Source organism: Eulemur rufifrons, chromosome 14 (genome assembly GCF_041146395.1).
Source record: "Eulemur rufifrons isolate Redbay chromosome 14, OSU_ERuf_1, whole genome shotgun sequence".
NCBI lineage: Eukaryota > Metazoa > Chordata > Mammalia > Primates > Lemuridae > Eulemur > Eulemur rufifrons.
In genome coordinates, this window is record NC_090996.1 from 10,815,495 (window position 1) to 10,939,203 (window position 123,709).

Genomic DNA, 123,709 nt, shown 5'->3' on the forward strand with positions numbered 1-123,709 from the left:
GGGCAATGGAAATAATTGTTAATAGCCATAGAGCTGCCACATAGCATTTTGCTTTCTTTGCTTTGTCACCCATCTCTCTACCCCTCTATCCATCACCAGTCCATACTATGTATTTCAGTACAAGTGACAGGATGAGGACTCCTGACTGTGAAACACTGCATGTCCTGGGTGCACACACGTTCTGACCTGCACAAACCCTGGTGTGTAAACAAAGGTAAACTGTGGAATCCATCCTTATTTAAAATTTTGACATTTAGTTCAGCATAGATTTTTTGCATTAATATGGATATTTTTACAATATTGCATTTGAATATAATTGATCTTGATTACTGAGATTTTTGGTGACTTTGTGCTCAAGTGGAATAACTCACTCTGCTCAGCTGAAATCTCAATGCGTTTTATAAATACACTGTGCGTGTGCAGAAGGAATGAGCTTTCACTGCTCTTTTCTATGACTCCTTGGGGATTTGTCTTTTTCCTGCTTACAGAGTGCTCAATTCGGGGAAATGTGTACAGACAATTTCTTCCCCAGATGAGGGGCAGGAGAGTGGAGGGACTTTTAACAGCTGGGGACTTTCAGACCCTGAAGGGGTGGGAAAAGGTGGGGTGGGTGGTCTCACTCAAAACATTCACCCACTCAGCTGGGCAGACACAGCCAGCCCCAATTAGACCCAGAAAATTAAGTTCCAAAACATTTATGACATCTGTGGCTCTTCACATAGCAGTCGGTGTGAGAGCTCTTTAAATATGTATGATGAGAAGGAAGGAGTTGAACAGTCCACCCTCAGCAAAGTCCCAACCTGTTAATCATTTTTTCAGTAAAACATGAACTCACATCTCCGCTTGTTGATAAAACAAAACATACAATGTACTTTGGGGTTACTCTATAACTCTTGTCCTCTCTCAGCCATGAGTTGGACTTTATTCATATTGAGACAGCATGTATGATAGGACAGCCAAGAGTCAGGTACCAGGCTTGCCCATGTGCCCTGTTCCCTCTAGCCAGGGCCGAAACCAGCCAGACTCACAGATCTGGATCTGAAGCCCCCTGTAGGCCAGAGTCTTGTCCGGTCTGGGCTCTTGTCTAAGGGAAACATATAATCATTAACATTCATTTTACATATTAGGCAACTGAGGCTGAGGGACCTTAAATAGCTCACACAGGGCCTGCATATCAGTTATATTCTCAGGATCCCTACCTGCCAGCTCTCCACAGAGCAGAGAGAAGAGCTGTCCCTGGAGTCCAGAGAAAGTCCACGAGCCACCTGGTTCAGGTCCACATCACACCCTTTTTTTGCCACCGTCTGTCTCTGACCTGTTCTCACAGATGTTTACCAAGTCAAAAATCACAGAAAATTTTCCCACTTTACATCCATCAGGATTCTATATTGAAAAAAAAAAAAAGGAAAATAACAAGTGTTGAAAAACATGTGCAGAAATTGAAATCATCACATACTGCTAGTGAGGATATAATATGGTGCAGCCACCATGAAAAACAGTTTGGGGGTTGTGAAAATGGTAAATATTAAATTATCATTTTACCCAGCAATTCCACTCCTAACTATAGAGCTAAAATAACTGAAAACCGTTACTTAAACAAATACATGTGCTCAGATGTTCATCACAGCACAATTCACAGTACACAAAAGGCGTAAGCAGCAACCAAAATGCCCATCAACAGATGGGTGGGTAAACACACTGTGGTCTATCGATACAATGAAATATTATTTGGCCATAAAAGGGATGAAGTACTGACACATGATACAAAATGGATGAACCCTGAAAACATTATGCTAAGTGAAAGAAGCCAAACTCAAAAGTCCATTGTATGTATTATATAAAATATGCAGAATGGGTAAAGCCACTGAGACAGAACACACAATGGTGGTTGCCAGGGGCTGGGGATAGGGGAGAGTGGGAAGAAACTTCTCAATGGGTACAATATTTAATTTTGGAGCAACGAAATGTTTTGGATCTGGAGAGAGGCAATTAGTACAGAGCACTGTGAATGTAGTAAATCCCACAGATTTGTCCTCTTTAACGTGCTTAATTTATGTTATATAAATCTTACCTCTATGCATTTTTTAGAATCTCAGAAATATTTGCTCAAAGCAAGAGACATGTCACTATGGGTCCTGCTAAGCCCAGTCACTTTATCAAGGGCTCTGCCCAGCCTCAAGCCTCCTGCTAACCCTAGAAGTGCAAGGTCCATAGCAAGGCCTGTAACTGGATTACTTCCTAATAAAGAGTAATTAAAACTGGCTCAGTTCAGACACTGTACGTTGCAACCAAGAAACGACATATTGAACAATGATAGTGATGGTTAAGCTGGGCCATTCTCACAGCCTGAAATGCTTCCCACCTTCCCTTCTGTCCAAGCACTCCTCTGTCCATGGCTCTGTAAGCCAAGTGTCACTCATTTGGAAAGCCCCACCCCATCCCAGGAGACTCCACATCCCCTTATCTCTGCCTTCCCTAACTCCGCGGGTCTTTCCAGTCACCTCTTTGCAGTTGAGGATCCCACCTAGGGTCTCAGGTTATGACTCCTTCTGTGAGTCTTGTTCACACTTTGCTGTATCGTTCTTTCCCCGTGCGATGCATCATAGCACTGGGCACAGGGAAAAATGAATGCAGACTTCAGGGAGGGCCCCATGGTTCCGGGGATAACCATGATCAGATTAGAGCATCTGGTCCTGAAGGACAGATGTGGGCTGAACTTGGCTGGGCTGGAACCCTTGAGAAAGTCATGGGGCTTGGCAGGCACCATAATGACAAGTCTTCTTGGGGTCCTCTTGAAATTGCATTCAGAAATGCTGAATGCTTGTTTATTTCCTGATGAAAGGGTTTATTACTTTCATCTGATCCTCAAAAGACTCCATGACCCAATAGGTCAAAAACTACAGCTTTTGGACTGAGGTTATCACAGCTGAACGAACCCTCTGGTGTTTTCCTTTATCCCTGAAATCAAACCAGTTCAAGCAGCCTCACAAGGAGGACATCTCTAATTTTTTCAGTGATTATTAAACCTTGTCCTCTGTTCACCTGGGGTGAATCACAACCTAGATTCGTGACAAAAGCAATTAATGACGTTTTTGTAATTGATAGCAAAAAGTAAGTTAATTGATGGAATTTTATTCATTTAAAAAAGTTACTATTTTTGAAAAGGTTATATTGACACATGGTGGACATTAAAAAGGTATAGAATGCTGGGCACAGTCGCTCATGTGTGTAATCCCAGCACTTTGGGAGGCCAAGGCAGAAAGTTTGCTTGAGGCCAGAAGTTTGAGACCAGCCTGAGCAACATAGCAAGACCCTATCTTTACAAAAAATGCAAAAACTACCCAGCTATGATGGTGCCCACCTCTAATCCTAGCTATTAGGGGGGCTGAGACAGGACGATGGCTTGAGCCCAAGAGTTTGAGGTTGCAGTGAGCTATAATGATGGCACTGCACTCCAGCCCAGGCAACAGAGTGAGATCCTGTCTCAAAAAAAAAGTTATAGAGGACAATGATTTAAAACTATTAAGTATAAATTTTTAAGTCTTTTGACACATTTACCCGATTAAGAAAACGTCCTGTTATTAGTAATTTAAGATTTTTTATATCAATAATGGGAGAAGAATTCAAATGTTTTCTCTAATAGTATTGAGAGGCTCAGATTACCTTTCTCCTTTAATCTGCTGATGAGATCATTGTTATTTACACTTTTTCTCTGTTAACTACCCTACAGTCCCAGGGTAATATTCTACTTGGTCATGGCATATCATCTTTTGATCATGGCTGTATTTGGTTTGCTACTCTTTTGTTTAGGATCTAAAGAACAGCCTGGGCAGATACAAGGAGACACAGACATGTCACATTTGGGGATCTTAGGGAGAGTCAATCATACAATTTGCTTAAAACATTATGCACATGTGAAGAACTAGACTGAGTCAAGACTGAAGTAGCTAGGTGAGATCAGATGAAGAGAGTCTTGTTCTGCTACCCAGAGGTGTTTACATTTAATTCCACGGGTGATAGGAGCAGTTGGAGGAATTTCCGCAAAGCAGGAATCTTATAATATCCATGTTGTCTGAGGCTTTGGTGGCTGAGGACTGCATTCCCTGGAAAAGTTCTGCCCATGTTTAAGCAAAACAAGTTAGGATGTTACTGAAATAATGAGAATGAGATGGTGCAGGCTTTGTTGTCCTTTTGTAACACACTCATCTCAACACACTCTTCCTCATCTTTTCCTGCATTAATTTCCTGTTTCATGAATTTCCTTCTATATGGTCTTCTAAAGTTTGACTGACACTTTTTGACTTCTCTTTCACTGAGTGGTTTCATGATCTTTTACTTTATCCTTTCTGAGAAACCAGAATGATTTTGATTGCAACATATCAGAACTATTTTCAACATCCCACTTTCTGCCGAAACCATGAGTTCAGAAAATACACAATTATGTAATGTGTAGAAGAATGTGCATGTCATTTTTGTAGTCACAACCAGTTCTGTAGCATTTCTAAATACATTGGCAATGTGCTGGGAGGGGTGGAGGAAATATTTACATTAGGTGAGGCTGACACAACCTGCCAAGTTGTTCCAGGAGGCTCCTTGAAACCCTAGCAAGCCTGCCATTGGCACAATCTGGAAACATAAGATCTGCCTCCCTGCCCTGGCTTGGTGGTTTAACCATGTGAGCTTGTCTGATCCCCATGTATCTGTTGTTGCCGCATCTATAAATTGGGAATTAAAATCATCCCAGCTTGACTTGTCTCAGAGAAATGTCATTAGGATCTATGAAGAGACATGGGAAGAACTTTAATCTGTTGTTGCCGCATCTATAAATTGGGAATTAAAATCATCCCAGCGTGACTTGTCTCAGAGAAATGTCATTAGGATCTATGAAGAGACATGGGAAGAACTTTAGGAACTGTGAAGTGCCATGGAGATGTCATTGGTTCTTTTATTCATTAAATATATGCTCTGGAATGAAGTAGAAAGTGAGCAGTTGTGATGAAGTCCTCCTCTTTTCTTTGCCATAAAGTTCAGTGAAGTGCTTGTACTCCAGGGCCCATAGACCGGAAAAATCTTCTGCTGCCTCACCCAAGCACTCATCAATGGGTTTTCTAGGGGGCCTGACCATGTCCCTGTGCAGGGGGCAGATGTCTGGACATTCCCCATTGAGAAGGCCTGGCTGTAATGCTGCTCCCCCAGGAATTCTGTGTGGCCTTGGTCAAGCTGAGCCTGTGCTGAAGAGTCAGACCTTGGGATGTAAAGTTAGAGGATCTAAACTTGCATCCTGGCTCTGCTAGTAATTAGAGATGTATCCTTGGATATGTCAGTTATCCTTTGTGTGGTTTAGTTTGCTTATCTGTAAAATAGAGTTTGTAACAATATCAATGTCTTAGGGTTGTTGGACAGACTGAGTAAGTTATCCCAGGAAAGCACACTGACTGAGCTAAGGGCTATGTGTGAGTAAGTGTGAGAGTGTTAGTGGGAGTTTGTGTGAGAGAGTTTTTTGGCAATCCCAGTTGAAAAACCACTCCAGAATTTAGAACTACTGGCTTAAATGGGCAGTTGTCTTCTCCCAGGTCCATCTTATTCCATCTTTGTTCTGCTTCTTGACCAGAGGAGCTCTTGGTTTTAAACTGGGCTGGAAGACCTGGGAGACCCTAAATGATATAAATAAGTGAAGGAGAATAAAGAGGATGGATGTCTCAGAAAATCATATAGGGACACAGAGTCAAGAGAGGCGTGCAGTCCTGCAGTGGTCTTCTCATTGGGATTAGGAAGTCCTTGGTTCTCTTGGGTAAAGTCTGGTCAATTTTTCTCCTGGACAGATGAGAAAACAGGCCCAGGCAAGCCCAAGGTCTCACACTTCCCATCCTTCAAGTCATGTTGATTCTCTTGCCTTTATATCTCTCAAAGGAGGACAGAGTTTAAGGAAAGTAAGAAAGATCAACTGCTTTATGCTGCTGGAAGCTTAAGTTATAGATGCTCTTACTTCATAGATTTTATCCAAATTTTTAATCCAATATTTATTTGTGTTTATTTGTTCAGTTTGTCTTTCTCCTGTTACAATATAAGGTTAATAAAAGCAAAGATTCTCACTGCTTCATATTTAGTGCTTCACACGTTCCTGAACACAGCAGGCACAGAACCCAACCAACACACAATGACATTCAGGTGAGATTCTCACCTCCTGCAATGCCAAGAGAGAATGTCCATGGACCTGCCACTGTCCTCACCACCTCCCTCCCCCAACCATGAGGGCAATACATGTTGGCTACTTCTGTCCGTCAGCCACAAAAATTTAGATGCTACACATTGGCTGAACCAGGTTTTGCCCTGTTGAGAAATATGGGGAGTTGGGTGGTAGTTACAGGAAAATAATCTTACTTTCATTTATTTATTTATTTATTTTTATTTTATTTTATTTTTTTTTTTTGAGACAGAGTCTCACTCTGTTGCCCGGGCTAGAGTGAGTGCCGTGGCGTCAGTCTAGCTCACAGCAACCTCAAACTCCTGGACTTAAGCGATCCTACTGCCTCAGCCTCCCGAGTAGCTGGGACTACAGGCATGCGCCACCATGCCCAGCTAATTTTTTGTATATATATATTTTAGTTGTCCATATAATTTCTTTCTATTTTTAGCAGAGACGGGGTCTCACTCTTGCTCAGGCTGGTCTCGAACTCCTGACCTCGAGCGATCCACCCGCCTCGGCCTCCCAGAGTGCTAGGATTACAGGCGTGAGCCACCGCGCCCAGCCTCATTTATTTACATACTGAAGATTGTGACCTTTCAATTTGAATCTATTACCAAATTTTTCCTGAACAATATCGACTCCCTATACCACAAGCATTTCCTTGGTCAGGGAGAAGTCTGGACAGGCTTCCCAGAAGAATAAGCACCTGGGCTAACAATATAAAAGAATAGAAATATCAGAGTGATGATGCTCCTGACATCACTAAGTCCCTGTGCACTGATACTGATAATCTGAGCCTAATGCTTCTCTGTATGTTGTTTGAGACTGAACTTTGATTCAATGATAACGACACCAAGACAGAAGATAAGCCATTCAATGTTGATGAGGACACTGTGTTTCGCTTACTTCTATAATTACTTTCCCTTGGCTGAGAAGTAATATTTGTTCATTTGTCTTTATTTTCAAACACAATAATGTCTGGGTCTCAGCCACCTTCGCACCCTAATCACTTCAAGCAGAGATTTAAAAGTACATGACGAATGCTTTGATACAGGAGTGAGTACATGACAGACACAGGGTGGTTCGGTGCTCTTTTGACACTCAATGTCTTTCTTCACTCATTCAACATGACTCTTACTATGCAAACCTCTTCATGTCAGAAGGTGTTATCTTCTCTAGAATTAAGTAGCACAAAGAACATGCCTCTTATTACTTGCCCTTGCTGGACATGTCCACTGACATTGGTTGGGACACAGTGCCAGCTACATGTTAGCTCCAGCCAATGACTAGTCTATAGTGTTGGTATAGATTCCAACCAATCAATTCAGTTCCTGAGGTTCACAGGACAAGTGAACGGTCATGTTATCCCTACTTACAAAATACTCATAGGCGCGTATGTGTTTTGGAGGAAGATGAACAAATTGGTTTTTCTAGCAGTTTTCTTTCAAAAAGAATAAGAAAGGATTTAAGTTTTGGTGAGCTAATTAAGTTGTTGATAGTTATCGTATGACACTATATCCTTTCCTAGTGTGCATGTATTGCGTGGACCTCTCTGTTTGGAAGCATGAAGAGGGAGATACTCTCAACAATATCATTACTATGGTTGGATTTTGCAGCTTTCGTGCTCCCTGCTGGAATGAGATAGAGTCCTTTGCTCTGGTAGACCCACGGGGGAGCTGCATTGAGAATAACCATGGAGATAGGAACAAGAATCTCAAACAATTTGCTGTTTCATTCCTGAGTCTCAGGATGGCCCACAGTGAGCCTTATCAGGGAGTGGTAGGTGTTGCACACTGATGTACAAGACCAGCAGAGGACTTTTCTCCTCCCTTCATGTTAGCTTTATACATAATATTTTCTTGTGATCAATACCTGCCAGGAAGTCACTTGCAATCACTGAGCCTCAGTTTCTACATCTGTAAACCAGGTATAGCAGCATAATCCTATTTAACAGAGCCCACAGGAGCCACTGAAAAGAGACAGAAATTTATCAGAATTCTTTGGACTTTTATCTTACTTGTCCTGGGGGTTTTCTCCCAGCCTCCCATGTATGTCACTTGTTGATATTCAAGGTTTGCACCACTTCTCCTTTTTTTGTTTTTGTTTGGTAAATTTTTAATAAAGTTCCAATAAGCAGCACCCAGATCACTGACAAAGATTTCTCTCAAAATCATAAGTAAAACAAACCCAGTTGTAGAATATCATTTATATAAATTTTTAAGAGCTGAGGAAACCATGGTCTCAGGGCAAGTGTGGCTCCTTGATGGAGTCCAAACTTCACAGAACAATTCCCTTTATTAAGGGGGTTTGTTCTGTGAAGTTTGGATTCAGTCAAGGGGCGGCATTCAAGGATCCGGAAGGCCATGTGTGGCCCCAGGGTGACCTTATTTGGAAATAGGATTGTTGCAGATGTAATTAGTTAAGATGAGGTCAGTAGGGTGGGCCCTGATCCAATAGGAAGAGAAGGCAGAGACGCACGGAGAGAATGCGAACAGAGGCAGAGACTGGGGTTATGCTGCCATAAGCCAAGGAACACGGGGGGCTACCTGGACCTGGAAGAATCCTCCCCTAGAGACTTCAGAGGGAGTGTGGTCCTGCTGATGCCTTGATCTCTGACTTCTGGCCTCCAGGACTGTGGGAGAATAAATTTCTGTTGTTTTAAGCCAAAAAAAAAGAAATACAAGAAATGGAACATCACCTTTGAAGTGCCCCTATACTCACTTGCACAGACTAGACCCTAAGGATAACTACTATCCTTATTTTTAACATCTTAGAATGGGTTTTTTTTTTTTATGTGTTTAGGTCTTTATATAAATTGAATCGTGTAGTATTAACATTTGTACCTTTTTTTTTTTCCTCAATACCATGTTTGTGAGATTCTTCCATGTTCTTGCATGTAATTGTAGCTCATGGCTTTTTCTTTTTTTTTTTTTTTTTGAGACAGAGTCTCACTCTGTTGCCCAGGCTAGAGTGAGTGCCGTGGCGTCAGCCTACCTCACAGCAACCTCAAACTCCTGAGCTCAAGCGATCCTCCTCTCTCAGCCTCCCGAGTAGCTGGGACTACAGGCATGCGCCACCATGCCCGGCTAATTTTTTCTATATATATTTTTAGCTGTCCATATAATTTCTTTCTATTTTTAGTAGAGGTGGGGTCTCGCTCTTGCTCAGGCTGGTCTCGAACTCCTGAGCTCAAACGATCCGCCCACCTCGGCCTCCCAGAGTGCTAGGATTACAGGCATGAGCCACCGCGCCCAGCCGCTCATGGCTTTTTCATTGTCACTTGGTATTTCATTGGATGAATGTAATACAACATAATTATCCATTTTACTGTGAATGGACAGTCAAGTAATTTTCAGTCTGTGGCTACTACAAAAGGGCAACTGTAAACATTCTTGTACATGTCTTTTGGGATTTTGAAGTGATGGCGTATGTTTTTGCTCAGCTTTAAGGGATAATACCAACTGTTTTCAAAGGTTAGCTAATCAACAATCTATTTTAAGGTGAGGAAACTGAGGCTCAATGAGGGCAGGTGACTTGTCCCAGGTCACATAGCCAAGAAGGGGCAAAGTTGGATAGGTATTCAGGTGTCGTGGGGCCAGATTTGTGTTCTTTCTCCCACCCCATTGCTCTAGGCCCTCAAAGATGAATCCCCAGCATTGTCTTGTTGAAGAAACCAGCGTGCTTTCTGGATTTGTCTTATGACTTCTTTGTGGTGTCTTCAACATATTTCTCTTCCCTTTATATTGCCTGTCCCCTGGAAGTTAGATCTTAAGGGCTGGATTGGAACTATTTACTCTTCTGAATAAAGACTTCACCACCCATGTTCTTCAGGATTTGGGTAATGGTTTTTATTTGTTAGGTTTATTTTCATTCAACCCTTCTTTAATTGGCATTGTCTGGAATTTTTATTGGCACTGTCTGTAATCATTGGGCCTGTTTAGAAAAGCTGACAAGCTTCAGGAATACAATTTTTTCTGCTGAAGTGCAGGCCACTGACTGGACCATCTCTTTGCGTCCTGGCTACACTTTGATCAGGCCAAACCCCAAAAGAGATTAGAATGATGAAATAAACTGGGAAAACATTTAATATTCCTCTTTATCTGGCTCTTCAAAAACTGTTCTGTTAAATATGTAGTGAATACTTTCACCATTTGTGTAAAGTGCTAGATGTTGTAAGTGGTACAAAAACTTAAAAATTCTAGATACTGAATCCTATGTATTCCCAGTCCAGTAGGACATTCTACAAGCTTTATGAGGTTTATTGTTACTATACTTAATATATACATTTATTATATTGTTTATTTTCTCCACATAAATCTTTTGTTTTAATAAATAATCCATATTCATGGCTTAGGTTTCAAATCACATTTACAGATGAGGAAAACTTCTAGGCCCAAATAGGTAAAAAAACAGTAAAGTTACTATTGCTGGAAGGAATGCATGTGCCTGATCATACCAAGTGAAACATTCTCCCCCTGTTAACTATTAGACCAAGGGCATTAGCCACAGAAGGGTAGCCACTGATAAATACAGAGAAATATTAGGACAGCAAAGAGGAAGCTACACAGACACTCTCATTTCTTCAAATATCAGAAGCTTCCATATTGTAGCAGTAGAGCACTGGATGGACTCCATCTCCCAAAGGCCTAGTCCAAAAACTTCCTTCTGCCATTTGCACCAAACAAAAAAGCCCCCCCACGACCAAGGGGGCTTCATCCCAGAGATGCAGGGATGGTTTAACATACGCAAATCTATAAATGTAATTCACCACATAAATAGAAGCAAAAATAAAGACCATATCATCCTCTCAATAGATGCAGAAAAAGCATATGATAAAATTCAACACCCTTTTATGATAAGAATGCTTAACAAAATAGGCATAGATGGGGCTTATCTAAAAATGATACAAACCATATATGACAAACCCACAGCCAACATCATATTGAATAGGGAAAAATTGAAAGCATTCCCACTTAGAACTGGAACCAGACAAGGCTGCCCACTGTGCCCATTACTTTTCAACATAGTATTGGAGGTCCTTGCGAGAGCTATCAGGCAAGAGAGCAGAATCAAGGGAGTCCAAATTGGGGAAGAAGAAATCAAACTCTCACTCTTTGCTGATGATATGATGTTATATCTAGAACACCCCAAAGATTCAACCAAGAGACCCCTGGAATTGATCAATGAATTCAGTAAAGTCTCAGGATACAAAATCAATACACACAAATCAGAGGCATTCATATATGCCAATAACAGTCAAACGGAGAACCAAATTAAGGACTCAATACCCTTCAAAATAGCAACAAAGAAAATAAAATACCTAGGAATATATTTAACTAAGGAGGTCAAGGACCTCTATAGGGAGAACTACAAAACACTGAGGAAGGAAGTCGCAGAGCATGCAAATAGGTGGAAAAACATACCATGCTCATGGATCGGAAGAATCAACATTGTTAAAATGTCTATACTATCCAAAGTGATCTACAGATTCAATGCAATCCCTATTAAATTACCAACATCATTTTTCACAGATATAGAAAAAATAATTTTATGCTTTGTATGGACCCAGAGAAGACCCCATTTAGCAAAAGCAATTTTAAGCAATAAAAACAAAATGGGAGGTATTAATTTGCCAGACTTCAAACTATACTACAAGGCTGTGGTTATTAAAACTGCTTGGTATTGGCACAAGTGCTGGGAAAACATTTTTGCATACTACACATCCAATAAAGGACTGATAACTAGAATCTATTTAGAACTCAGGAAAATCAGCAAGAAAAAATCAAATAACCCTATGAAAAAGTGGGCAAAGGACATGACCAGAAATTTTTCAAAAGAAGACAACAGAATGGCCAAGAAACATATGAAAAAATGCTCAACATCTCTAATCATCAGGGAAATGAAAATCAAAACCACAATGAGATATCACTTAACTCCAGTGAGAATGGCCTTTGTCAAAAACTCCCAAAACAACAAATGTTGGCGTGGATGCGGAGAGACAGGACACTCATACACTGCTGGTGGGACTGCAAACTAGTGCAACCTCTGTGGGAAGCAATATGGAGATATCTTAAACAGATACAAGTAAACCTACCATTTGATCCAGCAATCCCATTATCGGGCATCTACCCAAAAGAACAAAAGACATTCTGTAACAAAGATATCTGCACCCGAATGTTTATAGCAGCACAATTCACAATTGCAAAGATTGTGGAAACAACCCAAGTGCCCATCAATACATGAGTGGAATAATAAAATGTGGTATGTGTACACCATGGAGTACTACTCAGCTATAACAAACAATGATATAGCACCTCTTGTATTTTCCTGGAAAGAGTTGGAACCCATTCCACTAAGTGAAGTATCCCAAGAATGGAAAAATAAGCATCACATGTACTCACCATCAAATTGGTTTCACTGATCATTACCTAAGAGCACATTTAGGAATAATATTGATCGGGTGTCGGGCAGATATGGGTGGGGGGAGGGGATGGGTGTATACATACATAATGAGTGCAATGCGCACCGTCTAGGGGATAGACATGCTTGAAGCTTTCATTCAGGGGGACAGGGGGGGCAAGGGCAATATACATAACCTAAACTTCTGTACCCCCATAATATGCTGAAATAAGAATAATATATATATATATATATATATATATATATATGAAAGAGAAGAGAAAACATAAAAAAAAAAGAATATGTCTACCTTGCTGTCTACTGCTGGATCCCCTAGAGGTGCATGAGCAGCAGCAGGAATAATACTGTTGGGTGTACCCATCAGCTCCATCTTGTCCACACCTTGTCCTTCTCTTAGGAGCCCTCTTGCCTACAGAAGCAGAGTTGATTAGCCTAAACATGCAGAGATGGTGGCTGAGGCACAGCCAAGCACTTTTACTGGATTAATGATTGAAGAAGATGGTGGGTTTATAACAGTCACAGAGAAAGGACACACAGGGGCCCAGCCATTTCACAAGCTCAACTCCAATAGCATTTCTTGATGCCCACAGTGAATGAAGCACTCTATTAGGGTCTGGGGTCATAGCCGTGAAAAATACCAGACTGTGCCCTAACTGTGCCCTGGAGAAGCTCACCATCTGCTAAGGGTCACAGATGTGGAAACCCACAATGGTGGTAGAGAGCAGAGTGGACTATAGTAGAACTACATGAGGGGGATAGGAGTTGCCCAGGGGAGGAATTGGTTATAGCTGTGTGGGGAGGTTGGGGAGGGAAGACTCTAAGAGAAGAGTGTGTCTTCCTGGGTTTGGAGGTTAAGTAGGAGTCTTCTAGGGACCTCAGTGGCAGTGTAGGTGGAGGAAATTGCATGGGTAAAGATCTGTAGGTGTAGATTCTTTGGGTGGATTCCTCATGTTTCAAAATGAGGGCAGCTTTGAAAACAAGGGCAGATTAGAGGAGATTGAATGCCAGTCCCTTTACTTGAGTTTATAATATGAACTCATACCCTTTGGACTTAGTGATAACACTGATTGAGTTTCTATGATTACCTACAGAATATGAACTCTAGGAAGGTCAGTGTGTGTGTGTGTATGTGATGAGTTGCAAACTACCAAGGTGGAGAGGGCTCCTCTGACTCAGGTGGAGCACCGGTGGCCCTGCTATTGGCAGCAGCTCTGGCCCTGCCTCCTTTCCCAGCACATAAACATTCAGCCGAGCTCACTGAATGACATCTGATCCGGGAAGGGAAGCTCCACATCCATAGCCCACCAAAGAGCTGCACACAGCTGAGAGAACGACTTCAGAGAAGAGAACTGAAGAAGGAAAGTGGAGATGGACCTCATCCCCGACTTTGCCCTGGAAACCTGGGTTCTCCTGGCTACCAGCCTGCTGCTCCTCTATCTGTGAGTATCTGTCCAGGCTCCACTGTTCTGTAACTTTAGACGTGGGGTACAATCTGGTCCCCCTTTCTCTTATCTGTTTTGAAGATGAAAGGAGATAATTGAAGGGAACTTGCTTAAATGTTGGAAGCTACAAAAACATACAGTTGTTGATCTTATGTAGATCTATGGATGGAATAAATAAAACTCCCCCTACACCATACATCTCCTAAGTTCTCTAAACTAGGAGTGTTCAGTGACAGCATTTGATCCTGGGGCTGATTTCTGATTGAAGATGAGTTTGGACCTAGACTAATCAAGCAGAATTCAGCAGAGACAGATTAAAAACAGTTGGGCACTGTGTGCTTGGATCCTCACCCTCTTCCCAAGCTCTTGGGGATTGTAGGCACAGGCAGACGTGGTGTCGTGTTTATCTCTTTAACTTCCCCTCTGGGTTCTGTGTCTATTGCAAGATATGTATACAGGGATTGTTCCCTTAAACCTGGGTGGCTCCTGCTCCCCTGCCTTGTACCCCAATGCTGATTTATACAGGCACCATGGGGTACCCCAGAATTCATGGGAGGCTCTCTCTTTCCTTGTACGTATTTTCTGTGCCAAACCCAGAACTCTTCTTTCTCCTGTAATTCAACTCCTCCATCCAGTAATATGCACAATTATTTACCTCTAAATGCTAGATGTTTAGAGCAAAGGAGATCTGGAGGAAATCTTGAAGTTTTATTCTTTCCTTCACCTTTTTCTTCTAGTGTCTGGGAGGTTAGCATTAGTATAGAGTTTTATTTCTCTCCTGATATTAATCTGTGAGAGGCCTGAAAAGCAGGAGCCACAAAATCCAATTTAGATTATCTTAATCTGTCAGTCTAAGGTAGTATGTGAGACTATAAGCCAGAGAGGATATAAAAGGCACCCACGGAGCAGGCAGGAAGAATTGAGAGAATATTCCTCATCCCTCAGGGCCCAACCTCCAGAGATACTTGTGGGTCCTGGCCCCCATTAGAGATACTTCATGGCAGATGGGTTGGCATCTCACCTGCTTAAAGCCTAAGTACAGGGACACCATCTGTGTCACTGTGTCGGTGGTGTCTATGGTAGTGAACCTATAGTAGACATTCAGGCAGCCTGGCAAACGATACCTTAGCTCTAGAAGACACTGGTGCAACCCAGGAGTCAGTAGCTGTAGCATAGACAATGCCCTATTTATGGAAACATAATTAAACACAAGAGATATGATTGGCTTTTTCTGTTAGCCTCCATTGTACCAAAAGGAACATTACCAAAAAGAGGAGAGCTGGAAAGAAACTAAGAAATTCACCCCGCCTGTCCTCTGCTTTACATGGTTCCATGTGAGTTTAGAAACTAGACTAGATCTTTCCTTGGGGTCCAATGCTGTTTACAAATTAACTTCATTGCATGGCCTCACTTGAGAGTTCATTTATCATGTCAAAGTTCAGAAACAGAGATTAGTTTAATAGGTTTTCCATGGTTACAAAAAAAGGAAAGAACTGGAGTGGGAATGAGCAAGGCCACCCCGGTTTTTGCCGTTGGTGTATACACTTCCACTAATTCTTCTGGGGGAAGGAGCCAAGTGGGCCTAGCTGAGCTGCCTCTGCTGGTCATTGAAATACATGTAATTTCACACCAGTTTTCAGTTTTATTTTATCACATATTATAAGATTTACTGGATTTGTACAGAATATTTGGAAACTATACTTGCCTAAAAGCTAACCTGTAAAGAAGAGGAAATAAGGGCTTAATTCAATTATCTGGAACAGTTTAGAGTTATTTATGTAATGTAACATAATGCCTCGTATGCTATCAATAAGAAGGAAGCTGAACTTTGGAAGGCCCTCCTCTTTCAGCTAAAAGCACTTGTGGGAAATGTGGCACCATTTATACACACCATACTTGTCAGCCACATTTTCCTCTTTTGCCTCTACAGGGCCAACCTTGTGGGCCTAGAAGCTTCAAGGTTAGCTCAGTGCCTGGGAGCCCCTTTTCCTCAGCCTCTCTACTTCCTCCCGTCTGGAATCAATCAGTAGCACTAGAGTGGGAAGGTCTGCAGGGATCCAGAACCCCCAGTTGGAAGAGGCCATACATGACACACCAGTGATGTCTGCAGCAGCATTAAGGGATTTTCCAACAGAGGGAATTGATGTGCAGAGGCAGTAAAATGACTGCTTTGTAATTGGCCGCCTTGGGAAAAATGAGTGTGCCTGGCACTGTGCTTCTCAGGGATCACCCGTTGGAGGACCACATTCCACAAGGGGAGGGCAAGCCTGGACATGGATTCTGTAGTCATTGGTTCCTCTGCGGAGTGTCATTCTAGGAACATACACCTTAACCATCCTTCCCTATAGCTCAATTTAACCACATCATCTGGCTAGAGACACTTGGGTATAGATAAAAAGTGCTCACTTTTCTACAAGCCCAATGGAATCCTTGAATACTGTTGTCATTCTATAAAAATAAGAACACTGTGACTCCTCTAAGACCTCCTTGTGAATGTAGTTTTATGAAGGGCCACATCTTAAAACAGGATCATATTTTAGAGGGAAGGGAAAGCATAGGCCTCAGAGCAAGCCATAGGAACAGTGTCACCATAGGCTGTTGGTGACCCTCTGTGATTGAGCACATGCACTTACACAAAATCACATAATCAGAGCAGAAGAAAAGAATTTACACCTTTTCTACTTGAGAACAAGACTTTCCAAATCATGGAAGAGTTAATTTACTTAATGGACATAAGAGAATGAAATGCCCTGGAAGAATTCCAGTTTGAACCATTCAAGGAGCATTCAATTTGGGGGACATTTATGCACTATTCATTCCAGGATTTCAACCCTGAAGATTTCAGCTCCTTTTAGCTGATCATTCTGACTTTGGGTGGGTCTCACATAGGAGGCAGGAAAGAAGATGGTGGGTGAATGTACCTGTTGCCATTGGTGTTGCAGTTATTCGGTATTGCCTAGGCATGACTTCTCTCTCTTGGCTACTGCAGTTCCTTAGTCAGTGACAAGACAGCTCCCATAGCTAGTAAACCACAATCCCTATTACATGGCTTTCTCTTTCCCTTTATAGATATGAGACTCATTCACATGGACTTTTTAAGAAGCTGGGAATTCCTGGGCCCACACCTCTGCCTATTGTGGGAAATATTCTGTCTTACCGCAAGGTGGGTTTTTTGAACTCTCTCTCTTTTGCTTCTTATGGTTGCAAACACCAGCTTATTCCATTGGTAAAAAGACCCCTCCTCAGGAGGAAGTTCTGAGGTTTTATACTTCAGAAATGATGTGTAGGTCCCAGCCAGAGCATAGCCACGTTCACTCCAGGGCTCTTTTGTCTATTCTCGGGAGCCTCAGGTTTGGCTCAGCCGAACAGCCCAGATCTCTGGCAGATCAGGACTTAATGTTCAGAGCTTGTTGTTCAGACTTTATGAGCAAAGTCTTTTTGCTTAGTGTATAGGAATGTACAGTCATACTTGCTATTAGGGGAAATGCAGGAAAGGGGATCCCCAGTGCCTCATTAAGTTGTGTGCGCCAAATTCAAACTTTCTTGTTTAGCAGGTGCAATTGAGTAGGCTTGTTTTCCTTCCTCCTGCACAGCTTGGAAACTTCAGTTTATTAGGCAGCCCTGTATTCATGGGGTAATTTGCACCTACTTGAATTCTCTCAAGAACTGCTAAATTCCCTCTGGGTACTTCATAATTGTACACAACTTTTGCTCTCCATGGTATATTTTGGTACTTTATAAGGAAGAACAAGAGAGTTCTGCTTTGTTTCTTTTCCTTGAAAGGCGGCACCCTCTGGGTAAGGGTGAGCAGGGAGTGGATATAACTGAGACAAGGTGGTGGTTGTCCATTGACTTCAGATACTTAGCCATGAAATGAATTTTGTTTTGTTTAACAAAAGCATATTTGCTTTTGCAAAGTGTCTAGAAAGCAGATGATTTGACAAAATCACCAAGGATTGGCCACGTTTGGTGGCTCACAGTCATAATCACAGCACTCCAGGAGGCCGAGGCGGTACGATCGCTTGAGTTCAGGAGTTTGAGACCAGCCTGAGCAAAAGTGAGACCCCTGTCTCTCTATTAAAAATAGAAAAAAATTAGCCAGGCTTGGTGGTGTGAGCCTGTATTCCCAGCTACTCAGGAAGCTGAAGCAATGGGATTTCTTGAGTCCAGGGGTTTGAGGTTGCTGTGAGCTAGGCTGATGGCACTGCACTTTACCCAGGGCAACCAAGCAAGATTCTGTCTCAAAAAAACAAACAAACAGAAAAACCAAGTAGATCTACCATTTGATACAGCAATCCCATTATTGGGCATCTACCCAAAGAAGAAAAGATATTCTATAATAAAGACATCTGCAGTCGAATGTTTATAGCAGCACAATTCACAATTGCAAAGATGTGGAAACAACCCAGTGCCCATCAATACATGAGTGGATTAATAAAATGTGGTATATGTATACCATGGAGTACTACTCAGCTATAATAAACAATGGTGATATAGCACCTCTTGTATTTTCCTGGAAAGAGTTGGAACCCATTCCACTAAGTGAAGTATCCCAAGAATGGAAAAATAAGCATCACATGTACTCACCATCAAATTGGTTTCACTGATCATCACCTAAGAGCACATTTAGGAATAACATTAATCAGGTGTTGGGCAGATATGGGGGGGGAGGGGATGGGTGTATACATACATAATGAGTGCAATGCGCACCGTCTAGGGGATAGACATGCTTGAAGCTTTCATTCAGGGGGACAGGGGGGGCAAGGGCAATATACATAACCTAAACTTTTGTACCCCCATTATATGCTGAAATAAAAACAAAACAAAAGCAAAACAAAAACAAACAAAAATTATGAAGAATTTAAATTAATTGTACTGTAAGTGTCATGTGTCATGAGGACTGTGAATTTTGGCCAAGCCATTGTGGCTAACTCTTCACTCAGGGCTTGACCCCTGAACATAAAGTCTTCAACTCACATCCATGAGGCGACCAGCAAAGCCTCTGTGCAGGCTGGTCTCTGGCTCTGATTTCCTTTCCCACACACCTCAGGCTTCTTTCTCAGATTCTAATTTCCCAACTCAGGCATTCCTTGCCAAATTACTGCCTGAGATTCCATACTTTTCCCGCTGCAAAAGCAATAATATCCTTTTCACCTTGCTAAGATCAGCACTTTACTAAGCGTATCCCAAGATACGTATTTGTGGGACCTTCTTTTGCATAGTTAAAATATCACAACTGAAACATAGCACCAGGAAGATTTGTTTTTCAGCTTCACAAGTGAAGACTTGGAGCAAGTACGGTAATTTGTTCTATGTGAAGAAGCTGCGTTTCCTGATCTTTTCCATTTTGAATTGGACAACAGGAGGCAAGCCCGTTTTTTCATTTCCTCAGTCACTCGTTGCTCATTTTCTCACTCAACAACATGCCTTAGGCTGATGTAACTCTGTAGACCAAAAGAGGTCCCTGATGTCTTTAACTTCCCAATTCCACTAGAATTCTAGAGAAAGATCCTGAGATAAATGAAAAGGATGTTGAATGAGATGAAAGAATGTGCATCCCCCTAGACACTTGCTCAGTCTCCCTCAGCCTCAGTTTCCTCACATGCCCATGGAGGTGAAAATTCAGAGGGTTATGAAATGTTAGAATGAATACATGCATGTGCAAAAACACTTCAGAAATGCGGGGAGTTATTTAGTATTCATAAACAAGGGTAAGTCATTCTGTGTCTACATATTTGGAGAAAATTTAAGAATGACAGTAAATCATCCCTTGCAATTATGTCTTCTATTTCCCCCCATTCCCGTGAACTTCTCTGAAGAAACGGTTTCCTCGAACTTCCAGTGAAACACAGTGAGCCTGATTTCTTCAGATTAGACTCTTTCTTGCCCTAATTAGAGGCAGGGTTGAGTATATTTAAAAATAACAATTGAATTTTATTTTGTTTCTTCTCCCAGGGATTGTTCAAATTTGATGAAGAATGTTATAAAAAGTATGGAGAAATGTGGGGGTGAGTATTCTGGAAACTTCCATTGGATAGACTTGCTGCTACGAGGATGTACCTCACATATGAAGGACAATCTTAGCCTCTTGGGATGTAGCCGTTGTCAACCAAGATAACAGAGAGAGGCTCTGTGAAAGAAAAAGATATTTGTTTGAGAGCAAAGCGTTCCAATGGAAATGTGCGTGCTGTAGGAAATTATGTGTCCACTCAGGGAAGCAAAGGAAGAAAACAGTTGTTAAAGGGAAAAATGAGCAGGATAACATAACTATTTTGAAATCATTATCCGTATCTACAAAGATCAATAACAAGGGGAAACCAGTCTGAGGTTGGACAGGCAGTTACTGGGCAGATGTCCTCTCTGAAGTATTTTTACTCTGACAATACTGTGCTCTTTGTGCAAGGTGTGGTTTTGTAAAGTGTTTTGTGAAAGTTTAATTTTAGGCATGCAAGCATGAGCATGCTCTCTCCGTAGCCTTCTCAGGATCTGTCAGGTTTTATTTATATTTTTATCATCATTGTGACTCCATTTTAGTTCTGACAACTTTCACACTCTCTATTGAAAAGTTTTTGGAGGCCTATCCTTCTAAGAATTCCATAGATGGCCAGGTGTTGAGGTGTGCAGTCTCAATGAGGCTGAGAACGTTACAGCTGACCACTTTTCTCCAGGTTTGTTGGACCAGGGACTCCCAGCATCACTTTCTGTCTAGTGTCTCACTTTTCACCTCTTCTCCTTTTTTCTGTACCTTAGGTTACCTTCAATTGCATAAAATGCATCATTTCAAACCGTTCTAATATGTGCTCATAAATGCATGGCATTAACTCCTCCCCAAAGTCGTTCATTTTTAAATACAGCCAAATTCTTGAATTAAATTTTTGGGTTTAATATGTGGTTTTGAAAGAAGAGCTGAAAGATAGAGATGAACAGATTGGGAAATAATTTATAATCTGTTTTTTTCTTCCTTTCTCTGAAAGTGTGGAGCTTTATTTTGTGCTGTTTTTTAAATTTAAGTGAAGACTTTTCAAGAAAAGTATATACAAGTTTTTCTTTGTCTACTCAATTCTACTGACTTTGAAGAAGGGATACAGAATGTATTAAACGACTGTGTTCCCAGTGGCTAATGGACTTTATGATTTTGATGGTGGCCTCATCCAATTGCAGCAACTGTTCTCTTTTCAAAGTTGCTGGGGCTTGGTGAGAGCCACAGAAGAGGTGCAATCCTGTATACACTACAAGCAAGTGGGAGAAGGTTTCTCCTCTTTCTCAGTGCCTCATAACAAAAGATTTCATGTTATTTCTAACCATGATCTTTTAAAAGAGCTATTTTGCATTTCAATGTGTCTTCCCCAATTGAGCCACATTTCCCTTCATTCTGTGAAGACTCCAATGCCTTCTGTGGTCAGAATCTTGCTGTGTGTCCTACCCTAACTTGAACTAGGACCTTGTTGCTGTGTATTGTACAACTGGGGTATGGATTATGTAATGTTAGGGTCAAAGTCTGGATTCCTGGGTGTGGCTCCAGCTGCAGAATTAGGCTTGTAGAGTTTAATCAGTTCTGTTTTCCTGACACAGGGTGTATGATGGTCGATTGCCTCTGTTGGCTATCACGGATCCCGACATGATCAAAACAGTGCTAGTGAAAGAATGCTATTCTGCCTTCACAAACCGGCGGGTAGGCATCCATGTCTTAACTTTGTACCTTTATTTTTTTATTTATTAAATTTTGATTTTGAAGTACGATAGATTCACAGGAAATTGTCAAAAAAGTTACACAGAATTTCCATGTACACTTCATCCTGTTTCCCCCAATGGTAACATTTTGCATCAATATACTAGAGTTATCTAGTATATTCCTATCACCATTGCTACAGGAAATTGACATTGATATTACCCACAGAGTTTTTCAGATTTCCTTAGTGTTATGTTTCCTCATTTTTGTGGATGTGTGTATAGCTCCATACAAATTTATCACATTCATAGATTTATGTAACTACCAGCATGATGAAGACACAGAACTGTTCCATCACCATGAGGCTCACTGCTGCTGTTCTTCTACAGTCATCATGTGTAGCTTGTCTTTTCCTCTTAACAAGGCCTTTATCAGAGAAAACTCATTTTACTTTGAGTAGGTCAATTCATCAATTTTTCCTTTTATGGATGGTGCTTTTGGTGTCAAGTCTGAAAATTCTTCCTCAGCCCTCCTATATTGTTGTTTTTTCCTAAAGGTTATATAGTTGTATGCTTTACAGTTATGTCTATGATCCATTTTCTGTAAATTTTTGTATAAAACATGAGGTTTAGGTCAAGGCTCATTTCTTGTGGCCTATGGCTGTCCAACTGTTCCAACACCATTTTGGAAAGGCTGTCCTCCCTGAACTGAATTGCTTTTTGCACCTGTGTCGCGAATCATTTGGGCTTCGTTGTGTGTGTCTATTTCTCATTCTCTATTCTGTTCCATTAATCATTGTCTCTATCTCTCATATACTACCACACTGTCTTGACTACAGTAGCTGTACAGTAAGTCTGAACAGCATATAGATTCACACCTACCAATTTCTTTCTTTTTCAAGAGGACTTGTAGCAATTCCCAAATTAGGAAATAGAATTATCTCTTTCTTTTTCCTATATCCCTGTGAAAAAAAATTAAGAGAAAAGGACTTATAAGTAATTGTATTATTACTTTATAATACATTCATATTCTTTATGTATTATCTACAATTTAAAAAATTACTACCTCAAGATATTCCTTTTTCAAGTTGTTCATACTATGCTATAAGTAAAGACAGAAGTAGTTTCAAGCAACCCACAGTCTGCCAAGGCCACCTGGTGAACTGTTATCAATCCCTTTTTTCTCTGCAAAGCACTGGAGGAGGTACAGATCTTGCTCCCCTCTATTATCCTGGAAGATAAGGTTCCCCACCATGGGGTCATTTGCATTTAAAAGGAGACTCAGATATATAGGCTGGAAACCACACCAGGTGGATGGGTGACCTCATACGCGCGCGCGCGCACACACACACACACACACACACACACACACACATACACAGAGGCTCAGAGGAGGGTAGGCATTTCGGATAAACCTATAATACATTGAGCACCTAGCATGGGGCTTGTCACCTGGGAGACAGTCACTTAACATTTGTTAAATAAGTGATGTCTGTTTAACACATTTTTACATCTGTGGAGATCTACAAAACTGATAAAGGACAAAATGTTTTTGATTTGACCTCCAGCCTCTTGGTCCAGTGGGATTTATGAAAAGTGCTGTCTCTTTTTCTCAAGATGAAGAATGGAAGAGAATACGAGCGTTGCTATCTCCAACCTTCACCAGTGGAAAACTGAAGGAGGTAGGAAAATAAAAGGACTTCTACTTAGAAACTGAAAGTATGAATCTGGGAACAGGGAGAAAGTAACATTATGGTCCCTTTCCGGAGGTAGTCCACTGAAGTTGAGCTTCCTAAAAACGGCCTTTTATGTGTATGTCCAGAAAAGACATCGCAAAATTCATTATAAAATATCACTTACTACTCCATGCTAGGGAAAGCCATGTCCTTCTGGGACTTGAGTCTGCACATTGAACTATGTGTGGTGTTGTGTTTTGTGCTTAGATGTTCCCCATCATAAGCCAGTATGCAGATGTGATGGTGAGAAACCTGAGGCAGGAAGCAGAGAAAGGCAAGACTGTCAGCTTCAAAGAGTAAGTAGGAGCACAGTCTCAGGGTTCTGAGCTGTCATAAAACCCTCTAGCTGCGTGCCCGTGGCTGATATTCACACTGTTAAGTTATTCCAGTGACCAGACAGAAGCAGGGGTGTGGTGTTACAACTGCAATGGGCCACCCAGGGATGGGGCAGATTGCGTGTGAAGACAGGGAAGTGGAAATAGGGAAGGGTCTTCTCCCCTGTGCACAAAAACTATGAGTAATTAATCTGGTGATGTGTTTTTGGATGTTCTGGAAGACAAAACACATCACTTAGAAAGAAGAAACGTGATTGTAACAAAATTTTGGGCACAGAGAGTACAGAATGGTGGGAGGTCAAGTGGCTTGGTACCTGAGGGCTGGCAGGGACAGGGCAGAAGATTAACAATGGGAAACTTGGGAGAACTTCAATCCCTTCATATTTTTACTGAAGATACCATGAAATACTAAATATTAAAACTTCCCACCACTTCTCCTTCCTTGAATCTCAAAAGAGAGAGGGCTGTGTAAAGGCTGTGGTTAGAGCAATCCTATCATTTAATGTCTAAACTGACATTGACATATTTCTGAGTTATGCAGGAAAGACAGGTGTACACTGAGCCTGTCCTGGGCAGACTAGGGATATGTGGTCACTCAATAATGGGACCCCCTCAATCAATTTTGGTGGGATCTATTATTTTGTTATCTAATATGTTTTTACCTAGGAACATTCTCAGTTTTTACCTTTCACAGAAATGCTCCTGTCCATAGGCCAACCACAGATCATAGGAGCTGGAGGAAGTGGGCCGTTCAGGAGCCTTAACAGAGAGTGTGTAAAAGAAAAGATGTTCGTGGTGACTCAGAGCAGGCTCTTGCTGTTCTGTAATGTGCTAAATATCAATCAGCTCTTGGCACAGACTCTTTGCTGAGGCAATGTCTCCTTTCTTGAGTCCCTAGGAAGAGTTAGTTATTCCACTCTTGTCCTGGTGAAGCATGGTACTTACACCTCTGTTGTCATCCACACTCAGCACACTCTCCTGTAGTTTGTCTGACTTTGGATCTCTGTCCTCCTGTGCCTGAGCTCCTTGAGCTCTGAGGTTGGTCTAAGTTGACTGAGTGTCCCCACCACCCCCAGCACAGGGCGAGCTACATCACTGGCACTTGATAATCACATCATGAGTGAGTGGGATGGGAGATTATCCAGCAGGTAGTTCTGAAAGGCTATGGTTCTTGATACCTCCTGACAGTTCACGTGGATTTACACACACATCTTGCTTCATGTGTACTAGAAGAATTGTGAAGCAGTGCTAATTTCCATTTTCCATGTCTTTCTCTACTCAGCATCTTTGGGGCCTACAGCATGGATGTGATCACGGCCACATCATTTGGAGTGAACATTGATTCCCTCAACAACCCACAGGATCCCTTTGTGGAAAAGACCAAGAAGCTCTTAAAATTTGATTTCTTAAGTCCATTCTTTCTCTCAATAAGTATGTGGAATATTATTTTTCTCTCTCTTTTTTAAAATAACTAGCTTATTGAGATATAACTCAAATACCATATAATTTACACATTAAAATGAACATTTCAGTGATTGATAATACATTCAAACATATGTATAACCATCACCATAGTCAACTTTAGAATATTTTCAGCAACTCAGGGACCTGTAATTTTTTTTAATTTTCTTAACATTCCTTTATTTTTTTATTTATTTTTGTTTTTTTTATCTTCTTTTTATTATAGGGGTATAAAACTTTAGGTTACATATATTACCTTGGCACCACCCAAGTAAGAGCTACGTGTGTGCCCATCACCCATACAGTCTATACCTTACCCATTAGGTTTGAATATACCCATCTTCTCCTCCCGTTTCCACCTGCCTGACACGCAATGAATATTACTTCAATATGTGCACATAAGTGTTGATCAATTAGTACCAATTTGGTGGTGAGTATTTGTGGTGCTTGTTTTTCCATTCTTCTGACACTTCACTTTAGAGAATGGGCTCCAGCTCCATCCAGGATAACACAACAAGTATTAGTGCACCATTGTTTTGGGGGGCTGAGTAGTAGTCCATGGTATACAGATACCACATTTTATTAATTCACTCATATATTGATTGGCACATGGGTTCTTTACACATATTTGCAATTGTCAATTATTCTGCTGTAAACATTTCAGTGCAGATGTCATTTTTATGTAATGCCTTTGTTTCCTTAGGATAGATGCCCATTAGTGGGATTCTTGGATCAAACACTAGTTCTACTTTTAGTTCTTTGAGGTATCTCTATATTACTTTCAATATAGATTGTACTAGTTTGTGGTCTCAACAGCAGTGTATGAGTGCCCTATCTGTCCACATCAATACCACTATTTGTTGTTTTCGGACTTTTTGAGAAAAGCCATTCTCACTTGGGTTAAGTGATACCTCATTGTGGTTTTGATTTACATTCCCCTGATGATTAGAGATATTGAGTGTTTTCGTATGTTTCTTGGCCATTAGTCTATCTTCTTTTGAAAAGTTTCTGTTCATGACTTTTGCCCACATTTTAATGCAGTTGTTTCATTTTTGCTTGCTGATTTTCCTGAGTTCTATATAGATTCTCGTTATCAGACCTTTATCAGATGTACTGCATGCAAATATTTTCTCTCATTCTGTAAGTTGTCTGTTCACTCTACTGATAGCTTCTGTGCCTGTGCAGAAATTTTTAATTCATTAGGTCCCATTTATTTGTTTTTGTGGATGCTATGATTGCTTTGGGGTTTTCTTCGTAAATTCTTTCCATAGGCAAATGTCTATAAGAGTTTTCCTAATGTTTTCTTCTAGAATTCATACAGTTTCATGGCTTAGGTTTAAGTCTGTTATTCATCATGAGTTGATTTTTGTAAGTGCTGAGAGGTGCAGATCCTGTTTGAGTCTTCTACATGTGACTATCTAATTTTCTCAGTACCATTTATTGAATAGGCATTCTTTTCCCCAATGTATGTTTTTGTCTTCTTTGTCAAAGACCAGATGGCTATAATGAGGATGGTTTCATGTCTCAATTCTCAGTCCTGTTCCAGTTGGTCTTTGTCTCTGTTCTTGTGGCAGTACCATGCTGTTTTGATTACTATAGCCTAGTAAATTATGCCTCCCAATTTTTTTTTTTTTTTTTTGCTTAAGGTTGCTTTAGTTATGTGAAGTTCTCTGGTTCCATAGAAAGCATAGAATTATTTCTTCTAGATCTCTGAAAAATGATGTTGGTAGTTTAATAGGGATTGCAGCAAATCTGTAGATCACTTGGGGTAGTATAGACATTTTAGCAAGCTTGATTCTGCCGATATATAAGCCTGGTATGGTTTTCCATCTCTTTACGTCCTATGTTATTTCCTTCCTCAGTGTTTCATAGCTCTCCCTATAAACGTCTTTCACCTCCTTATTTAAATATATTCCTATGTATTTTATTTTCTTTGTTAGTATTGTGAAAGGTATTGAATCTTTGATTTGGTCTCAGTTTGACTGTTGTTACTGTATATGAATGCTATTGATTTGCTTACATTGATTTTCGAACCTGAGACTTTGTTGAACTTTTGTATCAATTCTAGTAGTCTCTTGGCAGAATCTTTGGGGATTTCTAGATATAAGATTATATCTCAGCAAAGATCAGTAGTTTGACCTCTTCTGCTCCCATTTGGATGTCGTTGATTTCCATCTCTGGTCTGGCTAAGACTTCCAGCACTATGTTGAATAGAAGTGGTGAAAGAGGGAAACCTTGTCTGGTTCCAGTTCTAAGCAGGAATGCTTTCAATTTTTCCCCATTCAATATGATGTTGGCTGTGGGTTTGTCATGTATGGCTTTTATCATTTAGAGGTAAGTCCTCTCTATGCCTGTTTTGTTGAGTTTTCTTATAAAGGGTGCTGAATTTTGTAGAATGCTTTTTCTGCATCTATTGGGAAGAGCATATGGTCTTTACTCTTACTTCTGTTTATGTGGGGAATTAGATTTATAGATTTGCATATGTAGAATCATCCCTGCATCTCTGAGCTAAATACCACTTGGTCATGATTTATTATTTTTTTGTTGAGCAGCTAAATTCACTTTGCTAGGATTTTTTTTTTTTTTTGAAGATTTTGCATCTGTATTCATAAACGATATTGGTCTGTAATTTTTTTGTGTGTTGAGTCCTTTCCTGGTTTTGGTATCATGGTGATTTTGGCTTCATAAAACATATTAGGGAGGGTTCTTTCCATCTCGATATTGTGGAATAATTTCTGTAGGATAGGTACCAGGTCTTTGTAAATCTGGTAGAATTTGGATGTAAAACCATCTGGTCCAGGACTATTTTTTTACAAAGGATTTTATTTCTGGTTTAATTTCAGTACTTGATATTGGTCTGTTCAGGAGTTCTATTTCTTCCTGATTGAGCCTAGGGAGGCTGTGTGTTTCTAAAAATTTGTCCATTTCCCCAACATTTTCAAGCTTCTGTGTACAGAGATTTTTATAGTATTCAGAGATGATATCTTGTATTTCTGTAGTATCAGTTGTAATTTCTCTTTTTCAATTCCTCATTGAGTTTATTAGAGTCCTTTCTTTTCTGCTTCTGGTTAATCTAACAACAGGCATGTCAACTTTGTTTATCTTTTAAGAGAACCAGCATTTTCTTTCATTAATCTTTCACATAGTTGTTTTGTTATCAATTTTATTTAGTTCTGCTCTTATCGTGGTCATTTCTTTTCTTCTACTGGATGTGATATTGGGTTGTTCTTTTTCCAGTTCTTTGAGTGAATTCATTAGATTTTTGATTTGTGATCTTTCTATATTTTTCAATCTAGGCATTTAAGGCTGTGAATTTTCCTCTCAGGGCTTCTTTAGCTGTGTCCCACAGATTTTGATAACTTGTGTTCATTTATCATTGAGTTCAAAGAATCTTTTGATTTCCATCTTAATTTCCTCCTTGACCCAAGAATCATTCAGCAGTAGGTTGTTTAGTTTCCATAACTTTGTGTAAGAGATGAGTGTTTCTGTTCAAATTGATTTCTAATTTTATTCCACTGTGGTCTGAGAAGATAAATTTCTGGTTTCTAATTTATTGAAACATGTTTTGTAGCCTAGGATGTGGTCAATCTTAGAGAATGTCCCATGAGCTGATGAGAAGAATGTATGTTCAGTGGTTTTGGGGTAGAAAGTTCTGTGAATGTTAGGCCCATTTGATCTGGAATTCTGTGTTAGTTCATTGTTTTTCTGTTTATTTCCTGTTTGGATGATCTGTCCTGTTGTCAGTGGAGTGTTGAAGTCCCCTACTATTGTACTGCTGTTGTTTATCATTTTGTTTAGATAAAGTAGGATTTGCTTCAGGAATCTGGGCACAACTGCGTTGGGTGTGTAAATATTTAAAATTGTTATGTCTTCTTGTTGAATTGTAGAGACTTGTAATTTTAGCTATCACCACCCCATGAACCCCATCGCTCTATGCAACCACTAATCTATTTTCTGTCTCTCTAGATTTGGCTACTGTGGACATTTCCTACAAATGATTTTAATGATGTTTCTCTATTTTTTATTCTCTTTTTCATTGCTTTCCTCTTTATATAATTGTATTCATATCCCTAGTCAATTCCCGTCTTTCAGTTTTTTTATTTCAGCATATTATGGGGGTACAAAAGTTTAGGTTACGTATATTGCCCTCGCCCTGCCCCCCGAGTCAGAGCTTCATGCGTGTCCATTCCCCAGACGATGCACATCATACTCATTATGTATGTATAAACCCATCTCCTCCTCCCTCTCCCATTTGCCTGGAACCCAATAAATGTTATTCCTATATGTGCACTTAGGTGTTGATCAGTGAAACCAATTTGATGATGAGTATATGTGGTGCTTATTTTTCCATTCTTGGGATACTTCACTTAGTAGAATGCGTTCCAGCTCTATCCAGGGAAAATACAAAATGTCCTATATCACCATTGTTTCTTATAGCTGAGTAGCACTCCATGGTATACATATACCACATTTTATTAATCCACCCATGTATTGATGGGTCCTTGGGTTGTTTCCACATCTTTGTGATTGTGAATTGTGCTGCCATGAACATTCGAATGCAGGTGTCTTTTTTTATAGAATGTCTTTTCTTTTGGGAGATGCCCAGTAATGGGATTGCTGGATCAAATGGTAGGTCTACTTGTATCTGTTTAAGGTTTCTCCATATTGCTTTCCACAGAGGTTGCACTAGTTTGCAGCCACACCAGCAGTGTCTGAGTGTTCCTATCTCTCCGCATCCATGCCAACATTTATTCTTTTGGGACTTTTTGATAAAGGCCATTCTCACTGGAGATAAGTGATATCTCATTGTGATTTTGATTTGCATTTCCCAGATGATTAGAGATGTTGAGTATTTTTTCACATGTTTGTTGGCCATTCTTCTGTCTTCTTTTGGAAAATTTCTATTCATGTCCTTTGCCTGCTTTCTGAGAGGGTTGTTTGATTTTTTCTTGCTGATTTTCCAGAATTCTAGTTATCAGGCCTTTATCAGATGTGTAGCATGCAAAAATTTTCTCCCATTCTGTAGGTTGTCTGTTTGCTCTCATGACCATTTCTTTGGCTGTGCAGAAGCTTTTTAATTTAATCAGGTCCTATTTATTTATTTTTGTTGTTGTTGTGATTGCCTTTGGGGTCTTCCTCATAAATTCTTTGCCTAGGCCAATGTCTATAAGAGTTTTTCCCACATTTTCTTCTAGAATTCTAATAGTTTCACACTTTACATTTAAGTCTGTTTCCCACCTTGATTTGATTTTTGTGAGAGGTGAAAGGTGTTGGTCCTGTTTCAGTCTTCTACATGTGGCTATCCAGCTTTCCCAGCACCATTTATTGAATAAGGAATCTTTTCCCCAGTGTATGTTTTTGTCTGCTTTGTCAAAGATTAGATGGCTATGAGGATGGTTTTATATCTGGGTTCTGAGTTGTGTTCCACTGGGTAATGTCTCCCTTCTTGTGCCAATACCAAGCTGATTTAATTACTATAGCCTTGTAGTATGGTTTGAAGCAGGGATGGTTCAACATATGCAAATTTATAAATGTAATTCACAACTTAAATAGACGCAAAAACAAAGACCATATGATCCTTTGAATAGACACAGAAAAAGCATTCGACAAAATTCAACACCCTTTTATGATCAGAATGCTTAACAAACTAGGCATAGATGGGGCCTACCTGAAAATCATACAAGCCATATATGACATACCACAGTCAACATAATACTGAATGGGGAAAAATTGAAAGCATTCCCACGTATAACTGGAACCAGACAAGGTTGCCCACTATCTCTACTTCTATTCAACATAGTGCTGGAAGTCCTTGCGGGAGCAATTAGGTCAGAGAGCTGAATTAAGGGGCATCCAAATGGGGGCAGAAGATCAAATTCTCACTCTTCACTGATGATATAATATTATATCTAGAAAACCCCAAGGATTCATTCAAGAGACTCCTGGAATTGATAAATGAATTAAGTAAAGTCTCAGGATACAAAATCAACACACACAAAACAGAGACATTCTTAAATGCCAATAACAGTCAAACTGAGAACAAAATCAGACTCAATACCCTTCACAATAGCAACAAAGAAAATAAAGTACCTAGGAATATATTTAACTAAGGAGGTAAAAGACCTCTACAGAGAGAACTATGAAACACTGAGGAAGGAAATAGCAGAGTATTTAAACAGGTGGAAAACCATACCATGCTCATGAGTCAGCAGAATCAACATTGTTAAACTGTCTATACTACCCAAAGTGATCTACAGATTCAATGCAATCCCTATTAAATTGCCAACATCATTTTTCACAGATATAGAAAAAATAATCTTACACTTCATATGGAACCAGAGAAGACCCTGTTTAGCAAAAGCAATTCTAGGCAATAAGAAAAAAATGGGAGGTACCAATTTACCTTCTTTCATTTTTGAGACTATTAAGATAAGTTATCTCTCTTTTTTTCTTCATCAATCTGGCTAAAGGTTTGTTAATTTTGATGATATAATTCAAAGTACCATCTTTTGGTTTTATTAATTTTTCTCTATTGTTTTAAGTGTCTATGTCATTAGTATATACTTTAGTTATTCTTATAGTTTTCCCTTCTGCTCGAATTATGTTTATTTTGTTCTTCTTTTTTCACCACATTATGGTGTTAAGTTAGATTATTGATTTTAGATCTTTTTAAAATAAATTTAGACATTTAAAGCCACAAATTTTCCTCTGAGCACTGCTTTTCTTATATCCCATAAGTTTGGGCCTACCATGTGATCATTTGGATTCATCACAAATCAATTTCTAATTGATCTTTTGATTTCTACTTTGACCCATTGTTTGTTTAGAAGTGCATTATTTAATTTCCACATACTTCTGAGTTTCCCAAATTTCTTTTAGTTATTGATTTCTAGTTTGATCCCACAGTAGATGAAGGACATAGGATACATTATTTCTATCGCAAATACTATTTCATGAAAACACAATTAATTAAAGCAGCAGACCATAGTTTATGTAAGGGCTAACAGGTCAGAGAATTTAATCTTATTAACTTAATCCTGTCATCCAAAACACAGAAGAGGTCATTGATCTCACAGCTATAGTGGTGGCCCCTAAGTGTGGATGTGCCATTGCTCAGCCATTGGCCTGGAGGATGAGCCAAGGTCATAGAGGGAATGGTTCCTGCTTGAGAACCCTGAAGTCTATTACTTTTCACACTCATAGTAGAGAAAATTATAATTGCTCCAAGTAAATTTTGTCTTTTCATGATGGTTTTCTTTTTTATCCCCATAGGACTCTTTCCATTCCTTATACCAATTTTTGAAGCATTAAATATCTCTGTGTTTCCAAAAGATGTTACAAATTTTTTAAAAAACTCTGTAAAAAGGATGAAAGAAAGTCGCCTCCAAGATAAACAAAAGGTAAAATCTGGTGGTGGTTACATCAAGATGTTCACTATTTGATAATTTGGAAAATTGTATTCTTATAATTTGGGCATTTAAGTATGTTTTTTAAAGGAAGACAGAAAACTTAAGTAAAGAACAAAAGAAGAATTCATTTTGTAGGAATGAGGAAGGTGGAGGATGGGAGGCAGATATAAGAATGTGTGAGGCAGTCTGCATTTAAATTTTTTTTTCCGAATCATATCTTTATTCATTTCAAAGATAAGAACAAGAGAATTGATTTACTTCCTGGTTGGGTAACTTGTCTTTATTACCCATGAAAACACTCATTTTAGTTTCCTTATTTAGCATCAGGATCCAGTATATCTTTTTTTTTTTTTCAGCATATTATGGGGGTACAAAAGTTTAGATTACGTATAGTATATTGCCCTTGATCCCCCGTCTCCCACCCTGAGTCAGAGCTTCAAGCACAACAATTAGTATGTCATAAATGTCGGTAAGAAAAAAACTTGACCACTTCCCTTCACTTCAATAAATTATCAGAGGAAAATGATGACTCTTTAACAATGATTATACTGCTATTTTAATTGCCCAAAATCATAGACTGGTAAGGAATCATTTCAAGTTATTTTAGACATTCTCCCATGGAAAGCCCTCTCTGGCTACCTGCTTATTATAGCATATGTTAAATAAATATGAGCATGCTCAGTGCCTGAGGTGGGCCGAGGTCTTCTCTGGGCCTAGGGGCTGCAAGCTGGCTGATGCAGCTCTGCCCTCATGAGGGCTCCAGACCAGACCAAGGATGTCTGCAGGTCACAGAGGCAGAAGTGGGTGCCCAGATGTCACTAAAAATTGTATAGAGTTCTGGGAGGGTGGAGCAGTTGAAATGCTACCACAAAAAAACTGCAAAGGAGCTCTGAAAATGTCAGAAGATTAATCTATGTGGTCATTAGTTGAGAATGAAGGCCTCAGAACAAAAAGAACTTAAGTCCTAGCAAGCAGGTGTGATGGGAAAAGGAGCAGGTACCACTTTGGCCAGAAAACAGTGTCCAAAAGCCAGAGAAGCAAAGGATCAGGGAGGGCGAAGACCAAAAACAGTTGCACATGACAGCTGGAATTCTCCCAGGGAAACATCCTGCCCTCCAGGGTCTTAGATGGATGTTTTTGTTCACTGATGACTCAGGTAAACCTGTCAGACTCTGGAGTTCAGGGGCCCATATTGTCAGGAGGGAGGTTGAACTGCACTACTAATGTACTTCTGACCTCATGAGTCACTTTGTGTCACTGAAATTTCTCTTTCTGCTTCCAGCATCGAGTAGATTTCCTTCAGCTGATGATTGACTCCCAGAATTCGAAAGAAACTGAGTCCCATAAAGGTAACCAAGGGGACTCCTGGTGGGGAAGCCCAGAGGGAGGGTCTTGTTCTCAAAATGTGCAGGAAGCTTTCCAGGAAGAGGAGAATTTCTGCCACACTGCAGAATGATACACATTCAAATTATAGAAATGATAGCTTGATGTACCATCTAGAAGCACATAGGAATAGCCATTTTCAAAGCAAGAAGGGTAGCCCTGAACAAGCCTGTCATGCCTGGAAGTCAGCCAGGGGTCTGTGGATCACCTACATGAGAACAAATTAAGGTTCTCAGCATCAACCAGATTCACTGAGTCAGAACCTGTGCCAAGAAATTTGTACCTAACATCAAATCAGGAGGCACACTGGCTCAGTAAGGGTGATTTTTTAAATTTTATTTCAGCCTAGTATGGGGGTACAAAAGTTTAGGTTATGTATATTGCCCATACCCCCCCACCCCCCGAGTCAGATACAGTTGTTCCTTGGCATCTGCAGCAGATTGGTTCTAGGCACCCCTGTGGATACAAAAATTCTTGAATGTTCAAGTCACTTTCACTAAATGGCATAGTGTTTGTATATAACCTACTCACTTTCCCCTGTATATTTTAAATCACCCCAAGATTACTTAAAATACCCAGTACAATGTAAGTGCTACACAAATAGTTTTTAGGCTTTATTGGCTTTTTTATTTGTATTTTTTTATTGCTGTATGGTTATTGTTTATTATTTTTTCCCTTGAATATTTTTTAACTGTGGTTGGTTGACTCCACGGATGCAGAACCCAAGGATATGGAGGGCCAACTGTAAATGCCAAAAAATCAACTTTACAAAATAACTTCATCAATGTGATTTATTTATTTTTATTTTTTTATTCTTATTTCAGCATATTGTGGATCCCCACAAAAGTTTAGGTTACATATATTGCCCTTGTTCCCCCAACCCCGCCCCGAGTCAGAGCTTCAAACGTGTCCATACCCTAGACAGTGCACATCGCACTCATTATGTATGTATACACCCATCCCCTCCCCCTCCCACATCTGCCCGACACCCGATCAATGTTATTCCTAAATGTGCTCTTAGGTGATGATCACTGAAACCAATTTGATGGTGAGTGCATTTGGTGCTTATTTTTCCATTCTTGGGATACTTCGCTTAGTAAAATGGGTTCCAGCTGTATCCAGGAAAATACAAGAGGTGGTATATCACTATTATTTCTTATAGCTGAGTAGTACCACATTTTATTAATCCACTCATGTATTGATGGGCACTTGGGTTGCTCAACATCTCTAATCATCAGGGAAATGCAAATCAAAACCACAATGAGATATCACTTAACTCCAGTGAGAATGGCCTTTATCAAAAAGTCCCATAACAACAAATGTTGGCGTGGATGTGGAGAGACAGGAACACTCATACACTGCTGGAGGGACTGCAAACTAGTGCAACCTCTGTGGAAAGCAATATAGAGATACCTTAAACAGATACAAGCAGACCTCCCATGTGATCCAGCAATCCCATTATTGGGCATCTACCCAAAAGAACAATAGACATTCTATAACAAAGACACCTGCACCCGAATGTTTACAGCTGCACAATTCACAATAGCGAAGATGTGGAAACAACCCAAGTGCCCATCAATACAAGACTGGATTAATAAAATGTGGTATATGTATACCATGGAGTACTACTCAGCTATAAGAAATAATGGTGATATAGCACCTCTTGTATTTTCCTGGAAAGAGTTGGAACCCATTTTACTAAGTGAAGTATCCCAAGAAAGGGAAAGTAAGGGAGATTTATTTGTTTATTTATTTATTTATTTTGAGACAGAGTCTCACTCTGTTGCCCGGGCCAGAGTGAGTGCCGTGGCATCAGCCTAGCTCACAGCAACCTCAAACTCCTGGGCTCAAGCGATCCAACTGCCTCAGCTTCCTGAGTAGCTGGGACTACAGGCATGTGCCACCATGCCCAGCTAATTTTTTCTATATATATATTTTAGTTGGCCAGATAATTTCTTTCTATTTTTAGTAGAGATGGGGTCTCGCTCTTGCTCAGGCTGGTCTCGAACTCCTGACCTTGAGCGATCCACCTGCCTCAGCCTCCCAGAGTGCTAGGATTACAGGCGTGAGCCACCGCGCCCGGCCAGTAAGGGTGATTTTTAACTAGGAACACTTGGTGAAAGTGTGCTCACAAGCTCAATCTACTGTAAACATTTATTTTTCCCTCCATAATGAGTAAGTAACCTATGGGGAAACATTTTAGACTATGTAAATATCCTCTTCCTCTTGACCTTTGACCAAGAAGTTTCACCATCGATGGATCGTTCTGACTCAAATTATAACCACTATGATGGTTGCAAAATAATGATCACGGTCAGTTTCAAGCTTCAAAAGTTTAACAACCATCTCACAAAAGTCCTGAATATTTAACAATTGGTTCTCTAGAGCAAGAATGGACTTGTTCCAGCACACTATTGTACATGTGTCTTTGTGTACGTCTATTCTATCATCTGTCCATCCATTATCTACTCACCTATGATCAATCTATCTATCCCAATCCAACTTTCTGTGATGAAGGAAATAGTCTATCATTTCCCTGTTCAATATAGTAACCACTGGACACATGGGGCTACAGCCATTGAAGAAGAATTTTAACATGTATTTAATTTTAATTAATTAAAATTTAAGTTTAAACAGGTACATGTGTGTAGTGATTATCTCACTGAACAGAAGAGCTCTAAACGTTGAGATTATAACACAAGTTCAATCCAGTTTCAGGGAGTTGATGTTAACTGCATAAAAATTTGATAGTTGAATTTACCAACTGAAGCATCACAGAACTATCACTAGAAAATCATAACTGTGCAGACACTTCTCACACTCATTTTATATTGTTTTTAGTAATGAATTACATGGGTGGGATGGGCACCATATGTATTTCAGTAATTTGGGAATATAAAGGCCCTAATCTAGTCCCAGTGAAACAGTTGATACCCTCACTGTGCTCTGGTTCTCTTGAGAGAAACAATCACGGAGGAGGCCAACTTGTAATCATACAGGGTTCTGCTATTTTAGTGCCATTCATCAGACAAGGGTCCGTCACTACCCTTTGAGCTTTTGTCTATTTCTGTAGTTTCTGTACATCCTGAGATAGTCTATTTTGAAAACCTGTGCCCTAGATCTTCTAGTGCCCAATTCCTCTCAAAGGTAAAACCCATGCTTCTCAGGCACACAAATCCCGACATCTCCTGAAAGTTCAGGTACTGATTCTGTAGGTCTAGGTGGGGCTTTAGATTCTGCATTTCTAATAAGCTGCCAGATTCTGTTGATGCTGCTGGTCCATAGACCACACTTGGAGTAGCAAGAGTTTATCTGTAGCCCAATATTGTTCCCTTAAGTTCCCTCAACCATGTGTAGAGCAAAGATCCTTCAATTTTCCCTGAAGCCTCAGTATTGCAAATTCTCAAAAATTTTCAAGCTCTATTGTAACTAAAATACTTTAAATTTTTCTTGGTGCAGAAGGCTACTGTGTATTTCACTTACAGCTGAAGTACTTTTATGATCATCCAAGGGGCACACCCATAACACTGAGTATGTTAGCCAGAAATGCTCTCTGGAAATAGCCCAGATGTGTTGGTGGTGAGGACTGCATAATGAGGAGTGGATGAGCCACAATCATATACACCTTGAGATAAACTGAGTTATACAATGGTGCCTTGTTCTGGCTCTATAACATAGACATTAGAATGAAAACATCTCCCCGTGTAACTCTGAGATACTTTTCCACTTTTCCTCTGTTTTCACTACTGATTTGGGAACTCACCTGGATTTCTCTTCCTGTAAACTGTGAACTTCTAAATTGACCTGCTTTTCCTAATAGATCCTTTCTTTCCTTTCAGTTCTGTCTGATGAGGAGATGATAGCCCAGTCAATTATATTCATGTTTGGTGGCTACGAGACCACTAGCAGTGTTCTTTCCTTCATTATGTATGAACTGGGCACTCACCCTGACGTCCAGAAGAAACTGCAGGAGGAGATTGATGCGGCTTTGCCAAATAAGGTGAGTGGATGATACGTGGAGACGGAGGGAGGACATGAAGCCTTACCAAAAATGCCTGCTCAGCACTTCCTAGGAGGGGTTTTTTCAAATGTGTAAGCCTTGAGTTTTTCACAGGCACTGCTTAGGAAGGCTCTAAAGAGGAAGAGAAAGGGAGATATATAGGTTATGGACTCTGCGCCCCTAAATAAAAGATATTTTTAAAACAGTGCTGGTCATCCTGCATCTATTATCAGTTACCACAATAATGCAAAAAAAAAAAAAAAAAAAAATCCAGAAAACTGTAGTGGCATCTAACAATACGCATTTGTTGCTCACATGTCTGGATAGATAGCTTTGCGAGCTCTTGTCTGGCTGTCGTCTGATCTTGCCTGGCCTCAGGTGCACTGGCTAGGTGGACCCAGCTTTGCCTAATACCTCTCTCATGCTGCAGTCATGGAGGAACTGATGAAGAAGCCAAGTAGGAACTAGGGTATCTGGCTCCTGTGCAATCTCTTAACCTCTACACTATTGCCTCCAAATACAAGATGAAGTGCTAGGGATATATCACCCACACTCTCTTCAGATCTCTGCCCACCTGGGATCCTTTGTGGTGTGAAGAGACCTGGCCGTCTCTGGCTGGCAAGGCTGGTCTGGCAATGAGATGAACACGAAGGGATCTTTTTTAGAGCTGATAGTCAAGCCCTTAAGCAGCAAGTAGTAGACTGTTTGAGCCAGAGGGGTTGGGGCTGAATGTGAGATTTCTATCCCCTTTATAATTTTTATTAGAATTGAAATTGTGTGCCCTGGGAGCTTCCAATCTTAACCTTCTATTGTGCTGTTTGGGTTAGAGATAGACTAGTTTATCCTCAAATTATTTATAGAGCTTGTTATAGTGTTTCTGCACAAATTTTATATATATAATCAAAAGGGTTACCAAGCATGATTTCCAACTAAAGAGCCTTATGTGGAATAGGGGGATTTGCTCTTTACATGCTCTTTTCCTTTCCTGGGTACACATGTGGCCTCATTTTGGCAAGGTGACATTGACTTTGACATATTGTAGTGAAATGTAATGTTCATCCTCCTTTCTTCACATATGTTCATGAGAGAACAAAGGCACTATGTGGTGATGCTCTGGATTTCAGTCCCTGGGTAGGGGCTGTCCCCACAGGTCTCCTGTATCTGTAACATCTCCACATGTCTAATGGGACATTGAGCAGATCTCACTCTTGATAGTTATTAAAATGCCCTATGGATATGAAGGTCTTTTGCCAATATGTTTATTTTGATCCACTAACAGTAATACTCACTATACTGTGTTGGCAGTTAATTCTAAGTCTCAATTTATTAAAATATGGGCTTTTCTTTTCCCAGACACCTGTCACCTATGATGCCCTGCTACAGATGGAATATCTTGACATGGTGGTGAATGAAACTCTCAGATTATTCCCCATTGCTGGAAGAATTGAGAGGGTCTGTAAGAAAGACGTTGAAATCAAGGGAGTGTTCATTCCCAAAGGGGTAGTGGTGTTCATACCAACTAAGGCCCTTCAACGGGATCCAAAGTACTGGCCAGAGCCTGAGGAGTTCCGCCCTGAAAGGTACAAGGCCCCTGGGAAAGGGAGGCCGTCCTGAACCAGGCTGGTTCAAGCATATTCTGATATCTCTTAGTGTACATTATAATCATGTATTAGTCATTTTCTTCTATGTCTTTATATTTTTACAAATTTCCTATTAAAAATGTATTAATTGTGAAAGTTTGTAAACCATAGATTGGTAAAAGGAAAATGATAGCCACACACAGTCAAAACACCATAGGATAAGCCTCAGTAATTATGTGATGTATGCCCTGATGAAGATTTTCCTATGCATATATAACTTTTTCAAAACTAGAGTGTTATCATGTTTTATTTAGGTTTGAACTGCTTCTTACTTTATTTAAGAGTAAACTATACACTATACAGTATCCTTTTTAACTATATATTTTTGGTATGGATTTGCCATAATTCATTTGACCCCTATTTTATGTTAGTATAGGCTTTTTACTCCTTACATCTTTTCTGTGCTGTTCCCTATATCTTTCTGAATTTACCACCAACTTTAACAAATGTTTCCACATTCCTTTGTGTTCAGCATTGGTTGCTGTTTCCTCAAGGGTAATTGTAAAGCAGCAGGGTGAGAACCTAAGAAGTCCTCACCTCTGTGGGTGTAAGCCACTCCATTGAGGACAGAGGAGAGCACAGGTCTTCCTGGTCCTGTCTGGGGCTGCAGGTACCCTATACTCTCAGTGGACAGTGACTCTTCCAAAGCATAGTCACCAGCTCTCTAGACCTCTCAGACATTCCAGCAGACTGCTCTGGGAATACAGTGCTATGACTGCACTTGGGAACTCTGGAAGTAGTTGATGTCTTTTCATTATTCTATTGGTAAACAAAGTTAAGAATTCAGTTTTAGGGCTGGCTGGTGAGTCAGGAGGCCTGAGAGCTAGACTTTTATAGACCCATCACTACAAGCCTGATGATGGCAGGGAGCTTGTCTTGTTGGCCGTGGTGTCCCTTGGGCTACCATGGAGTCTGCACATATGTGTTGGAAGAGTTATCAGAATTGACCAAGTCCTCTGTTTTCTGGAGCAGCAGAATTCTGTGTTTCTTTGAACCTGAACAATTCAACCTCCTCTAGCTGCACAAACAGAAAATCAGAGACCACTCACTGTACTCCCTGTGGATTCACTGGGTCACCAAACAGAGAGTAAGTGTTTACTGAGTGTCAGGAACTGTGCCAGGATGTGAGACATCCAAACGTTAAAAAAAAAAAAACTATTAAGGAGGCTGTTTCACATATATGCATGTATATTCTATAGAAACAAGTCCATAGACTGCATTTAATGCATGTACATGTACCCATCACCTGCCATAGGAATCATCAACGTGTCAGCTGCCCCATCCACACAGCACCACAGCCATCTCCCAAACTCCTGTTATTTTGAAGCAATCACCTTTAAATATTTTAGAATGCTCTCTCAAATATAAGGACATCTTTTAAAACACAATACCAAAATGTCATTATCACTTTACCCACAACAACATCTTTTCTTCATATAATCATATCGTGAGGAATCAAGTTGAACAAAATGCAGGTCTAACTTTCAAAGAATTTATAGCCTAGAGGAACAGATAGCAAGGAAAGCTGTGATTATATTACAGGAGAGTAGCATCAAATGCCCGTGTAAACGACCTGACTTAAATTATTCTGTGTGGGGGAAAGAGAGAGAGTGAGAGGTAAGAAGGAGGAAGATGAGGGAGGAGGAGGGGAGGATGAGGTTGAGGAGGAGGAGAAAGAGGAGAAGGAGCAGGAGCGGGAAGAGAAGGAGGAGGAGGACTATGAAGACAAAGACAAAGAAAAAGAAGAAGGAGAAGACAGGGAAGAGGAAGAGTTAGCAGGAGACTTAGAAAGAAAAGAAAGCAGAAGAATGGTAGGAGAAGGAAAAAGGAGAAGCTCAATTCAAATAGCGCTAGATATTTTTTCCTGCTCTTTTCTCAATGTACATATGGGCAACATAAGTATGACTTGAGGCAGGAAACTACTTTTTCATTAATTGTTCTCATTACTTATATGCCTTTTAGAGTGTGACCACATCACAACCAGGAATATAATTTATTAATTAGAGGTAAATTTTTAAAATAGTACTAATCTCATCTTAACAAAATGGACAGCTCCTATAGGATAAGGAAAATGGAAAGGATCTATAGCTTACAATTTTCATAGCAAAATAACCATAGCAAGATTGCCATGACTAACACATCAGAGTATTTTGTTTACCACTGCTTCTGGGGACAGGAGGTCTAAGTCAGATCTCTTAACATATAAGCTTTGTGGGTTTTCTCTCATTAACTTTTTTATCTACTGTTGTGGAGCCAGGTTCAGCAAGAAGAACAAGGACAACATAGATCCTTACTTATACATGCCCTTTGGAAACGGACCCCGAAACTGCATCGGCATGAGGTTTGCTCTCATGAATATGAAACTTGCGCTCATCAAAATACTGCAGAACTTTTCCTTCAAACCTTGCAAAGAAACACAGGTCAGTGAACTTTCTGTATAAATAATATTCTATTGGGAGTTTTGTTCCCTGTGAAGTGTATATTTTAAAAAAAATATGCTTGTTCTCTTTTGTTAATTTATTTTATGGGGCAAATAATGTATTTGGAGCCATCAGTGATCTTTAAGGGTGCTTCAGTTCTGCAGTTCAAAACATGGCTTTATAACAGCCGAACTATAAAGATCATGTAAAGTCAATGCAGATTAACATGACATAAGTATGTCCAGTCTCTATAACATAGCCAGTTACAAGTGGTAAGAAAAATAAAGTTTAAAAAAATAAAAAAAAATAATTGTGTTCAGTCTCTTTGAACTTGAGCAAGAGTTAAATTCAGTTTCAAATCAATTGGAAATATAAGGAAGAGTTTTGCACAATCACACATTGCAGTGATTATCTCAGCATGACTTTCGAGGGGTGCTTTCCTCCACCCTAACTTATACAAGCTCTCTCGTGACAGTGCGTCTCAACCACTGGCACCACACTGGAATCACCAGGGAGCCTTCAAAAATCAATCTTCCCTGGGTCACCTCAGGAATTCTAAAATAATTGACCCAGAATGTGGCTTTAAAATTTCCCCCATTTATTCTGACTTGAAGCCAAGTTGGAAAATCACTGATTTAAGGCACTTCTGCCAGATATGAAGGGTCCCACAGACTAGGGCCATCCTGAATGTCTGAATTCACCCTTTAGGTGCCCTGCTCCATACCAGGTTGGCTCCTTTTCAACCAGTTAACATTCTTCTCACTCTCCTCCTCTTTCTCTACTCATCTTTCAATTATTAGTTGAAACTCCAAGTCCCTCCAAAAAATCTTCCCTACCTAGTTCCTGGTCCACTCACTGCTCTATTTTTGGTTACTGCAGGATATTATCACCACCTAATTTTATACCTTGTCATTAATCATCCAGTTTTGCTCTCTATATTTTCTCTGTGTCTAAGAATACTAGTGCCCTCCCTTCATGGTATCACCTCATTATATTGCTTTCATAAAGTCAGAATGGTATCTTGATGAAGACATCATCCACTGGAAATATTCAGTAAATGCTTAAGAAGTGATCTGCAGTTTATTTGGATCTCATGGATAGAAATTTTAAGCTTTTAATTTTAAAATTTAACAAATGACATTTGTGTCTGTGTGTGTCCATCTGTCTTTCTGCAAAGAAAATATGTTTATTCCATTTGAAATTAAAAATAATAAGGTGTTGCAGTTATGGAAATATTTGGGTATTTCATCTGAAGACCTTCAAGAACAATTGTCATTAATTCATTAGAACCAAGGCACTATAAGTCTTACTTCCAGACTTATGCGTTCCGTATGGAATCCTCCCCTAATGTAGGCTTTTAGCATGGGAGAGGAGGAAGATGGAAATAGTTCCATCTTCTTTGTTGCTTTAGGGCAGCTGTATAGCTGTCCAACAAATGTGTACAGATAGGCAGCTCAGGTCTGAGAGAAAGCTGGCTGCTGGCATGCCTGGGATGGGGAAGATACTCCCAGGCAGGCTCCCACCCATCTACAAGCTGGTATTTCTCAATCCCCATGACAATTTGTTAGCCCTGCAGCCACCAACAGAAGGTTACTCTGTTGGTGGCTTCCCCATTATGGAAGGAGCGACTCAGTGAGAATTGTGCCCAAAGTATTAATCAAAACCCTGTAGAACATGAGAAGTTCCCCTTTTGCATTACATTTGAAAAAACTGGAGTAGATATTAGAAAACAAAAGCATAACCTTTCTAAAGGCAGCTTCCCATCATTATACTGCATAGTTTCAACTGAGAGGGGCTACTGGATTGATTAGAATTCAAAGACTGCCCTGAGATTAAAGTGTATAATATCTACTCAGGAGAACACTGCAAAATTCAACATACACAAAATGACCTTTATATGGCTGTTCAAAAATAGTTTGCTGTAATGCCAAAGAATTTGGAATAAATTTTTAAGCCTCATTCATTTTACATAAAATTTAATTTGAAAAAACTCAAGCCAACAGGAATTTGTCTCAGACTTGGCACAAAATAGGTGCTCAATAAATATTATATTAAATGATGGGTGAAAGACTGCTTTCACTATCCAGTCTTCACACAGCTTATAGAATAAGTATACAGAATCCAAGATACATTATGCTAAAAGTGGGTTTTATAAATTTGCAAAGCATTATTTTCCGTAATGTATGTTTTCTACTTTGCTTCTATCTTTTCTTCATTTCCTTCATTCATTGCTTTCAATATGTTTGCTTAACTGTTGCAGATTCCTGTGCAGTTAAGCCGAAAGGGACTTCTTCAACCAGAAAAACCTATTGTTCTAAAGGTTGAGTCAAGAGATGGGATCATAAGTGGAGCCTGACTTTCCCTACGGATTTCTGCTTTGTTCTCTAGAAACATCTAAGAACATCAGAGACCCCAATTTACATTGTAAATAAAATGCAGAAATGAAGAAGAACTTAACTTAGGGCACTTGATGAATGACTAGGAATTCTGTACATTCATTGTGCTCTCTCAGTGTCTTTGGAAGAGTGTGTATTGCATGATATAAAGGAGGTGACTAAATCAAAGCTACATATATGAGTTCCAATTCCCTGGTCTTCATAGGACAATCTCCACCCCCAAGTTAGTACCATTGACTCCATCTCAGCTCTGATAAGAAAATAAATATTTCTTAACAATTTTATCAAGAATTGTTTGATGAAAGTAAGAATTATTATGGTGGCTATAATCATTGCATTTGTGCCACCTGTTCTATTTGTAATATACTATAATAAGTATTATGCTGAGCAAAACCATAAAAATTTCTTTACACAGTTATTATCTGATGCCTTTATGCACATTAAGGAAGAATCTATAGAGTTGAGTGATTGAGAACCATCAACTAAAAATTTTTTGTCATCATAATCACTGATCCCTGGGCCTATTTCAAAACTCCAATTTCATTATTAACATAGGTGAGAGTTAAGCCATTGTGACTTTGCCCATTGCTTAGAATGTTATTCATAGTTTAATTTTATATTTTGATGCACAAATTTTTGTACCACTCACAGAGGGAACTTATTATGATACTATTAGTTTTGATTTAATATCTTAATCCCACCTACCCTGATGTATCTGGAAGGCAGGAAGCATGTTTTCTTATAACTCTTGTAGTCCATCTTCAACTTCCAAATGTCTAAGCATAATAAACACTGAATAAAAAATTGTCAGTTGGTCAATTGGTCTTGGCTCAAGAACTCATGGCTGCAGGGCCACACCCACCCCACAGCAACCAAGAAAGTGCCTTATGCTGAGGGACTTGGCTCACCGCAAGGAGAGTGCACTCCCAGCTGAGCCTGCTTCAGTCAGCATAGTCACCGGAGTGGCATGGAGAGCAGGGTGGCCATTCTGCTGTGACTGGGGCTTGCAGAGGAGGGCAGATGGGTGACTCCCAACAGAACAGCCTTGCAGGAATTCCGCAGATCCATTTCATAGCAGCCAGTAGAGATCTCTGTGTCGAGTGACCTGCTTTGACTGCTGAGGTCGTGTCTCCATCCCCGGCCGGTGGGGCAATGTCAGCCTGTGATCCTCCTGCCCACAGGTATGTGGCACGTTCACCTGCTTACAGTGCAGATGGAGGGGTGGGACAGTGTGGAAGAGAGATCCCAGTTCCAGGGTCAAATGCCAAGTGAGAGCCTGTGCTCAGCGGGAGGGTGTGGAGGAGCTCAGCAGAGTGGGATCTGTGGATGAGCTCCATCCCCCCTCCCCTGGTGCAAGCATCACCCTTGTGGAGACTTCTGGGGATAGACAGGCCTACCCTCCTTGCCTTTGCGTCTAGTGCCAGAAAAGGGGTGCACAATTGGAGATTCCCCTATCCATCACTGACATGTGTAGACACATGCCAGCAGGCCAGACACAGAAACTGTGGGAAAACTCAAGAGGCAATATTGTGTGGAAAGGAAACACAAGTCGACCTATCAGAGGGGAAAGTGTGTGCACAGGGAAGAAAAAACTTGGCTAGAGACCTCAGTAATTGCACCAGTTGATTCTGCCATCATGAGCAGCCTTCCAAGTTGGAGAGTTAGCCCTGAAATCCATATTAGCAGCTCCCCCAGCAGCCAGATAAGCAATCATAGACGCTCACACACCCAGGCTTTCACACTGCAGCTGTGATCCATCTTGCTCCTACCACCCCCTCAGTGGGGACCAGGGTCCAAGCAAACCCTGGGAGCTACAAGGCCCTCCAAAAGCTTAGGGCATTCATATATCCCACCTACAAAACAAGAGCCTACCACGGGGACAACAGATTATCTCTTAAACTGGCTCCTCCACACAAACTACAATCAATGACAGAGGGTACAACCCCATAGTTAAACATATTGCCTTCCATCTCAAGTTAATAGGGAGCAGTGGATTCATACCCGCAAGAATAATCCACCAGCTTGGAGCTTAAGCTGGGGGACCAAATTCATTCCACTCCATTGGGAAGAGATGAAGACAACAGTTCAGAGGTAACCCAAGAGGTTCTGGAATCTTGCTAAAACACCCCTAAAGCAATATGGGACCCGCATGCCTCTCCCCAAGACCGTGAAGAAATGACTTCTGCGGACTTGGAGATAGGGTAATAAACCAGCCATAACACACCCAGTTCTTGACCAAGCAGCCATGTGAGAAAGAATCAGTGGAAGAATTCAGGAAACATGAAAATTCAGAGAGAAAAGTCACCCCCAAGGGAAATCATTAGCTACTCAGTCAACTTTAATGAAATGGTTAAAAGGACAGATGAAGAATTCCGAATATGGTTGAAGGATAACTCAATGGTATTCAAGAGAAAATAGAAGCCCAACACAAAGAAGTCAGGAGAACAATGCAGGAAATGAAGGAAAAATTCTCTAAAGAAATTGAAGCATTACAAAAAAAAAAAAAACTGGAAATGAAAGAGGCATTCAAGAAACTACAAAAGACATTGGACAGCCTTAAGAATAGAATGGATCACACAGAGGAAAGAATCTCAGAGCTTGAAGATAACACCTATGTGGTAAGCAAATCAGATGAAGGAAAAGAACATGGTAGGAAGAGATCTGAACAAAGCATACAAGAAATGTGGGATTATGTATAGAGATCACACATTAGAATCATAGTCATCCCTGAGTGTGAAGAAGAAAATGCACAAGGGCTGGAAAACCTATTTCTAGGAATAATTGAGGAAACTTTCCCAGGCCTATCCAGAAATCTAGATATCCAGACACAAGAAACACACATGATTCCCAGGAGACTCAATGTGATAAGGCAAGCACCACATCACAGAGTTATTAGGCTGGCCAAATAAAGGTGAAAAAGGCACTCCTTTGAGCAATAAGGCAAAAGCAGCAGGCAATTTATAAAGGAAAACCTATCAGACTGACTGCAGATTTCTCAACTGAAACCTTACAAGCCAGAAGGGACTGGGGACCCATCCTCAGTCTTCTAAAACAGAAAAATGGCCAACTTAGAATTCTTTACCCTACAAAACTAAGCTTCTCATATGAAGAAGAAATAAAGACTTTCCTAGAGAAGCAATCACTGATGGAATTTCCAAAGACCAGACATGCCCTGCAGAAAGCACTCACATCCACATTATATAGTGACCAGCACAATAGACACCCACCAGTGTCAAATGACAAAAAAGTTAAAGTTGAGGACCCTGACTCCACAATGGCTTGAAAGGTAATACAAACAATCAGAGTCTACTAAACAGTATCATCAGAAATCTACCCAAAGTATCAAATCTCTCAATAAATGTGAATGGCTTAAATTGCCCACAGAAGAGACATCGGCTTGCTGAATGGATAAAAAAATCACAGGCTAACTATCTGCTGTCTCCAGGAAATGCATCTTACCATAAGGATGCATTCAGACTCAATGTGAAGGGATGGAAAATAAATTTCCAGGAAAATGGAAACCAAGAGAATGTTGGAGTAGCCACTCTTATATCAGCTAACAAAAACTTTAAAGCAACAAAAGAAAGACAAAGATGGTCACTATGTAGTGGTGGAGAGAAAAATTTAACAAGAAGACTTAACAATCCTAAATAGGTATGCACCCAAAACAAGAGCCCCCAGATACATAAAGCAGCAAATCATGATTGACCTCAACAACATGATAAACAGCAATGCCATAATAGCTAGCGATTTCAGCACCCCACTGACAGAACTGGACAGATCCTCCAAGCAGAAAATAAACAAAGAAACAATCAACTTAAATAGAACTCTAGATCAAATTGGCCTAAAAGACACCTAAAGAATATTCCACCCAAATAACACTGAATATACATTCTTTTAATCAGCTCATGGAACCTTCTCTCAAATTGATAACATCCTAGGCAACAGAACAGAACTCAACAAATTTAAAAAGATATAAATTAGGCCGGGCGCGGTGGCTCACGCCTGTAATCTTAGCACTCTGGGAGGCCGAGGTGGGTGGATCGTTTGAGCTCAGGAGTTCGAGACCAGCCTGAGCAAGAGCGAGACCCCATCTCTACTAAAAATAGAAATAAATTATATAGACAGCTAAAAATATATAGAAAAAATTAGCCAGGCATGGTGGCACATGCCTGTAGTCCCAGCTACTCGGGAGGCTGAGACAGGAGGATCCTTTGAGCTCAGGAGTTTGAGGTTGCTGTGAGCTAGGCTGATGCCACGGCACTCACTCTAGCCTGGGCAACAGAGTGAGACTCTGTCTCAAAAAAAAAAAAAACAAAAAAAAAAACCCAAACAAACAAACAAAAAAAAGATATAAATTATACCATGTATCTTCTCAGACCACAGTGGAATAAAATTAGAGATCAATTCCAACAGAAACACTCACCTCTACAGAAAGTCATGGAAATTAAACAATCTATTGCTGAAAGTCTATTGGGTCAAGAAGGAGATCCAGATGGAAATCAAAAGATTCTTCAAACTAAATGATAATGGGTAATCAAAATCTGTGGGATACAGCAAAAGCATTCCTGAGAGGAAAACTAATAGCATCAAATACTAATGTCCAAAAGACAGAAAGATCACAAATCAACAAACTAATGAACCAGCTCAAGTTACTAGAAAAGGAAGGGCAAATCAATCTTAAACTCAGCAGAAGAAAAGAAATACCAAGATCAGAGCAGCACTACATGAAACTGAGAACAAAAGAACTATACACAGTATGAATAAAAGAAAAAGTTGGTTCTATGAAAAGATAAACAAAATTGACAGCCCTCTTCAAGATTGACCAGAAATAGAAAAGAAAGGATTCTATTAACCTCAATTAAAAATGAAAACGAAGAGGTCAAAACGTACATCATGGAAATACAAAACATAATCCTTGAATAGTATAAAAATCTCTATACCCAATACTTGAAACACAGAGGAAATGGACAAATTCTTGGAAACAAACGACCTCCCTAGGCTCAATCAGAAAGAAATAGAATTCCTGAACAGACCAATATCAAGCACGAAAATTGAAGCAGCAATAAAAAAATCTTTTCAATAAAATAAAAACTCCCAGACCAGTTGGAGTTCACACCAGAATTTTACCAAACCTATACGGAATTCATACCTATACTGCAGAAATTATTCCACAATGTTGAGAAGGATGGGATCCTCCCCAACTCATTCTACAAAGCCAGAATCACCTTGATACCAGAAAGGACACAACGAAAAAAGAAAAGAACAGACCAATATCCCTTATGAATAAAGATACAAATACTCTCAATAAAAAGCTTAGCAAACCAAATTCAACTGATCATGAAAAACATAATTCGTGATCGGGTGGGCTTCATCCCAGAGATGCAAGGATGCAAATCTATAAATGTAATTCACCATATAAATAAAAGTAAGAACAAAGACCAGATGATCCCCTCAATAGAAGCAGAAAAATCATTTGACAAAAATATAGCACACTTTTCTGATAAGAACTCTTAACAAAATAGCCATATTATTTCTCTTCAGTGGAGAGTTCAAGCCATTCACATTCATTGAGAGAATTGATAAGTGGGGTGGATTTCTATTCATCCTCTTAAGTAGAACTTTATTAATTTGTCTTACCTCTCAAAGTATTTCTGTATCTGGGCTCTGCCCTTTTGCTTTTCAGTGGTTTTACACTGGTGGGTATCTATTGTTCTGATCCATGTATAATGCAGGTCTGAGTACTTCCTGCAGGGTAGGTCTGGCCTTGACAAATTCCCTCAGAGTTTGCTTATCTGAGAAAGTCTTTTTTTTTTTTTTTTGAGACACAGTCTCACTCTGTTTCCCGGGCTAGAGCGCCATGGCCTCAAGCTCACAGCAACCTCAAACTCCTGGGCTTAGGCAATCCTTCTGCCTCAGCCTCCCGAGTAGCTGGGACTACAGACATGTGCCACCATGCCTGCCTAATTTTTTTCTATATATATTTTTAGCTGTCCAGATCATTTCTTTATATTTTTTTAGTAGAGACGGGGTCTCACTCTTGCTCAGGCTGGTCTCGAACTCCTGACCTCAAGCAATCCTCCCGCCTCAGCCTCCCAGAGTGCTAGGATTACAGGCATGATCTACCGCGCCCAGCCCCTGAGAAAGTCTTTATTTCTCCCCATATAAGAAGCTTACTTTCACAGGATACAAAATTTAGGTCTGGGATTATTCTGTTTGAGAAGATGAGAATGGGGCCCCAATCACTTCTGCCTTGTAAGGTCTCAGTTGAGAAGTTTGCAGTGAGTTTGATGTGTTTTTCTTTCTAAGTAACCTGCTGTTTTTACCTTAAGGCTCGGAGGGTTGTTGTTTTGTGTTTACTTTGGTCAGTCTAATGACTAGGTTTGAGTTGATTACTCCTTCATGATGAATCCCACAGGATCTTATTGAACCTGGATGTCTAAATGTCTAGCAAGGACAGCAAAATTTTCCTCAATTATTCCCTCAAATAGATTTTCCAACCCTTGTGTATTTCCTTCTTCACCCTCAGGGATGCCTGTGATTCTCATGTTAGGCCTCTTTACATACCCCCATATTTCTTGTAGGCTTGTTCCTCTTGTTTCTCAGTTGTTTCTAATTGACTGACTTTTTAATTCAAAGATGTTGTCTTCAAGCTGTGAGATTCTTTATTATGCCTGATCTAGCATATTCTTGAGACTTTCCACTGTGTTTTGTATTTCCTTGAATGAATTTTTCATTTCCTGAAGTTCTGTTTGATGTTTTTAAATAATTTCACTTCATGAATAATTTTTTTATTCATTTCCTGCATTGTTTTTGTGGTTTTCTTGTGTTTACTTTCTATTTTCTCTTGTATGTCATTGAGCTTCCTTACAATCCATATTGAAAACTCTTCATCTTTCATTTTATCTTCATTTTATATGGTATTCATTCATAAGGAGCTATCGTTATCTTTTGAGGGTGTCCTTTTTCTCTGATTTTTCATGTTTCCAGAGTCCTTTTGCTGGTTCCTTATCATAGTGCTTCTCAGTCAAGACCTAGGGGTGTGAAGCCTGGCTCAAGGGCCTGCCTCTGCTTCCCCAGGATTGATCCCTGAGTGTGCCAGGGAGAGGAGTGTTAGTCCTAAGTTGTCTAAGGGGTGTTCTAGCAGGTTTGACATACCACTGTGGTTACATCTGAACTGGTGTCTTCACCTCTTCCCAACAGTGTGTAGTGAGTTAGGCCCCCCAGCTTACTCTTGATGCTGGTGGGTAGTACTTGTGGGAATAATTCAGCCACACCCTCTTTGCTTGAGTTGGAAGATACTATGATTGACAATATCACTGTGCTCCCTGTCATTGGTTGATGATGTGATAGAGCCAGCTGCTGAGATGTTCTTTTGTGTCTGTGGTAGACTCTGGTCTCCCAGATCAAGTACTTAAGTGCTCAAAGCTTTAGGAGGGACCCTCTAGCTCCTAGGGAGTTCCTTGGTCTCCACCACCTTGAAGGAGCTGGGAGAAGCAAGGCAGTTTGTGGCTATGTTGGGTGAGCCTGCAAGCCTTTGGAAAGCCTCAGCAGGGCTCAGATGTTGCTTTTGCAGCCACTAGGGAGAGGAGCTGGTAGGAGGGTCATGATGGGCTCTCCAAACCAGGAGAGTTGTTAACAGGGTAGGGGGCTAAACGCTTGTATGCTAAGGCCAGGGCTCAGTTTGTTACACTATTATCAGTATCACAGTCTTTCTCTGGGAGGGGTAGGTGCTCATTCAAATGGCCACTCCTTGGACTCCCACACATCCTGTAATATTGAGTCAGGAAATGCTATAAAGGACGTGCAAATTGACCTCCTTGTCAGTAGGTGGAGCTTTATGAAAGGAACAAGCTGCAATGACGTTTTTGGGTCCTGTGACTGGCCCTAGTCCCTCAAGAGAAGTACCCGAAATCTCTAGGTGGTGGGTGGGGCCCTGGAACTTCCAGGTGAGTCTTTATTCTCTGCCACAGTAGAGGCAGGTGGGGTGTGTAGCTGGATGGGGATAGCTCGGGTGAGCCTGCCCTCAGGCTCCACAAAAGCTGGCAAGGTAGCTGTTTTGGCAGGGGTGAAATGTCTGCTCCCAGCTTCTGGGCAGAGCTGGCAGAGAGTGGCTTAAGGGGCCCCACCCAACCAGAAAGACCGCTTGTGGAGAGAGGTCTATCTAAGATAAACAAACTGATACTCTGCAGTGGGCCTCAGTCCTTTCCCTCCTCCTCTGCTCCACAGTCTGTCTCTGGAATCTGCTGGCAGGCAGGAGTACAAGCCAGCAGAGCTCCCGCCAACTCTGCGGTAGTCTGGGAGGTTCCCCACCCAGGATCTCAGCCTGAGCTGAGAGTACAGCCCTCCCATGTGGGAAGGGGTGCCCCGAGAGCACAGCACATCTAGGATCCACACTGCACTCTCCCCCTGATCTGCACATGTGGACTTCCTCACCTCCTGGGATCAAGAAAGTCAAATCCTGAAAATACCATGCAGAAGTGTTATGAACCCAAGTCACCCACGGGATGCCTGAGCAGGATCAATGTCCCTCCACCTTGGGGCATGACCTGGTTGACGGAGCTGCCAGGCAAGCTGCATGAGGGAGGGTTCGCAAGCTCAGAGATCACAGTCTGAGCACTCCTAGATCTGCTGCAGGACCCCACGAGGAAAGGCCTGGGCCCCAATCTCTGTGGAAGCCTTGGAGTGGGTGCTCAAATATCTGTCTCAGCAACAGCTGGTGGGGGAGGGGAAGGGGAGAAAGAGAGTCTGAATGGATGAACGCTAGCATGCTGGTCATCTCCAACCCTCTCCCCGGGAGGCCGGCTGCCCAGAATATCCAGGCTTTGGAGTCACACAGATCACCAGGAATGCACTGACCACCTGCAGCTCCTGCAGTCTGGGCTGGAGTTGGGAAATGTCTCTGTGAGAACAAGCAGGATGAAACCTCAGGAGCCGAAGCCCCCTGGGGAGGATGAAAGTACATGGTGGCAGGAGAGGCAGTATAGCACCTGCTGTGGCTCATTGGTCTGTGGAGGAGAGAAGTGCCCTGGTGGGGCTGAGGGCCTGGTGCCCTGTCCACAAGCAGTGCCCAGCTCTCTGGTGGCAGAACCCAATGGGTTGGTGTGTGCAGAAAGTCTCTCCACAGCTAAAGAGCCCACCAACTTTCAGAGGTGCAAGGGAGGGAGAAAGAAACCACTCCACCCACCCTTCTCACAGGACTCCAAGCCTCTCAGGGGTTCATCTTTGCTGATATCTTGCTTCTTCTTGTTCTGCACTAAAACTTCTTTCTTTGAGGTTTCCTGAAGGTTCTGGCACCCTTCCTTGAGACTATGTTTGACCTATGTCTGTCTGTGTGTTCGTTTTTTCTCCCTCACCTAAAACTTCTTCCTACTGAGATGCTCTGGCAGCTGGTGTCTCTGGTCGGCCATCTGGCCAGAAGTCCACTCTTTATATTATTGATGTCACAAATTACACCTTTATATAATTATGTACCCATTAACATAGACTTATCATTATTTTTGTGCTTTGTCTTTTACATGCTATGAAAGAATAAAGACTGGAGCTAAAACTCAAAATTGCAATATACAGGTTATTTAGGCTTCTGTATGTATTTTTTTTTCTACCTAAGAACTCTATATTTTCATATTATTTCCACTCACTGCCTAGCAAGAAACAAAAGAGAAGAATCCCCCACTTCTCCCCATCATAGTACCATAATAATAATCGAATGCTATACAGCCCCTGCTTCCTGTCTAAAAATATTTCAAAAATTCTAGCTTTTTCTATTGGTAAAGTAACTTCACCAGCTATAAAATTTATTGATGAAATTTTCCCCTGATAATTTAATCGTTATGAATCTATTATGTTCCAGACAGCATCTACTGGTCTATTGCTTGACAAATATAATTTCTAGGCATGCGAGTATCTGCCTTTCAGGTTCTACTTTGATGTACATATTCTGAGAGAGTTGAGCTGTCAAGGAAATCTTGACATTTATTGGCAGCCACAAGAGTAGACCCTAATAGTGTGTTCCTGGGCTAAGCTGAATTCACTTTCTCCACCTGCCAAAAGTAGTCTGATCATAATCTGAACTTCCTAAGGTTCATATGCTCAGTTGAGGGCATTGTTTAATATTTAACAGTATTATACCAGCAAGATGATACTGTAGAGGAAATGTCAGCAATGCGCCATCATTTGTTGTTTTATTTGAATTGCAACATAGTGTGGCAGGTTGTTGATCACAGCTACCACGTATTCATTTTATCTCTCTTCAAGGTCTGCAACTCGGAAATTTTTCAGCGGAGGTCCTGGACATAAGAACATGTATTTCCAAGGGCCAGATGAGTAAGCTGAGAGTGCAAGGGTCTTGCCTATGGTCAAGTGAGTGAATGACAGATTTGCAGTGGGGCCCTGGAGTTTGAACTCCTGTGATGACTTCATTCCAACAATACTGTTCCAGTTGTCCTTTCATTTTTTTTCCTAACCTGATGTCTGGTCTGATCTGCCTATTCCCATCTTTGATTCTTAGCCTGCCTTCTGCAGCATCCCCTTCCTTAAGTCACACTGAGGATCAGAGACCCTCTGTGACCCTTGAGTGCATTCTTTCAATGAATGTTTACTCTCAATTTACAAAGCTGTTCTGGGAGAAGCTAATCAGGTCTGGGCCTTGTCCATTTGGCATCACTTTCTTATGACATCCATTTTCCACCTCTGATGGTGACCCTGCTTTAAAAGAGCTGATGCAGAAGGTCAAATTATACCCTCAGCTGACCTTGTAGAGCTCAATCTAGCTGCCACCTGCTCCTTCCAGCTGTGTCAGTCATCCCTCCAGACATGTCCCTCTGCTTGAACTCAACAATCCTGCATGTTTTCTCCCTGCAGGGATTTTGCCCCTAGGAGTGTGCTGGGCTCCATAGAGAGACCTGCAAGCTATTAAGAGTGGCTTAGAGAAGGCTCTGGAACAGGTGATAAATGCAGCATCATAGTAGGAGGTCAGGAGGGAAAGGCTGTGCCTAGAAAGACCTTAACTGTCATCCAGTTGGAGAAATTCCTATTCCTAAACTCTTTTTCCAGGCAGGTGCTTGCTCATGGAGAAATAAAACAGTCTTCCTCTATCAAGATTTCCAGTGCCTATGTATAAGTTCATTCTCCTGAGAGAACTGAGGTTATATACTCTAGGCAAAAAGGGACAAGGAAGAAGAAAATTGACATTAAGCTATGCATCCATTGTAGCACATGCTTGTGGTGCCCCCCACACATCCCTGCAGATGGTTTCCATGCTCAGGCCTTCCTATGCCTCAGTGAGTGAGGACACTCTCTGCCCACTGGCATGCGCTTGGCTCACTGAGGGACAGGCAGAAACAGCCACATAGTTAATGCCGAAAGAGCAATCCTTCACAAATGAAGAGTGAAAATTGGTGGGAAAACAGCCCAGCTTCCCTGCCCCTCAACCCAATTCCAAGGCATATTCCACATAGTCAATGCAAAGATCCCCAGTGGGAGGGCTCCAGCTGTCTGCAGCTGTGACCTGCTCATTAACATACACTTTCCTACCTTCCTTGAGTCACAGCCCCATCCTCTCAAAATGCTTCCTGAAATTCACTCCCAAATATCAATATATAGGATCCAAATCTTAATCTCAGGGTCTGCTTTTGGGGGAAACTCAAACTAAGAGCCCCATGATGTAACGGGGATTTTCCATTCACCATATGTGTTACTTTTCACACAAATCATGAAGTATGCACCAAATCCTTTGTCAGATGAAGATGCTGAGGTTCAAACAGGTTACACAGGCTCATTAGAATCACGTAGTAAATAAGGTTAGAGTCAGGATTTGAGATCATGCCTGTGTGGCTCTTAAACCTGTCTGATTTCCACCATTTCAGGTTGCTTCAGATAAAACCCATATTTGGGGCTCACCACACTTGCCCTGTGGGTCAAGTCTTCCTCCTCATCGATGTGGGACCTTGGGCAGACCCCTTGCTTGTGTTTGGTCTGAATCTCATTTGCATCCCATCTGGGCATTTTTGCACAAGCTATTCACTTAGCCTAGAATGTTCTCCCTCAGTTTCTCTGTGTGTCAAGTGTCCCCAGCATTACCCTCAGGTTCAATGACACTCTAGAAGGAATTACAGAACTCAGGAAAGCTGCTATATCCATGGTTATGGATTACTAGAGCAAAAGGATACACAGTAAAATCAGCAAAGGTAAATGGCATGTAGGATGTAAGCTTTCTGTTTTCCCTCTCATACTGGAGTTTTATGACAACACTTAATTCTCCAGGGACTAATGTGTGACAACATATATATGTGTTGCCAACCAGAAAAGCTCAGCTGAACCTTGACATCCATGTTTCACATAGGGGTCAGTCAGGTATGCCTTGGGCACACCTGTGACTGACCTTAGTTATTCAGTTTCCTGCCCCTACAGAGGTTATAGTAATACAGTGTGACCCAAGACATCCAACCTAAATCATATTGTTATCAAGAAACTATCTGGCAGGAAGTTCCAAGGGCTTAAAGGTTGTCTTCCTGGAGGTGGTCAAGGGCAAGTTCTTTTTCAGGAATGTGCAGAGTTTGTACAGGCCAGGACTGCTGCATTGATCCTTTGCTGTTCACTCTCCTAGCGCCTTCTTATCATTCAATATTCAGTACAACATGACCTACTCAGAAAGGCCTTTGTCGACCAACTAACCTGAAGTGCTCTCCATCACTTTCAGTCACTTTCCTTTGGTTTAGTTTGATCATCGTTTTTCTGACCACTATATATTTCCCAGTTTGTTTATCATCTACCTCTACCTCCCAGAATGTAATCTCTTTGAGAGAGAAATGGTTGACTGTATTTTACCCAAATGCCAAAACAGAGAATTCAAAGAAAAAGCATTTCTTTTTTTTTTTTTTTGAGACAGAGTCTCGCTCTGTTGCCCGGGCTAGAGTGAGTGCCGTGGCGTCAGCCTAGCTCACAGCAACCTCAAACTCCTGGGCTTAAGCGATCCTCCTGCCTCAGCCTCCCAAGTAGCTAGGACTACAGGCATGTGCCACCATGCCCGGCTAATTTTTTCTATGTATATTTTTAGTTGTCCATATAATTTCTTTCTATTTTTAGTAGAGACGGGGTCTCACTCTTGCTCAGGCTGGTCTCGAACTCCTGACCTTGAGCAATCCACCCGCCTCGGCCTCCCAGAGAGCTAGGATTACAGGCGTGAGCCACCACACCCGGCCGAAAAAGCATTTCTTTAAAAAAAAAAAAAAAGGGTTCATAAGCACTTTTTTTAATTTCAGCATATTATGGTGGTACAAATGTTTAGGTTACATATATTGTCTTTGCCCCAGCTGAGTCAAAGCATAAGCACTTTTTGATGAAGGGATCTGGACCATGAAATTTTTTAAGTTAATTAATATTTTAAATAGATTTTGAGTTTAAAAGCAAAGACTATGTTTCTTAGGATTATTCTAGCTGAAAGTTCTCAAGGCAGGGTTGAGTAAGAGCAGGTAGTTAAGAGAAGCTTGCTGAATGCATGGCTTCTTCCTTTCTCTAATGCTCCACCCTCTCATGCTCTCCAGGGAATTTTCCTTCCCCTGCCTTCCCTCTTTTTTGATTGTTTTGCTTATGTGACTTGTGAATCATACTGTTTTCCTAACCTGCACTTGCTCCTGGGTTTTTTTTTTTTTAATCTCTTTTTCATAAGCTTGCTCTTCCTGAGACGACAAGCAAGACACTCCCATAACATCTATGGCTCTCTGGTGACTTAACTGTACCAGGAAATTCATATAACACTTTGTGGCAAATGTCCATCTGGAATGGCTACATTTGAAGTGCTCAATAGCTAGTGGCCACAGTTTGAACAGAGCAGGTCTAGATTTACCTGGGCAAGGAAAGGAAGTTTGAATGAGAGTCTAGAATAGGCTCAGGAAAGGACAGCCCATGATCAAGGAGTCTAAAGGCTATGGACTTCATTTCAACAGGTTTTTTGGCAACAATTGAAAGTGAATAGAGGACACAAACTTGTGTGTGTATTTTTGTACACAAAAAAATTGCAAATATTCCCCAAAGAACATCTTGATAAAGATAGCCATGGGGTCTGGAGCAACTGTGGAGTTCAATGACCTGAGTCTTAATCACACTCCAAATGGATTAGCTCTGGGACAAGGGAAGTTCCTTCACCCCTCTAGGATTTAGTTTCCTCATCTGTAAAATAAAGATCATTAATATGGACCTCATAGAATCATTTGTAGATTCAATAAATGAAATACAGAAGACATTCTGAATAATGCCTACTGTGTAGGACATGCTGGCCAAGTCTTGTTTGGTTCCTGCTGAATTATTCCTGCATTCCCAGGGAGGGTTACTGGAGTGGCTTTCCACATAGGAAGGTTAGATCGGCTATGGGCCTGGTGGCTCTGTGCCTAAATGCTCCAAACTTTTCACCTTCTGTTAGGCTGCCCTCCTGTAGGAGTGACAGGTGCTGAATCAGCAGACAATTATCCATTTCTTGCAGAGACATGAGAACTGGAGGAAGCTGAACAGCCCACTCCTTCAGAGAGAAGAGAGGAAACACCCTTGCAGAACAGGCCAGGCTGGGGATCAGCTACTCTGAGAAGCAATAGAGCCTGTGAAAGGAGACTGGAGCCACCCGGACTATCATGCATATGTCCCATAGCATTCCAAGTCTTTGATTAATTCCACCAGCAACTGTTGAACCCTTGTGTGCCAGGCACTGTCTCTGTGTTAAGGATATGGAGGTAACCTAGACAGTTAGGGATTCCTGCCCTCGAGGGGCTCACATCATAGTGTGGAGAGAAACATCCAACAGGAAGGCAGAGGAATCCAGCAATCACATATTGTTTAAGTGCCAAGAAGGAAATGAATGTGGTGCAGACATCCAAAGTAATAGGGGGATCTGGTTACCCCGAGGATAAAGGAAGGCCTCTCTGAGGAGTTGGTATTTTAAGCAGAGACATGAAGAATTAGTGCTTGTGTCATGACAGCCAGAAGAGCCTCCCAGTTGGCAGCAAGAACAAGTGCAAAGGCCCTGTGGTAGGGAAGGGCTTGACTCTGATGAATGACAGGAGGCCCATGTGGCTTGAAGGTGGTGAGTTAGGTGAGGTAGTGAAAGGAGAAGAGACTGGGGGTGGGTAGGAATCTCAGGGCCAATGCAGGAGTCTGACATTTATTAAGTACCTCGGGAACCCACTAGAAGGTCTTTAGATTGACTGGGAGGGGGCAAGAGTGGAAGTGGGAGGTGGGGTGCACACCATCCTGCGCATTTGGGTAAAAGATGATAGTACTTGGGCCAGGGTGATGCCCACGGAGGTGGTGAGGGTCTGACCAGGGCAGGGGTAGGGGGGACTGAGGAGAGGGTGCTATTTGAAAGGCATTTAAACTGTTAAAAATATTGCTGACTGCTTCTTCCAAAATTTTATAATGACAATTTTCAAATAGAGAAAATGTGAACAGGGCAGTGGAAAGAATTGTTAACAGCCATAGAGCCGCCACCTAGCATTTTGCTTTCTTTGCTTTGTCATCCATCTCTCCACCGCTCTATCCATCACCAGTCCATACTATGTATTTCAGTACAAGTGACAGGATGAGGACTCCTGACTGAGAAACACTGCATGTCCTGGGTGCACACACGTTCTGACCTGCACAAACCCTGGTGTGTAAACAAAGGTAAACTATGGAATCCCTCCGTATTTAAAATTTTGAAATTTAGTTCAGCAAAGATTTTTTTTGCATTAATATGGATATTTTTACAATATTGCATTTGAATATAATTGATCTTGATTACTGAAATGTTTGGTGACTTTGTGCTCAAGTGGGATAACTCACTCTGCTCAGCTGAAATCTCAATGCGTTTTATAAATACACTGTGTGTGTGCAGAAGGAATGAGCTTTCCCTCCTCCTTCTATGACTCCTTCGGGATTTGTCTTTTTCCTGCCTACAGAGTGCTCAATTCGGGGAAATGTGTACACTTTCTTCCCCAGATGAGGGGCAGGAAAGTGGAAGGATTTTTAACAGGTGGGAGCTTCCAGACCCTGAAGGGGTGGAAAAAGGTGGGGTGGGTGGTCTCACTCAACACCTGCATCCACACAGCTGGGCAGACACAGCCAGCCCCAATTAGATCCAGAACATTAAGTCCCAGAACATCTATGACATCTGTGGCTCTTCACATAGAAGTCAGTGTGAGAGCTCTTTAAACATGGGTGATGAGAAGGAAAGAGTTCAACAGTCCACCCTCAGCAGAGTCCCAACCTGTTAATCAGTAAAACTTGAACTCACATCTCCCTTTCTTGATAAAGGAAAGCATACAATGTACTTTGGGGTTACTCTATAACTCTTGTCCTCTCTCAGCCATGAATTGAACTTTATTCATATTCGGCCACCATGTATGGTAGGACAGCCAAGGGTCAGGTACCAGGCTTGCCCATGTGCCCTGTTCCCTCCAGCCAGGGCCAAAACCACCCAGACACACTGATCTACATCTGAAGCTCCCTGGAGACCACAGGCCAGGGTCTGGCTGGTCTGGGCTCCTGTCGAAGGGAAACATATGATCATTAACACTCATTTTACATATTAGGCAACTGAGGCTGAGGGACCTTAAATAGCTCACACAGGGCCTGCATATCAGTTATGTTCTCAGGATCCCTACCTGCCAGCTCTCCACAGAGCAGGCAGAAGAGCTGTCCCTGGAGTCCAGAGAAAGCCCACAGGCCACCTGGTTCAAGTCCACACCACACCCTTTTCTGCCACCCTCTGTTTCTGACCTATTTTCACAGATGTTTACCAAGTCAAAATTACGGAAATTTTTCCCACTTTACATCTACCAGGATTGTGTATGGAAAAAAAAAAAAAAAAGAAAATAACAAGTGTTGAAAAACATGTGCAGAAATTGAAATCTTCACATACTGCTAGTGAGGATATAATATGGTACAGCCACCATGAAAAACAGTTTGAGGGTTGCGAAAATGTTAAATATTAAATTACCATTTTACCCAGCAATTCCACTCCTAACTATATACCTAAAAGAATTGAAAACAGTTACTTAAATAAACACATGTGCTCAGATGTTCGTAACAGCACAATTCACAATAAGCAAAAGGCATAAGCAGCAACGAAAATGCCCATCAACAGATGGGTGGGTAAACACACTGTGGTCTATGGATACAATGAAATATTATTTGGCCATAAAAGGGATGAAGTACTGACACATGATACAAAATGGATGAACCCTGAAAGCATTATGCTTAGTGAAAGAAGCCAAACACTAAAGTCTATTGTATGTATTATGTGAAATATCCATAATGGGTAAAGCCACTGAGACAGAGCACACAGTGGTGGTTGTCAGGGGCTGGGTATAGGGGAGAGTGGGAAGAAACTTCTCAATGGGTGCAAGTTTTAATTTTGGAGCAATGGAAGGTTTTGGATCTGGAGAGAGGCAATGACTACACAGCACTGCAAATGTACTAAATCCCACAGATTTGTCCTCTTTAATGTGGTTAATGTTATATAAATCTTATCTCTATGCATTTTGTAGAATCTCAGAAATATTTGCTCAAAGCAAGAGACATGTCATCATGAGTCCTGCTAAGCCCAGTCACTTTATCAAGGGCTCTGCCCAGCCTCAAGCCTCCTGCTAACCCTAGAAGTGCAAGGTCCATAGCGAGGCCTGTAACTGGATTACTTCCTAATAGAGAGTAATTAAAACTGGCTCAGTTCAGACACTATACGTTGCAACCAAGAAATGACATATTGAACAATGATAGTGATGATTAAGCTGGGCCGTTCTCACAGCCTGAAATACTTCTCTCCTTCCCTTCTGTCCAGTCACTCCTCTGTCCATGGCTCTGTAAGCCAAGTGTCACTCATTTGTAAAGCCCCACCCCACCCCAGGAAGCTCCACATCCCCTTATCTCTGCCTTCCCTAACTCCACCGGCCTTTGCAGTCATCTCTTTGCAGTAGAGGACCCCACCTAGGGTCTCAGGTTATGACTCCCTCTTTGACAGTCTTGTTCACTCTTTGCTTTGTTTTCCCCGTGCGATGTATCATAGCACTGGGCACAGGGAAAAATGAATGCAGACTTCAGGGAGGGCTCCATGGTTCCGGGGCTAACCATGATCAGATTAGGGCATTTGGTCCTGAAGGACAGATGTGGGCTGAACTTGGCTGGGCTGGAACCCTTGAGAAAGTCATGGGGATTGGCAGTCACCATAATGACAGGTCTTCTTGGGGTCCTCTTGAAATTGCATTCAAAAATGCTGGGTGCTTGTTTATTTCCTGATGAAAGGGTTTATTACTTTCATCTGATCCTCAAAAGACTCCATGACCCAACTACAGGTCAAAAACTACAGCTTTTGGAGGTTATCACAGCTGAACGAACCCTCTGGTGTTTTCCTTTCTCCCTGAAATCAGACGAGTTCAAGAAGCCTCACAAGGAGGAAATCTCTAATTTTTTCAGTGATTATTAAACCTTGTCCTCTGTTCACCTGGGGCGAATCACAACCTAGATTCGTGACAAAAGCAATTAATGACGTTTTTGTAATTGACAGCAAAAAGTTAATTGATGGAATTTTATTCATTTAAAAAAGTTACTATTTTTGAAAAGGTTATATTGACACATGGTGGACATTAAAAAGGTATAGAATGCTGGGCACAGTCGCTCATGTTTGTAATCCCAGCTGAGGCAGAAAGGTTGCTTGAGGCCAGGAGTTTGAGACCAGCCTGAGCAACATAGCAAGACCCTATCTTTACAAAAAGTACAAAAACTACCCAGCTATGATGGTTCCCACCTCTAATCCTAGCTATTAGGGAGGCTGAGGCAGGATGATGGTTTGAGCCCAGGAGTTTGAGGTTGCAATGAGCTATAATGATGGCACTGCACTCCAGCCCAGGCAACAGAGTGAGATCCTGTCTCAAAAAAAAAAAAGGTATAAAGGACAATGATTTAAAACTATTAAGGATGAATTTTTAATTCTTTTGACACATTTACCAGATTAAGAAAATGTCCTGTTATTAGTAATTTAAGATTTTTTTTATATCAATAATGGGAGATGAATATTAACAAATGTTTTCTCTAAAAGTATTGAGAGGCTCAGATTACCTTTCCCCTTTAATCTGCTAATGAGATCATTGTTATTTACACTTTTTCTCTGTTATCTACACTACAGTCCCAGGGTAATATTCTACTTGGTCATGGCATATCATCTTTTGATTATGGCTGTATTTGGTTTGCTACTCTTTTGTTTAGGATCTAAAGAACAGCCTGGGCAGATACAAGGAGACACAGACATGTCACATTTGGGGACCTTAGGGAGTAGTCAATGATACAATTTGCTTAAAACATTATGCACATGTGAAGTACTAGACTGAACCAAGACTGAAGTAGCTAGGTGAGATCAGACGAAGAGAGTCTTGTTCTGCTACCCAGAGGTGTTTACATATAATTCCACGGGTGATAGGAGCAGTTGGAGGAATTTCCACAAAGCAGAAATGTTATAATATCCACGTTTTCTGAGCCTTTGGTGGCTGAGAACTGCATTCCCTGGAAAAGTTCTGCCCACGTTCAGGCAAAACAAGTTAGGATGTTGCTGCAACAATGAGAATGAGATGGTGCAGGCTTTGTTGTCCTTTTGTAACACACTCATCTCAACACACTCATCCTCGTGTTTTCCTACATTAATTTCCTGTTTCATGAATTTCCTTCCATGTGGTCTTCTAAAGTTTGACTGACACTTTCTGACTTCTCTTTTGGTGAGAGGTTTCAAGATCTTTTACTTTCTCCTTTCTGAGAATCCTGAATGATTTTGATTGCAACATGTCAGAACTATGCAACACCCCACCTTCTGCTGAAACCATGAGTTCAGCACGATTATGTAACATGTACAAGAATGTGCATGTCATTTTTGTAGTCACAACCAGTTCTGTAGCATTTCTAAATACATTGGCAATGTGCTGGGAGGGGTGGAGGAAATATTTACATTACGGGAGGCTGACACAACCTGCCAAGTTGTTCCAGGAGGCACCTTGACATCCTAGCAAGCCTGCCACTGGCACAATCTGGAAACATAAGCTCTGCCTCCCTGCCCTGGCTTCATGGTTTAATCATATGAGCTAGTCTCATCCCCATGTGTCTGCTTCCACATCTACAAATTGGGATTTAAAATCATCCCAGCACGACATATCTCACAGAGTTGTCATGAGGATCTATGAAGAGACATGGAAAGGACTTTAGGAACTGGGAAGTGCCATGGAGATGTTAGTGGTTATTTTATTCATGAATTAGATGCTCTGGAATGGAATAGAAAGCGAGCAGTTGTGATGAAGTTCTCCTCCTCCTCCTCCTCCTGTTTTCTTTGTCATAAAGTTCAGTGAGGTGCTTGTACTCCAGGGCCCAGAGAGCAGAAAAAACATCCCCTGCCTCACCCAAGCACTCATCAGTAGGTTTTCTAGGGGGCCTGACTATGTCCCTGAGCAGGGGGCAGAGCTCTCAGCATTCCCTATTGAGGAGGCCTGGGCTGCAGTGCTGCACCCCCAGGAGTTCTGTGTGGCCCTGGCCAAGGCTAAGCCTGTGCCGAAGAGTAAGACCTTGGGCTCTAAAGTTAGAGGATCTAAACTTGCATCCTGGCTCTGCTAGTAATTAGAGATGGAACCCTGGATGTCAGTTAACCTCTCTGTGGTTTAGTTTCCTCATCTGTAAAATAGGGTTTGTAACAATATCAATGTCATAGGGTTGTTGGACAGACTGAGTAAGTTAATGCAGGGAAAACACTTAGAATGATATATATCAGCTATTGCTGACTGAGCTAAGGCCTATGTGTGAGCAAGTGTGAGGGTGTTAGTGGGAGTTTGTGTGTGAGAGTTTTTTTGGCAGTTCCAGTTGAAAAACCACTCCAGAATTTAGAACTACTGGCTTAAATGGGCAGCTGTCTTCTCCCAGGTCCATCCTATTCCATCTTTGTTTTCCTTCTTGACCAGAGGAGGTCTTGGTTTTAAACTGGGCTGGAAGATCTGGGGGACTCTGAATGATATAAAGAAGTGAAGAAGAATAAAGGGGATGGAAGTCTCAGAAAATCATATAGGGACACAGAGTCAAGAGAGGCGTGCAGTCCTGCAGTGGTCTTCTCATTGGGACAAGGAAGTCCTTGGTCCTCTTGGGTCAAGTCTGACCAGTTTTCCTCATGGGCAGATGAGGAAACAGGCCCAGGCAAGCCCACGTTCTCACACTTCCCATCCTCCACGTCCTGTTGATTCTGTTGTCTTTATATCTTTCAAAGGAGGATAGAGTTTAAGGAAAGAAAGAAAGATCACCTGCTTAGTGCTGCTGGAAGCTTATGTAAAAGATGCTTTTACTTCATATATTTTATCTCAACTTTTAATCCAATGTTTATTTGTGTTTATTTGTTAAGTTTGTCCTTCTCCTGTTACAGTATAAGCTGCAAAAGGGCAACGAATCTCACTGTTTGGTATTTAGTGCTTGACACGTGCCCTGAACACAGCAGACACACAGCCCAACCAACACACGATGATATTCAGGTGAGATGCTCACCTCCTGCAATGCCAAGAGAGAATGTCCATGGACCTGCCACTGTCCTCACCACCACCCCCAACCATCAGCACCATAAATGTTGGCTGCTTCTCTCCACGAGCCACCACAATTGAGATGCCACACATTTGGCCAAACCAAGTTTTGCTCTGCTGAGAAGAATGGGAAGTTGGGTACTGAGTTACAGGAAAATAATCTTACTTTCATTTATTTACACCCTCAAGATTGTGACCTTGAAATTTCAATCTATTACCAAATTGTTCCTGAACAATGTTGCCTCCCTATACAGCAAGCAATTCCTTAGTCAGTGAGAAGTCTGGATAGGCTTCCCAGAAGAGTAAGCACCTGGGCTAACAATATAAAAGAATAGAAATATCAGAGTGATGATGCTCCTGACATCACTAAGTCCCTGTGCACTGATACCGATAATCTGAGCCTAATGCTTCTCTGTATGTTGTTTGAGACTGAACTTTGATTCAATGATAACAACACCAAGAGAAAAGATAAGCCATTCGATGTTGATGAGGACACTGTGTTTCCCTGACATCTATAATTGCTGTCCCTTGGCTGTGTAGTAATTATTTTTTTATTTGTCTTTATTTTCAAACAGAATAATGTCTGGGTCTTAGCCACCTTTGTACCCTAATCACTTCAAGCAGAGATTTAAAAGTACATGACGAATGCTTTGATACAGGAGTGAGTACACCACAGACACAGGGTGGTTCGGGTGCTCTTCTGACACTCAATGTCTTTCTTCACTCATTCAACATGACTCTTACTATGCAAATCTCTTCATGTTAGAAGGTGTTACCTGCTCTAGAATTAAGTAGCATAAAGAATATGCCTCCTATTACTTACCCTTGCATAGCACCTCCATTGACATTGCTTGGGACACAGTGCCAGCTACATGTTAGTTCCAACCAATGACTAGTCTATAGTGTTGGTATAGATTCCATCCAATCAATTCTGTTCCTGAGGTTCACAGGACAAGTGAATGGTAATGCCAGGCTTGGTTACAAAATAGTCGTAGGTGAGTATATGTTTTGGAGGAAGATGAACAAATTAGTTTTTATAGCAGTTTTGTTCAAAAAGAATAAGAAAGGATTTAAGTTTAGATGAGCTAATTAAGTTGTTCATAGTTATCAAATGACACTATAACCTTTCCTAGTGTGAATGTATTCTGTGGACCTCTCTGATCAGAAGCATGAAGAGGGAGATACTCTAAACAATACCATTGCTATGGTTGGATTTTGAATCTTTCCTGCTCCCTGCTGGAATGAGGTAGGGTCTTTTGCTCTGGTAGACCCACAGGGGAGCTTCACTGGGAATAACCATGGAGATATGAATCAGAATCTAAAACAATTTGATTTTTCATTCCTGAGTCTCACTATGGCCCACAGTGAGCCTTATCAGGGAGTGGTAGGTGTTGCACACTGATGTACAAGACCAGCAGAGGACTTTTCGCCTCCCTTCATGTTAACTTTATATATAATGTTTTCTTGTGATAATACCTGCTGGGTAATCACTTGCAATCACTGAGCCTCAGTTTCTACATCTGTAAACCAGGTATAGTAGCATAATCCTATTTAACAGAGCCCACAGGAGTCACTAAAAAGAGACACAAATTGATCAGAATTCTCTGGACTTTTATCTTACTTGTCCTGGGGATTTTCTCCCAGCCTCCCATGTCTGTCACTTGTTGATATTCAAGCTTTACACCACTTCTTTCAATTACCTCTCTGTAGGGCTCTGTTAACCAGAGGTTCCAGAGGTATGCAATGTGCACACCACCATCCAAGAGCATTTATGAGTCTCTCTCCCTCCACTGGGAGGCTGCTCCCAAGGACAGGGACTGTGTGGCTTCCAACTCGTGCCTGGCACAAAACTGGTGCATGACATTTACTCTGTTTGCCTTGAATCAGTACATGGACAAATAGAAGAATTCTTCATAAACATTCCAGGGGCAGCTACAAATGGTAACAAGTGTTTCCCATTGAAACCCATTATCTAAAGATGAAAAACTATAATGATAGACATTTCAGGCTGTTCATCCAGCTTCCAGGAAAAGAAAAGGAGTCTGGGGAGATAGTTGTGACTTAATACATTTTATCAATCAGACATCCACCTACTTTGGCCAATGTCAAGCTGAGCTAGAGACTTACAGGCCAGAAGCATGGAAAGTGTTTGTGGGGGCTGAGTAAAACTTTTGTAGTAGAGCTGAGGGAGAGAAAGGATAACGAGCGAAGGAAGTGCACAAGCTCAGCTTAAATGTGAGATCATCTGCTGTGAACACCACTGCCCACATAGAAAGGCTCACATTGTCTTTCTGGAGTCCTTGATGCTCTGTGTGCGTGTAGCGACCTCTGCCCCATCATTGGTGGCTATGGTGATTGGGGCCCACCTGGACATATGGGCTGCCGTTCTCTTCCTCTTTCCTTTCACACTCATTGTTCCCTGATCTGCAGCCTTCCCTGAGAGACGTGGCCATTTTTTGTTCAAGAATATGTCTACCTTGCTGTCTCTGCAGGACCCCTATATATAGGTGATTAAGCAGCAGCAGGAATGGTACTGTTGGGTGCAGGTATCAGCTCCATCTTGTCTAGATCCTGTCCTTCCCCTAAGAGCCCTCTTTCCTACAGAACCACAGTTGATCAGCCAGGACATGCAGAGATGGTGGCTGAGGCACAGCCAAGTGCTTTTGCTGCATTAATAGTTGAGAAAGATGGTGGGTTTAAAACAATCACGGAGAAAAGACATACAGGGGCCCAGCCATCTCACCAGTTCAACTGCAATAGCATCTCTGGATGTGCACTGTGTGTGAAGCACTCTGTTAGGGTCTGGAGACATAGCCGTGAAAAATAACAGATTATGCCCTAACTGTTCCCTGGAAAAGCTCTCCAGCTGCTAAGGGTCATAGATACGGAAAGTCACAATGGTGGTAGAGAGTAGAGTGGACAATAGTAGAACTACATGAAGGAGATAGGAGTTGCCCAGGGGAGGAATTGGTTATAGCTGTGTGGGGAGGTTGGGGAGGGAAGACTCTAAGAGAAGGGTCTGTCTTCCTGGGTTTGCAAGACCAGTAGGGGTCTTCCAGGGTTCTCAGTGGCAGTGTAGGCAGAGGAAACTGCATGGGTAAAGATCTGTAGGTGTGGCTTCTTTGGATGGATTCCTCATATTTCAAAATGAGAGCAGCACTGGAAACAAGGGCAGATTAGAGGAGATTTAATGCCAATCCCTTTACTTGAGTTTATAATATGAACCCATAACTTTTGGACTTAGTGATAACACTGATTGAGTTTCTATGATTTCCTACAGAATATGAACTCTAGGAAGGTCAACGTGTGTGTGTATGCAATTCTTTGCCAACTGCCAAAGTGGACAGGGCTCGTCTGACTGCAGGTGGAGCACAGCTGGCCATGCTATTGGCCGCAGCTCTAGCCCTGCCTCCTTTCTCAGCACATAAACATTCCAGCGAGGCTCACTGAATCACCTCTGAGCTGGGAAGGAAAGCTCCACATCCAGAGACCACCAAAGGGCAGCACACAGCTGGGAGAACAACTCAGAGAGAGAACTGAAGAAGGAAAGTGGAGATGGACTTTATCCCAGACTTTGCCCTGGAAACCTGGGTTCTCCTGGCTACCAGCCTTGTGCTCCTTTATCTGTGAGTATTTGTCCAGGCTCCACTGTTATGTAACTTTAGACGTGGAGTACTATCTGGCCCCTCTTTCTCTTATCTGTTTTGAAGATGAAAGGAGATAATTGAGAGGAACTTGCTTAAATGTTGGAAGCTACAAAAACATACAAGTTGTTAATCTTATGTAGATCTGTGGAAGGAATAAATAAAACTCCCCCTACACCATCCATCTCCCAAGTTCTCTGTCTAGGAGTGTTCAGTGACAGCATTTTGTCCTGAGGCTGATTTCTGATTGACCATGATTTTGGACCTAGACTAATCAACCAGAATTCAGCAGAGACAGATTCCGAACAACTGGGCACTGTGTGCTTGGGATCCTCACCCCCTTCCCAAGCTCTGGGGATTGTAGGCACTGCAGGGTGTGGTCTGGTGATTGTCTATTTAACTTCCTCTCTGGGTTCTGTGTCTGAGGCAAGATATGTGTACAGGGATTGTTCTCTGTAAACCTGGGTGGCTCCTGCTCCCCGGCCTTCCACCCCAATCGTGATCTACATGGGCACCATGGGGTACCCCAGACTTCATGGGAGGCTTTCTCTAGCCTTCTACCTATTTTCTGTGCCACCCACAGAACTCTTCTTTCTCATATAATTCAACTCCTCCACTCAGTAATATGCACAATTATTTACCTCTCAATGGTGAATACTAATTTATTTATTTTTTTAAAGCATATAATGGCAGTACAAAAGTTTAGGTTACATATATTGCCCTTGCCCCCAGCCCACCAAATCAGAGCTTCAAGCGTGTCTATCCCCTAGACAGTGTCCATCACACTCATTATGTATGTATACACTCATCCCCTCCCCCGCCACATCTGTCTGACACCCAATTAATGTTATTCCTAAATGTGCTCTTAGGTGATGATCAGTAAAACCAATTTGATGGTGAGTACATGCAGTATATATTTTTCCATTCTTGGGATACTTCACTTAGTAGAATGGGTTCCAGCTCTATCCAGGTAAATACAAGAGGTGCTATATCACCATTGGTTCTTATGGCTGAGTAGTACTCCATGGTATACATATACCACATTTTATTGATCCACTTATGTATTGTTGGGCACTTGGGTTGTTTCCACATCTTTGCAATTGTGAATTGTGCTGCTATAAACATTCGAGTGCAGGTGTCTTTTTTATAGGATGTCTTTTGTTCTTGCAGGGAGTTAGCTACACTCCCTGCAAAGAGGTTTTTTCTTCCGATCAGGTCTCTCAGGCAGGGGTCATCGCAAAGGATGAAAAATATAGTAGGAAACAGAAATAAAAGATAAAGTAATGGCAATAATAATACACAGAGCCAAAGATATAGTTTATAAAGTAAAAGTTTATGAAAATAGATAAAGGAGGGTATCCGGATGGAAATATTTTACCCACATAAAATATCTATCCGACTGAAACTCCACACAGGTATTATATAGGGTACATACAGGCTTCCCCGTTGCCAAGGGCAACGGGATTTGCATATTAACAGGCAGTTTGCTTTAGGGTCAAAGTCTCCTAAAAGGCTACTACAGATCCTTTAACTCTAACTAGGGGATCAATGGGCTATAAAATCGTCTTGGGGCAAACTTCTAAGTTTTATGATAAGGCTATTACTTTAGCAACAAACAGAGACATCTTGGCTCTGGTGATTGTGTTCTTGGAGACAGAGATGATCCCAGAAGTCAACATGGGCTGTACTTTGTGTTAATTACTTTAACCGCATGGTTCCATCTGGGCCCGGCTTGGGCAATAGCATATCTATCTGATTAGCTCTCATCTCCGGGGGGTCTACCTGTCAGCAGCACCGGCAACCTTTGGTCCTAAGGGAGGCCTGCCTTGTCTTTCAAAACAGGTGAGAACCAAAGGCCCAGTTTACAGCTGTCTCCTTGGGGGATGCAGCTTCTACTGACCAGCAAGATGCCCTCCTGAGACAAGGCAGCTTTTGAACTAACACATTTATTTTTTCCTTAAGGCAAAGCCTTATTTGACTTCTGAAATCAAATCTTGTCTCCAGAAATACAGGGGGCAACTCTACAATTCAGCATTCTTAGGCCCAACATGTTCTTTTGGGTAGATGCCCAATAATGGGATTGCTGGATCAAATGGTAGGTCTACTTGTATCTGTTTAAGGCACTTTCACATTGCTTTCCACAGAGGTTGCACTAGTTTGCAGTCCCACCGCCCATAACAGTCAAACTGAGAACCAAATCAAAGACTCAATACCCTTCACAATAGCAACGAAGAAAATAAAGTACCTAGGAATATATTTAACTAAGGAGGTAAAAGACCTCTACAAGGAGAACTATGAAACACTGAGGAAAGAGGTAGCAGAGCATGGAAACAAGTGGAAAACCATACCATGCTCTTGGATCGGAAGAATCAACATTGTTAAAATGTCTATACTACCCAAAGTGATCTACATTGAATATGATCTACATATTCAATGTAATCCCCAACATCCTTTGTCACAGATATAGAAAAAATAATTTTGCGTTTCGTATGGAACCAGAGAAGACCCCGTTTAGCTGTTGTAGGGTGGAAGCGCACAAATCAGACACAAAAGGATCAAAAGTCTAATTAGAGTCTTTATTAGCCGGCCGGCGACCACCTCTGCTCGGAGAGAGTGGCCCCGTCCTGCAATTGTACAGGAATTTTATACCCCTCCGGAGAAGGGCTACGTGCCTGCACACATGTACAGGAAGAACAAAGAGAACAAAGACAGGATAATCATTAATAGTTCAAGGTTTCACTGCCTAGGGGCCTAGTGATCTCACAGACTTCTTGGCGACATAAGCAGATAGCATCCGTTAGAATTTCCTAAGATTCCTTAGCAATTTAACCCTATGTAGTCATTTTTTAAGGAAAGATTTTTCTAAGACCATCACATTCCCCACTGGTTTTCTAGGAAATATCAAATCCTTGATAGTCATCATAGGTCATCATCACAAATATGGTGGTAGTGAGTACGCAACACCATCAGTTTCACCCCTTGTATGTGCCTTTGAACATAATTTGTTAAACAATTAAGTATGCATGGACCAATCAGTATTATTAATAAAAGTAACAGTAATGGTCCGGCTATAGCTGACAACAAGGTGGTGAGCCATGGGGACCAGGTGAACAAGTTTTGATACCAGTTATTTCCAGCATTAATTTGTTCTTCTCTTTCCCGTATTCTATTTCTTACTTGGGAAAGACTATTCTGAATAATTCCAGAATGATTGGCATAGAAGCAGCAAGTTTCTCCCAGGGCTACACATAATCCACCTTGTTTCAGGAATAATAAATCTAACCCTCTTCTGTTTTGCAAGACTACTTCGGCCAGTGAATCAACTGATTGTTCTAAATAACTAATGGATTTTTCCAAGTCACTTAAATCTAAATCTACCTGGTGACTCAGGATTTTAAAATTTTGATTTTCAGTTATTAAGGCCGCAGTACTTACAGCAGCCGAACCTGCAATGCCTAGTCCAATTAATAACGGTACCAAAACTGGAATGGCTCGTTTTAGCCGCCAAGGGATGGAAGCTTGAAGATGTTCTCGTCCGCCTTCTCCTGAATAAAAGTAGACTTGAGGCACGATATGAGATAGAATACACAAATCCTGCTTTTGTATAATTATCGAGGGTCTGACACAAGGGGTGATACCTGTAGTACACGCAAACCACGTGCCATTTGGGGCCACCAAGAGTGTTTTAGGTTCGGGATCTGTCAAATTATTCAATTGAATAGTAATATTACATGACGCCATATAGGGAGACTGGGATAAAGTGAACCCCACAGGGTAAATACAAGTTCCTTGTCCCTGTAGGTCTTCTAAAGTCAGCTTGGGCCTTTGACCCCATTTACATAAATGTTGCTTATATATTTCTTCAGCAGTCAAGTTTCTTATATTATTTTCATTTTGACCTAAGGGTCGGATGGCTCCAATCCCTACATAATAAGGAGGTTCTGGATTAAGGCAGAGCCAACAATCTCGAGTTATATTAGGCTTTGTTTGGTTAACAAACTTATACACTGAACTTAACAAATTTAACACAGGCTTTCGGCGTGGCTCTGGCAACAAGTCCTTTTCTGGTGTTGTGGGCTCTAGGATTGCTTGTGCCGGTAATTCAGGTCCTAAATAAGTCTCACGGTTTGGGCCTATAGGATTAAATTGACGAACAGGGGTAAATCTCTGAATAGTGAATGAGACTTCTGGCCCCTTCTTTCCCCCTCCTCCGTACAGGTGAAATTCCCAGGTCTTCCCTGTGGCCCAAGTCTGATCCTGGCCCCGTTTAATACTTATAGTTACGGGGTTACAGGTATTTGAAGAAACACACTTAAAAGCTTCTTTTGTCAATATAATATCAGGGTCATTGTTTATCCAACTAGCTATGGTTTCACAGCCCCACTTTATACAGTATTGTCCATTTGCATGACAATGCGAGGGGCCTGTAGTAGGGCAACCATAATACCTAATGCGTTGCATGTTTCCTTCTATGTTAATATTGCCACATCCATAGGCCCCGAACCTCCCTTCAGGTAATAACCCCATCACAGGCTCAGTGTTACCTAAAAGTTGACATAAATCAAAATATAGCAAGGGAGAAAAGACCGTAACATTTTGAGTTATCACTGTCCCATCGACTGTGCGCGTGAGCACCCAAGTGTAATTTAAAGGCTGGTGGGGGCTCGTCGCCACCATCCCCATCAAGATGCTCCAGAGGAATGTCTTAAAAGTCTTATCTTTAGTGGATCTTCGGTGGGCCGAGCCGCCCATCGTTCTTCTTGGACTGGAGTCGCCTTCTTGATCTGGGTATGGTGAATCCAGTGGCGTTTTCCTGCCACCTTTACAGCCGTAGGGGTGGTGAGAATCACCGGTAAAGGTCCAGTCCACCTTGGTTCTAAAGTAGCGGGCTGGAGTTTCTTTATCCAAACAAGGTCACCGGGCTGTACCTGGAGAGAAACTTTATCAGAAGGAGAATTAGCAAGACTAGAGTGTGCAGCCCTGACTAAGTTGTGGATCTTCCGGGTGCTCAGCTGTAAGGCTTGCAGGGATTTAAGAAGAGTGTGGTCACTTAATTCAGCTAGTTTCTCTTCTCCCACTTTAGGAACCAGTGGGGGTGGACGGCCAAACATTATTTCATATGGTGTTATACCTCTGACATATGGAGTACACCTAGTTCTTAATAGTGCAAAAGGAAGGAGGCTCACCCAGTCTTCGCCCGTCTCCGCTCTCAGCTTACATAATATTTCCTTCAATGTTCTATTCATCCTTTCTACCTGACCTGAACTTTGCGGTCTATAAATACAATGTAACTTCCATTTAATTTGTAATGCCTGAGCTAATAATTGAGTAGTTTTGGCAATGAATGCCGGGCCATTGTCGGACCCCAAGGCTAAAGGAAGGCCGAATCTAGGTACAATTTCCATTACTAACTTCTTTACTACTACCTGTGCTGTTTCTGATTTCGTGGGAAATGCTTCTACCCATCCTGAGAAAGTGTCCACGAATACCAACAGGTAGCGGTATCCATACTTGCCTGGCTTGATTTCCGTGAAGTCAGTTTCCCATTGCTCCCCAGGGGCTTGTCCTCGCAACCGGACTCCGGGGAGGGGGTTCAATCTTTTACCTGGATTAACTTGCGCACATGTCAGGCATCCGGCCGTAATCTGTTGGGTCATCTGATGCAAATTAGGTATATAATAGTCTCGTTGAAGCAGTTCTGCCACCTTCGTGCTTCCTAGGTGCGTACTTTGATGTATTTGTTCAATTAACCGGCGACCCAGGTGCTGTGGGACTAAGATCCTGCCACTTGGAAGGACTTTCCAACCTCCCGGATCGGTGGTTGCTCTTAGAGTCCTTCCCAGTTCCAATTCTCCCTCTGAATAAACCGGCGAGGGCGGCAAGAGTCGCTCAGGCAGAACAGGCAAAATATGGAGAGGCCCCACTGGTTTTCGGGCAGCTTCCTTAGCAGTGACATCAGCAAACATGTTTCCCTTCGCTGTAGGGGTACTCTCATTCTGATGCCCCCGACAATGAATAATGGCCACTTTCTTCGGCAGCCATATAGCCTCTAAAAGAGCTAAAATCTCAGATTTATTCTTTATTTCTTTTCCACTTGAAGTTAAAAGGCCCCGTTCTTGGTAGAGTGCCCCATGAACATGTGCAGTAGCAAAAGCATACCTGCTGTCAGTATAAATATTAACAACTTTGTCTTTTCCCCACCTGAGGGCTTGAGTTAAGGCAACAAGTTCGGCCTTTTGAGCTGACGTTCCTGGGTTGAGGGCTTGTGCCCATATAACCCGGTCCTTAGTAACTACTGCCGCCCCTGCATACCTTATTCCTCCATCCACATAGCTGCTTCCATCCGTAAATAACTCTTCCTCAGGGTCCGGCCAAGGTTGGTCTGTAAGGTCAGGCCGCAGGCTTGTCAAAGATTCCAGTATCTCACAACAATCGTGCAAAGGTTCTGATGACTCTGTGTCCGGAAGTAGGGTAGCAGGGTTAAGGGAAGCAGTTTTCAAGAACCTAATTCTAGGCGGATCCAATAGCAACACTTGATATTGTGTTATTCTAGCATTTGACAGCCACTTATCAGGCGGGCTTTTTAGCAAGGTTTCTATTGAATGCGGGGCAATTACACATAAATCCTGTCCCAAAGTCAGCTTCAGGGCTTCCTTCACCAAGACAGCAGTTGCCGCAATGGCACGCACACACCCTGGCCATCCTGAGGCTACCGGGTCCAACCTTTTTGATAAATAGGCTACCGGCCTATTCCAAGGTCCTAACTCCTGTGTCAACACCCCCTTCGCTATTCCTCGTGCTTCAGCCACATATAACTTAAAAGGCTTAGTCACGTCAGGCAGGGTCAGTGCTGGGGCATTCACAAGTGCCCGCTTTAGGCTTTCAAAAGCTTCTGTTTCAGTTTCAGTCCATACTAGGGTTTCTCCTTTTCCCCCAGTACTTGCATATAATGGTTTTGCTATTTCAGCAAACTTAGGAATCCAAAGTCTACAATATCCTACTGCACCTAGGAACTCCCTCACTTGTTTCTTTGTTTGAGGTTGTGGAATTCTCAAAATTGCTTGAACTCTGTCTGTGGAGAGAGTTCTTTTTCCTCCCTTTAGTTCATAACCCAAATATATGGCTACTGGAGTACACAATTGAGCTTTCTGGGCAGAGACTCTATACCCTAACTGGGCCAATTCAAGCAATAAATCTTCAGTTGCCTTTTTGCATGTTACCTGGTCTTGTGCAGCCAAAAGGAGATCATCCACATATTGCAGCAGAGTCACCTGGGGATGGTTCTGTCGAAACTGAACCAAATCTTGACTCAATGCCTCATCAAACAGAGTGGGGGAATTCTTAAACCCCTGAGGCAATCGAGTCCAAGTCAACTGTCCCGAGTATTCTCCCTCTGGGTCAATCCATTCAAAAGCAAAAATGGGCTGACTTACCGCCGCCAATGGAAGTGAAAAGAAGGCATCTTTCAGGTCCAGCACAGTGTAGACTTGATGATTTGGAGGCAACATACTTAAAAGAGTATATGGATTAGGCACCGTTGGGTGGATAGTCTCAGTTCTTTTATTTACCTCCCTCAGGTCCTGTACCGGTCGATAATCATTCGTCCCCGGCTTCAGGACTGGGAGCAAAGGAGTATTCCAAGCAGACTGACAAGGCACCAGAATTCCTGCCTGTCTAAGTCTTGCTATGTGAATGGCAATTCCTTTTCTTGCCTTTAAACTAATAGGATACTGCCGTACACGTATCGGTGTGGCGGTACTAGTCAATTGCACAATAATGGGGGAGCGGTGGGAAGCTAGTCCGGGTGGATTAGTTTCTGCCCAGACACCAGGTATTTTACATTGTAACTCCTGTAGGTATCTATTCAATTTAACCTCTTCAGAAATTTCTTCAGTTAGCAAATATTCTTCTGATAAGGGGCACGTGAGGAGCATAGCAGAAGGGCCTTGATCGAACGAGAGTTCGGTCACGTCTCCCTGGAAGGTTATAGTGGCCCTTAATTTGTGTAACAGATCTCTGCCTAGAAGTGGATATGGGCATTCAGGAATGACCAAGAAAGAGTGGGTAATTGTCCCTTTTCCCAAGTTAGTTATTCGAGTCCTAGTCCATGGATATGATTTAGTTTTTCCTGTAGCCCCTTGTATGGAGGTTTTTACCTCCGATATGGGTCCTATTGCTTTCTGCAAAACAGAATGTGTAGCTCCAGTATCTACCAAGAAATTCACCGGGGTGCCCCCTACATTTAACGTGACCCTGGGCTCTCGGGGGCTCATAAAAATCGAGCCCGGGCCCCGTCACTCAGTCTCCTCTGCCAAAACTAAAGCCGGTTGGTCCCCTTTCTTTTGCTGGAGGAGCGGACAGTCCTTCTTCCAATGTCCGTATTCTTTACAATAGGCACATTGGTTTGGTCCTAAATCACTGCGACCCTTCTTGGGATGTCTTCCTTTCTTAGTCTTATTCATGTCTGCACACAGATTCTGAGAATTCCCCATAGCAGCTACTAAGATCTTAGCCATTCTCTTTGATTGCACAACCTCTGATCCTTCTCGGTTGTTGTAAATCTTCTGAGCAATTTCCACTAACTCAGACAGCAGTTTCCCCTCAAACCCTTCTAATCTTTGTAACTTTCTTCTAATATCAGGGGCCGACTGCGTGGCAAAGGCAATATTAATAGCCCGCCTATTTTCGGGTGCCTCAGGATCAATTGGGGTATAAAGGCGATAAGCCTCAAAGAGGCGCTCTAAAAATGCCGCCGGGGCCTCATTTTGTCCCTGAACTGTCTCACTCACCTTAGACAAATTAGTCGGCTTCTTGGCGGCAGCCCGTATACCCCGGAGCAGAGTCTGGCGATACTGATCGAGAGCCCCCTTACCTTCATTATCGTTCGGATCCCAATTAGGGCGCAGGGAAGGGAAAACGCGTTCGATCCGGACAGGATCAGTTGTCGGCTGCCCGTCCGGACCCGGAATTGCCTTAGTAGCCTCTCTTCGGATTCTTTCTCGCTCCTCGGAGGTAAAGAGCACCTGTAAAAGCTGTTGGCAATCATCCCAGGTGGGCTGATGAGTGAAAAAGATAGTTTCCAGCAGAGATATCAATCCCTGGGGCTTCTCAGAAAAAGAAGGGTTTTGATTCTTCCAATTATACAGGTCACTGGTGGAAAAAGGGACATATACCATAAAAGGAGGATGGTCAATCCCTGGACTCATAGGTGCTTGTCGTAGCGGAAGGATAGGGACCTCAGGTATGTGACCACCAGGTGGTGGTTGATATTGGGAACCACTACGAGTATGTGAGGGACTCGCTAGATCAAGTGGGCTCTGAACTCCGACCTCCGATTGCCCCGATTCCCGGGAGTGGGTTGTAACGTAAGGAGGGGGTTCTTCCAAAAGGGGATCTTCCCCTTGTCCCGGCAGTACCGGATATAACTTACGGCCTGCTTGTCCCTCTCCCTGCCCTCCTGCAACCTTTGACACCATGACTGCTTTCGGCGGAGAATCCGCCTTTTTGCAACGGCACAACCACCGAGGATTATCTGCCAAGATATCATTCCAAATTTGAATATAGGGAATTTGATCAGGATGTCCCGGGTTCCCATAAACCACCGTCTGCACCCGGGCAGCTAAAGATCTTTGATAGCTACCCTCCGGTGGCCATCCAACCCCGAAAGTTGGCCATTCTTGTTCACAGAACTTCTGTAAGTCAAAGGAATTTACAGTGAAACCATGTGGCCGTGCTCTCTGTTGGAAGTCTGTAAAATTCTTTATAAAACACTCAAGAGGAGAGTAATTAGTGCAATCAGTCGATCTCGAGGCGGCCTGTCCCATCTTTTTCAATCTGTCCAAAAAGAAACACAAGATTATTTATGTAAAACTTAAGACCAAATTATTATTATTACAGAATCTCGTTTAAAAATGATAAACACATAACAGACAAGACGTTATACACAAAACCAAACAAGAGACCTAGCTCACAAGCGACGTCTCGCCTTTAGAGCTTCAAACCAGGGGAGTCAGCTGCGTCCAGCCTCCCTCAGGCAATCAAAGAGGGCCCACAAAACGAAACAGAACAACTCACCGGTGCAAACAAACAGAAGACTCCTAAATTTCACAAAATTTTAGGGTGGTTGAGCCTTCCCGGGGCTGGGTACTAGTTCCCAGGAGCTCCCCCCGGCGAAGAACTCAGCCTGTGCTTCCACACCCTGGCTCCCGCAAATCTCGCTGGGGCCTCCAAATGTTGTAGGGTGGAAGCGCACAAATCAGACACAAAAGGATCAAAAGTCTAATTAGAGTCTTTATTAGCCGGCCGGCGACCACCTCTGCTCGGAGAGAGTGGCCCCGTCCTGCAATTGTACAGGAATTTTATACCCCTCCGGAGAAGGGCTACGTGCCTGCACACATGTACAGGAAGAACAAAGAGAACAAAGACAGGATAATCATTAATAGTTCAAGGTTTCACTGCCTAGGGGCCTAGTGATCTCACAGACTTCTTGGCGACATAAGCAGATAGCATCCGTTAGAATTTCCTAAGATTCCTTAGCAATTTAACCCTATGTAGTCATTTTTTAAGGAAAGATTTTTCTAAGACCATCACATAGCAAAAGCAATTTTAGCCAATAAGAACAAAATGGGACATATTAATTTACCAGACTTCAAACTATAGTACAAGGCTGTAGTTATTAAATCAGCTTGGTATTGGCACAAGAACAGGGACACAGACCAGTGGAACAGAACTGAGAATCCAGATATAAAACCATCCTGATATAGCCATCTAATCTTTGACAAAGCAGACAAAAACATACTCTGGGGAAAAGATTCCTTATTCAATAAATGGTGCCAGGAAAACTTGATAGCCACATGAAGAAGACTGAAACAAGACCCATACCTTTCACCTCTGACAAAAATAAAATTACGGTGGATAACAGACTTAAACCTAAGGTGTGAAACTGTAAGAATTCTAGAAGAAAATGTGAGAAAAACTCTTATAGCCATTGGCCTAGGCAAAGAATTTATGAACAAGACCCCAAAAGCAATCACAACAACAACAAAAATAAATAAATGGGACCTGATTAAATTAAAAGGCTTCTGCACAGGCAAAGAAACTGTCAGGAGAGCAAACGGACAACCTACAGAAAGGGAAAAAATTTTCACATGCTACACATCTGATAAAGGGCTGATAACTAGAATCTATTTAGAACTCAGGAAAATCAGCAAGAAAAACTCAAACAACCCTATCAAAAAGTGGGCAAAGGACATGAATAGAAATTTTTCAAAAGAAGACAGAAGAATGGCCAACAAACATATGAAAAAATGCTCAACATCTCTAATCATCAGGCAAATTCAAATCAAAACCACAATGAGATACCACTTATCTCCAGTGAGAATGGCCTTAATAAAAAATCCCAAAACAAGAAATGTTGGCGTGCATGCCAACAGAGAGGAATACTCAGTTGTGGATATTTAGAGCAGAGGAGATCTGGAGGAAATCTTGAAGTTTTTTCTTTCACCTTTTTCTTCTAGTGTCTGAGAGGTTAGCATTAGTATAGAGCTTTATTTCTCCCCTGATATTAATCTGCAAGAGGACTGAAAAGCAGGAGCCACAAAATGCAATCTAGGTTACCTTAATCTGTCAGTCTAAGGTAGTATGTGAGACTGTGAGCCAGTGACAATATATAAGGCACCCAGGGAGCAGACAGGATAAGTTGAGAGAATATTCCTCATCCCTCAGGGCCCAACCTGCAGAGAAACTTGTGAGTCCTGGCCCCCATTAGAGATACTTCATGGCAGATGGGTTGGCATCTCACCTGCTTAAAGCCTGAGCACAGGGACACTACCTGTGTCACTCTGTGTGTGGTGTCCCTGGTAGTGAACCTATCGTAGACATTCAGGCTGCCTGGCAAACATACCTTAGCTCTAGAAGACACTGGTGCAACCCAGGAGTCAGTAGCTGTAGCATAGACAATACCCTATTTATGGAAACACAATTAAACACAAGAGAAATTATTGACTTTTTCTCTAAGCTTCCATTGTACCAAAAGGAACATTACCAAAAAGAGGAGAGCTGGAAAGAAACTAAGAAATTCACCCAGCCTGTACTCTGCTTTATATGGTCCCATATGAGTTTAGAAACTAGACTAGATGTTTTCTTGGGGGCCAATGCTGTTCACAAATTAGCTTCATTGCATGGCCTCGTTTGAGAGATCATGTACCATGTCACAGTTCAGAAACAGATTATTTTAATGGGTTTGCCATGGTTACAATAAAAAAGGAAAGAACTGGAGTGGGAATGACCAAGGCCACCCTGGTTTTAGCAGTTGGTGGACAGACTTCCACTAATGCTTCTGGGGGAAGGATCCAAGTGAGCCTAGCTGAGCAGCCTCTGCTGGTCCTTCAAATACATGTACTTTCATGCCAGTTTTCAGTTTTATTTTATCACATAATGTTTACTGTATTTTGACAGAATATTTGGAAACTATCCTGGCCTAAAAGGTAACCTATAAAGAAGATGAAATAAGGTCTTAATTCAATTATCTGCAACAGTTTAGTTATTTATGTAATGTAACATAATTCATCTTATGCTATCAACAAGAAGGAAGCTGAACTTTGGAAGGCCCTTCTCTTTCAGCTAAATGTGCTTGTGGGAAATGTGGCACCATTTATACACACCATACTTTTCAGCCACACTTTCCTCATTTGCCTCTATGGGGCCAACCTTATGGGCCTAGAAGCTTCAAGATTAGCTCAGTGCCCGGGAGCCACTTTCCTCAGCCTCTCTACTTCCTCCCATCTGCAATCAATCAGCAGCACCACATTGGGAAGGTTTGCAGGGATCCAGAACCCCCAGTTGGAGGAGGCCATACATGATACACCAGTGATGTCTGCACCAGCGTTAATGGATTTTCGTACAGAGGGAGTTGATGTGCAGAGGCAGTAAAATGACTGCTTTGTAATTGGCCACCTTGGGCAAAATGAGTGTGTCTGGCACTGTGCTTCTCAGGGATCACCGGTTGGAGGACCACATTCCACAAGAGGAGGAAGGGCCTGGAATGGATTCTGTAGTCATTGATTCCTCTGCAGAGTGTCATTCTGTGAACATACAGGTGAACCATCCTTCCCTATACCGCAAATTAACGAGATCATCTGACCACAGACACTTGGGTATACATAAAAAGTGCTCACTTTTCTACAAGTCTAATGGAACCCTTGAACACTGTTGTCATTTTATAAAAATACAAATACTGTGACTCCTCCAAGATCTCCTTCTGAAGGTAGTTTTACAAAGAGCCAGATATTAAAACAGGGTCAGATTTCAGAAGGCAGGGAAAGCATAAGCCTCAGAGCACACCATAAGAACGGTGTCACCATAGGCTATTGGTGACCCTCTGTGATTAAGCGCATGCACTTACACAAAATCACATAATCAGAGCAGAAGAAAAAAACTTACACCTTTTCTACTGAGAACAAGAACTTCCAAATCATGGAATAGTTAATTACTAAATGGACGTAAGAGAATGAAATGCCCTGGAAGAATTCTAGTCTGAACCACTCAAAGAGCATTCACTTTGGGGGACATTTATGAACTATTCATTCCAGGATTTCAACCCTGAAGATTTCAGCTCCTTTTAGATGATCATTCTGACTTTGGGTGGGTCTCACATAGGAGGCAGGAAAGAAGATGGTGGGTGAATGTAGCTATTGTCGTTGGAGTTGCAATTATTTGGTACTGCCTAGGCATGACTTCTCTCTCTTGGCTACTGCAGTTCCTTAGTCAGTGACTGGATAGCTCCCATATCTATAAAACCACAATCCCTGTTACTTGGCTTTCTCTTTTCCTTTATAGATATGAGACTCATTCACATGGACTTTTTAAGAAGCTGGGAATTCCTGGGCCCACACCTCTGCCTATTGTGGGAAATGTTCTGTCTTACCGCAAGGTGGGTTTTTTTGAACTCTCTCTTTTGCTTCTTATGGTTGCAAACACCAGCTTATTCCATTGGTAATAATGCCCCTCCTCAGGAAGAAGTTCTGAGGTTTCACACTTCAGAAATGTTGTGTAGACCCCACCCAGAGGATAGCCACGTTCACCCCGGGGCTCTGTTGTCTACTCTCGGGAGCCTCAGGTTTGACTTAGCTGAACAGCCCAGATCTCTGGCAGATCAGGACTTAATATTCAGAGCTTGATGTTCAGACTTTGTGAGCAAAGTCTTTTTGCCTAGTGCATATTCACAGGAAGGTACAGTCATACTTGGTATTAGGAGAAATGCAGCATGGAGGCCCCTAGTAGTGGCTCATTAAGCTGTGTGCACCAAAATGAAACTTTCTTGTTTATCAAGAGCAATTGAGTAGCCTTGTTTTCCTTCCTCCTGCACAGCTTGGAAACTTCAGTTTATCAGGCAGCCCTTGTATTCATGGGGTGATTTGCACCTACTTGAATTCTCTCAAGAACTGCTAAATTCCCTCTGGGTACTTCATAATTGTACCCCAGCTTTTGCTCTCCATGGTATATTTTGGAAATTTACAAGGCAGAACAAGAGAATTCTGCTTTGTTTCTTTTCCTTGAAAGGTGGCACCATCTGGGTGAGACTCAACAAAGAGAGGCTATAACTGAGACTAGATGGTGGTTGTCCATTGACTTCAGATACTTAGCCATGAAATGAATTCTGTTTTGTTTAACAAAAGTATACTTGCTTCTGCAAAATGTCTAGAAAGGAGATAATTTGACAAAATTACCAAGAATTGGCCCAGCATGGTGGCTCACACTCATAATCCCAGCACTCTGGGAGGCCGAGCCAAGGCGGATCACTTGAGGTCAGGAGTTCGAGACCAGCCTGAGCAAAAGTGAGACCCCGTCTCTCTATGAAAAATAGAAAAAAATTAGGCAGGCATTGTGGTGTGTGCCTGTAGTCCCAGCTATTCAGGAAGCTGAGACAATAGGATTTCTTGAGTCTAGGAGTTTGAGGTTGCTGTGAGCTAGGCTGATGCCACCGCACTTTAGCCAGGGCAACAGAGCAAGACTCTGTCTCAAAAAAGAAAACAAAAATTACCAAGAATTAAATTAATTGTACTATAAGTGTCATGAGAACTGTGAATTTTGGCCAAGCCATTGTGGCTAATTCTTCACTCAGGGCCTGGCCCCTGAACATAAAGTCATCAGCTCACATCCATGAAGTGAGCAGCAAAGCCTATGTGTGGGCTGGTCTCTGCCCCGATTTCCTTTCCCACATACCTCAGGCTTCTTTCTCAGATTCTAATTCTCCCAACTCAGGCATTTCTTGCCTAAGTACTGCCTAAGATTCCATATTTTTCCCTCTGCAAAAGCAATAATATCCTGTTCACCTTGCTAAGATCAGCGCTTTACTAAGTGTACCCCAAGATCCATATTTGTGGGACCTTTTTTTTGCATAGTTAAAATATCACAACTGAAACATAGCACCAGGAAGATTTGTTTTTCAGCTTCACAAGTGAAGACTTGGAGCAAGTGTGGTAATTTGTCCTATGTGAAGAAGCTCCGTTTCTCGATCTTTTCCATTTTAATTGGAGAACAGGAAGCGAACCCATTTTGTCATTTCCTGAGTCACTCCTTACTCATTTTCTCACTCAACAATATGCCTTAGACTGATATGAATCTGTAGAACAAAAGAGGTCCCTGATGTCTTTAACTTCCCAGTTCCACTAGAATTCTAGAGAAAGATCCTGAGATAAATGAAAAGGATGTTGAATAAGATGAAAGAATGTGCATCCCCCTAGACACTTGCTCACTCTCCCTCAGCCTGCAAGAATACATGCATGTGCAAAAACACTTCAGAAATGCAGGGAGTTATTTAGTATTCATAAACAAGGGTAAGTCATTCTGTATCTACATATTTGGAGAAAATGCAGGAGTGACAGTAAATCATCCCTTGCAATTATCTCCTCTATTTCCCCCCATTCCCCTGAAACATCTCTGAACAAAAGGTTTCCTCTAACTTCCAGTGAAACGCAGAGAGCCTAATTTCTTCAGGTTCCACACTTTCTTGCCCCAATTAGAGGCAGGGTTGAGTATATTTAAAATAACAATTGAATTTTATTCTGTTCCTCCTCCAGGGATTTTGGAAATTTGATGAAGAATGTTACAAAAAGTATGGAGAGATGTGGGGGTGAGTATTCTGGAAACTTCCATTGGATAGACTTGCTGCTATCTTGAGGTACCCTGCATATGAAGGACAATCTCAGCCCTGAGGCTCTTGGGATGAAGCCATTGTCAACCGAGATAACAGAAGAGAGGCTCTCTGAAAGAAAAAGATATTTATTTGGGAGTAAAGCATTGCAACGGAAATGTGCATGCTGTAGCAAACTATGTGCCTATTCAGGGAAGTAAAGGAAGAAAAAAGTTTTTAAAGGGAAAAGTGAGCAGGATAACAAAACTATTTTGAAATCATTATCCATATCTACAAAGATCAATAACAAGGGGAAACCAGTCTGAGATTGGACAGGCAGTTACTGGGCAGATGTCCTCTCTAAAGTACCTTTACTCTAACAATACTGTGCTCTTTGTGCAAGGCGTGGTTTTTGTAGAGTATTTTGTGACAGTTTTCTTTTTAGGCATGCAAGCATGAGCATGCTCTTTCATAGCCTTCCCAGGATCTGCCAGGTTTTATTTATTTTTATTTATTTTTATAACATCAGTGTGACTCCATTTTGGTTCTGACAACTTTCACACTCTGTAGTGAAAACCTTTTGGAGGCTTATCCTAGCAAGAATTCCATAACTCATCAGGTGTTGAGATCTACAGTCCCAATTAGGCTAAGAACATTGCAGGTGACCACTTTTATCTAGTTTTGATGGCTCATGGACTCCCAGAATCACTTTCTGTACAGTGTCTGTCTTTTCACCTCTTCTCTTTTTTTTTCTACCTTAGGTTACCTTCAATTGCATGAAATGCATCATTTCAGACATTCTAATATGTGCTCATAAATGCATGGCATTAACTCCCCCCCAAAGTCATTCATTTTTAAATAAAGCCAAATTCTTAAATTAAATTTTTGGGTTTAATATGTGCTTTGAAAGAAGAGCTGGGAGATAGAGATAAACAGAGATGAACGGATATTGGGAAATCATTTATAATATGTTTTTTTTTTTTTTTTTTTGCTTTTTCTGCAAGTGTGGAGCTTTTTTTGTGTGTTGTTTTTTAAATTTAAGTGAAGACTTCTCAAGAGAAGTATGTACAAGTTTTTCTTTGTCTACTCAATTCTACTGACTTTGAAGAAGAGATACAGAATATATTGAACCACTGTGTTCCCAGTGGCTAATGGACTTTATGATTTTGATGGTGGCCTCATCCAATTGCAGCAACTGTTCCCTTTTTAAAGCTGCTGGGGGCTTGGTGAGAGGCACAGAAGACGTGCAATCCTGTGTACGCTATAAGCAAGTGGCAGAAGATTTCGCCTCTTCCTTAGTACCTCAGACCAAAGATTTCCTGTTATTTCTGACCATGATCTTGTAGAAGAGCTATTTTGTATTTAAATGTGTTTTCCCCACTTGAGCCACATTTCCCTTTATTCTATGAAGACTCAGTGGCTTTGTGGTCAGAACCTTGCTGTGTGTCCTACCATAACTTGAACTAGGATCTAATGTTGCTGTGTATTGTATAACTGGGGTATGGATTATGTAATGTCAGGGTCAAAGTCTGGATTCCTGGGTATGGCTCCAGCTGCACAATTAGGCTTGCAGAGTTTAATCAGCTCTGTTTTCCTGACACAGGGTGTATGACGGTCGACGGCCTCTGTTGGCTATCACAGATCCCGACATGATCAAAACAGTACTAGTGAAAGAATGTTTTTCTGTCTTCACAAACCGGCGGGTAGGCATTCATGACTTAACTTTATACCTTTATTTTTTTATTTATTAAGCTTTTATTTTGAAATACTGATAGATTCACAGGAAATTGTCAAAAAAAAAAAAGTATATGGAGTTTCCATGTACCCTTCATCCTCTTTCCCCCAATGGTAACATTTTGCATCAGTGTAAAAAATTTTTATATAAAGCATGAGGTTTAGGTCAAGGTCCATTTCTTGTGGCCTATGGCTGTCCCATTGTTCCAACACCATTTTGGAAAGGCTGTCCTCCCTGCATTTAATTGCTGTTTGCACCATTGTCAAACATCATTTGGGCAGAAGTAGTCTCAAGCAATCCGCAGTCTGCCAAGGCCATCTGGTGAACTGTCACCAGTCCCTTTTTTCTCTGCACAGCCCTGGAGGAGGTACAGGTCTTGTTCCTCTCTATTACCCTGGAAGAAAAGGTTCCCCACCAGGGGATCATTTGCATTTAAAAGGAGACTCAGATGTAGAGGCTGGAAACAACACCAGGTGGCTGGGTGACCTCATATACACACACAAACACACACACACACACACACACACACACACACAGAGGCTCAGAGGAGGGGAGCCATTTGGGATAAATCTATAATACTTTGAGCACCTAGCATGGGGCCCACCACCTGGGAGACAGTCACTTAATATTTGTTAAATAAGTGATGTCTGTTTAACACATTTTTACATCTGTGGAGATCTACAAAACTTATAAAGGACAAAATGTTTTTGATTTGACCTCTAGCCTCTTGGTCCAGTGGGATTTATGAAAAGTGCTGTCTCTTTTTCTGAAGATGAAGAATGGAAGAGAATACGAGCATTGCTGTCTCCAACGTTCACCAGCGGAAAACTGAAGGAGGTAAGAAACTACAGGGACTTCTACTTAGAAACTGAAAGTATGAATCTGGGAACAGGGAGAAAGTAACATTATGGTCCCTTACCAGGAGACAGTCCATTGAGGTTGAGCTTTCTAAAAATGGCTTTTTATCTTTATGTCCAGAAGACATATCATAAAATTCATTATAAAATAGCACTTACTACTCCATGCTAGGGAAAGCCATGTCCTTCTGGGACTTGAGTCTATACATTTAACTATGTGCAGTGTTGTGTTTTGTGCTTAGATGGTCCCCATCGTGAGCCAGTATGCAGATGTGTTGGTGAGAAACCTGAGGCAGGAAGCAGAGAAAGGCAAGACTGTCACCTTGAAAGAGTAAGTAGGAGGACAGTCTTGGGCTTCTGAGCTGTCATTAAACCCTCTAGCTGCCTAACACGGAGCTGCTATTCCCACTGTTAAGTTATTCCAGTGACCAAACAGAAGCATGGATGTGGTGCTACAACTCCAGTGGGCCACCCAGGGATGGGGCAGATTGCATGAGAATTCAGGGCACCAGAAATGGCGAAGGGTATTCTCCCCTGTGCACAAGAGCCATGAGTAACTAATCTGATGATGTGATCTTTAGATGTTCTGGAAGACAAAATACATAGCTTAGAAAGAATAAACATGATTGTACCAAAGTTTTGGGCACAGAGAGTATGGAAAGGTGGGAGGTCAAGTGGCTTGGTACCTGAGGGCTGGCAGGGACAGGGCAGAAGATTAACAATGGGAGACTTGGGAGAACTTCAATCCCTTCATATTTTTACTGAAGATACCATGAAATACTAAATATTAAAACTTCCCACCACTTCTTCTTCCCTCAATCTCAAAAGAGAGAGGGCCCTGTAAAGGCAATCTTTAGAGCAATCATGTCATTTAATGTCTAAACTGAAATATTTCTGAATTATGCAGGAAAGACAGGTGTGCACTGAGCCTGTCCTAGGCAGATTGGGGACATGTGGTCACTCAAAAATGGGACCCCCCTAAATAAATTTTGGTGGGATCTGTTATTTTGTCATCTAATGTGTTTTTACCTAGGAACATTCTCAGTTTTTACCTTTTACAGAAATGCTCCTGCCCACAGGCCAACCCCAGATCATAGGAGCTGGGGGAAGTGGGCCTTTTAGCAGCCTTAACAGAGAGTGTAGAGGAGAGAAGATGTTTGTGGTCACTCAGAACAGGGTCTTGCTGTTCTGTAATGTGCTAAAGATCAATCAGCTCTTGGCATAGACTCTCTGTGGAGGCTATGTCACCTTTCTTGAGTACCTAGGAAGAGTTAGTTATTCCAGTCTTGACCTGATGAAGCATGGTGCTTACATCCCTGTTGTCATCCACACTCAACACAATCTCCTGTAGTTTGTCTGACTTTCGGCCTCTGTCCTCCTGTACCTGATCTCCTTGAGCTCAGAGGTAGGTCTATCTTGACTTAGTATCCCCACCATCCCCAGCACAGGGCCAGCTGCATCACTGGCACTTGATAATCACATCATGAGTGAGTCATAGGGGAGATGATCCATCAGGTAGTTCTGAAAAGCCATGGTTCTTGTCATCTGACACTTCTCATGGATTTACACACACATCTTGCTGCATGTGTACTAGAAGAATGGAGAAGCAGTGCTAATTTCAATTTCCCGTGTCTTTCTGTACTCAGCATCTTTGGGGCCTACAGCATGGATGTGATCACGGCCACATCATTTGGAGTGAACATCGATTCCCTCAACAACCCACAAGATCCCTTTGTGGAAAAGACCAAGAGGCTCTTAAAAATTAATCTCTTAGATCCATTCTTTTTCTCAATAAGTATGTGGACTATTAATTCTTTATCTCTCTCTTTTTTTAAATAACTATTGAGATATAATTCAAATACCGTATAATTTACACACTTAAAATGGACATTTCAGCCATTGATAATACATTCAAACATATGTGTAACCATTACCATTGTCAACTTTAGAATATTTTCATCAACTCAGGGACCTGTAATTTCTTTTTATTTTCTTAACTTTGCTTTTTTTTTGTTTGTTTGTTTTGTTTTTTAATCTTTGTTCTTTTTATTTTACAATATTATGGGGGTGTAAAAGTTTAGGTTACATATATTGCCTTGGCACCACTCAAGTCAGAGCTACACGTATGCCCATCACCCAGACAGTCCATACCTTACCTGTTAGGTATGAATATGCTCATCTGCTCCTCCCCTTTCCACCTGTCTGACACGCAATGAATAATACTTCAATATGTGCACATAAGTATTGATCAATTAATACCAATTTGGTGGTGAGTATATGTGGTGCTTGTTTTTCCATTCTTGTGACACTTCAGTTCAGAGAATGGGCTAAAGTTCCATCGAGGATAACATAAGAGATATTAGTTCACCATTGCTTCTGGGGGCTGAGTAGTAGTCCATGGTATAGAGATACCACATTTTATTAATCCACTCATATATTGATGGGCATGTGGGTTGTTTATATGTATTTGCAATTTTCAATTATGCTGCTGTAAACATTTCAGTGCAGATGTCATTTTTATATAATGTCTTTGTTTCCTTAGGATAGGTACCCAGTAGTGGGATTCTTGGATCAAATACTAGTTCTTTTCGTTCTTTGAGGTATCTCTATGTTACTTTCTATAGAGGTTGTACTAGTTTGCAGTTCCACCAGCAGCATATGAGTGTTCCTATCTGTCCACATCCATACCAACATTTGTTGTTTTCAGATTTTTTAATAAAAGTCATTCTCACTTGAGTTAATTGATACCTCATTGTGGTTTTGATTTACATTTCCCTGATGATTAGAGATATTGAGCATGTTTCCATATGTTTCTTGGCCATTAGTCTATCTTCTTTTTTTTTTTTATTTCAGCTTATTATGGAGGTACAAAAGTTCAGGTTATATATATTGCCCATGTCCCGCGCATCCCTCCGAGTCAGAACTTCAAGTGTGTCCATTCCCCAGACAGTGCACATTGCACTCATCATATAGTTATACCCCCATGCCCTCCCCCCACCCCCATTCCCCCAAGTCAGAACATTCAAGTGTGACCTTAAACAGATTCAAGTAGACCTACCATTCGATCCAGCAATCCCATTATTGGGCATCTACCCAAAGGAACAAAGTCATTCTATAAGAAAAACACCTGTACCCGAATGTTTATAGCAGCACAATTCACAATTGCAAAGATGTGGAAACAACCCAAATGCTCATCAATTCATGAGTGGATTAGTAAATTGTGGTATATGTATACCATGGAGTATTGCTCAGCTATAAGTCTATCTTCTTTTGAAAATTTTCTGTTCATGACCTTTGCCCACTTTTTAATGCAGTCGTTTGATTATTACTTGCTGATTTTCCTGAGTTCTATATAGATTCTTGTTATCAGCCCTTTATCAGATGTACTGCATGCAAATATTTTCTCTCATTCTGTAAGTTGTCTGTTCGCTCTACGGATAGCTTCTGTGCCTGTGCAGAAATTTTTAATTTCATCAGGTCCCATTTATTGGTTTTTGTGGATGCTATGATTGCCCTGGGGTTTTCTTCATAAATTCTTTCCATAGGCAAATGTCTATAAGAGTTTTCCTAATGTTTTCTTCTACAATTCATACAGTTTCATGCCTGAGGGTTAAGTCTGTTATCCATCATGAGTTGATTTTTGTGACTCGTGAGTGGTGTGGATACTGTTTCAGTCTTCTACATGTGGCTATCCAATTTTCTCAGTACCATTTATTGAATAGGCATTCTTTTCCCCAATGTATGTTTTTGTCTTCTTTGTCAAAGACCAGATGGCTATAATGAGGATGGTTTCATGTCTCAATTCTCAGTCCTGTTCCAATTGGTCTTTGTCTCTGTCCTTGTGCCAGTACCATATTGTTTTGATTACTATAACCTGGTAAATTGATGCCTCCAAATTTGTTCTTTTGGTTAAGGTTGCTTTAGTTATGTGGGGGTCTTCTCTGTTTCCATACAAAGCATAGAATTATTTTTTTCTAGATCTCTGAACAATCATGTTGGTAGTTTACTATGGATTGCATCGAATCTGTAGACCACGTGGGGCACTATAGACATTTTAGCAAGTTTGATTCTGCCGATCCATGAGCATGGTATGGTTTTCCATCTCTTTGCGTCCTCTGCTACTTCCTTCCTCAGTGTTTCGTAGCTCTTCCTGTACAGGTCTGTCACCTCCTTAGTTAAATATATTCCTATGTATTTTATTTTCTTTGTTAGTATTGTGAAAGGTATTGAGTCTTTGATTTGGTCTCAGTTTGACTGTTGTTACTGTATATGAATGCTACTGATTTGCTTACATTGATTTTCGAACCTGAGACTTTGTTGAACTTATTTTATCAATTCCAGTAGTCTCTTGGCAGAATCTTTGGGGATTTCTAGATATAAGATTATATTATCAGCAAAGATCAGTAGTTTGACCTCTTCTCCTCCCATTTGGATGCCCTTGTTTTCCTTCTCTTGTCTGGCTAAGACTTCCAGCACTATGTTGAATAGAAGTGATGATAGAGCCCAACCTTGTCTGGTTCCAGTTCTAAGCAGGAATGCTTTCAATTTTTCCCCATTCCATATGATGTTGGCTGTCGGTTTGTTGTGTATGGGTTTTATCATTTTGAGGTAAGTCCTGTCTATGAGTGTTTTGTTAAATTTTCTTATCATAAAAGGGTGCTGAATTTTGTAGAATGCTTTTTCTGCATCTATTGAGAAGATCATTTGGTCTTTACTTTTACTTCTGTTTATGTGGTTAATTACATTTATAGATTTGCATGTGTTGAATCATCCCTGCATCTCTGGGATAAAGCCCACTTGGTCATGATGGATTATTATTATTATTTTTTTTTTGGAGCAGCTAAATTCAATTTGCTGGCATTTTATTAAGGATTTTGCATCTATATTCATAAGGGATATTGGTCCATATTTTTCTTTTTCGGTTGAGTCCTTTCCTGGTTTTGGCATCATGGTGATGTTGTCTTCATAAAATGTGTTGGGGAGTACTCCTTCCTTCTCAATATTGTGGAATAATTTCTGTAGGATAGGTATCAGTTCTTCTTTGTCAGTCTGGTAGAATTCAGATGTGAAACCATCTGGTCCAGGACTATTTTTTTAGGAAGGATTTTATTTCTGGTTCAATTTCAGTACTTGATATTGGTCTGTTCAGGAGTTCTGTTGCTTCCTGATTCAGCCTAGGTAGGCTGTGTGTTTCTAACAATTTTTCCATTTCTTCAACATTTTCAAGTTTATGTGCATAGAGATTTTTTGTAGTATCAGAGATGATATCTTGTATTTCTGTGGTATCAGTTATAATTTCTCCTTTTTCACTCCTAATTGACTTTTTAGAGTTCTTTCTTTTCTGCTTCTGGTTATCTAACAAGAGGCATGTCAATTTTATTTATCTTTTCAAAGAACCAGCTTTTTCTTTCATTAATCTTTCACATAGTTGTTTTGTTATCAATTTTCTTTCGTTCTGCTCTCATCTTGGTCATTTCTTTTCTTCTGCTGGATATGAGACTGGTTTGCTCTTCTTTTTCCAATTCTTTGAGTGAGTTCATTAGATTTTGGATTTGTGATCTTTCTATATTTTTTGATGTAGGCCTTTAAGGCTGTGAATTGTCCTCTCAGGGCTCCTTTAGCTGTGTCCCACAGATTTTGATAACTTGTGTTCCCTTTATCATTTAGTTCAAAGAATCTTTTGATTTCCATCTTAATTTCCTCCTTGACCCAAGAATCATTCAGCAGTAGGTTGTTTAGTTTCCATGATTTTGTGTAAGAGATGAGTGTTTCTGTTTCATTGATTTCTAATTTTATTCCACTGTGGTCTGAGAAGATATACCATATAATTTCTAGTTTTTAAATTTGTTGAAACATGTTTTGTAGTCTAGGATGTGGTCAATCTTAGAGAATGTCCCATGAGCTGATGAGAAGAATGTATGTTCAGTGGTTTTTGGGTAGAAAGTTCTGTGAATGTCTGTTAGGCCCATTTGATCTGAAATTCTGTTTACATCCAGTGTTTCTTTGTTTATTTTCTGTTTGGATGATCTATCCTGTTGTCAGTGGGGTGTTGAAGTACCCTGCCATTATAGTGCTGTTGTTTATAATTTTGTTTAGATCAAGTAGGATTTGCTTCAGAATCTGGGCACAACTGTGTTGTGTATGTAAATATTTAAAATTGTTATGTCTTCTTGTTGAATTGTAGAGACTTGCAATTTTAGCTGTCACCAACCCATGAACCCCATTGCTCTATGCAACCACTAATCTATTTTCTGTCTCTCTAGATTTGCCTACTCTGGACACTTCCTACAAATGATTTCAATGATATTTCTCTATTTTTATTCTCTTTTTCATTGCTTTCCTCTTTATATAATTGTGTTCGTGTCCCTAGTCAATTCCCTTCTTTCATTTTTGAGACTATTAAGATAAGTTGTCTCTCCTTTTTCTTGGTCAATCTAACAAATTAAACCTTTGTTAATATTAATGATATAATTCAAAGTACCATCTTTTGGTTTTATTAATTTTTCTCTATTGTTTTAAGTGTCTGTGTTATTAGTACATACTTTAGTTATTCTTATAGTTTTCCCTTCTGCTCGAATTATGTTTATTTTGTTCTTCTTTTTTCACTACATTATGGTGTAAGGTTAGATTATTGATTTTAGATCTTTTTTAATAAATTTAGACATTTAAAGCTATAAAGTTTCCTCTGAACACTACTTTTCTTATATCCCATAAGTTTGGGCATATCATGTCATCATTTTGATTCATTGCAAAACAATTTCTAATTGACCTTTTGATTTCTACTTTGACCCATTGGTTATTTAGAAGTGCATTATTTAATTTCCACATACTTCTGAGCTTCCTAAATTTCTTTTAGTTATTGATTTCTACTTTCATCCCACAGTAGATTAAGGACATAGGATATATTATTTCTATCACAATTATTTCATGAAAAGCACAACTAATTAAAGCAGCAGATTAGAGTTTATATAAGGGCTAAGAGGTCAGTGAATTTAATCCTGTTAATTTAACCCTGTCACCCAAAATGCAAAAGAGGTCATTGATCTCACAGGTATAGCGGTAGGCCCTAAGTGTGGATGTGCCACTGCTCAGCCATTGGCCTGGAAGATGAGCTAAGGGCATAGAGGGAATAGTTCCTGCTTGAGAACCCTGAAGTCTATTACTTTTCACACTCATGGTAGAGAAAATTATAATTGCTCCAGGTAAATTTTATGTTTTAATCATGGTTTTCTTTTTTATCCCCTATAGCAATCTTTCCATTCCTTATTCCAATTTTTGAATTATTAAATATCTCTGTGTTTCCAAAAGACGTTACAAACTTTTTAAAAAACTCTGTAAAAAGGATGAAAGAAAGTCGCCTCCAAGATAAACAAAAGGTAAAATCTGGTGGTGGTTACATCAAGATGCTCACTATTTGATAATTTGGGAAATTTTATTCACATAATTTGGGCATTTAAGTATATTTTTTAAAGGAAGACAGAAAGCTTAAGTAAAGAACAAAAGAAGAATTCATTTTGTAGGAATGAAGAAGGTGGAGGATGGGAGGCAGATATAAGAATGAGTGAGGCAGTCTGCATTTAAAATTTAATATCAGGCACAACAATTAGTATGTCATAGCATAAATGCCAGTGAGAAAAAACTTGACCACTTCCCTTCACTTCAATAAATTTTCAGAGGAAAACAATGACTCTTTAACAATGATTATACTGCTATTTTAATTGCCCCAAATCGTAGACTGGTAAGGAATCATTTCAAGTTATTTTAGACATTCTCCCATGGAAAGCCCTCTCTGGCTACCTGCTTATTATAGCGTATGTTAAATATGAGCATGCTCAATGCCTGAGGCGAGCTGAGGTCTTCTCTAGGCCTAGGGTCTGCAAGCTGGCTGATGCAGCTCTGCCCTCATGAGGGCTCCAGACCAGACCAAGGATGTCTGCAGGTCACAGAGGCAGAAGTGGGTGCCCAGATATCACTAAAGATTTTATAGAGTTCTGGGAATGTGGAGCACTAGAAGATGCTACCACAAAGAAACTGCAAAGGAGCTCTGAAAATGTCAGAAAATTAATCTATGTGACCATTGGTTCAGAATGAAGGCCTCAGAACAAAAAGAACTTAAGTCCTAGAAGGCAGGTGTGATGTGGAAAGGAGCAGGCAACTCTTTGGCCAGGAAACAGTGTCCAAAAGCCAGAGAAGCAAAGGATCAGGGAGAGTGAAGACCAAAAAGCAGTTGCACGTGATAGCTGGAATTCTCCCAGGGAAACATCCTACCCTCCAGGGTCTTAGATGGATGTTTTTGTTCACTGATGACTCAGGCAACACCTGTCAGACTCTGGACATCTGGAGCCCATATTGTCAGAAGGGAGGTTGAGGACTGCACTCCTGATTTATTTCTGACTTCACTAGTCACTTTGTATCACTGAAATTTCTCTTTCTGCTTCCAGCACCGAGTAGATTTTCTTCAGCTGATGATTGACTCCCAGAATTCAAAAGAAACTGAGTCCCACAAAGGTAACCAAGGAGGACTTCTGGGAACTCCTGATGAGGAAGCCCAGAGGGAGGGTCTTGTTCTGAAAATGTGCAGGAAGCTTTTCAGGAATAGGAGAATTTCTGGCACACTGCAGAATGATACACATTCAAATAATAAACTGGTAGCTTGAGGCACCTTCTAGAAGTACAGAGGAATAGCCATTTTCAAAGCAAGATGGGCACCCCTGAACAAGCCTGTCATGCCTGGAAGTCAGCCAGGGGTCTGTGCATCACCTACATCAGAACAAATGCAGGTTCTCAGCCTCTTCCAGATCCACTGAGTCAGAACCTCTGCCAAGAAATTTGTATCTAACATCAAATCGGAAGGCACACTGGCCCAGTCAGGGTGATTTTTAACTAGGAATACTTGGTGAAAGTGTGCTCACAACCTCAATCTACTGTAAACATTTATTTTTCCCTTCATAATGAGCAAGTAACCTATGGGGAGACATTTTAGATTATGAAATATCCCATTCCTCCTGACCTTTCACCAACTAGTTTCACTATCGATGGATAGTTCTGACTCAAATTATAATAACTGTGATGGTGGCAAAATAAGAATCATGGTCAGTTTCAAGCTTCAAAAGTTTAACAACCACCTCACAAAAGTCCTGAATATTTAACAATTGGTTCTCTAGATCAAGGATGGACTTGCTCCAGCACAGTACTGTACACGTGTCTATGTGTAGATCTATTCTATCATCTGTGTATACATTATCTACCTATTATCAATCTATCTATCCAATCCAACTTTCTGTGATGAAGGAAATAGTCTATCATTTCCCTGTTCACTGTAGTAACCACTGGACACATGGGGCTACTGGGCACTGAATATGTGGCTACAGCCATTCAAGAAGAATTTTAACATGTATTTAATTTTAATTGATTAAAATTTACATTTAAATAGGTACATGTGTCTTGTGGTTATCTCACTGAACAGCAGAGCTCTAAACTTTGAGATTATAGCAGAAGTTCAATTCAGTTTCATGGGGTTGAGGCTGACTGCATAAATGTTGCTCTATATGTATAGTGTTAAAGTCTTGGCTGGGTTCAATTCAGGACCAAACAAAAATGTCTCATTTCTAAACTGGTGATTAAACACTTTTATGGCACCATGAGGATTAGATGCTACAAGTCTGCATAGTTTTTTAGAAACAAGGACTGGCTACATTCCAGAAAGGCTGGTTGTTTCATAAAAAATAAAAAAACTTGGATAGTAGAATTTACCAACTGAAGCATCACAGAACTATCACTGAAAAATCACAACTGTGCAGACACTTCTCACACTATTTTGTATTATTTTTAGTAATGAATTATATGGTTGGGGCAGGCACCATATGTATTTCAGTCGTTTGGGTACATAAAGGTCCGAATCCAGTCCCACTGAAACAGACCATACCCTGACTATGCTCAGCTTCTATCCAGAGAAACAATCAAGGAGGAGGCCAACCTGTAATCATAAAGGCTTCTGCTATTTTAGTGCCATTCATCAGACAAGGGTCAATCACTACCCTTTGAGCTTTTTGTCTATTTCTGTAGTTTCTGTACGTCCTGAGATAGTCTCTTTTGAAAAACTGTGCCCTCGATCTTCTAGTACCCGATGACTCTCAAAGGTAAAATGCATGCTTCTTAGGCACACAAATCTCGACGTCTCCTGAAAGTTCAGGTACTGATTCTGTAGGTCTAGGTGGGGCTTTAGATTCTGCATTTCTAATAAGCTACCAGATCCTGTTGATGCTGCTGGTCCATGGACCACACTTGGAGTAGCAAGAGTTTATCTCTGGCCCAGTGTTGTTCCCTTAAGTTCCCTCAACCATGTGTAGAGAAAAGATCTTCAATTTTCCCTCAAGTCTCAGTATTGCAAATTCTCAAAAATTTTCAAGCTCTATTGTAACTAAAATACTTTAAATTTTTCCTGGTGCACAAGGGTACCCTATATTTCACTTACAGCTGAAGTACTTTTATGATCATCCAAGGGACACAACCATAACACTGAGTATGTTAGCCAGAAATGCTCTCTGGAAATAGCCCAGATGTGTTGGTGGTGAGGACTGCATAATGAGGAATGGATGGGCCACAGTCATATACACCTTGAGATAAACTGGGTTATACAATGTTGCCTTGTTCTGGCTCTATAACATAGACATCAGAATGAAAACCACTCCTCGTGTGACTCTGAGTTACTTTTCCACTTTTTTCCTAGGGATTTGGGAGCTCACTTGGATTTTTTTTTCCTGTAAACTGTGATCTTCTACATTGTCCTGCTTTCCCTAACATATCCTTTCTCTCCTTTCAGTTCTGTCTGATATGGAGCTCATAGCCCAGTCAATTACTTTCATGTTTGCTGGCTATGAGACCACTAGCAGTGTTCTGTCCTTCATTATGTATGAACTGGCCACTCACCCTGACGTCCAGAAGAAACTGCAGGAGGAGATTGATGCGACTTTGCCAAATAAGGTGAGTGGATGATACGTGGAGATGGAGGGAGGATGTGAAGCCTTAGCAAGAATGCCTGCTCACCACTTCCTAGGAGGGGTTTTTCCAAATGTGTAAGCCTTGAGTTTTTCACAGGCACTACTTAGGAAGGCTCCAAAGAGGAATAGAAAGGGAGAAATATAGGTAATGGACGCTGCTCCCAGAAACACAAAACATCTGTAAAACAGTGCTGGTCTCGTGCATCTATTATCAGTTACCACAATAATGCAAAAAAAAAAAAAAATCCAGAAAACCGTAGCATTTGTTGCTCACATATCTGGATAGATAGCTTTGCAGGCTCTTCTCTGCCTGCTGTCTGATCATACCTGGCTTCACGTGCACCGGGCAGGTGGACCCAGCTCTACCCAACACCTGTCTCATGTTTCAGTCATGGAGCTAGTGGTGAAGAAGTCAAGTAGGAACCAGGGTATCTGGCTCCTGTGGAATCTCTTAACTTCTATACTCCTGCCTCCAAATCCAATAGGAAGTGCTAGGGACATATCACCCACACTCTCTTCAGATCTCTGCCCACCTGGGATCCTTTGTGATGTGAAGAGACCTGGCCTCTCGGGCTGGCAAGGCTGGTCTGGCAGTGAGATGAACACAAAGGGACCTTTTTTAGAGCTGATACTCAAGCCCTTAAGCAACAATTACTAGATAGTTTGAGCAAGAGCGGTTGGGGCTGCATGTGGACTTTCTATCCCCTTTATAACTTTTACTAGAATTCAAATTGTGTGCCCTGGGACCTTCCAATCTTAACCTTCTTTTGTGCTGTTTGGGTTAGAGATGGACTAGTTTATCCTCAAATTATTTATAGAGCTTGTTATGGTCTCTGCACCCACATTTTATATATATAATCAAAAGGGTCACCAAGCATGATTTCCAACTAAACAGCCTTATGTGGAACAGGGCGATTTGCTCTTTACATGCTCTTTCCCTTTCCTGGGTACACATGTGGCCTCGTTTTGGCAAGGTGACATTGACTTTGACATATAGTAGTGAAATGTATGTTCCTCCTCCTTTGTTCACATTTGTTCATGAGAGAAGAAAAGGCACTATGTGGTGGTGCTCTGGATTTCAGTCCCTGGGTAGGGGCTGTCCCCTCAGGTCTCCCATATCTGTAACATCTCCACATGTCTAATGGGACATTGAGCAGATCAAGCACTGGATAGTTATTAAAATGCCTTATGGATGTGAAGGTCCTTTGCCAATATGTTTCTTTTGATCCCCTAAGACTTCAATAGTACTCACTATACTGTGTTGACAGTTAATTCCAAGTCTCAATTTATTAAAATATGGGCTTTTCTTTGTTCCCAGACACCTGCTACCTATGATGCTCTTGTACAGATGGAGTATCTTGACATGGTGGTGAATGAAACTCTCAGATTATTCCCCATTGGTGGAAGACTTCAGAGGGTCTGTAAGAAAGATGTTGAAATCAAAGGATTGTTCATTCCCAAAGGTGTAGTGGTGATGGTACCAACTCATATCCTTCACTGGGACCCAAAGTACTGGCCAGAGCCCAAGGAGTTCCGCCCTGAAAGGTACAAGGCCCCTTTGAAGGGAGCCCACCCTGAACCAGGCTGGTTCAAGCACATTCTGACATCTCTTAATGTACATAACTATTATGTGTTAAGCAGTCATTTTCTTCTAAGTCCTGTTATTTGTACAAATTTCCTATTAAAAATGTATTAATTGTGAAAGTTTGTAAACCATAGATTAGTAAAAGGGAAACTATAGCCACACACAGTCAAAACACCATAAGGTAAGCCTCAGTAATTATGTGATGTATGCCCTGGTGGACATTTTTCTATGCATATGTAACTTTTTCAAAACTAGAGTGTTATCATGTTTTATTTAGGTTTGAACAGCTTCTTACTTTATTTAAGAGTAAACTATACACTATACACTATCCTTTTTAACTATATATTTTTGGTATGGATTTGCCATAATTCATTTGACCCCTATTTTATGTTAGTGTAGGCTTTTTACCGATTTACAGCTTTTCTGTGCTGTTCCCTGTATCTCTCTGAATTTTACACTAACTTTAACAAATGTTTCCACATTCCTTTGTGTTCAGCATTGGTTGCTGTTTCCTCAAGGGTAATTGTAAAGGAGCAGGGTGAGGACCTAAGAAGTCCTCACCTCTGTGGGTGTAAGCCACTCCATTGAGGACAGTGGAGAGCACTGGTCTTCCTGGTCCTGTCTGGGGCTGCAGTTCTGGGCCAGGTACCTTGTACTCTCAGTGGTCAGTGACTCTTCCAAAGCGTAGTCATAGCTCTCTAGACCTCTCAGACATTCCAGCAGACTGCTCTGGGAATACAGTGCCAAGACTGCACTTAGGAACACTGGAAATAATTGATGTCTTTTCATTATTCTATTAGAAGGAAAAATTAAGAATACAGTTTTTAGGGCACTGGCTGGTGAGTCAGGGGGCCTGAGAGCTAGACTTTATAGACCCATCACTACAAGCCAGATAATGGCAGGGAGCTTGTATTGTTGGCCATGGTATCCTTTGGGCTACCATGGAGTCTGCACATATGTGTTGGAAGAGTAATCAGAATTGACCAAGTTCTCCGTTTTCTGGAGTAGCAGAATTCCGTGTTTCTTTGAACCTGAAAAATTCAACCTCCTCTACCTGCAAAAACAAAAAATCAGAGACCACTCAGTGTACTCCCGTGGATTCATTGTGTCACCAAACAGAGTAAATGCTTACTGAGTGTCAGGAACTGGGCCAGGATGTGAGACATCCAAACGTTAAAAAAAAAATCTATTAAGGAGGATGTTTCACAAATATGCATGTATATTCTATAGAAACAAGTCTGTAGAGTACTTTTCATGCATTTGCATGTACCCATCACCTGCCATAAGAATCCTCAACGTGTGTCAGCTGCCCCATCCACACAGCACCACGACCATCTCCCAAACTCCTGTTATTTTGAAGCAATCACCTTTAAATATTTTAGAATGCTCTCCAGAATATAACACATCTTTTAAAACACAACACCACAATGTCATTAGCACCTTACCCACAACAACATCTTTTCTTCATATAATCATACAGTGAGGAATCAAGTTGAACAAAATGCAGGTCTAACCTTCAAAGAATTGATAGCCTAGAGGAACACATAGACAAGAAAGCTGTGATTGTATTATAGGAAAGTAGCATCAAATTCCCATGTAAATGACCTGACAAATTATTCTATGTGTGTGAAAGAGAGAGAGGCAGAGATCGTGAGGTAAGAAGGAGAAAGACAAGAGGGAGGAGGAGGGGGAGAATGAGGTGGATCAGGAAGAAGAAGAGGAGAGGGAGCACGAGGGGGAAGAGAAGGAGGAGAAGGAGGGCTATGAAGACAAAGACAAAGAAAAAGACAAAGAAGGAGAAGACAGGGAAGAGGAGGAGTTAACAGGTGACTTAGAAATAAAAGAAAGCAGAAGAGAGGGAGGAGAAGGAAAAAGAAGAAGCCCAATTTAAATAGTGCTAGATATTTTCTCCTGCTCTTTCCTCAATGTACATATGACCAACATAAGTATGATTTGAAGCAGGAAACTACCTTTCCATTAATCATTCTCAATACTTATGTGCCTTTTAGAGTGTGAGCACATCACAAACAGGAATATATTTTAGTAGTTAGAAGCAAGTTTTTAAAACAGTACTCATCTCATCTCAGCAAAATGGACAGCTCCTACAGGATAAGGATAATGGAAAGGATCTATAGCTTACAATTTTCATAGCAAAATAACCATAGCAAGATTGCCATGACTAACCCATCAGCGTATTTTGTTTACCACTGCTGGTGGGGACAGGAGGTCTAAGTCAGAACTCTTAACAGATAGCCTTTGTGGTTTCTCTCTCATTAACTTTTTTATCTACTATTGTGGAGCCAGATTCAGCAAAAAGAACAAGGACAACATAGATCCTTACTTATACCTGCCCTTTGGAGCCGGGCCCCGAAACTGCATTGGCATGAGGTTTGCTCTCATGAGCATGAAACTTGCTCTCGTCAAAATACTGCAGAACTTCTCCTTCAAACCTTGCGAAGAAACACAGGTCAGTAAAATTTCTGTATAAATAATGTTCCATTAGGAGTTTCGTTCACTGTGGAGTCTATATAAAAAAAGAATATGCTTGTTCATCTTTTTAGTAATTTATTTTATTGGTCAAATAATGTATTTGGATCCATTAGTGATCTTTAAAGGTGCTTCAGTTCTTCAATTCAAAACATGGATTTATAATTATCAAATTATAAAGATCATGTAAAGTCAATGCAGATTAATATGACATAAGTATGTCCAGTCTCTGTAACATAGACAGTTAGCAGTGGCAAGAAAAATAAAATTTAAAAAAATAAAAAAAATAATTGTCTTACGTCCTTTGACCTTGAGCAAGAGTTAAATTCAGTTTCAAATAAATTGGAAAGATAAGGAAGTGTTTTGCACAATCACACAGTGCAGTGATTATCTCACCATGGCTTTCGAGGGTGCTTTCCTCCACCCGCACTTACAGAAGCTCTCTCATGACAGTGCATCTAACAACTGGCACCACATTACAAGCACCAGGGAGCTTTAAAAATATTAATCTGCGTTGGGTCATCTCAGAAATGAGAATGGCCTTTATCCAAAAGCCATGACAATAAATACTGGCGTGGATGCAGAGAGACAGGAACACTCATACACTGCTGGTGGGACTGCAAACTAGTGCAACCTCTGTGGAAAGCAATATGGAAATAACTTTAACAGATACAAGTAGACCTACCATTTGTTCCAGCAATCCCATTATTGGGCATCTACCCAAAAGAACAAAAGACATTCTATAACAAAGACATCTGCATTTGAATGTTTATAGCAGCACAATTCACAATTGCAAAGATGTGGAAACAACCCAAGTGCCCATCAAACATGAGTGGATTAATAAAATGTGGTATATGTATACTATGGAGTACTACTCACCTATAAGAAATAATGGGGATATAGCACCTCTTATATTTTCCTGGATAGAGCTGGAACCCATTCTACTAAGTGAAGTATCCCAAGAATGGAATAATAAGCACCACATGTACTCACCATCAAACTAGTTTCACTGATCATCACCTAAGAGCACATTTAGGAATAACATTAATCAGATGATGGGCAGATGTGGGGCAGGGAGATGATGGGTGTATACATACATAATGAGTGCGATCCGCACCATCTAGGAGATGGACAAGCTTGAAGCTCTGATTCGGCGGTGGCTGCACGGAAAATATATATAACCTAAACTTTTGTACTCCCATAATATGCTGAAATGAAAAAAAGAAAGAAAGAAGCCCTTAAGAAAGGGGAAATAAAGAAAGAAATTCTAAAATAATTGATCCACAATGTGGCTTTAAAAGCTCCTCCATTGGTTCTCATTTGAAGGCAAGTTGGAAAATCACTGATTTAACAAATGACATTTGTGTCTATGTGTCCATCTGTCTTTCTGTAAAGAAAATATGTTTATTCCATTTGAAATTAAAAATAATGTGATGTTGCAGTTATGGAAATATTAGGGTATATCATCTGAAGACCTTCAAGAACAATTGTCATTAATTCATTAGAGCCAAGGCAGTATAAGTCTTACTTCCAGACTTATGCGTTCCGTATGGAACTCCTCCCCTAATGTAGGCTTTTAGCATGGGAGAGGAGGAAGATGGAAATAGTTCCATCTTCTTTGTTGCTTTAGGGCAGCTGTGTAGCTGTCTAGTAAGTGTCTACAGATAAGAGGCTCAGGTCTGAGAGAAAGCTGGCTGCTGGCATGCCTGGGATAGGGCAGATACTCTCAGGCAGGCTCCCAGCCATCTACAGGCTGGCATTTCTCAATCCCCATGACAATTTGTTTGCCTTGCAGTTAACTAAAATCAGAAGGTTAGTCTGTTGGTGGCTCCCCCATCACGGAAGGAGTGATTCAGTGAGAATTGTAACCAAAGTATTAATCAAAACACTGTAAAACATGAGAAGTTCCCCTTTTGCATTACATTTGAAAAAACTGGAGTAGATATTAGAAAACAAAAGCATAATACTTCCTAAAGGCCACTTCCCATCATTATACTGCATGGTTTCAATTGAGAAGGGTTACTGGATTGATTAGAATTCAAAGACAGCCCATGTGATTAAAGTATTTAATACCTACTCAGGAGAACATTGCAAAATTCAACATATACAAAATGACCATCATATGGCTGTTCAGAAATAGTTTGCTGTAATGTCTAAGAATTTGGAATAAATTTTTAAGCCTCATTCATTTGACATAAAATTTAATTTAAAAAATCTCAAGCCAACAGGAGTTTGTCTCAGACTTGGCGCAAAATAGGCACTCAATAAATATTGTATTAAATGATGGATGGAAGAATGCTTTCACTATCCAATCTTCTCACAGCTTATAGAATAAGTATACAGAATCCAAGATACATGATGCTAAAAGTAGGTTTCATAAATTTGCGAAGCATTATTTTCCTTAATGTATCTTTTCTACTTTGCTTCTATATTTTCTTCATTTCCTTCATTCATTGCTTCTCAATATGTTTGTTTAATTGTTGCAGGTCCCTATGAAATTAAACACAAAGAGATTTCTTCAACCAGAAAAACCTATTGTTCTAAAGGTTGAGTTAAGAGATGGGACCATAAGTGGAGCCTGACTTTCCCTAAAGACTTCTGCTTTGTTCTTCTAGAAACATCTAAGAACATCAGATACCCCAATTTACATTGTAAATAAAATGCAGAAATCAAGAAGAGCTTAACCTAGGGCACTTGATGAATGACTAGGAATTCTGTACATTCATTGCACTCTCTCAGTGTCTTTGGAAGAGTGTATATTGTGTGATATAAAGGAGGTGACTAAACCAAAGCCACATATATGAATTCCAACTCTCTGGTCTTCATAGGACAATCTCCACCCACTCCCAGTTAGTACCATTGACTCCCTCTCAGCTCTCATAAGAAAATAAATATTTCTTAACAATTTTATCAAGAATTCTTTGATGAAAGTAAGAATTATTTTGGTGGCTATAATGGTCGCATTTGTACCACCTGTCCTATTTGTAATGTACTATAATAAGTATTATGCTGAGCAAACCTATAAACATTTCCTTACAAAATTATTATCTGATGCCTTCATGCACATAAAGCAAGAATCTATAGGACTGATTGACTGAGAATCAGCAACTAAGAATTTTTTGTCATCATAATCACTGATCCCTGGGCCTATTTCAAAACTCCAGTTTGATTATTAACATAGGTGAGAGTTAAGCCATTGTGACTTTGCCCATTGCTTAGAATGTTATTCATAGTTTAATTTTACCTTTTGAAGCACAAATTTTTGCCCCACTCACAGCAGGAACTTATTATGATACTATTAGTTTTGATTTAATATCTTAATCCCATCTCCCCTGATGTTTCTGGAAGGCAGGAAGCATGTTTTCTTATATCTCTTGTAGTCCATCTTCAACTTCCAAATGTCTAAGCACAATAAACACTGAATAAAAAATTGTCAGTTGATCAATTGATTTTGGCTCAAGAACTCGTGGCTGTAGGGCCACACCCACTTCACAGCAACCACCAAAGTACCTTATGCTGAGGGACTTGGCTCCCCACAAAGAGAGTGCACTCCCAGCTAAGCCTGCCTCAGTCAGCATAGTCACTACAGTGGCATAGAGAAGAGGGTGGCCACTCTGCTGTGAATGGAGCTTGGAGAGGAAGGCAGATGGGTGCAGCCCAACTCAGCAGCCTTGAAGGAAGTCCACAGCCCCCATTCATAGCAGCCAGTAGAGTTCTCTGTGTTGAGTTACCTGCTTTTAGCACTGAGGTTGTGTCTCCATCCCCAGCCGGCACGGCAATGTCAGTCTGTGATCCTCCTGCCCACAGGTATGTGGCACGTTCACCTGCTGACAGCACAGATGGCAGGGTGGAGCAGTGTGGGAGTGACATCCCAGTTCCAGGGTTGGGTGGCAAGTGAGAGCCTGTGCCCACTGGGAGGGTGTGGGGGAGCTCAAGAGAGTGGGATCTGTGTGTGAGTGCCATCCCCCCTCCCTTGGTGGGAACATCCCCCACGTGGAGACTTCTGGGTACACAGAGGCCTACCCTCCTTACCTTCAGGTCTAGCGGCAAAAAAGGGGTGCACAATTGGAGATTCCCCTATCCACCACTGACATGTGTAGATGCATGCCAGCAGGCCAGACACACAAACTGTGGGAGAGCTCAAGAGGTAGTCTTGGGGAGAGAGGAAACACAAGTGACCTATCAGAGGGGAAAGTGCCCAGGTGTGTGGACAGGGAAGGAAAAACTTGGCTAGAGACCTGAGCAATTGCACCAGGTGATCCTCCCATCAGCAGCAGCCTTCTAAGCTTTGAGAGATAGCCCTGAAATCCATATTAGCAGCTCCCCCAGCAGCTGGATAAGCAACCATAGAAGGTCACACACCCAGGCTTTCGCACTCCAGCTGTGATCTATCTTGCGTCCACCTCCACCTCAGTGGGGAGCAGGGTCTAAGCAAACCTGAGGATCTACAAGGCCCTCCAAAAGCCTGGGGCATTCACATACCCGACCTAGGGGACCAGAGCCTACCACAGGGACAACAGACTACCTCCATAACAGGCTCCTCCACACAAACTACAATCAAAGACAGAGGGTACAACCCCATAGTTAAACATATTGCCTTCTATTTCAAGTTAATAGGGAGCAGTGGATTCATACCCACAATTACAGTGCACCAGAATGGAGCATAAGCTGGGGGACCAAACTCACTACGCTCCATTGGAAAGAGGTGAAGACAACAATTCAGACGTAACCGAAGAGGTTCGTCAAACTTGCTAAAACACCCCTAAGGCAATATGGAACCCGCACTCCTCTCCCCAGCACTGTCAAGGAATGACCCCTAGGGACTCGGAGACAGGGCGATAAAGCAGCCCTGACACTCCCAGTTCTTGACCAAGAAGCCAGATGAGAAAGAATCAGTAGAAGAACTCATGAAACATGAAAAATCAGAGTGGAAAGTCACCCCCAAGAGAAATCATTAGCTCCTCAGCCAACTTAAATGAAATGGTTAAATGACAGATGAAGAATTCTGAATACGATTGAAAGGAAACTCAATGGTATTTAAGAGAAAATAGAAGCCCAACACAAAGAAAGTACTTAAGTGCTCTAAGCATTAAGAGGGACCCTGTAGCTCCCAGGGGGTTTCTTGGTCTCCACCACCTTGAAGGAGCGGGGAGAAGCAAGGCAGTTTGTGGCTACACTATGTGAGCCCGAAAGCCTGTGGAAAGCCTCTGCAGGCCTCAGACATTGGTTTTCCAGCCACTAGGGGAAGAGCTGGTAGGAGGGTCACGACTAGCTCTCCAAACCAGGAGAGCTGTTCACAGGGGAGGGGGCTAAATGCTTGTATAGCATACAAGGGCCTTAGCAAGGCCAGGGCTGGGTTTGTTCCACCATTATCAGTAGCACAGTCTTTCTCTGGGAGGGGTAGGTGCTCACCCAAATGGCCACTCCTTGGACCCCCACATACCCTGTACTGGCTCTAGTTCCTCAGGAGAAGCACTTGAAATTTCTAGGTGGTGGGTGGGGTCCTGGAACTTCCAGGTGAGGAAGGGGAGGAAGACAGTCTCCATGGATGAACGCTAGCATGCTGGTCATCTCCAACCCTCTCCCCGGGAGGCCGGCTGCCCAGAATATCCAGGCTTTGGAGTCACACAGATCACCAGGAATGCACTGACCACCTGCAGCTCCTGCAGTCTGGGCTGGAGTTGGGAAATGTCTGTGTGGGAACAAGCAGGATGAAACCTGAGGAGCTGAAGCCCCGTGGGGAGGACGAAGGTACACGGTGGAAGGAGAAGCAGTATGGCACCTGCTGTGCCTGCTTGGTCTGTGGAGGGGGAAGTGCCCCAGCGGGGCTGAGGGCCTGATGCCCTGTCCACAAGCAGTGCCCAGCTCTCTGGTGGCAGAAGCCTCTGGGTTCGTGTGTGCAGAAAGTCTCTCCAGCAGCTAGGGAGCCCACCAACTTTCAGAGGTGCAAGGGAGGGAGAAAGAAACCACTCCACCCATCCTTCTCGCAGGACTCCAAGCCTCTCAGGGGTTCATCTTTGCTGATATCTTGCTGCTTCTTATTCTGCACTGAAACTTCTCTCTGTGGAATCTCCTGAAGTTTCTGGGATCCTTGCTTCAGACCACGTTTGACCTATGTCTCTCTGTGTGTTCATTTTTTTCTCCGTCACCTAAAACTTCTTCCAACTGAGATGCTCTGGCAGCTGGTGTCTTTGGCCAGAAATCCACTCTTTATATTATTGATGTCACAAGTTACACCTTTATATATTATGTACCCATTAACATAGACTTATCATTATTTTTGTGCTTTGCCTTTTACATCCTATGAAAGAATAAAGACTGGAGCTAAAACCCAAAATTGCAATAATACAGGTTATTTAGGATTCTGCATGTATTTTTTTATGTAAGAACTCTATATTTTCATATTATTTCCACTCACTGTCTAGCAAGAGACAAAAGAGAAGAATCCACCACTTCCACCCCAGCAGAGTACCATAACAGTAACAGAATGCTATACAGCCCCTGCTTGCTGTCTAAAAATATTTCAAAAATTCTAGCTTTTGCTATTGCTAAAGTAATTTCACCAGCTATAAAATTTATTGATGAAAGTTCTCCCTGATAATTTAATGGTTATGAATCTATTACGTTCCAGACAACATCTACAGGTCTTTTCTCTGAGAAATATAATTTCTGGGCATGCAAATATCTGCCTTTCAGGTTCTACTTTGATGTACATATTCTGAGAGAGTTGAGCTGTCAAGGAAATCTTGACATTTACTGGCAGCCACAAGAGTAGACTCTAATAGTGTGTTCCTGGGCTCAGGTGAATTCACATTCTCCACCTGCCAAAAATTGTCTGATCATAATCTGAACTTCCTAAGCTTCATGTGCTCAGTTGAGGGCATTGTTTAATATTTAACAGTATTATGCAAGCAAGATGGTACTGTAGAGAAATGTCAGCTATGTGCCATCATTCGTTGTTTTATTTGAATTGCAACATAGTCCAGTGGCCTGCTAATCACAGCTACCACGTTTGCATTTTATCTCTCTTCAAGGTCAGCAACCTGGAAAATTTTCAACCGAGGTCCTGGACATAAGAACATGTATTTCCAAGGGCCAGATGAGTAAGCTGAGAGTGAAAGGGTCTTGCCTATGGTCCAGTGAGTAAATGAGAGATTTGCAGTGGGGCCCTGGAGTTTGAACGCCTGTGATAACTTCATTCCAACAATACTGTTCCAGTTGTCTTTTCTTTTTCCCCTAACCTCATGTCTGGTCTGATCTGCCTATTCCCATCTTTGATTCTTAGCATGCCTTCTACAGCATCCCCTTCCTTAAGTCACACTGTGGCTCAGAGACCCTCTGTGACTCTTCACTGCATTCTTTCAATGAATGTTTACTCTCCATTTACAAAGCTGTTCTGGGAGAAACTAATCAGGTCTGGGCCTTGTCCATTTGGCATCACTTTCTTCTGACATCCATTTTCCACCTCTGACGGTGACCCTGCTTTAAAAGAGCTGATGAAGAAGGTCAAATCATACCCTGAGCTGACCTTGTACAGCTCAATCTAGCTGCCACCTGCTCCTTCCAGCTGTGTCAGTCATCCCTCCAGACATGTCCCTCTGCTTGAACTCAACAATCCTGCATGTTTTCTCCCTGCAGGGATTTTGCCCCCAAGAGTGTGCTGGGCTCCATAGAGAGACCTGCAAGCTATTAAGAGTGGCTTAGAGAAGGCTCTGGAACAGGTGATAAATGCAGCATCATAGTAGGAGGTCAGGAGGGAAAGGCTGTGCCTAGAAAGACCTTAACTGTCATCCAGTTGGAGAAATTCCTATTCCTAAACTCTTTTGCCAGGCAGGTGCTTACTCGTGGAGAAATAAAACAGTCTTCCTCTATCAAGATTTCAAGTGCCTTATGTATAAGTTCATTCTCCTGAGAGAACTGAGGTTATATACTCCAGGCAAAAAGGGACATGGAAGAAGAAAATTAACATTAAGCTATGCATCTATTGCAGCACATGCTTGTGGTGCCCCACACACATCCCTGCAGATGGTTTCCATGCTCAGGCCTTCCTATGCCTCAGTGAGTGAGGACACTCTCTGCCCACTGGCATGCGCTTGGCTCACTGAGGGACAGGCAGAAAGAGCCACATAGTTAATGCTGAAAGAGCAATCCTTCACAAATGAAGAGTGAAAATTGGTGGGAAAACAGACCAGCTTCCCTGCCCCTCAACCCAATTCCAAGGCATATTCCATATAGTCAATGAGAAGATCCCCAGTGGGAGGGCTCCAGCTGCCTGCAGCTGTGACCTGCTCATTAAGATACCCGTTTCCACCTTCTTTCAGTCACAGCCCCACCCTCTCAAAATGTTTCCTGGAATTCACTCCCAAATAACAATATATATTAACGAAATCTTAATCGCAGGATCTGCTTTTGGGGCAACTCAAACTAAGAGCCCCATTATGTACCAGGGACTTTACATTCACTATGTCAGTTACTTTTCACACAAATCATGAATTGTGCACCAAATCCTTTGTCAGATGAAGTTGCTGGGGTTCAAAGAGGTTAAACAGATTCATTAGAATCACATAGCAAAAAAGGTGAGAGTCAGGATTTGGATCATGCCTGTGTGGCTCTTTAACCTGTCTGATTTCTACCATTTCAGGTTGCTTCAGATAAAACCCAGGTTTGAGGCTCAGCAAACCTACCCTGTGGGTCAATTCTTCCTTCTCATTGATGTGTGATATTGGGCAGACCCCTTGCTTGTGTTTGGCCTAAATCTCATTTGGATCCCATCTTGGGATTTTTGCACAAGCTATTCACTTGGCGTAGAATGTTCTCCCTCCAGTTTCTCTCTGTCAAGTGTCCCCAACATTACCCTCAGGTACAAGGCTACTCTAGAAGGACTCACCGAACGCAGTAAAGCTGTTATATTCATGGTTATGGATTATTAAAGGAAAATGATACACATTAAAATCAGCAAAGGTAAAAGGCACATAGGATGTAAGCTTCCTGTTTTCCCTCTCATATTGGAGTTTTATGACAGCACTTAATTCTCCAGATAATAATGTGTAACCACTTGTATATGTGTTGTCAACTAGAGAAGCTCATCTGAACCTTGCCATCCAGGGTTCTTTTGGGGATCAGTCAGGTAGGCATGGGGCACACCCGTGACAGACCTTAGTCATTCAGATTCCTGCCCCTACAGAGGTTATAGTTATAAAGCATGGCCCAAGACATCCACCCTAAATCACACTGTTACCAAAAAACTATCTGGCCTGGTCCACACCTGCCAGATCTACAATGATACTTTCATCAGGCAGGATGTTCCAAGAGTTTAAAGGTTGTCTTCCTGAAGGTTCTCACGGGCAAGTTGTTTCCAGGAATGTGAAGCGTTTGTACAGCCCAGGCCTCCTGCGATGATCCTTTGCTGGACATTCTCATAGTTCTTTCTTGTCTTTCAAGATTCAGCACAAACATGATCCCCTCAGAAAGACCTTTGTTGACCAACCAGCCTGAACTACCCTCCATCACTTTCAGTCACTTTCCCTGGACTTAGTTTCATGATTGCTCTTCTTGCCACAGTATATTTTCTAGTTTGTTTATTATCTATCTCCACCCCCCAGAATGTGATCTCTTCGAGAGTAAAAATGGTTGACTGTATTTTATGTCAAATGCCAAAACAGAGAATTCAAAGAACAATTTTGTAACCCCATAATATGCTGAAATAAAAAAAAAAAACCTACAAAAAAGAACAAGCACTACTTTAAAAAAAAAAAAAAGAGCTCATAAGCACTTTTTTCTATTTGAGCGTATCATGGTGGTACAAATGTTTAGGTTACATATATTGCCTTTGCCCCACTCAAGTCAGAGTATAAGCACTTTTTGATGAAGGAATCTGGACAATGAATAGACATCAAATTTTTTAAGTTAATTTATATTTTAAGTAGATTATGAGTTTAAAATCAAAGCCCATTTTTTTTAGGATTATTCTAGCTGAAAGTTCTCAAGACAGGGTTGAGTAAGAGCAGGTAGTTGAGAGAAGCTTATTGAATGCATGGCTTCTTCCTTTCTCTAATGCTCGACCCTCTCATGCTCTCCAGGGAATTTTCCTTTCCCTGCCTTCCCTCTTTTTCTCTTGTTTTGCTTATGTGACTTGTGAATCATGCTGTTTTCCTAACCTGCACTTGCTCCCGGGTTTTGTTGTTTTTTTTTTTTTATCTCTTTTCCACGAGCTGGCTCTTCCTAAGATGACAAGCTAGTCTCTCCCATAACATCTATGGCTCTCTGGTGATGTAACTCTAACAGGAAGTGCATATAATATTTTGTAGCAAATGTCCATCTGGAATGGCTACATTTGAAGTGCTCAATAGCTAGTGGCCACTGTTTGAACTCTGCAGGTCTAGATTTACCTGGGCAAGAAAAAGAAGTCTGAATGAGTGTCTAGAATAGACTCAGGAAAGGACAGCCTATGATCAAGGAGTCAAAAGGCCATGGACTTCATTTCAACAGGTTTTTTGGCAATAATTGAAACTGAGAAGAGGACACAGACTTGTGTGTAAATTTTTGTACACAAAAAAATTGCAAACATTTCCCCAAAGAACATCTTTATAAAGATAGCCATGGGGCCTGGAGCAACTCTGGAGTCGAATGACCTGGGTCTGAATCACACAGCAAATAGATAATCTCTGGGACATGGGGCAGTTCCTCTACCACTCTGGGATTTAGTTCCTCATCTGTAAAATAAAGATAACAACAATATGTACCTCATAGAATCATTTGGGGATTTACTAAATGAAATACAGAAGACATTCTGAATAATGCCTACTGTGTAGGATATGCTGGCCAAGACTTGTTTGGTTCCTGCTGAATTATTCCTGCATTCCCAGGGAGGGTTACTGGAGTGGCTTTCCACATAGGAAGGTTAGATCAACTATGGGCCTGGTGGCTCTGTGCCTAAATGCTGTCAACTTTTCACCTTCTGTTAGGCCACCCTCCTATAGGCGTGATAGGTGCTGAATCAGCAGAAAAGTAATCAATTTCTAGCAGATACATGAGAACTGGAGGAAGCTGAACAGCCCACTCCTTCAGAGAGAAGAGAGGAAATGCCCTTACAGGAGAACAGGCCAGGCTGAGGATCAGCTACTCTGAGAAGCAATAGAGCCTGTGAAAGGAGACTGGACTATCATGCATATGTCCCATAGCATTGCAAGTCTTTGATTAATTCCACCAGCAACTGTTGAACCCCTGTGTGCCAAGCACTGTCTCTGTGTTAAGGATATGAAGGTAACCTAGACAGTTTCAGGTTCCTGCCCTCAAGGGGCTCACATCATAATGAGTAGAGAAACATCCAACAAGAAGGCAGAGGAATCCAGCAATCATATACTGTTTAAGTGCCAAGAAGGAAATGAATGTGGTGCAGAGATCCAAAGTAATGGATCTGGTTAGCCCGGAGGGTCAAGAAACGCCTTTCTGAGGAATTAGTATTTTAAGCAGAGACATGAAGAATTAGTGCTGGTGTCATGAACAGCCAGAAGATCCTTCCAGGTGGCAGCAAGAGCAAGTGCAAAGGCCCTGTGGCAGGAAACAGCTTGACTTGGTATGATAAATGACACGGGGCCCATGTGGCTGGAAGGTGGTGAGTGAGGTGAGGTAGTGAAAGGAGAAGAGGCTGGGGGTGGGCAGGAACCTCAGGGCCAATGCAGGAGTCTGATATTTATTAAGTACCTTGGGAACCCACTGGAGGGTCTTTTGATTGGCTGGGATGGGGAAAGAGTGGAAGTGGGAGGTGGGGTGCACACCATCCTGCGCATTAGGGTAAAAGGTGATACTGCTTCTGCCAGGGTGATGGCCATGGAGGTGGTGAGGGTCTGACCAGGACAGGGGTAGTGGGGACTGAGGAGAGGGTGCTATTTGAAGGGCACTTAAACTCTTAAAAATATTGCTGATTGTTTCTTCCAAAATTTCATAATGACAATTTTCAAATAGAGAAAATGTGAACAGGGCAATGAAAAGAATTGTTAATAGCCGTAGAGCCGCCACCTAGCATTTTGCTTTCTTTGCTTTTTCACCCGTCTCTCCACCCCTCCATCCATCACCAGTCCATACTATGCATTTCAGTACAAGCATGAGGACTCTTCATCGTCAAACACTGCATGTGCTAAGTGCACACATGTTCTGACCTGCACAAATCCTGCTGTGTAAACAACAGTAACCTATGGAAACCGTCCTTATTTTAAATTTTGACATTTAGTTCATCATAGATTTTTTGCATTAATATGGATATTTTTACAATATTGCATTTGAATATAATTGATCTTGATTACTGAGATTTTTGGTGACTTTGTGCTCAAATGGAATAACTCACTCTGCTCAGCTGAAATCTCAATGCGTTTTATAAATATACTGTGTGTGCGCAGAAGGAATGAGCTTTCCCTCCTCCTTCTATGACTCCTTGGGGATTTGTCTTTTTCTTACGTACAGAATGTTCAATTTGGGGAAATGTGAGAGACAATTTCTTCCCCAGATGAGGGGCAGGTGAGTGGAAGGACCTTTAACAAAGGGGGGCTTCCAGATCCTGAAGGGGTGGTAAAAGGTAGTGCAGGTGGTCTCACTCAACACCTGCACCCACACAGCTGGGCAGACACAGCCAGCCCCAATTAGAATCCAGAAATTTAAGTCCCAGAACATCTATGACATCTGTGGCTCTTCACATGGCAGTCAGTATCAAGAGCTCTTTAAACATGGGTGATGAGAAGGAAAGAATTCAACAGTCCACCCTCAGCAAAGTCCCAACCTGTTAATCATTTTTTCAGTAAAACTTGAACTCACGTCTCCCTTTCTTGATAAAACAAAACATACAATTTACTTTGGGGTTACTCTATAACTCTTGTCCTCTGTCAGCCATGAGTTGAAGTTTATTCATATTCAGCCAGCATTTAAGACAGCTAAGGGTCAGGTACCAGGCTTGCCCATGTGCCCTGTTCCCTCCAGCCAGGGCCAAAACCACCCAGACTCACAGATCTAGATCTGTAGCCCCCTGCAGGCCACAGGCCAGGGTCTGGTCTGGTCTGGGCTCCTGTCGAAGGGAAACACATGATCATTAACACTCATTTTATACATTAGGCAACTGAGGCTGAGGGACCTTAAATAGCTCACACAGGGCCTGCACATCAGTCATGTTCTCAGGATCCCTACCTGCCAGCTCTCCATAGAGCAGGGAGAAGAGCTGTCCCTGGAGTCCAGAGAAAGCCCATGGGCCCCCTGGTTCAGGTCCACACCACAGCTTTTTTCTGCCACCCTCTGTCTCTGACCTGTTCTCATAGATTCACAGAAAATTTTCCCACTTTACACCCACTAGGATTCTATATTTTTAAAAAAAAGGGAAAGTAAGAAGTGTTGAAAAACGTGTGCTGAAATTGAAATCTTCACATAATGCTAGTGAGGATATAATATGGTGCAGCCACCATGAAAAACAGTTTGGGGATTGTGAAAATGTTAAACACTAAACTACCATTTTACCCAGCAATTCCACTCCTAACTATATACCTAAAAGAATCGAAAACAGTTACATAAATAAATACATGTGTTCACATGTTCATAACAGCACAATTCACAATAGGCAAAAGGCGTAAGCAGCAACCAAAATGCCCATCAACGGAGGAGTGGGTAAACACACTGCGGTCTATCCATACAACAGAATATTGTTTGGCCATAAAAGGGATGAAGTATTGACACATGCTACAAAATGGATGAACCCTGAAAGCATTATGCTAAGTGAAAGAAGCCAAACACAAAAGTCCATTGTATGTATTATATGAAATATGCAGAATGGGTAAACCCACTGAGACAGAGCACACAGTGGTGGTTGCCAGGTGCTGGGGAGAGATGAAAGTGGGAAGAAACTTCTCATTGGGTACAGGATTTAATTTTGGAGGAATGGAATGTTTTGGAACTAGGGAGAGGCAATGACTGCACAACAATGTGAATGTACTAAATCCCACTGATTTTCACTAAGATGGTTAATTTATGTTATATATATCTCACCTTTGTGCATTTTTTAGAATCTCAGATATATTTGCTTGAAGTATGAGACATTTCGTCATGGGTCCTGCTAAGCCCAATCACTTTATCAAAAGCCCTGTCCAGCCTCAAGCCTCCTACAGACCCAAGAAGAACAAGGTCCACAGCATGGCCTGTAAGTGGATTACTTCCCTATAAAGAGTAATTAAAACTGGCTCAATTCAGACACTGTACGTTGCAACCAAGAAATGACATATTGAACAATGACAGTGATGGTTAAGCTGGGCCGTTCTCACAGCCTGAAATGCTTCTCTCCTTCCCTTCTGTCCAAGCACCCCTCTGTTAATGGCTCTCCAAGCTGAGTGTCACTCATTTGGAAAGTCCCACCCAACTCCAGGAGGCTCCACATCCTCTTATCTTTGCCTTCCTTAACTCCCTGTGTCTTTCCAGTCACCTCCTTGCATTGGACCACCCCACCTAGGGTCTTAGGTTATGACCCCCTCTGTGAGAGTCTTCTTCACACTTTGCTGTATGTTTCTTTCCCCCTGCGATGCATCATAGCACTGGGCACAGGGAAGAACCAATGTAGACTTCAGGGAGGGCCCCATGGTTCTGGGGCTAACCATGATCAGATTAGGGCATCTGGTGCTGAAGGACAGATGTGGGCTGAACTTGGCTGGGTTGAGCCCCTTGAGAAAGTCACAGGGCTTGGCAGGCACCATAATGACAATTCTCCTTGGCGTCCTCATGAAATTGCATTCAAAAATGCTGGGTGTCTGTTTATTTCCCGATGATGGGGTTCATTTCATCTGATCATCAAAAGACTCCATGTCCCAACTGCAGGTCAAAAACTCCAGCTTTTGGACTGAGGGGATCGCAGCTGAATGAACTTCCTGGTGTTTTCCTTTCCCCTTAAATTAGATCAGTTTAAGCAGCCTCACAGGGAGGAAATATCTAATTATTATTTTCAGTGATTATTAAACCTTGCCCCCTGTTCACCTGGAGTGAATCACAACCTAGATTCGTGACAAAAACAATTAATGATATTTTTGTAATTAACAGGAATAAGTAAGTAAATTGATGGAATGTTATTCCTTTAAAAACATTACTATTTTTCTTTTGGGTAGATGCCCAATAATGGGATGGATGGATGAAATGGCAGGTCTATTTGTATTTGTTTAAGGTATCTCCATATTGCTTTCCACAGAGGTTGCAGTAGTTTGCAGTCCCACCAGCAGCGTATGAGTGTTCCTGTCTCTCCGCATCCACACCAACATTTATTGTGTTGGGACTTTTTGATAAAGGCCATTCTCACTGGAGATGAGTGACATCTCATTGTGGTCTTGATTTGCATTTCCCTGATGAGTAGAGATGTTGAGCATTTTTTCATATGTTTGTTGGCCATTCTTCTGTCTTCTTTTGAAAATTTTCTATTCATGTCCTGTGCCCACTTTTTGATAGGGTTGTTTGAGTTTTTCTTGCTGATTTTCCTGAGTTCTAAATACATTCTAGTTATCAGCCCTTTATCGGATGTGTAGCACGTGAAAATTTTTTCCCATTCTGCAGGTTGTCTGTTTACTCTTGTGACCGTTTCTTTGGCTGTGCAGAAGCTTTTAATTTAATCAGGTCCCATTTATTTATTTTTGTTGTTGCTGTGATTGCCTTTGGGGTCTTCTTCATAAATTCTTTGCCTAGGCCAATGTCTGTAAGAGTTTTTCCCACATTTTCATTCTATAAAAAAGAAATCTGCACTGTCATGTTTACAGCAGCACAATTCACAATTGCAAAGATGTGGAAACAACACAAGTGCCCATCAAAACATGAGTGGATTAATCAAATGTGGTATATGGATACCATGGAGTACTACTCAGCTATAAGAAACATTGGTGATACAGCACCTCTTGTATTTTCCTGGACAGAGCTGTTTTATTTTTTTATTTCAGGGATAGATTTTTAATTCTTTTTATACATTTACCAAATTAAGAGAATATCCTGTTATTAGTAATTTAAGATTTTTTATATCAATAATGGGAGATGAATATTAACAAAGGTTTTCCCTAAAAGTATTGAGAGGCTCAGATTACCTTTCTGCTTTAATCTGCTGATGAGATCATTGGTAGTGACAATTTTCCTTTGTTAACTACCCTAGAGTCCCAGGGTAATATTCTACTTGGTCGTGGCATATCATCTTTTGATCATGGCTGTATTTGGTTTGCTACCATTTTGTTTAGGATCTAAAGAACAGCCTGGGCAGATACAAGGAGACACAGACATGTCACATTTGGGGATCATAGGGAGTAGCCGATCATACAGTTTGCTTAAAACATTATGCACATGTGAAGAACTAGAATGAGTCAAGACTGAAGTAGCCGGCTGAGGTCAGATGAAGAGAGTCTTGTTCTGCTACCCAGAGGTGTTTACATTTAATTCCACGGGTGATAGAAGCAGTTGGAGGAATTTCCACAAAGCAGGAATCTTATAATATCCATGTTGTCTGAGGCTTTGGTGGCTGAGGACTGCATTCCCTGGAAATGTTTTGCCCACATCCAGGCAAAACAAGTTAGGATGTTACTGCAACAATGAGAATGAGATGGTGCAGGCTTTCTCGTTCTTTTACAACACACTCATCTCAACACACTCTTCCTCATTTTTTCCTGCATTAATTTTCTGTTTCATGAATTTCCTTCCACATGGTCTTCTAACGTGTGACTGACATTTTCTGACTTCTCTTTTGCTGAGTGGTTTCATGACCTTTTACTTTCTCCTTTCTGAGAAACCCAAATGATTTTGATTGCAACATGTCAGAACTATTTGCAACATCCAACTTTGTGCTGAAACCATGAGTTCAGAAAATACACAATTATGTAATGTGTAGAAGGATGTGCATGTCATTTTTGTAGTCACAACCAGTTCTGTAGCATTTCTAAATACATTGGCAATGCACTGGGAGGAGTAGTGGAAATATTTACGTTAGGTGAGGCTGACACAACCTGCCAAGTTGTTTCAGGAGGTACCTTGAAACCTGAGCAAGCCTGCCACTGGCACAATCTGGAATCATAAGCTCTGCCTCCCTGCCCTGGCTTTGCGGTTTAATCATGTGAGCAAGTCTCATCCCCGTGTATCTGCTTCCACATCTATAAATTGGGAATTAAAATCATCCCAGGATGACTTATCGCACAGAGTTGTCATGAGTATTGATGAAGAGAGATGGGAAGGACTTTAGGAACTGGGAAGTGCCATGGAGATGTTAGTGGTTATTTTATTCAGGAAATAGAAGCTCTGGAATGGAGTAGAAAGTGATCAGTTGTGATTGTCCTCCTCCTCCTCCTCCTCTTCTTTTCTTTGCCATAAAGTTCAGTGAGGTGCTTGTACTCCAGGGCCCAGAGAGCAGAAAAAACTTCCCCTGCCTCACCCAAGCACTCATCAGTGGGTTTTCTAGGGGGCCTGACTATGTCTCTGAGCAGGGGGCAGAGCTCTGGGCATTCCCCATTCAGAAGGCCTGGGCTGTAGTGCTGCTCCCCCAGGAGTTCTGTGTGGCCCTGGCCAAGGCTGAGCCTGTGCTGAAGAGTAAGACCTTGGGCTCTAAAGTTAGAGTATCTAAACTTGCATCCTGGCTCCGCTAGTAATTAGAGATGCAACCTTGGATGTCAATTAACCTCTCTATGGTTTAGTTTCCTCATCTGTAAAATAGAGTTTGTAACAATATTAATGTCATAGGGTTGTTGGACAGACTGAGTAAGTTAATGCAGGGAAAACACTTAGAATGATATATACAAGCTATTGCTGACTGAGCTAAGGCCTATGTGTGAGCAAGTGTGAGGGTGTTAGTGGGAGTTTGTGTGTGAGAGTTTTTTTGGCAGTTCCAGTTGAAAAACCACTCCAGAATTTAGAACTACTGGCTCAAATGGGCAGCTGTCTTCTCCCAGGTCCATCCTATTCCATCTTTATTCTTCTTCTTGACCAGAGGAGGTCTTGGTTTTAAACTGGGCTGGAAGACCTGGGGGACCCTAAATGATATAAAGAAGTGAAGGAAAATAAAGAGGATGGATGTCTCAGAAAATTATTTATGGACACAGAGTCAAGAGAGGCGTGCAGTCCTGCAGTGGTCTTCTCATTGGGATAAGGAAGTCCTTGGTGTTCTTGGGTCAAGTCTGGTCAGTTTTCCTCATGGACAGATGAGGAAACAGGCCCAGGCAAGCCCAAGGTCTCACACTTCCCATCCTCCGAGTCCTGTTGATCTGTTGTCTTTATCCCTTTCAAAGGAGGATAGAGTTTAATGAAAGAAAGAAAGATCAACTGCTGAATGCTGCTGGAGTCTTAAGTAAAAGATGCTTTTACCTCATAGATTTTATCCCAGTTTTTAATCCAATCTTTATTTGTATTCATTTGTTCAGTTTATCTTTCTCCTGTTACAGTATAAGCTTCATGAGGGCAACAATTCTCACTGTTTCATATGCAGTGCTTGACAAGTGCCCTCAACATGGCAGACCCAAAGCCCAACCAACACACAATGAGATTCAGGAGAGATTCTCACCTCCTCCAATGCCAAGAGAGAACGTCCGTGGACCTCCCACTGTCCTCACCACCACCAAAAACCGTAAGGGCCAGAAGTGTTGGCCACTTCTCTCCTCCAGCAACCAAAATTTAGATGCCACACATTTGGCCAAACCAAGTTTTCCCCTACTGAGAAGAACGGGGGAGTTGGGTGCTGAGTTACAGGAAAATAAACTTACTTTCATTTATTCACACCCTCATGATTGTGACCTTGAAATTTAAATTTATTACCAAATTGCTCCCGATCAATGCTGCCTCCCTATACAGCAAGCAATTCCTTTGGTCAGTGAAAAGTCTGGACAGGCTTCTCAGAGAGTAAGCACCTGGGCTAACCATATAAAAGGACAGAAATATCAGAGTGATGATGCTCCTGACATCACTAAGTCCCTGGACAACCTGTGCACTGATATGGATAATCTGAGCCTAATGCTTCTAGGTATGTTCTTTAAGACTGAACTTTGATTCAATGATAACGACACCAAGAAAGAAGATAAGCCATTCCATGTTGACGAGGACACTGTGTTTCCCTTACATCTATAATTACTTTTCTTTGGCTGTGTAGTAATTATTTGTTCATTTGTCTTTATTTTCAAACAGAATAATGTCTGGGTCTTAGCCACCTTTGCACCCTAATCACTTCAAGCAAAGATTTAAAAGTACATGACGAATGCTTTGATACAGGAGTGAGTACACCACAGACACAGGGTGGTTCGGGTGCTCTTCTGACACTCAATGTCTTTCTTCACTTATTCAACATGACTCTTTCTATGCAAATCTCTTCATGTTAGAAGGTGTTACCTGCTCTAGAATTAAGTAGCATAAAGAATATGCCTCTTATTACTTACCCTTGCATAGCACCTCCATTGACATTGCTTGGGACACAGTGCCAGCTACATGTTAGTTCCAACCAATGACTAGTCTATAGTGTTGGTATAAATTCCAACCAATTCATTCAGTTCCTGAGGGTCACAGGACAAGTGAATGCCCATGCCAGGCTTGGTTACAAAATAGTTGTAGGTCAGTACATGTTTTGGAGGAAGATGAAAAAATTAGTTTTTATAGCAGTTTTGTTTCAAAAAGAATAAGAAAGGATACAACTTTAGGTGAGCTAATTGTTGGTAGTTATCAAATGACACTATAACCTTTCCTAGTGTGAATGTATTTTGTGGACCTCTCTGTTTGGAACCATGAAGAGGAAGATACTCTCAACAATACCATTACTATGGTCGGATTTTGCATCTTTCCTTGTCTGGACTGGATTGAGATAGAGTCTTTTGCTCTGGTAGATGGACGGGGGAGCTGAGGTGGGAATAACCATGGAGATAGGAACAAGAATCTCAAACAATTTGCTGTTTCATTCCCGAGTCTCACGATGGCCTACACTGAGCCTTATCACAGAGTGTTAGGTGTTGCACACTGATGTACAAGACCAGCAGAGGACTTTTCTCCTCCCTTCATGTTAGCTTGATATATAATATTTTCTTGTGATCAACACCTGCTGGGAAATCACTTGCAATCACTGAGCCTCAGTTTCTACATCTGTAAACCAGGTATAGCAGCATAATCCTATTTAACAGAGCCCACAGGAGCCACTGAAAAGAGACAGAAATTTACAAGAATTCTCTGGACTTTTATCTTACTTGTCCTGGGGATTTTCTCCCAG

The 123,709-nt window shown here is 41.5% G+C and overlaps 2 protein-coding genes across 5 annotated transcripts; both read left to right on the forward strand.

Moving 5' to 3' along the window:
• The first annotated feature begins 13,867 nt into the window (after positions 1 to 13,867).
• LOC138394483 (cytochrome P450 3A4-like) lies at positions 13,868 to 45,303 on the forward strand. 2 transcript variants are annotated; one of them, XM_069486492.1, is made up of 13 exons: positions 13,868 to 14,046; positions 17,119 to 17,212; positions 20,005 to 20,057; positions 21,622 to 21,721; positions 23,286 to 23,399; positions 23,661 to 23,749; positions 25,071 to 25,219; positions 32,522 to 32,649; positions 33,941 to 34,007; positions 37,881 to 38,041; positions 39,395 to 39,621; positions 41,939 to 42,101; positions 44,362 to 45,303. In XM_069486492.1, exons 1-13 carry the CDS (start codon positions 13,976 to 13,978, stop codon positions 44,455 to 44,457), a joined length of 1,512 nt encoding a protein of 503 aa, XP_069342593.1. In that variant the 5' UTR covers positions 13,868 to 13,975; the 3' UTR covers positions 44,458 to 45,303. The 2 variants fall into 2 exon arrangements, with proteins under 2 accessions (XP_069342593.1, XP_069342594.1); XM_069486493.1 differs by lacking the exons at positions 17,119 to 17,212; positions 20,005 to 20,057.
• Positions 45,304 to 69,504: 24,201 nt separating this feature from the next.
• Positions 69,505 to 106,289, forward strand: LOC138394484 (cytochrome P450 3A8-like). Of its 3 annotated transcripts, none has more exons than XM_069486494.1 (13): positions 69,505 to 69,680; positions 83,535 to 83,628; positions 85,778 to 85,830; positions 87,434 to 87,533; positions 88,289 to 88,402; positions 88,665 to 88,753; positions 90,069 to 90,217; positions 95,671 to 95,798; positions 96,864 to 96,930; positions 99,245 to 99,405; positions 100,741 to 100,967; positions 103,312 to 103,474; positions 105,981 to 106,289. In XM_069486494.1, the coding sequence occupies exons 1-13, from the start codon at positions 69,610 to 69,612 to the stop codon at positions 106,074 to 106,076; spliced, it is 1,512 nt and encodes a 503-aa protein (XP_069342595.1). In that variant the 5' UTR covers positions 69,505 to 69,609; the 3' UTR covers positions 106,077 to 106,289. The 3 variants fall into 3 exon arrangements, with proteins under 3 accessions (XP_069342595.1, XP_069342596.1, XP_069342597.1); XM_069486495.1 differs by lacking the exon at positions 105,981 to 106,289 and adding an exon at positions 104,619 to 104,691; XM_069486496.1 differs by lacking the exons at positions 83,535 to 83,628; positions 85,778 to 85,830.
• Positions 106,290 to 123,709: the final 17,420 nt, after the last annotated feature.

Bases quoted from the DNA above. Each gene is read 5' to 3' on its own strand.
- LOC138394484 (XM_069486494.1), top strand. From the start codon at position 69,610: ATGGACTTTATCCCAGACTTTGCCCTGGAAACCTGGGTTCTCCTGGCT. The intron at 87,534-88,288 runs GTAGGCATTCAT...TTTGACCTCTAG, and splicing joins CTGTCTTCACAAACCGGCGG to CCTCTTGGTCCAGTGGGATT. The intron at 88,403-88,664 runs GTAAGAAACTAC...TTTTGTGCTTAG, and splicing joins CCAGCGGAAAACTGAAGGAG to ATGGTCCCCATCGTGAGCCA.
- LOC138394483 (XM_069486492.1), top strand. From the start codon at position 13,976: ATGGACCTCATCCCCGACTTTGCCCTGGAAACCTGGGTTCTCCTGGCT. The intron at 17,213-20,004 runs GTGGGTTTTTTG...TTCTTCTCCCAG, and splicing joins ATATTCTGTCTTACCGCAAG to GGATTGTTCAAATTTGATGA. The intron at 38,042-39,394 runs GTGAGTGGATGA...TTCTTTTCCCAG, and splicing joins ATGCGGCTTTGCCAAATAAG to ACACCTGTCACCTATGATGC.